Source organism: Galleria mellonella, unplaced genomic scaffold, assembly GCF_026898425.1.
Source record: "Galleria mellonella isolate WM207_F2 unplaced genomic scaffold, CSIRO_AGI_GalMel_v1 utg718, whole genome shotgun sequence".
Lineage (NCBI taxonomy): Eukaryota > Metazoa > Arthropoda > Insecta > Lepidoptera > Pyralidae > Galleria > Galleria mellonella.
The window spans coordinates 1,393,821-1,535,813 of record NW_026442143.1 but is presented as its reverse complement, the minus strand read 5'-3'; the positions used below and the strand labels follow the sequence as shown (position 1 = coordinate 1,535,813).

Here is a 141,993-nt window from a genome sequence, read left to right as displayed (position 1 = left end):
TACTTAAAATTTTTTTTTTTTTGTAACAGGTTGCAAACGACCATGCAGTTCACTTGATGGTAAGTGACTACCACTGTTTATGAGCACTTGCAACACTGAAGAAATTGCAGGTATGCTGCCAGTCTTTTAAAAAAGGAATATTCTTTATGAATACCAACGAAGTCATATCGGTTCAAAAGTACTAGTGCTTGTTGTTGATTTCAAAACGTGAATGTGTGTGAAAGAAAGTGTCTTGAAAAACGCACGATGGAAGACCGCTACTCGTCCAGATAGTAGGTATGGAACTTTACCAGAGGGAGACTTTGTACAAAAGTCGTTTGCTTGGGTACCTTTGTCTCATTAGTGTTTCAAACGTAAAGCAGTTGTGTTTGCATGGCTGTGTTTCGGTTTGAAGGGTGGGATATGGCGTGAATTTACTGGATACAGAGGAATAACATCTGAGTCCTCAGGAATGGCAACGCATGGGGTATCATGTTGTTAGGATATAATATATTTAAAAATATCACTTGCTTGACGTTTTTAGACTTTACGTTCAGTACATAATACTGATTCAAACTAAATTAATTCGAGGGACGGTTGTTGGCTCGCCTCCTACTACGTTGGCTTTAAATATAGAACCTTGAAAGATACATTCATCATTGCAGCAACAATCAATTAATGCCAATAGGGATATTCAGAGGCATATTTAGTTTCCTTTATTTGGAAATAGAATGTCACTGAATCGTTATCATGAGATATCGAGCAACAGTCGAGATTCGGAAAGAAAATCAACGACTACAAAGAAGTTTGGGGTCAAATTGTTGTCCACTAGCGCTTTATAAAAGAACTAACGCCAAAAAGGCGCAACTAACTACGCTTAATTTCTAAAAAGGTAAGTTTTTATTTTTGGTACCTGATTGTGATTTTTGAACTGAGTACCGGAGTTTAGCAATATTTGTTTTCTTTATGCAACTTAGAAAGGTAAAGTATCTGATAAAAAGTAATAAGTAATAATTACAGACTTGAACAGTACCATTGATGTCAAATAATACTGTGATGGTACTTCTCATGCATTATGGAATCGTGCCCCAGGATCCGGTAATTTTATTAACATATTAAATCGAATATAGCTATGCAAGTACAACTACTTTACGGCAGAAAGATGAGCGGCCTTTATATTTCAACCGACTTTAAAAAGAAGAAGATTCTCAATTGTATTGTATTTTTTTAAGTTACCTTTAACTCTGTCAGTGTATTGTATTGAAATTATTTGCTGTATCTTATTTTGGTAATCTTATAAATAAAAAAATAAATAGAAATTTTATCAAATTCGGTTTAGTAGTTTAGTTTTTAAAACAAATTAACTGATTTTGTCACAATTAAAATGAAGGTTTTTTTGTGGAACGCCTTTTTAAATTATATACATTGTATATAATTTTTCCTCTGGTAAGCTCGTTTAAATATTTGAATATTAAATTCATTTGTAGCTGAACAGATGTTAAATAGGAGTCTATAGGTGTCGGTTACCACTTTCCATCAGGTGGGCCGTCAGCTTGTTTGCCATTTTTAGTTGCATAAAAAAAACTCGTAATTTTGTGCACATACAGACTATATATTAAAGACTAGCTGTAACCCGCGACTTCGTCCGCGTTTCCGTCGTTTTTCGTAAAATAAGTAGCCTATGTCCTTCCTCGCGGTTCAGTGGTTTTGATGTAACAGATAAATTTTCCTTCACTGTTCTGCTCCTATTGATCGTAGCGTGATGAAATGTATACTTTAACCTGCCCAGAAGTATGAAGAATAATTGTATCAAGTTTCGTTAAAATCTGTTGAGTAGTTTTTGTTTCTATAACGAACATACAGATAGATAGACAAAAATTTTACTGATTGCATTTTTGGCATCAGTATCGATCACTAATCAACCGCTGATAGTTATTTTGGAAATATATTTCATGTACAGAATTGACCTCTCTACAGATTTATTATAAGTATAGAAGATAGTAATAATTTCTATTCAGGCAAGAAAAACCACGAGTTTGTATATCTATTTAGATTTATACAAATATCTATCATATATGAAATGAGGTTATGAAAAATTATTTATTAATGTCACGCGAAATAAAAGGATATAGCGACTATAAATATAGGTAACTAGCGATCTAAGTAGATAAGATAGTCTATTGCCATCTATTTTATAGGGCCGTAAATTTTAGTATTTGAAGTGAACAATTACTTATATTTATTGTTTCCCGTTTATACATATCTTATTCTGTGGTTTTTTTTTGCGTGAATTATGATAATAAAATATTTATACGGCTTTTTTTAAATATAATATATTCATTGAGTAACAAATCAAATATCTAAATGTTCACAAAATTTTAGACACTGTTCTATTCATAATTTTGGTAGAAAAAAACAGTGATGCAGCAAAAAATATCATCATATCAGCTCTTAACTGTCCACACTGCACACTTCTCCATAAGAGGAGTTTTGTCAGTAGTTGCCACGCTTGGCAGGCGTGTTGGCAACCGCAGTAACCCTTTTAGTAATGTATTTTAAACAGCTTAAAGTTAAGATTATGCTTACATGGCTGTGTTTTGGTTTGACAAGTGGAATTGTAATATTGTAACAGACAGAATAATAATAATAATAATGGTAGCCTACGATGAGTACCATAATATTCATGGTGTAGTTCATAGGTTATGATTACCACTTACCATCAGATTGACGGTTTACTGTTCTGGGATGCATTAGAATTAACAATCGTAAATTAAAGAGCCTAGAATACGACAGAAAATGGTAATCATAGAATTGCAATATGTCCTTTGTAATATCCCCCGTAAATTGTCGATTTCTGAAAATTTCGTGACTCTTGTTCTAAATCGGGTATTGTCATATTAACCCTTAATCGGTCACTGCAGAACATAGGTTTTCCCCGTTAGAAGGGGTTTGCCAGTATTTGCCACGCTTGGTAGGCGGTAGTTACCGCAGGTAGGGTTTCTTTAATCTTCTTTAATCTTTCTTTAATCCGGCGGGACAGCAGTGAGAGATGATAAGTGAGGATGAAAAAACAGGTCAATTAGCACATCGTGATGAATACACCTAGAATTCAACACGATATTTCCAGAACGGACCATGTGGAGGCCGACCTGGTTGGGTATATTGCTAGCAATTTGCCCCTTAGTCTACATTAATAACAATCCCCTCCCACAACTGCAGTTAGGTTATGATGGTGTTTTAAGAGAGACGCTGCTGTCCATCCCTTGACCATTAAATTACCTTAATCGCCTCTTACGACACCCACGGGAAAGGAGGGGGTGACCTATTTTATACTGGGTATGGTTTAAATATAATTACGTGTGCTAAATAACATAAACTATTATTTTCTGTCATTAAATTTCGAAATTATAGCCCTCCGATATTATAGGGCAAATTATGTAGTATGCATGGATGTTTTATTCACTGCAATGTGTTATTACACTATTTCATACAAGAATACTCATTTTGCAAATAACAACATTTTAATTAATGACGTTGAAATGAAGTTTAATTTTAATCAACAGTTTGTTTTGGATAACAATGTAATTTGAGGTTTAATTATTTGTTAGTAGTGCCGGTGACTAAATATAGAGAAAAAAGGAAATTGGGTCGCGAGATGGCGTCTATAGGTCTCTCAGGATATCCATTGTTCGTTTGGAGAATGGATGATGTTATATTTGAATGAGTCACCGATTGGATAGGAAATAAACATAATGAAATCAGGTAATTGTTGTAGCGAAATCTGAAATGGCATTCTTGAAAAGATATTACGTGACGACTATTCTTATATTTAACTACTATAAAAACGGAAAAATGTGTGAGATTGTATGAATAGATATTTGTTAAAATGTCATCTAAAAATTACTGAACGATTTGAATAAAATTTAGTACACGGACAGGTTGTCTCAACGTTAGTACATGTGATTAAATGTGAGTGTGTATTTAGGGATAGAGCAGAAAAAGCGCGTGCTTCGATGTATTGTATATTGTGGAGTGACATTATCTTCTTCATACCTCGTAAATATTGTATCCTCTATCCTTTTCTGATATCGGCGGCTACTAAAGCACAGACTAGAGATACTCAATAAAGTATGGTAGCTAATGTGTGTTTGAGAAGGGGTGAGGTCAGATCACAGGGGGATTATTTTTTTAAAACTTCGTATTGAATCATTGAAAAGTTTAATAAGGAAATAAAATTACTTTTGTTGCGTCTTAGCCTACATCTCTCCTCACTTTCAAGGCACTGTCCTTCATAATGAGGCAAGTCTAGGGATCCTTAGTGTTGATATATCCAGTGACGCCCAGTTTTGTAGTCATCTGGAGGAAAAGGCTATGATGGCATTCAAAAAGTGAGGAGTGCTTAATAGAGTGAGTGAGATGAGGCGTAGCAACACACGTGTGCCAAATCCCGTGATGATTATTTGAGTTCAATGGGACTCACTTTCATATACATATTAGTAGTAAGAGTTAAGATTAATCCCAATTTTGTTTGGTACTTAATCATTTCAAGTCCTTTATAGATTAACAAGTAGAGAAAAGCCGCATAGTACAGCTACTGACTAATATTCTTTGTTCATACTAAAAGCCTTTACAAATTACGCTACGAAGGGATCAAGTCGGATGTAGGCACCATCTACGGATTTAGAAATTTTTGCTAGTAATTTTATAAATGGATAGGGATTGGATATTAACTCAATAACAATAGAATATTTTTGTAAAAATATTTCGTTAGTCATGCTGTATCTAAGGTTTATGAATGTGGGCCTAATCCATTAATTTACTTTGTCCTAAAGTCAACATTCGCTTATTCATTACAAACACGTTTATTGATAGATAAGAGCATTAAATATGATCGAATCAATATATTCCATAATCGTTAGTTAAATTACGTATAGAATTTATTACATTATTAAAAAATATTTGCTTTTTACTACACATTCTAGTAGTATCAAATTAGCTATGTAATTATCATTATCCACTAGCAACCTGTCTTAACTTTGTACTATGTGAAAATTGTACATATAATGTTTCCCTAAAAACTATCTAAATTATATATATTTAGAGGAACAGTACGATAAAAAACAGACACGGATAGCGGATTTGTTTTGTTCGTTTTAGAGAAGGTGTACTTTAAACTTCTGGAAATGGATGGTTTTTTGTCCGGACACATTATTTCATAGTCCTGTGTCTATATATAAATTATGTTCTTGCATAACACGTTGTTTATCATAGCATAGAATTTCAGGGAGTTCATTATGACCGGACTACAATGTATTTTTTTATTTAGAGGCTTTATTTATTTATTTAACTCTTTATTGCACCATAAATAAAAATACACAATGACATTTATCCTATATGGATATGTTAGTCCCATCGTAGAATGTAATTGTAATGAATGAAATTGAAGCATTTGGCGTTCCATTGTTTCTGCCTACCCTAATGGGAGACAGGCGTGACAGATATGTATGTATGTATGAAATTGACACAAATTCAAAACATTCTGTAGATTATTCGAGTTTTTATTTGTATTATAATAATAAGACATCAATAAACTGTTTTTGGTTCGGGTTTATTATTCGTTTGTTTATATTTTTATTAAGTTTTGTTGCGAAAGGCTCCAGTTTCATCATCATATCAGGCTTTAATTGTCATGTTTTGCCAGTTGCCATGCTTGGCACGCGGATTGACAAACGCAGTTATGATGTCCAATAGTAGAAAAAATACAAAAGAGGTAAAATACCTAGCACCATCCTCACCATCAAATAAGTAGAGAGATAAAAGTAACAATATATTATATATGATTAAAAAATATTTTGCTTTGTGCACTTTTAGTACTAAGTCGCCTTTATTCTACAAACAATCCCAACTCTCTTTGACCTTTTCCAGATAGTATAATATATTAAGAGTTTCTTTTTTTATTAACTTTATCTATCAATAACAAAATTGAGGGATCAAACAATTTCGAATTTCTTCATAGTTTCAAATCTCTTTGAACTAACTAAATAGTTATCTATTTTAGAGACTTTTAAAATTATTATTATTTTATTTTCAACTTATATATTGAATTATTATTTATTTACTCAACTATTTATATTTGGTATTGCCCGAATTAAGTACGAAAAAAAACCAGTCTCTAAAATTCGTGAACATTTTGATTCAAGTTATTTAGACTAACTTTTGTACAATTTCTGTTTTGTATAAGTTTTAGGTATTTTTTAAGTAACATGTTACCTTTTTTCATAAAAATGATAAAATTCACAACACAAGTCCTACTTATAATATTTATAGGTAACTTCTACAGTTTTAATTCATTCATTAGAATTCTATGAAATACTCAATGAATGAATTAATTATTATTTAAAAATCTTTACATTTTGAATCAATTTTTTTTAAGCGAACATGCGATTATGTCGTAATGTCTGAATGTTGTTTGTGAGAAACAATTTTCTAAATTTCATAATCATTATTTTAAAAATGTCCAGATAGATCAGTATTTGTCTTTCTCCATTACAATGTCATGTGTATGCTAGATTTCATAACGAATAGTATAATTGTTAAGGTTCTAAGAAATGAAAAACAAACTCTCTTTTATATTATACATTTATAAGTATCAGTAAAGATAATTCATAATATGATTTACACGTAATTGGGACCATACATAATGTATAGAAAAGGCATAGTATTGGGCATATCTGATATGCTTCAGTCGAATATTTCAACAGTGCGTTATGCAAGAACTAATAGATTAATGCGGTCAAGTATGATTTGTCGTTGATAAGATTAAATTATACTATGTTTAGTTATTTTGCATTGTAATAATTATGAAGTCAAATTAATGGATTTTACCTATGAAGTATGTACCTTTTACTTAATTTTTACACGCGTCTTCGTCCACGTGACCTGGATATATTAATTAATTAAACGGTATCCTTCTCCAAGCCAAATATATCTTTTTATTTTATGTCAGTTGATTAAATATATAATAAAATAATACAATATTTTCAAACATAGATAAAGTAAGATATAATAAATTAGAATATACGACATCTTCCATGATATCGTGGTAATATTAATAATTCTACGAAATCCATTTACCATTTCGTGAAACCAATTTTGACATTATACATCCACTTACTATAATAATAATGCCAAAGAAACCTCAGATATAAATAAGTCAATTTCAACGAATTTACTGGTAACTGTTAAATATACTTAACAAATATTAAAGTGAAATTTACGAGTGTTTTGTGTTTGGAGAAATATTGAAAACTGTGAAACTAACCCCGGGGGTCAATTAAATTTTGGATGGATACAGGACCATAAAATCATTGCGTTGATAATTTAATCTAACTTTCCCAAGGAGAATTGACGTCAGGCAGGCGGTTGGTTGGGAAACCAAAAGGCATAAACGTAATATAAATAAAATTGTTTTATGCCTACAACAAATGATTAAGATAAAGGAACGATGATGTTGATAATTTAATTTTATTACTAGTATAATATCCTAACTAATATAATAATCACTAGAACACGTCTGTATATTGAAGAAAATTAAGAAAAATTAACGAGAGTTCTTAATAAGGGCAAAAGAAGTCGTAACAATAATTTTTTGAAATATTTGTCTGTTTGTCTGTCAGTGTGTATATAAAACTACTGCACAAAATTGAATGTAGTTTTCATAGTAGTGATTCTGAAGGTCTAATATAAAATCTGGGGTATTTTATCGTGATACGTTATCTAGAAAAGTGGCCTATTTCATTGATTTTATTACGTCCGAAACCGATATATACGATGATACAGATAATAAACTACTACAAATATTAATAGAAAGGATATCACGGTTCTGATTCTTAGTTTTAAATTGACACTTAGGACGATTTTCATTTCAGTCACACTCAGTATAACTATGCTGTCACAGATATTATTTTTTTACAGGTCTATTCTTTTTAAGGCGCCACCTACCTATTTATGCTTTAATTCCTTCTATCCAAAGGTTGCCTGGAAGAGATTACTTAGCAATAAGACCGCTTTTTGTACTACACTATACGTATTGAAAATTGTTCAACAAATCCTGTTATGTTGGTGCAATTAAGTGTTAAATAAATAAATAAATAAAATAAAAAATAAGTCGTTTCCCGTCTGTCTTTCACTATGTATGTTTAGATCTTTAAAATTATGCGACAGATTTAGATGCGGTTTTTATAACAGATAGAGTGTTTCAAGTGGAAGGTTTATATGTATAATAGATGTATAATATAGTAGAGAAACACTGATAATTTTACAGGTTTCCAATGTGATGTGATGTAATGTGCACCCGTGAGAAGCTGGGGCGGGTCGCTGGTACTACATATGGTACATTGAAAATGTGTACATTCAGTTTTAACAAATGACAAGTCAGCCAACGCGTTGAGTGTCCGCTTTTTGGGACTTCACGCGTGATCGAAATGTACATAATAAGGTCAAATAACTTATAATAAATTAACAAAAAAAAAAAGGTTTTCCTTCTCATTTTATAATATACTGAATTCAGAATTTGTTGACCTGTTTTATCTTCACGTCACTCTATTTTCAAGAAATGTTGATAATGTAGAATACCTACGTAATATTTGGTAATAAATATGTAAATATTTTGTAATTTTATAATAAAAAAAATATGATCATAGTTGTAATCCCTAGTGGGGTAGTCAGAGGTAATTGTCGACTGTTCTCGTTGCAGTGAACATAATATTCGCCTTGTCTACATTTTGGTGAGTATATTAAAATCCGATCTGCAGGCAAGCCTGTCGCAGTCACTTAGATTAATTTGGTTTATTACTAGTATTCAATAGCATAGAGTCAGCCATAAATAAATTGATGTCCAGTTTTTGGTATTCCATAAACAAATTGTTGCTCAGTTTTTGATCTTTGCCAGATTTGAAATATTCACTAACCTTCTTCAACCCTTTGTTGCTTGAGAGTCGCATTAGAGTTTTAATAAAGCCAGCGTGTTACTTAATTAGTAATAATCACGTTATACTTTAGGTAAATTTACAAAGTATTTCTAAGTAATATAAAAGAGCATATTTTTCATGCAGCCGTAGTTCTTTTTAGTTTGAGCATTATTAGTACACTAGCAATTACTTGCGACTTCGCCCGCGTGGCTGTGATATATTCATTGACTGGGATGGAAAGAAGCCTAATGTCTTTTCCATCCCATATAGTATGTGTATACCAAATTTTATATCGAGTTATGAATGGTTAAGCAGTTATGTAAGTTAAGTACATACAAACAAATTCACTTTCACTTTTACAATGTTAGTAAGGATTAGCTACTATTATTTACCCTCGACTTCGTCCACTTGACTGTGTCATGTTTAAGGCGCTATAGATACATACATACATATCTGTCACGCCTGTCTCTCATTAGGGTAGGCAGAAACAATGGAACGCCAAATGCTTCGATTCAAACAAATCTCTTTCGCTTCTTCCACATTTATCAATCTTTTCATACACGCTCGCCGGTTACGGATTATAAACGGGTTATATAATAGGCGCTATAAAGTGACAGAAAAATACACACATTTTCACATTTACAATATTAGTAAGGTTTAGTTTCGCACCTAAAGGAAACAAGTTAAATATGACGCCGTATATCGACAATCGATAAATGTTACATATTGTGATTAGAACGAATGTTTATATATTATATGACGTTAATATTATTGTATTTTGTCACGCTATGTTGTATGCTGGAAGATATTAAATCAGACCGGTAGAATATATTCTATAAGTTGGATGAAAGGAATAAAGGAGTCATCGTTACAATGGAAGTTAGGGTGGTATCATTCGATACCTACCTATGTAACATAATAATATTATTGTATTTGATTTAATACTCCGTGTGGCCCCGGCATAGAATGGGCCACCCTTTCGTTTTCCATGGGTGAAGTAAGGGACAACTAAGAGAACTTAATATTCGAGGGATGGGCAGCAGCTTCCCTCTTAAAATTTCACTAAAATCTGGCTGTGGTTGTCAATCCACTGTTACGTTCTGCATTAAAGTGTTAATTCGCTTGTTTTTATTATAAATATTATATTTCGCTTTCATTAGCAATAACTAGTGCAACATTAAGTTATTGCGAGTGAAAATATTTTTTTTGTGATTTGTCACTGTGATATCGTTATGAATGAAAATAATAATTTCACTAAATGACAATGAATTTTTTTATAACAAAGAGAGCAAACGAGCATGCGGATAATAAGTAACTAGCGTCGCCTACGAGCACCCGTGACACATTTCATGTGTCCCATTTCTGAAAACTAGGATGTTTTATGCCTCTGTAAGATACAGTAGTAGGTAATTTTACTGCCATATCCGACCCCTGAAACCAAAATTCAATGGTTAACAATATTATTAAACCTCGAGTGAAAAAATTAATTACTGTAATAAGTTTATACAAAGAGATCAGACTATATTAAAAACACCTTTATGTAGAAGCAATCTGCACAAATGAAATTGCTTGGGGATCTTCATCAAAATATAAATAAATATATAAAAAATATATAAAATACTAAAGTAATTACCTACCTTACCTTTTAAAACATTTTTAAAGCCTAACTGCGGTTGCTAATTCGCCTACTTAGCGTGGCAAGTACTGGCAAAAGTCTCCATATGGGGAAAGCTTATATTCAGCAATGGATAGTAAAAGGCTAAAATAATAATAATAAAAAAAAATACATGAGTGGCTAATCGATAAATGTTGTGTTTGAAGAACAATTGTTATTAGTAAAGTAGTATTAAAACCATACGGAAAAATGGTGTCAAAATTGAAATTAAAAACAATATATAAAAAAAAAGAGAATACAAAATACATATATCAAAAGTTGCCGGTAACAAATAGTGTTATTCTTAAGAAATGTTTCTACTGGGATACTCGAAACTATAACACCTAGAAAATTATCTTTTTTCTTTTTATTAAATAGTAATAATTCAATTTGTTAGTTAATTTGTGTACTCTTATTTTCGTATAATACATAATAACATGTATTTAGTTATTAAAATATATATGCTTTCAGATCATAAGGCGAACATTATTATACTTCACTAGCTATACATTGTGGCTTCCTCCGCATGAATTAATGCATAAAGTATCCTACATTCTAAGTTAGGGCATAACCTCCTTGTGTATCAAATTTCATTTAAATTTGTTTAATAGTTTTTGTGTGAAAGAGTAACAAAAATCCATCTGTCAATTAATTCTTACAAACTTTCGCATTTGTAATATTATTAGCTTGTTGATAGAATTTTCGAAAATAGTATATATATGTGAAATAATCGTTTAATCAGTTGGATAATTTTTAAACTTACAAATTACAAACAAACCGTCAAATCTTTTCTCTTTATAATATTAGTGTAGATTAATTTGATATGTATAATTATAAATATATTTTTTTCTCGTTTATTATACTAATACGATAATAAAATATGTAAAACTAAAACGTTATATAAAATATATAAATTTATCTTTCTAAATACAGCAACGCAAAGCTATTTAGTAGTAGAAATGCGATAGGAACAGAGCTATCCAATCAGGCGACTTGTACAAATTCTCCTTCTGAAGAGATGAATAGGTGAGTAATGCCTTATTTTTATATTTTTATAACGTAGCTAGAAAAAAAATAATGCATTCAGAATTTCCCCCTTTCTCAAGTCGCTGGAAAATGTGAACAATAATACTGAAAGTGAGTGAATGTCATAATATATTTTGTACGTGCTTAAATGTGTTGTTTTCGTTTGCTTTTGGTATTCATACCATACATAATCTTACTTTAACGAATTTGTCCCAAAAACTTGGTGGGTATAAATAAGAATAAGCTAAAATTAGGTACTGTAGGCTATACGTGACTTTTGTACATTCTTATTAATATTATAAAAGTGAAAGCGAGTTTGTTCGTTCATTTGTTTGTTGTATTTTGACGCCTAACGAATGGCGAAGGATATGGGCTATTTTTTATCCAGGTCAGTGAATATTCTGATCAGGCAGACGAAGTTGCGGGTAAAAGCCAGTAAATAAATAAAATTACTGCTACTTTTTCTAGACTGAAATACTAAATAAGAGAGTTCCGTTCAGGGCAGGTCAAATCGTTTCCGATCAGAAAATGGCTTAATGCCTAAAAATAGTAGGTACAAATAAGTTTCTTTTTTTATTATGGAAGTATATTTATTGAATTATTACTGGCCGTGTGATCCTGGCATAGAATAGTACATACGTACTTTCTCGTGGGTATCATAAGAGGCGACTAAGGGAAGGCGAGAGATGGGCAGCAGGGTCCTTCTTAAAACATCTCTTAAGTTTAACTGCAGTTGTCAATCAGCCTGCCAAGCATGACAACTGGTGGCAAAGTCCCCCAAGGGGAGACTTATGTACAGTAGTGGACAGTTAAAGGCTGATATGATGATTATGATTTTTCAAATGGTTTATCTAACGTTATAAGTTATAAGAATCTTTGGCTAAGTTTTTCTAGATTGAATTCTTTATGATGAATCTAAATGGAGTCCTTTAATTCTCATTAATTATATAAATTATTTTCAAGGCACTTTCTTCCACGCACAACTATTCTTTAGAATCAATTTCCAGCAGCAGTATTTCCGAACCGATACGACAACATAACCTTCAAGAAAAGAGTATATTCCTTTTTAAAATGCCGGCAGCACACCTGCAATACCGCTGGTGTTGTGGGTGATCATGGGCGGTGGTAGTCACTTACCATCAGGTGAGCTGCATGCTCGTTTGCCCCCTGTGTTGTAAATAAAAAAAAATGTGTAAGTGTGTTTGTTTGTTGCCTCTTCGCGCGTTAACAGGTAGATACATTTTTATGTATTTAGCATACACATAGTATTTGCAATGAAGGAGGACGTAGGTAATGACTTAGATTATGTTTTCTCTAGATTAATTTATTTACATTTCAAATTATTATTGATAAACAGCGCTTTACTATCTGATTCGACCCACTGTAACTGCGTAGAGACGTTGCATCTCTATGCATCTTATATTCATTATATCATTGGAAGTGTTCTAAGAAATTGGTCAGATTGGTACCTGCTGCTGACTTTCATCACCGTACAACGCACCATAAACTAAAGTTCCAACTATCTGGATGAGCGGCGGTTTTCCACCGTGCGTTTTTCAAGGCATTTTCTTCCACGCGCAACTATGCTTTGGAATCAATGTCCCGAATTATATTCGAGTATTTTCGAATCGATACAACATCGCAACTTTCAAGAAAAGTTATTATATATATTCCGTTTTAAAAAGCCGGCAGCACACCTGTTATACCTCTGATGTTGCGGGTACTCATGGGCGGCGGTAGTCACTTACCATCAGGCGAGCCTCAAACTCATTTGACTCCTGTGTTATAAAAAAAAAATCGATATATCGCAGTGACGCGTATTCGCGGGTACAAAACCTAGTGAAATATAAAAGTAGTTTGTCTAGTAACTTGCTTATAAAATTATTGAATGATAAAATTGGTGGTGCTGTTCATGACATCTAGCGACTCGTATGTACCATCATAAATATTTCCATACATATCACTAGAGAAAGGGAGACAGCTGTCTTTTGCAGAGATAGTTACTTAGCTCTGTATAAGTGATATTTATGTTATCAAGCAAAAACATTTTTTTTTATCAACCGACTTTAAAAAGCAGGAGGTTTTCAATTCGGCTGTATTTGTTTTATGTTTATTACCTTATAACTCCGTGGGTTATATACCGATTGGGATTTTTTATCCGAAAGGATATATTTACAGATTGATCCATGGAAAATTTATCAAAATCGGTTCAGTAGGATAGTTTTTAAATCAAAATAACTGGTTTTGCTACAATTAAAGTTTTTGTGTCAATCTTAAATCATCATAGATGAAAAAAGAAAGAAAGCCCTGCCCGCCCTATTATTACACAGATGAGGCTGAAATGAACTAAATAAGTTCGCTTTAAATTCATCAGGGATATATTCATGCTTGTTCCTAGGAAGAATCATGCCGCCACATAATCACACTACTGGCCTGGTCCTCAAGCTAGGATACCCTATATTATGAGGAACAAAGAAACATGCATAAAGTGGATGCAGGTGGTTCAGGACCATTCTTAATTGCAGCCTATGGGGGAGGCCTATGTTCAGCAGTGGACGGATAATGGCTGAGATGATGTTGATGTTAAAGAAACAAATATCTGAAAGAAAAGTTGAGACGATCCAGACTTGAGTCAATTTAGAAAAGTTCGTTTCCTAAAGTGGATACACTGGGAATTGAACCCTGGACCTCTTTTATACAATCCAACGTGTCTTTTACTGGGATCGTCATTATACTGCATATTGCTAACAATGAGTCACTATTTCGCGTTATTAATAGTATTGCAGCTTTTTTTTATACAACTTATAATGGTAAATAAGCTGACGGCCCACCCGATGGAAAGTGGTAACCGTCGCCTATAGACATGAGCAGTACCATGGACATAACAGAGTATACTGTTTCGCCCATGATACTCCCCATGCGTTGCCATTCCTGAGGACTCGGGTTTTATTCCTCTGTACCCAGTAAATTCACATCATATCCCACCGTTCAAACCGAAACACAGCTATGCAAACACAACTGCTTCACGGTTGAAACACGAATGGGACAGAGGTACCCAAGCAATCGACTTTTGTACAAAGTCTCCCTCTGGTAGACTGGTGGCAGCTATGCTGCAGCAGGTTATGGAATGAGCTCCCTGCCGAGGTTTTCCCAAGAGACTACAGCATGGAGTTCTTCAAAAGGGGTTAAAAAAGTTTCTTCAGGGTCGGCAACGCGCGTGTAATGCCTCTGGTATTGCAGGCGTTCATAGGCTACGGTAACCGCTTACCATCAGGTGGGCCGTATGCTTGTTTGCCACCTCAGTGGTATAAAAAAATGCTTATTATAGTGTATTTAATTTTGAATAGGGAGATATGGCAATTATGGTTTTCAGAGAGGACTGCGCGAAGATCAAACTGATAGATTACTAGCAATACAGTCTCTAGTCCTCGTTAATAACAAACTCGCAATTATGTTTGCGTGGGTGGATTTTAATTTGGAGCTTAGATTATAAAGTATAAGATTGGCATTATAAAAGAATGAAAACATATATGTTAGAGCAAGATAAACAAGCAGGACACTCACTTACATAATATAAGCTCGAAGCTAATTTTGGCGAGAATGTAAACATGTTCTAAATTTAAACATTTTGAAGTGAAACTAGTTTTAAGTGAATGTAGTTTGAATTAAGTGTCTAGATATATTATAAAGATTAAAAATTTAGAAATTAGAGATAAAAAATTTTACATTTTTACGTAATTACGCTTTCAACATTTCGAGAAATTGTCATTTTATAGAATAATCAGAAATATTTTGTATAAGAATTGGTGTATAACATATCAAATTTAACTGAAATAAAATATTGAACGTCCACGAATTTAATTTTAAATTATAATTAATTCACGTATAATTTATTTAATATGTGAATTTTTGCTATTTTTGTAACCTTAATTCTATATAAAAGAACTGTCACGTGCACATATTCGCAAAACACGCACACTAGTATAATTTCTTGTTTCGTTTTTGACATTGCATTGCCAGTCAATCAGTATGTAGTACGTTGTATTACATCTATGGTTTGGAGGGTATATGTCATTGAAATTACTGGATATGTAGTCGGAGGCCTTCAGCAATGACAAATTATGCATTTACACACACTGGGTAGTATATAATGTACTATGGTACTCACGGTTCTGTTCATATTTATACGGTTCCCATTTTTCTTCAAGCACAATGTTAGCTTATTTGTGTTTTCAAGTTACAATAAAAAACAATTGACACGGAGATAAAACGCGTGTGTAGGAAGCGACGAGATGTGTCGCGAGAAATATTTCTCTTGCATTAACTATGTACTCGTATAATAAGGGATGTGCAATAAAAAATGTTTCTATGTCAGTTACATTTTTTACTGCCGATATCCATGAAAAATATTGCAATATGCAAATAAAATATGTATATTTTGTAAATTGTAATGGTAAAACATTTGAGTTTGAGTATTTTGTAGTGGACGGATCAAATAAATCTTCTCTTCGGGCATAAGGATACCGTGTAATATAGAGGGTTACCAGTATTACTTCAAATGTATCATATAATATATAGGATTTCGAGCATCATTTTAAATTATTATTCTATCACTGCAAGTGCTAGTAAACATTTTCCCACAGAAACATGGGTCGAAATAGAAAAAAAAAAAATGTTAAGGCTCCTATATTACTTTAACACTTAGATGCTTTTAATTTTTTTTTTTTGTTTTTACGTATAATTTTGGAAACTCTTTTAAAGGAATACCAATATATTTTAAATTTAGCCTGTAATAAAAAATATATAATTAAATTGAGAATATGTTTGTTGTAAAGTTATTGCACATACTATTTTTACCCGCGATTTCTTCCGCGTCACCAGTATATTTATTGGACGAGATTAAAAGTAGCCCTCATCCTTCTCCACATAATACGTGAATAATAAATGTCATAGTGATTCGTGAAGACATTATAAACAAATTCACTTTCACATTTAAAATATTACTAAGGATAATATAGATCCGTGGTCACGTAGGGATGAACTGTTGACAAACAATGCAGTCGCTTGGCCGATGGCGAACGTGTTTAAAGTACTTTGTGTACAAACTTTGTTAAGGTCGGAGAAATAAAACGTGCTCTTCTCCTGTAATTGAATTTGGCTAGCTGTATTTTGAATTTAAAGGTTTTCTGTAATATTATTACTGATCGCTTTAGGATAGCGCCCTCTAGTGTAAATATTTGTATATCGTTATAAGTGGTATGGACATCGCATATCGAATGACGCTTTATTTCTTATAATAAAATTTAAGCCACTTTTTTTGCATCTATCATATTTTATTATTATTATTTCAGCCGTTGAGTGTCCTTTGCTGAACAGAAGCCTTACCCATAAGAGTCAGTAGTTGCCATGCTTGGCAGGTGGGTTGGTAACCACAGTTAAGCTTTTAGAGATATTTTAAGAGGGACGCTGCTGCCCATTCCTCACCCTCCTTTAGTAGCCTCTTACGACACCCACGGGAAAGGAAGGGGTGGCCTATTCTATGCCGATATTCTATTATATATATGGAGTATATATATGATATGCGCAAACAAAAAATAATACGATCTGTACCTGTTTATATATTTACTTATCTATAAATTTTCGCTAAAAAAATTTGCGTGGAAAAATTACAGTGCGTATTAGCCCTAAATTAGGTAATACTGTAAATTAGTTCTAGATTATTTTTAGGTGAAAAGGACGAGCTAAGCTAATGTACCTGTTATTTTGACTGTACAATGAAAGACATTAGATAAAATTAAGCTACGAAAAGAATACATTTTTACTTCAACGTTACATTATAAGGACGTAAAAATTTAAACCTTGGACATGACGTTAAATTAGCATTGAAGTATGGGTTATATATATATATTATACAACTTAGAATGGCAAACAAGCTGACGGCCCACCTGATGGAAAGTGATAACCGTCGCCTATAGACATGAGCAGTACCATGGACATAACAGAGTACCTAGTACCCACCCTTCAAACCGAAACACAGCCATGCAAACACAACTGCTTCACGGTTGAAACACGAATGGGACAGAGGTACCCAAGCAAACGACTTTTGTACAAAGTCTCCCTCTGAGTTCCTTTGGATATTGATGGTGAAGAAAAGGTCACCCATTTCAAAACCACTTATATCGATCGAACATTTATTTTCGGCTTTTATAAGTCTATTATCTAATATTATATTTCGAATAACAGACTTTTAACATATTCGTTATTCGATTAGTATGTTGATATTGTAACTGAAATATATAGATATCTCATCTCATCCCTATTAGCGTCTCTATAATATTTGCATACACTTCCGCACGAACAACCACTAACTGTCTTATATTTTATGCATATTGTTTTAATAACTTCCTCTAATTAAATTATTTACATTTAATTATTTATCTTTGTTGTAAATGCCTAATTATGTTGTATTCGAGGTTTTCAGTTATTTTATTAAATTATTGGTTAGACATAGAATATCACACATAATTGCAGAACTTCTAATTTTATGTGACAACCCTAATTCTATTCATCTAATGCATATAAATTTATATCGTTCCAATGTGGAATTTATAAATAATGTTGCATTTACAAGTACATTAGCTGCGATAATTATTTTAAGTTCTTTAAAAATTATTGATTGGACATATATAACATCACACATGATTACACGACATGTGACAACCTTAATTCTAAATAAAACATGTGTATAAATAAAATATGTGCTGATTTATATCAATCCCAGTTGCGTTTACGTTAGCGATAAACTTATAAGCATAACTAATTTAAAACTTATTGATTAGACGTACAGGACTTATAGAACTTTCTCGTGTTTTCCGGTCGTGTGACAACCCTAATTCTAGCTAAATCGTATGTATGTGATGATTTATATCATCCTCAGTTGTATTTACGTCAGGCGCGACAAATATATGGATATGACAGGCGTGGCAGCTTTTAAACCGCCTGAAGCGAACGTACCGCACTGTATGCGGTTATGTGTACAATGACTTTACAGTTTACCACCAGACTGAAGCCAAAGAATAATGATATCTAGAATATTAAATATAATACACTAGTATTTTCCCACTACTTTGTACGAGTGCATTTTAGAAGTAAGAAAACCATTTAAATGGATCGTTCCTAAGATAAAACGTAAACCAGATTTTCAGTTGGACCTTCCGGAACAGAACTGTGAAGACTGCATTCAATTTGATGTAGTAGTTTATGCGTGATACTGACGAATAGACAGATGAGCAGACAGATATATAGACAAAATTTTAAAAAATTATGTTTTTGGTTTCTTATGCTCTTATTTAGACAATGCATATCATTTTTTCTTAATTTTCCTGTAAAGACAAGAAATACATCGTTTACAATTTTATTATATTCGTAAAAATATACTAGCTATTATCGACGACTTCGTTCACGCGACTGGAACATGTTCTCTGAGATAAAAAGTAGTGTATGCTTTTCTTTATCTTATATAGCACGTGTATTTCAAATTTTATTGTAATTAGTTAAGTCACTAAAATACTAACTGGACTTCACATTTAGTATGAATTTATTTATATGATAGATAATAATTTATTTGTTCTATTTACAGTACACAAATAACAACATACACAGATGAAGATGCATAAAATGAGAAGAAAATACAAAAAAAGGAAAATATACAAAAATAACTTACTCTTTTCTGTGCGTTTGATTTCAAAAGGAAAAACACTAATTTTTTATTGTAGCCAAATCGTAAATGTTTTATTATTTACTAGCGGCCCGTCCCGGCTTCGCACGGGTGGACATTTTTACAATTTAAAAAGTGGTCATTAAGGCTGCACACGCGACGGAAGCTTAAAAATGGAGTAACTTCTCCCGTTTTCCCAACATTTCCCTTTACTGATCTGCTCCTATTGATCGTAGCGTGATGAAAAGTATACTATAACCTGCCCAGGAGTATAAAGAATAATTGTACCAAGTTTTGTTAAAATTCGTCGAGTAGTTTTTGTTTCTATAACGAAAATACAGACAGAGAGACAAAAATTTTACTGATTGCATTTTTGGCATCAGTATCGATCACTAATCACCCCCTGGTAGTTTTTTTGGAAATATATTTCATGTACAGAATTGACCTCTCTACAGATTTTTTATAAGTATAGATAATAGTAAATATTTAAATATGGACTAAATAATATAATATAAGGGCTAATGGTGAAGCATTGGAATATTAATATTTAGAATTATATATGTGTTAAATGTTGGGTAAAATTATAAGGAAATACGATAGGACCTTATATATTTAGCCGTAAGAGGAATTACCAATTTAATCTGTGAGTAATGAAAATGACTATATTTGGAGTTTCGTTAGACGTTAGAATTATAGTTAAATAACTGAAAGGAATGACATAGTCTTTAGATCATCGACAAACTGGAATGATAATGGACCATCAATATGGTTAGAAAATTCAACATCTGATGGAAATTTCTCAAGTGTTGTTCTGAAGTTTAATAAACAAAAGTGGTATTTGGCGCATATTGCTCATCATCTCTCCCCTCATAAAATGTCCTCCAACGTTTCACGGATCAAAGAACTCAAATATGCGTTGCAGTGAGACAGTGGACGTAGGTGGCTCTAAATCATTTCCTGTATTTTTATAGCAGAGCCATTTGTTATAAAGAGAAAAGATTCGTTCTTTTGTATGTTTATTTGTTTGTAATAGATAAATTCAAAAACTATTCAATCGATTTTAAAAATTCTTTCATCTATAGAAAGCTACATGGTTAGCGAGTAACATACAATAGGTTATATATTATTAAAAAAATATATATATATCCTACAAAAAAAAAAAAACATTAATGTAACCACAATATCAAAAATTTACATATTAATGTTAATACAAGTATAAAATTATAACATATCTGTCTATTTATCTGTCTATGCGAAGCCAGAGCGGACGGTTAGTTGTGTAATAAATATTTAAACATCTTTATTTTTTGTATATTTACTGTATATAAACATATATATCATACAACTTAAACAATATTAGTAAAAAAAGTAGACATTGTTTTGCAAAAACCGACAATTTCACTGTGACAAAGTTGATATGGGTCTGACATGGATTGCACAAAATTTAACAAAATAGGCTCAATATTGCTCAAGATATCACACATTATACACACAAACAAATGCTTCTGAGATTGAGATTTAACTTTTAAAAGCCGCTTACAAATAAGGTTAATATTAGCATATTATAATTAATAGTACTAAAATACAGTATGGACATTCCTTGCCGCTCTCTGCAATCTGACTCACCCTCTCTCAAATACGCGTCAGTGCTCATATACCATATTAGTGGATGACACTAGTTTATATTTTAGTTACCCGCTAATGTCAGAAAAGGACAAAGGATAATGCTGTGTATTAATAATGATCTATGTGTTATTATCACAATAAATAATCTATGCTGTCACAGATATTATTTTTTACAGATCTATTTTTTTCAACGCGCCACCTATCTATTTATGCTTAAATTCCTTCTACTCAAAGGTTGTCTGGAAGAGATTGCTTAGCAATAAGACCGCCTTTTGTACTACACTATACGTATTGAAAATTGTTCAACAAATCCTGTTATGTTGGTGCAATTAAGTGTTAAATAAATAAATAAATATTTATGAGGTAATTTTAATCATTATCATTATCACAACAGCCTTTAACTGTCCACTGCAAACTTTGGACGTAGAGGGCTATGCAAGTAGTTGTCACGCTTGGTAGGCGGATTGGCAACTACAGTCAGGCTCTAAAGATGTTTTAAGAGGGTCGTTGCTGCTCATCCCTCGCCCACCCTTAGTCGCCTCTTACGACACCCACGGAAATGGAGGGGGTGGTCTATTCTATGCCGGGACCACACGGTAATTGTAATATTTACTATATTATATACGTAAATACTATATACTTATATAAATATAATATTAGTTAGTTTCAACTACTTTTAAATTTACATTCCCTTTCTTTTCCCGTGAGTATTGTAAAAAAGAAATTTAATGGCCGAGAAATGTGCAGCAGCGTCTCTCTTAAAACATCAGGAAACTCTAACAGCAGTTGCCAACTAATCTATCAAGCGTGTCTACTGGCAAAACTTCCCTTATGAGGGACGCCTATGTTTAGCAGTGGACTGTTAATAATTGATGTGACATGATAATTCTTAATTTTTAACGGAATTAATTATTTAATGTTTATTTAAAATTTAAAATGCGCATTCTATTATCGTTGTGTCGCTACTAACCTTGCATTTTTGGAAGCGACCACTTGGACAATTAACAAAATAATAATATATAATAGCCCGCCTAATTAAAAATGATAACTACGTTTTATGGATATGGAAACTATTTCATTGTTGCAATAGGTTATCGAAAATTTTTATACTTAGATGTGTTAACTAAATTGTGACTAAATATGTGAAAAATATATTTATTTATATATATAGTGTGTCAATTGAAGTACACATTTGTTTTTATTCCAAAAGATTCGTAAATTATTTTACAACGAACGCTGTGCAGCTTTTTCAAAGTCACAGCTTCAATTCACATTCTACAGTATATCGAAGCGCCAGTTTTTTTTCTGCGTTAAACCTGACTATAAGCACACATTATCAATAATACAGACGTTAATTGTTTTTATAGTTGTGACAATCATGATATAAGAGAGTTTGCCAATAGGTACATAAATCTATCTAATATATATTATATTAACTGTAATTTGACCTCGAGAAGCTTCAACTTAACATATTGTGGATTTATCCGATGTTGTATACTTACGAATCCCTCCCTAAATTGAATTTAATAACAGAATGTTGTTTCTTGGCGTAAGACTAGCAATATTGGAATCTCAAACTCCCATCAAATACAAATATATGATTTATTATTCGCAATAGGATTTATTATAGATATGTGGATGAAATATATGGGATATGAAATGGTATGTCATTGTAATATATACATATATATATTCTTTGTTGCACTTAAAGAAAAGATATAGCGATTAGTTTAACAACTTGTTAGCAGGGGTGGGCTTATCTCGAAAAGAGATCTCTTCCAGCCAACCCAAATATATATTCGTAATATACCAAAATTGCTCTTCCAATGTGTGTGTTACTATGTGCAAATGTTTATACAATATCATTGCCAAATTACTTTTTTGTTATTATACAATACCGTTTGCCCGCAGCTTCATACACGTGGATTTTGGAAGTGGGAATACTATTAAAATAGATCTATTTTAGATGGTGTATTAAGTAAAAACGTTTATAACATACATCTTGTATATACTATATTTTAGCTTCGATATTTAGGAGTAAAACTGTAAAAACCGTATCCAATGTGGTGCAGTAGTTTTTGACGCCAGAACAAATATATAGACAGTCAAAAATTCTAAAAAAATATAATTTTGGCTTCTATTGTTCTTATTAAGAATTCTTTTGTTCTTTTAGTTGCAATTTTATATATATAAGCACAGTAATGTAGTCTTATTACCGAAAGTTAATCTCAAATAACAGATCAAAATATTAGACAACTAACAATCAACTAAGATGCCCTATATGAAGAACCCCTAAGTTTTTAACCAGCAAAATAGAAAATGGGCACAAGTAAACATCTAATCAGTCACAGTATTTTTCGCCTCCAGCATCCTGGCACAAAGGAAAAGGTGCATTCACATCGAAAGCTTTTCTTCGTTCAACTATGCTTTCTACCCCATATTATCTTCGTTCCGAACCATGCGCATTACTCCCATTTAGTCCCGAGAAGTTACGTGTGACTCCAGTCCATTCTGTGAGACTCGATCGCGTAGCCGCATGGAGGGCGCGGTATGAACGCAACTTCGGACGTAGACGTTTAGAATACTTCGAAATTTGAATTTAGAACAATCCAACTGTAAATACTGTTTACGAGTATAAACAGGATATTCCATATTTGAAATTTGAAAATGTTTATAAGTGGTGTTTGTGCAAAAAATGTGAAAAAGTTTTTTCCAGTAAAACTTTTTGTTGACAAAGTTTCAGTAGACTTTTATACATATAAGATGTAATTAATATTACGGTACTTTTGCGTTATTTTACCAGAAAGTTAATTAGCTTTCGATGATTTATGATGTGGACGCGACAGCACGGAAAATTTTAATCTCTCGTTATTGACAAGGCTTTTGGTGAGTAAACATGAAAATGAAAATACTAAATATCATTTGTATTTACGAATAGTTATATTATTGTCGATATATATTGATTTTAATAAATAATTATATTAATATAATTTTAAATTCAATCTTGATGCATTAGAAAAAATATTATTATATATTTACGTGATAAATTTTAAATGTTAGGATATTTTTTTATATATTTATATATTTTAATTTTAATTAATTTAAATATATAATATTTTCTGTTATAATTACTACAATAAATATTATGACAATAACTGATAAAATTACTATAAAAATTATGCAAGAATTTTTTTATATAAATTTCTTGTGCACAGTAAATTTAGGTTTTAAACAAGAAATTATGTAAAAAATGTTATTAATCACGATAAATACATGAAGATTTAAGGTATTAAATAACATTTTTGAATTTTTAAAGTATTTAGAAATATTATGCATGCACATAGATAAAATACATTTTTTTATGGTATGGTCAATGTAGTTCAGGTGTTAGTAATGCACCTATTATGTTATATGCTTGTATGCAATCTTCGTGGTATATCGAGTTGAGTTCTGTATTTTTTCTTTCATGAGTGAAAATAAAATGGTAACTGCGTTGATGCTATCAGTATACACTGCCGGGGCACTAGTGAATAATGACAGGCGAGGATGAAAGTAGATCAGTTAGCCCATCCTGACGAATTCGAGAATTAACTATGATAGTTTTCAGGAAGAAATGCGTGGAGTTCGACCTGATTTACACCCTGTAAACCAGGTCAACCTCCACGCATTTGCAATGTATTGCTAGCAATGGGCTGTTAGACCCCATTATGTATAATTCCGTTCACTCTAGAGTTTTCTAGTATAAATCATAAAATGAAGTAAGTATCTAAAAGAACACATACAAAAGAGTAATCTAAACACCATTAATGATTATTACATAAGATTTCATGTAATTTTGTTATACAGAATTAAAGATTCGCAAGAGCGAATCTGCGGAGAATGACTAGTACCTCAATAAAACACTCAAGCTTCTTTCATTACAGTCCTAAATTGAGGCACTGTGATCTTTTATTATCGAAGGGAAGCGTATGTCAGTTTTGTACTTTTCATAGCCGAAACCGTCAGTCGGAAATATTTTGTTTGATCGTTCTCTGACAGATATGTATTTATTATCAGGGAAAAGCTTTTAAGAATAAATTCACACATTTCAGGTACAGTTTTGTTGTTAAAAGACTCAAATAATGAACGTATTGGATTTACAGAGATGGCAATTTTTTTTAACAACGTACTAACATTATAAATAGGTAAATTGATAAGTTTGGATGTTCGGGGTAATCTTTTTTTTATACAACTTAGAATGGCAAACAAGCTGACGGCCCACCTGATGGAAAGTGGTAACCGTCGCCTATAGACATGAGCAGTACCATGAACATAACAGAGTATACTGTTTCGCCCATGATACCCCCCATGCGTTGCTATTCCTGAGGACACAGATGTTATTCCTCTGTACTCTGTATATTCACGCCATTTCCCACCTTTCAAACCGAAACACAGCCATGCAAACACAACTGCTTCACGGTAGAAACACAAATGGAACAGAGGTACCCAAGCAATCGACCTTTGTATAAAGTCTCCCTCTGGTAAAATCTCGAGTACTATTTTTTTAGATTTCGAAAATTTTTTCACTGACAAAAAGGTATATTATCTCTGAATGCTATAAATCACTACTATGTTAACATGTCCACATCAAATTTATGAATGAATCATTTATTTAAAAATTTAAAAGAATACTTTCATACGCGTCTAAATATTAGCCTTATTAAAATGTGTTGGACGGTTTAAAAGTTTTTTTTTTTATACAACTTAGAATGGCAAACAACCTGACAAGTTATATTGCAACACAAATATTGCAACCGTGTGAAATCGGGGCGGATCGCTAGTTTATAATAATCCTTACTAAAATTATAAAGCGTTTGAATAGTTTAATCAGTTATTATGAAGTTCCGTATACCCGTACTATATATATATATATATAAACATACAGATACTTAATAGCAAGCAGGAGAGAATATAAGTGGAAGATGAAGAGAGAACATGGAAAAATAATACTTAGAGGGAGAGATAGTAGGACTATAATAATATAATAATTTTAATAATATTTCTTCGCATATTTGAAAAACTTCAGGGCTTTTATTCGTTTTTAAAACTGTAGACAACGTTTATATTCCTTCACACCAACTTTCCGTTTTAAAATTCATAATCCGTTTTCAGGCGTTTGCGGATACGAATACTGATTGCATTATTCGACCACAATAAAAATCTGATTCTACTATAGATAGGTTAAGAGTATATATCTATACTCTAATGGTATAGATATAGGAATACAGATAACTAGTCTTTGCCCGTGACTTTATTTGTGTGACCGAGATATATTTACTGCCCGAGATAAAAAGTAGCATATGTCTTTCTCCATCCCATATAGCATGTGTATCCAAATTTCATGGCGGTGGGTTAAGGCGTAATAAGGTAATATATGAACAAACAAACTCACTTTCACATTTATAATATTAGTAAGGGTTATAAGTAATGCAATAATTCACCAGAGGGAGACTTTGTACAAAAGTCGATTGCATGGATACCTCTGTCCCATTCATGTTTCAACCATGAAGCAGTTGTGTTTGCATAGCTGTGTTTCATACACAGGTGGATTATATTAAATAAATTCGAAAAACTTGGATTTTTACTAGCTATATCCTGCGGCTTCGCTCGTGCGGATCAGTAAGTGCAAAAAGTGTTACGCTAAATTAAAATATAATCCACCTGTGTATGGCTCATTCGAATCCATTCAGTAGTTTTTATATGAAAGAGTAATTAATATCCATCTATCCATACATTCCAGCAAACTTTCGTAATAATAATATCAACAATAAGATCAGTACCTACCTATTGATTTATTATCGAACATTCTGAATGTTTCCAAAAGAAAAGGAAACAGTACCATTCTATGCTGGGACTACGCGGCAAGGGATCATGGCATCCTTATAAATGCAGCTTAATAATTGTTATATTGTGTCATTATTGTTATAGGACATGTACCGATCAATAATGCTCTTTTAACATCCCCTTAAATGTTTCTATCATTTGGTTGTAACAGAATTAATAATTATTAATTATCAATTCAATAACATAATATACATTTCGGACATGAACTGTTCGCGTATCAAATTCCCGTCGTATCTGTTTAATCATTATGTAACAAATATTCAATACCTTCACAGACTATCAGGTTCACAATATTAGATAATGTAGGTAATATAATAATGTTCTCATATATTAAATTAATAATTATTATAAAGCATGAATTCAATGTGTTACAATTCCATTTCGTTCCTAAGATGCCCTTAACTGGGACTAAATGAACAAAATATAGCAGTGCAAGAAAAAATTGTCGAAATAATACCTTATATCTTATCTTAGAAAGACTCATAACTTTTGCTTACTTTAATGTGGCAATGTTAGCTGTGTAGGTCCTAGCATAGAATAGGTCACCACTTCCTTTTCCGATTGGGTGTCGTAAGAGGCGGCTATAGGATCTTATGGAGGAGGGATGGGCAACAGCGTTCCTCATAAAACATCACCAAAAACTAAACTGTGGTTGCCAATCCGCTTGCCAAGCGTGGCAATTATTGGCAAAACCCCCCTTATGGGGGATGCTATGTTCAGCAGTGGACAGTTAACGGATGATACAACAACGTGACAACGCCGCAATAATTTATCAATTTCCAAAAACATTTGGTGAATTTTCAATGTCTCTGATTGAATATTTAAAAAGTGCTCTGCTTACGAACTAAAGCGTTAATCATAAAATACGTTGCATATAAATTTGTTATTTTTTTAAGCAACTTAGAATAGCAAACATGCTGACAACCCAACTCATGGAAAGTGGTAGCCGTCGCCTATAGATATAAGCGGTACCATGGACATAACATAGTATACTATTTCGCCCATGATACCTCTCATGCGTGGTCATTCCTGAGAATTCAGGTGTTATTCCTCTGTACCCTGTAAATTCACTGCCATATCCCACCCTTCAAATCGAAACACAGTCATGCTAACACAACTACTTCACGTTGGAAACTCGAATAGGACAGAGGTGCCCAAGCAAACGTTTTTTGTACAAAGTCTCCATCTGGTACATTAAACACTTTGCACCGACCTCACACTTAGGTTTGAAATTTTCCAAATACATTTTTGCCATCAAAATTAAAATTTTCATCGACATATTATTGCATGATTATTGTTTTAATTCATAGGCAGAGCACGTTTTGAATAATTAATCAAAAACATTGAGAATTTTTAAATTGTTTTTGAATATTGACAGATAATAGCGTCGATGCTACACTTAGTTATTTATCGCTCTTAATGTTTCATATAAAATATTCTGTTTTTTCCTAAAGTTGACTGGAGAGAATGCACGCGACTTGGCCACTCATTGTATATAATACAAAACTAAAACGCGGACAGTTTTAGTTTTGTATTATGTACAATGAGTGGCCATTAAAGTTTTAAACAAATACATAGATGATTTTTCTGTTTATGAATATGAATATATCTGGTTGTTTCTAAAAACTTAGTTATATTCCACTACCTATTCTTATAATAATTTAGTTCATATATATTAGACTACTAGTAATAATATTCTACCTAATAAGCCCCATTTACATACCACCAGAGGGAGACTTTGTACAAAAGTCGATTGCTTGGGTACCTCTGTCCCATTCGTGTTTCAACCGTGAAGCAGTTGTATTTGCATGGATGTGTTTCGGTTTGAAGGGTGGGATATGGCGTGAATTTACTGGGTACAGAGGAATAACACCTGAGTCCTCAGGGCGAAACAGCATACTCTGTTATGTCCATGGTACTGCTCATGTCTATAGGCGACGGTTACCACTTTCCATCAGGTGGGCCATCAGCTTGTTTGCCATTCTGAGTTGTATAAAAAAACATATTTAATATATAGTTATATATAGTATCGTTTTAAAGATTTTAAACATTTTCATAATCTTCTATTATCTGAATGAAAATTTGCCAGTGACTTGGCAAATCTAGAGTATAGGTAATAGTCAAATACAAATTCAAAATCACCTTTATTAAAATAGACTTGTTCACAAGCTCATAAATCGTCATCTTTCATGTTTTAACTGTTGGGCTCAGAATGCTCAGGCAAACCTACAAGAAACTCAATACTTTTTACGTTACTCTTTTAAATATTAGTTAATAATGTTTGTGCTTATTTTAATATACTACTTCTAAAATAACACGTTTATTTAGCTAGTGCATAATCGACTAACACCATGCATGTTTGTCATTCAAGTAATCATTTTTGTTATGCAAATCGTACATCGATAAATACCGCTATCTACTCTATCCAGGTAACGATAATTCATTCTATTGACGTTGATTTTCAGTCATTGACCCTAAAATGATTTAAAACCGATGTCTTATTTGAGCCGCAGACGTCATCTTGCTACCTGGTTGTCTACCTAGAGCCGTATTATAGAAGAAGGTGGCTCAGGACCGTTTTTTAGGGTAGTCTATGTGAAAGACCTATGATTTTTTGATGGATGAAAATGGTATGGAACCCCGCCTGCGCTAACGGGATACGCTGGCGGAGCACCAGTGAAGGGTGATAGATAAGAATGAAAACAGGCCAGTTAACCCATCATGATGAATTCTTAAGAAATAACCATGATAGTTTCTAGAAAGAACCGCGAAGAGGTCGACCTGGTTGGGTATATTGCTAGCAATGGGATTTTCAGTCTCCATTACTAACAATCCCTTTCCCCTCGGAAAGCCTATGTTCAGTAGTAGACAAATAATGGTTGATATAATGATGATGATTGCAGAGGTAGACTTTATTTTATACAAATATAGTCTCCAGGGGAATTGTCATTCCACCTGTGTATCTGCTACGACGTAACTGTGCTTCGAAGTGCTGTGTTTTGGTACTATTAATGTCCATAGACAATTGTCACTAATTTCTATCAGGTAGTTAGTTTGCTATTTTTTTCTCAACAATCACACCTGGTCTGATCCTCAAGCTAGAATTTCCTGTGTTATTAGAAACAAGATAATGAATACTTGAGGGCACTAATATTCTGAATCTAGGGGTACAACCTAGAATTACTAGATCCGAGTCAATTTAAGAAAGTTTGTTTCCTAAACTGATCCGACTGAGAACTGAACCCTATTAATGCAAAGTGATGCGTCTACCACTGCGCTACGAAGGTTATCTAATTCTATTGTAAGCATAAAAAAAATAATTCACTGTTGTTTAACTGACCTTAACTTGGGTTACACTCTTTTGTTACAGTCATAATAGATCAAAATTAAAACAATAGGAAAGACAGGGTTCAAACATTTCAAAGCACAGAGTGCATTTATTTTATATTTTGTAAGGCAAATATAGGAAAAAAATACGAAAAAGTCAAATATTTGTATTGTAATTTTGTATGGAAGCGCTCGTTCGCTGCAAGGCTATTTGTATCATGAATCTTTTGAATTGAACCATTGCCAAATAATCGCAGTGACATATTTTTCCTCAATAAGTCATGAAAGTCAGGAATAAATGAGTAATATGGAATTAAGTACTATGAGATATATGTAAGTACACCATTAGTAAAAGTGAGTACTTTTTTGTTTTTTTTAGAAGTCCATATCCTATAATTCGCCGTATGTGCCCCGGTATAGAATGGGCGACCCCTTCTTTTCCCGTGGGTATCGTAAGAGGCGACTAAAGGAAAGCGAGGGATAGGTAGCAGCGTCCCTCTCAAAATATCTTTAAAAGTTTAATTGCGGTTGCCAACCCGCCTGCCATGTGTGGCGACTACTGGCAAACTCCCCTTATGGGGAAAGCTTATATCCAGCAATGAACTGTTAACGGCTGAAATAATAATTATTTTTTTTTAAATATAGTGTTATGCACAAACAACAGAATGTCCCTTTATAAGATTAAGGACCAATAAATGCGGATTCAGTAAATGTACATATTATTATTTAGCAAAATTTATCCATCTGGCAATACCTTAAATATAGATTAAAGCAACCCGCAGATGATCATTTGCAATTGTCAATCTATTTACTTCAATTAACGTTATTAATAATATCAATTGAAGGAAATTGACGCAGTTCAATCAATGCGCCAATGCACGTTCATATACATATGTCAATGTATATGTCAAATTGCGTCAATGTGTGTGAACTCGGACGCTTCAGTTTCTTTTTTATTAATTTATACTTTATTGTACACATTAATAATACATAACAGTACACCTAAATAATATGTCAGTGGAAACAAATATAAAGCAAGCGAGCTTATTCTATAAGAGTTCTCTTCCAGCAAGTTTAAAGTGGGAAGGAGCATAAATGTCTTTTTTAGTTAACATATATAAAAAATTAATATTATAATAGTTATCTGATTATTTCAATCCAATACAGTATATCGTTTCTTAGATAAAATTTTAAATAATGTTCTATTTTTTATTTTTAAACATTAATTGTCATAAATGTTCGCTCAATTACGATGGGGAATATGGAAACCGATCCGATGACTCTATATCCGGTTCCTTTTGGACACTAATGGCGAAAAAAAGATTATCACCGATATTGCCCAAATCGGTCGGTTATCTATTTTCGAACATGTTAATAGTCTATTATTCAATATAATTGTTTGGATAACAGACTTTTAAAATATTCGTTATTGGATGTGTACATAGATATTGTAACTAAAATATATATAATATATAAGATATTGCGATCCATTATTCACCCCTAGTTAGTAGTGTACGCCATTATTCGTAAAAAAAGTTGAGTTCGTAGTGAGAAGAATTCGAGAGAGTAACAACTCTATTTTGAAAATGATAGCTGAAGTTGTACAAGCGCCTGTGTTGAGGTATTTCAATAAAATGATGACCGAAACAAGAAATAATCATTTCTTTGTCATACTCATCCTGATGGGATGCCTCTCAAGATCTATTAGGAACCTTCGGGTATTTGATTTTAGAAAAAGGAAAATCAATTAAGTAAATCACTCCTAGATGTATTATAAAGCACACAACGGTTTTTAAATTAGACCTTTAGGAACATAAAAGTTAAAACCGCATTCAATGTGGTATAGTAATTTTTGTGTAATGCTGCAACAAACGTATACAGTATAGACAGTCGGACAAAATTACAAAAAAAATATTGTTTTGGCTCTTATTAAAACGTTTTATATCAATTGATATTTTTTTAATATTTTCCATGTATAGACATCAATTATATCTCCTAAAACATCTCCAAAGCCTAACTGCGGTTGCCAACTCATCTACCAAACGTGGGAACTACTTGCAAATGCCCCAAGGGGGAGCCTTATGTTCAATAGTGGACAGTTAAAGGCTGACATGATGATAGATATCATGCAATTACAATTTTATTATATTAGTAATATTATTAACACCATTGTTCTGCTATTGATTTTAACTAATTTAATATTAAATCTGTTACTGAGAAAATGGATATTCATCATCTGGAATAAAATATATACGAATTTGATTGTCAATAAAATAGCAAAATGAGAGTTTATCAAAGAGCTTTAAATAGAATTCTTATCAATTTCGATTGTAATTGTGTTTGAAAATATTTTCAACTGAAAACTGTAAACTAAAAAATAATAATGATGTAGAATAAATTGTACGATAATGTAGAATAAGAATGATGCTACAGTGGTAATTTATATAAATTCTATAAATTTATATAAATTACCACTATATGTATTTTATATAAATTTATAGAATCTAACATTCACGTAAAGGCATGCCTACTTTTATAATTTGTCTCATTCATGCAACCGGCAGTATATATTATACTATTTCTAATACTGATGATGTTACTGTTTACTGCTTCATTAGATATTCCTGAAGAAGCAATAAACAGTATCATGAAATGTATTTTATGTTAGTATTATTAGCGTATATTAATAAGTTTGGCTGTTCATCCATATTAATATTATAAAGAGAAAACATTAGATTTTTTTTTGCAATGAATTTGCAATGGATAAACTCAAAAACTACCCAACTGTTTTTGAAAAATCTTTTATCTAAAGAAAGCTAAATTATCAACGAGTAACATACGTGTTATTTACATTATTTAAAATTATATCTACACGTACAAAGCCAGACCGGATCACTAGGGATAAATACCAGAGGGAGACTTTGTACAAAAGTCGTTTGCTTGGGTACCTCTGTCCCATTCGTGTTTCTACCGTGAAGCAGTTGTGTTTGCATGGCTGTGTTTCGGTTTGAAGAGTGGGATATGGCGTGAATTTACTGGGTACAGAGGAATAACACCTGAGTCTTTAGGAATGGCAACGCATGGGGGGTATCATGGACGAAACAGTATACTCTGTTATGTCCATGGTACTGCTCATGTCTATAGGCGACGGTTACCACTTTCCATCAGGTGGGCCGTCAGCTTGTTTGCCATTCTAAGTCGTATAAAAAAAATAAGTCGATGGTCCAACTAAAGCAATTAATGGTAATATTAATAAGGACTCATATATATCAGAATCGTGTTGGATGAAAGGAAATTTTTCTCGGGATCCTTAGGTACGAGGAGTTGGGGAAGAAGAGAGAAATTTTCTTTTGACCACAACAGTTTGTGCTTTGTTCGTTTAATTGTAAAGCAATCAATTGAGTTGTGATCATTTTGTGTTGCTGTAGCACGCTAACGAAAAATTATATTATTATAATTAAATTAATTTTTATGTACTTTCGTTTTGTTTTTTTGTTGTTGTATATGTATTGTTTTATTTCTATTTTTAAGTATATTTAAATATCTGATGTTATTTGTGTGCTGTAAGTGATGCAAAGAAATTATATATCTATCTATTATCTCCTAATATTCTTAAAATTCTTTCGTTTTAGTTTCTTATATCCATCTTGTCTAACAATGTGTATAATTTAGAATGTGTATAATGTGTCTGTGTGTTCTTTCTTTGAAATGCATTCATATTCCCATAATTATATCTAAGTATTACAGAGAAAATCATAATAACAACTTACAAGACGTCAATAATTGTAATTCTTCAAATTACATCAATATTTAGGTAACCTATTCAATCGAATACTTCACATAAATCAAATATAATGTTTATGTAAAAAACTGAACCACTTTGATGCGTTAGTAAATGTATATATTCAATATAAATTAGTATAAATAGTCTTGTATCAAGATTGAAAACATATTTTTAAATCGGCCGTGAGTTGGTTTGTGATCAGAGGAAAACAGCTTGTCACAATTATAATTTTATACCAATTTAAAGTTGGGATATGTTTGTGGTATATTTTTCAAAATATCCTTATAATTTGTACATGTAATTTACTGTAGTTTTATAGTTGTTATATATTTTTTTAATACGAATAAATAAAAATAAATAAATACTGAATATTTACATATTAACGATCAAGCTCAGCTTCGCATGGGTAGATAGAAATTTTTAACATATACATAACGCCTAGCTTATTACTCGTTTTTAATGTGGCTTTCTACAAGTGAAAGAATTTTTAAAATCGGTTTAGTACTTTTTCAATTTATCTATTATAGAAAACAATCTATAAGTACCGACAAAAGGCGAAGCCTGTGTTCTTCTCAAAAATCTCTAAATTGCTTATACGTGGATTATTGCTTATAAGTGGTATACTTTTTCGATCATAGATCATTATATTCGACGCCGTTGAAAGTGGGTAAATAAACAAAGTAATTCTATCTAAAGCCTCTTAATCTAGCAATCAGATGAATGTAATTTAAATAAATTATTTAAATGTTCAAGCTTTAATGGGGAACATAAAGTATAGGTACATAATGTTCGTAAAGTCTGTTTAGATACTATTACATGTATTATAAATTTGTCACTCTTAAAACATTACCAAAAGCCTAACTGCGGTTTCCAATCCGCCTACCAAGCGTGGCAACTACTAGAACTCAACTACTAGAACATGGTAAATACCATTACTGTGAAGACCTATGTTCAACAGTGAATGGTTGATGGCTAACTTAATGACGATGATATATTATTATAGTTTAAATTTTTTACTTATATACAAGAGGGAGACTTTGTACAAAAGTTGATTGCTTGGGTACCTCTGTCCCATACGTGTTTTAACCGTGAAGCAGCTGTGTTTGCATGGCTGTGTTTCGGTTTGATGGGTGGGATATGGCGTGAATTTACTGGGTACAGAGAAATAACACCTGAGTCCTCAGGAACGGCAACGCATGGGGGGTATCATGGGCGAAACAGTACACTCTGTTATGTCCATGGTACTGCTCGTGTCTATAGGCGACGATTACCACTTTCCATCAGGTGGGCCGTCAGTTTGTTTGCCATTCTAAGTTGTATAAAAAAAAGACGTTTTAGTTGAAAATTGATGTGAAATAATAATTATATAATTCTCATAGAAAGACATAAAATATATTAAAAGACTTTGAATTACTTTTATAAATTTGTTTTCAATAAATATATTATACTTTTTATAAACTTTATTTATAATAAATGTGACAATGAGTTTGATTGTTAGTACTTGGTAACTTAACTCACCCAAACATTTATAAATTTGGTATACGTATGGCAATTAAATTAGAAAAGGATTTTTTATATAAGTCAATCGATATGTTCCTGTTTAAGAAGGTCACATCCCTATAAATTTTATAATACCCTCCAAACGCATTGTATTCTACCGGTACCCCTGATTGTAGACAAACAGACAAATGGTCGGCCCCAGTCCAACGTCTACTGCGTAACACTGCAACGGGTTGCTTTTTTTGTGCCTATCTTAATCAAGAACCTAATTGCTGTCTGGAGAACTCGTGAACCCTCTGGACATTCCCTATTGATCGTTCCAAAGTATCGCGAGTGATTGTTTACCTAATATATATAGTGTGGTTTTACAAGTAGACTAAAATAGATCGGCGCCATTGTGACACTCACGTAGCGTGACTTCTTGAAACCTGGTGCATCCTGAGTCACTTACGCTAAATCCGCAGTCAAAGTGAGTCCGTACTATTTTGACATACAAACTTCTTTTATGGGACCTAGAACCCGGGCCCAGCCTAGGTCTCATATTACTGCTTTCGCTCCCACTTGTGCTAACAAGTTAGTATTTAAATCAGCCACTTTCTTTAACAGTTCCAATCACGAGATCAAAGTCACAGGTATAGACTAGTGTGTAAAGGAACAAAAAAGATCAACAGCATTAAGTGCTTGAAGTAAAGTTTAAAGCCTATGTCTGTAATTGTGTTTGATGTACGACCATTAGTAGATGTAGAACTTTTAAAACAGATGCTTTGTGGTATGGCAACCACAAATGAGTTTGAGTTGGCGACAGAAAAGCAAACGAAAGTTAACACACAAAAAGCTTTGCTCGCACCAAATACACATGTTCCGTTTATATTTTCAAACCTCAGATTATATGGACAGTGTCTCCATACTAATGTATCGCTTAAAACGGATCAACTTTTTTCCACGTATTCATGTACACATAAGGTTACAAAAATGCTAAGTCACCATCATAATTCTATCAGTCGTTAACTATCCATTGCTGAATATAGGCTTCTCTTCCCCATAAAAGGGGGTTATCAGTAGTTGCCATGCTTGGCAAGTGGGTTAGTATCCACAGTTAGGCTTTGGTGATGTTTTAAGAAAGACGCTGCTGCCCATCCCTCGATCATTAAATTTACTATTTATATATATATATTGTATTAGAAATATAGTTCGTACGTTTAGTTGTTAGTTTGTTTGCTATCTGTTAATGGGTTAAACAATCGCTATGAAATTTGTGATACACGTACTTTATGACATAGGATACTTATTATTCAGGTCAGTGAATATATTCCGGTCACGCGAACAAAGTTGTGGGTAAGAGCTAGTATGTATATAAATTAATAATAATTTATATAATAAAAAAATAAAATTTTTCATACAAATAAATAAATAATACTCTGTTTTTGTGTATGATAATGGACAAAAATACAACTTTATTGTCACAAATATTTATTATATTAGTTACTAAAAGGAAATTTGATAATAAAATAAAGTATTTAATATCGACTTTGTAATAATAGACGGTTCGTATCATATGATATTGCCTTTCTTTGAAATGAATGGTTTGAAGAAATAATTTGATTTATTTCAGGTATTACGCATTAATAAATAGCATTGTTTGAATAAGTTTTCGTTTTTGGTTCTTCAATAACAAACCAAGACTTATATAGATATCTAAATGTAGACTTTTCAGAAACCCATTACTCTATTTAGATCGAGTAATAGATTTCAGAAAAATCATAAAATAATAAATAAATTGGCAATTTTTGTGATAAAATTATAATAATAATATTATTTTACGTCTAACGAAAGGCGTGTCACTTTAAAAAAAGTTCGTTTGTTTTATAAGGAAACATCTCTATCTAGATGCTTCATATCAAAAAGTTCAGTTCAGATGTACTGGATTGAGTTATTTATTTATTTATAAATGTATATTTTATAGCTTTAAGTTTGAGAAAGTTCAGTTATAAAGATGAAACAACAAACGGCACCTATTACTGAATCTTTAAAAAGTTTTTAAAGATTGTTTAAAAAATAAAAAAAAAAAATATTAATTTATTTTGAGTACATTTAATAATTATTTACAAGTGTAAAATTTATGTTCTATTTACAAACGTACACAATCTTTATAAGAAGTATTAAGTATTGAAAAATCCTTACATGTATATTGCTTGTCTGTGTTATAGAAACTTATAAATATACGAGTACTATACAGAAAATATTAGATATATAAAAAAGGGTCGACGTCCATCGAGCAATTAATAACGTAATAGCTTACCGAAAAATTTTGCGTATCATTTTGACATTAGGCTATTAAATAACGGTTAGCGAACGGTTATTTAGGTTTCGGTTTTAGCAAAATATGGCCGTTTCGATGCTATGGATAGCATTGTTTCATTATTATATCCACGGTTGTTCAAGACGCTTGACAGTCACGTAATTTATTGATATCGGTCGTTCAAACGTGCTGTGAATGGATGAACGCAGATTATTTTTTCATTGCTACAATAATGGGTCGTAAATTTTTCAATTTAAATTAAATTACAAGTAAGTAGATTTTATTATTAAAAGTTTTGTACGCACACATTATATTTTAATGTAATAACTACCGGTTTTCGATCTAATTACATATAATGTTACCAAAAGGAGAGTTTGTATAAAAGTCGTTTCTTGGGCATCTCTGTCCCATTCGTGTTTTTACCGTGAAGCAGTTATGTCTGGATGGCTGTGTTTCGGTTTGAAGAGTGAGATATGGCGGTGAATTTACAGAGTACACAGGAATAAGACTTGAGTCCTTAGTATACGTTGTTATGTCCATGATACTGCTCATGTCTATAGGTGATGGTTACCAATTGCCATCAGGTGGGTTGTCAGTATATTTGTCATTCTAAGTTGTATAAAAAAATACATGTAAGTTAAACCGGTAGTTATTACATTAAAATACAAATAGATTTTGATTATTGGGATTTTAATTAAAATAAACCCTGCGAAATGACTTCTTGATGAAGTTCAAATAATCACAAGAAACAAAAATTAAGTTATTAAATAAAAATAAATATTAAACAATTATATTTACATTTTAAATTAAAAGATGTTTTTCTTATTTGTTGTAAATTGTAGTAGAATTATTTTTAAATATTAAAATTATATTATTGTAAAATTTTTGTGTGAATAAAAACTCTGGGAGTTTATATTTTTTATTGTAATATTTTAATATAATAATAGATACTCTTTATTGCATCTGTAAATTATGTAGATAAGATAGTTTCTATATTTTAATATATTTAATATATTTTTGTAAATACTTTTATTAGAATTACAATTAATGCTTTTTATAATATTGTCATATACATATTAGTAGATTTAGTTTAAGACGCTAATAGGCATGCCGTTTTAAGCTCCGGTTACTTAAACGTATATTTAAAACGATTAAAGGTAAAATGTGTATGAAAAACAGCCTTACTTTGGTGAATATGTGTCAGAATAAATAAAAAAATTACATTTAATTTAGAGTTTCTGCCAAGCAAATAGAGTAGGGACTTGATTGTTGTTACAGCCGGCCGTTTTGAAATACCTGAAGTTCAGTAAAAGATGCTACGTACTTGTTAGTGACTGTTTTTTAAACTATTTCTATAGAGAGTAGCAAGTTAAGTGGTATGTTACTTCGACTTATAGAGTACAGAGGTCGTGAGTTGGAGTCTGACCAATATTAAAAATGTATCAGATTTCTCACTTGCTCTCCTGTAATGGAAAATGACAAAGAACTAAATAAACTTAGCACTTAGCCAACTTTGTCTGCTCTCTGCTACATTACTTTCTAATATACTCGTTGAAATATTACCCACATGCTAGTGTCAAGAATGCTCCAGACTGTAATCCTTAATGGTATTGACAGAGACATTCGTCATCCATTACATTATCATCATCATTTCAGCCATTATCTGTCCACTATTGGACATAGGCCATTACATAGGTAAAGAAAATTCAACGTGATCAAACCTGCTATAAACATTACACCCTTCAGTAATTTCCGAGGTTACTTCATACAAACAGATATACAGTTAAAAAAGACAAGGTCGTTTTCATATTACGTAAGAATATAAATATTTGTTATGATATTTGAATATTCGGATATATGTTATACAATCTCGTGTGAATTCGGCTGAAAGGATTTTTATATGCTATGGTAAACAGGCGAATCATGCCCTGGCATAATACTTAAGGATAATTTTATAGTTTTTTATTTTACTTCATCCGATCAAACCAGAGGGAGACTGTTTATAAGTCTGCTTGGTTATCTCTGTCTCACTCGTGTTTCGTAAAGCAGCTATGATTGTATCGCCCTGTTTCGGTTTTAAGGGTCAGGTATGGCAGTGAAATTATAGGACACAGAGTAAGAATAACACATTAGTATTGTATTGTAAAATTTTTTATTGCACATAATTTACATTGGACACATTAAAAAGATTTAATAAACAATGGTGGGCTTACTTACAGTCAAACTTTGAGAAGCTGAAAGAAAACTATAGAATGTAGGTACAAGTGTAAAAACCGTATAGCTAAAAATAAAATTAAATAATATCTAGTTAAAATTAAAGATACAATACAATAAAAAGTTCATAATCCTCAAAAATGACAACGTATAATAGAAGCATGGGTAACACACTATATTCTGTGATGCCCATGGCTATACTACTTTCCATTAGGCGGGTCATTAACATCTTTGCTATTCTAAGTTGTAAGTATAAAAAAAGCAAAACCGCGGAACATACAAAATAAAATTAGGTAAATAATATTTTGGAAGGAAAATTTTTCGCGCTGTCACGCATCGTAACAAGAAATTGTTGACAAATTTAACGAGAATGGATGTGATAAATAGAGACTGCGTATGCACGTGTTATCAAATTTCCTGTATATACATATAATGGTACTTTATCTTATTAATATATTAATAACCGTATCTTGTGGTTCTGCCACATATATCCTTACTAATATTATAAACAAATATTGCCAACCCGTCTGCCAAGCGTGGCAATTACTGGTAAAACTCCCCTTGTTCAACGGTTATGATCAGCAGTGGACAGTTAACGGCTGAAATAATCATAATATTTTTTTTAATGGGTGATAATAGAATGGTAACCCCGCCTGCGCTATCGGGATACGCTGGCGGGGCACCAGTGAAGGATGATAGGTGAAGATGAAGCAGGTCAGTTGGCCCATCGTGACGAATTCAACAAGAATTGTTTACAATGGTTTCCAGGGGGAACCACGTGGAGGTCGACCTAATAGGGCATATTGCTAGCAATGGGGCTGTTAAACTCCATTGCTAACAATCCCTTTCCCCCCAATAATAAATATTATAAACTAGCTTGTACCCGTGACTTTGTATGCGTGATCTGATATCCTTCTCCATTCCATACAGCACATGTATGTTAAATGCTAAATGGGCTATTTCATTGGGTTTTCTACTACTGACACCATGCATACAAAGTAGCGGGCAAACATTATTACAGTATTCTTACAATAATATAAATAATTTTGCTTAAAAATTTACAATAACAATATATTGACTGGCACCGATGAACGACGCTGTATTTTGTAGACACATTAGATTTAAAATATTTTAATTCACAATATGAAGTCGTGTGTTTATAACTAGAATTGTTTCCCGCAAATAAAAATGGCTGTGTTAATCATCAATAAAATTATTTTAATAGGACCAACATTATTCCCACCAGAATACGGGAGTAAATTCTATTGACTGCAAATGGCGATATAATCCCGTTATAATATGTCTAAAAATAGTAGGGATGAATTGGGAATCTTCTCCTTTCGATAGTAATAACATTTGCCATCAAACTTACACATTAAGGGTCACTAACACACAAAACTAATAAATACTACTAAATGTAATTATTTCCCTTCCTTTTTACTTAAAAAACTTCGATAGACCTTTTGTGTAATTAGTAGAAAACGGATATCCGGTAACTATCCGGTATTCAGTCAATCCTGCCTAAGTTTATTAGTTTTCAAGTAATACTTTTTAAATCCCTAAAGTGAAGAACAAGAGCATGAAACCTTTAATGGTTAGCAGTTACCATAGTATAAAGACACTTGTAACATCAAGAACATTGCGTGCATGTTGCCAACCCTGGAAAATTCACTTTACTCGAGGGGAAAGGGACCTATTCCCATTGCTATTGATATTGTCGCGGTGTTTGTTACCAAGCTCCTCTGAAACGGCTTTACCGATTTTTGTAAAATTTTATGTGCATACCGAGTAGGTCTGAGAACCGGCCAACATCTATTTTTCATACCCTTCAATGATAAGGGTGATCCACTCCTAAATATTTTTTTAACTTTTTTATGTATGTAAGTGGATAAGCAGAATTATGTATATATCTGTTGTAAATCGTCAAATATATAAAGTGATTATTAGAAAGGAAAAATTGTTTTAGAGAGAAATGTGTTTTTTTATCAGAATAATGAAGGACGAGAAGACAAATGGTAACATCGAACAGTTTATTTTAAAATTATGCCAAAGACTATATATATACATTTCCAGCCATTATCAACAGTACCATGTTTAACTTTTCTGACAATGTATCGAGACGTAAGCACCATACTTATCCTAGGTATGGTGCTTACGTCGCACGATCCATTGCTTTTTGCTTAATCTTGAGCAGATTTCTGGTTTAAGTCGAAATAGTTGTCGGAAATAGCAAATATAATAAGTCCATTAAATTCTCTTTATTCAAATATACATAAATATCAATTACAGTTTAAATTAAGAATCATTTCTGAGATTAACGTTTTAGTTCGAAAACTAGCGCTTTTCAAATTGTGATTTATTTTAAACTATCATTTATTTTTGTAGATAGTATTACAGTACAAAGATATACATAGACTGCTGTGTGGTCCCGGCATAGAATAGGCCATCCTTTTCTTTCCTGTGGGTGTTTTAAGAGGCGACTAAAGGAGGACAAGGGATGGGCAGGGGCGTCACTTTCAAAGCATCTCGAAAACCTAACTGCGATTTTGTCTGCCAAACGTGGCAACTACTGGAAAATTTCTTCAAGGGGGAGATTTATGTTCGGCAGTGGACAGTTAAAGTCTGATATGATGATGATAATGATATAGATTGATGGCACCACTATAGCATTAAATGTCTTCTCTCTTTTCTTCCATTATGACCCCGAGTTAACTCTGTGGTCGTCGATCTACATATAATTAGATACTTGGACTTTGTTCCAATAAAGTAGGTCACAGTAGGTAGAGGGATACTTTGTACGAGTCATCTGCATGGGCATGGGTTATATAGCTATATTGTTACGGCGCTTGGGTATCTCTATCCTACGCGTTTATCTGTCGTGAAGTATTGTGCTTGCATTACTGCGTTTTGGTTTAGAGGGTGCATATGGCAGAGAAATTACAATTTACGAAAGTGACTTAACACATTAGTCCTCAAGAATGTCAATGTATGAATACACTGTGATTCCCATGGTATCCACCGTAGGAGTCATAGTGTATTCTGTGACGCCAATGATGCTGTTGATATCTGTAGCTAATAGGTAGTTTATGAAAGAGTACAATACAAGTGTTTTTCAATTGTTTTCCAAAAGAGGTTTTCAATTCGGTTGCTTTTTTTAACCTTTGTTACTTTATAACTATATCAAACATAAACCGATTTCAGATTTTTTTATTTGGAGGGATATATTTACACATTATCTTCTATTATTATAAGATATACCAATCATAAAATTATTGAAATACGGAACTCATAAATTAATATTAAATATGATACATATTTCAATATTTCTTGGTATTTTAATAATATTCGAAATGAATGGTCTCATTTGTTGATACTTGGAATTTTGAGTTTAAATATTTGAATAATTCCATTATTAATCATTCAAAATTAATAAATTGCTGTATCAAAAAAACAAAAGTACCTGATGTAATGTATATACATTTTTTTTTTCATTATTTATATAAATGGAAATCTACTGCCGAATATATATATGCGTATCATTTCAGAACAGATGCACCTATTTGGCTAATTGTTTTTTGTTGTCTTTGTAATTATTAACTAGCACTAATTAGCACAAGATTTGTACGAAAGAAAATGTTTGAAAAATCTTACGGAAAAGTGAATAATTTCGGTTAAAGTCTCCATATAAAAAAGTGAATGACATTTCGTCTAATTTTCTTTAATAGCACACCCGTGTGGGCAGCTTATTCAATATAAATAATATATGTTCATATCATTATTTTTATGAAAATTTAAATAAAATAAATAAATTTTATAGTTTCATATCATTTTGTGTGACTTGTTTACAAGCTCTTTTAAATCGTCATTTTTTTAATCTACTGCAGAGTTCGGAAGGTTGTTATCTGTTAAGAAGAGCCCGCTAGAAACTCAACAGTTACTCTTTTAAATATCTGATAATATTATGTGTATTTATTTAAATGTACCATGTTTAACACTTCATGGTCCTTAAAAACCCGAATAGTAACTAGTAATAACTTATACTAATCTTATTACTAGTTTTTACCTACTACTTTGTCCGCATATGTACCAAATTTCATAGTGATTGATTAAATGTTAACGCGTTACAAGGTAATAAACAAACTCACTTTCATATTTCTAATATTAGTAAAGATACTAGTGAAGCATCCCGGATTCGTATAGATGCAAATTTTACAAATAAGCCTTCCTAAAAAATATGTATATTATAGTAATTCGTTGCGTGGTTTCGAGGTAAGCATAGTAAGGGGGCATTCATTAATTACGTAAGCTCTTTTTCGATCAGTTTAGACTCCTCCCCCCTCTTAGGTGAGATTTAGTGAGATTTGCCTTGACCCCCCCCCCCCTTACGTTAAATTGACGCAAAAAATATTTTAACCTTAATTTATATTTATTATTCGGGAAAATAATAAATCGTTCAGGTATACTATAATTAATTTATTTAAATTAAATAAAATTCAAAGTAAAAACATAAAAACAACACTTTTAAATTTTTACTCAATCCATGATGAGACTCGTGTATTTTTTCAATCGAAATAATTGGACACATATCATCTGGGATTTCTAGTAGTGTAGGAAGACAATCACTGGAAACGTCTATGTTTATCTTTAATATTTTAGTAATATCTTTAATATTTTATATTTTTTGAAGTTGACGTGGGATTTTTGATTATCCCCCCTCCCCTCGGTTTAAATGAGATTTGGTGAGAATTCATTAGACCCCTCCCCCCCTATTCTGAGCTCACGTAATTAATGGATGCCCCCTAATAAACTAACGTGGACAGAGACTTTCATTCGAATATTTCATTATAAATACGATAAGACATCGTAAAACACGGCGCGTTCAACTGTTGAGTCATTATGGAAGATCTTGTTATTTTGTAATCTTTGATTTACGAAATTTCTTAGATTTACTTACCGCTAACGATTTCAATTTTATCTTTTATTTATACTGAACTGATTTTTATATCTTCTTCTTTTAATATGGTTTTCATCGTAGAGAATTATCTCTACGACCTGATATTAGTACAAAATCGCCATTAGATGATTTTGTACCAATGTCAGGATTAGAAAAGAACGGAGTCTTTTCATATATATTTCATAATTTATATGATGACGTTTTTCGGTAATGTTTTGTTTGTTCAGTTGAATGGTGAGTTCTGTGTAAAAGCGGACGACACAAGACTTGTTATGTACACCATACCAGCCGTTTATCGACCATTGCTAAACATAAGCCTTCCCCATAAGTGGAGTTTTGCCAGTAGTTGCCACGTTTGGCAGGTGGGTTGGCAATTAGGCTTTTAGTAATGTTATAAGAGAGGCGCTGTTGTCTATTCCTCTACCTTTAAGTTTCTTTAGTCACTTCTTACGATACTCACGGGAAAGGATAGTCCATTTTGTATATATAAATGTAATACAATGAATATAATATGTGAAAATAAAGGAGAACGAGTGGTAACAAGAGGTGTAAAGAGAAATAAATACCTTAATTTTAAATTCTTATATTATTAGTACATAAAAATTTGGCCAGTACTTTAACCAGGGGAAAGTAAACTAAAGTAAGTTTTAAGTGTCTAAATGCACAATCATAATTTTCTAATGTCTCTCTGACGTTGTACAAACATTTACAATAGTGATGTTCGATTACGTCGACACCAAGCGATAAAGCTGTTTTTATTGGCACTTTCCGATTTCAGCTTTAAAAGAGAGAATAACTACACTGATGACGCAAACGTGAAGAAAATCGAACATGGCCCGAATATACGAAAATACACGCAATAATAATTTTAGAGAAAGCTATTAGCGTACTCCGCGGGTTTACCTGCGGGATTTAAGTTTAACGTTTTATTCGCGCTCCAATTTTATAAAAAAGGTCAATTCATAAACTTTATTCCCTTTTTTCCCCTTTAAACTTAACCATGCTGGTTACTCTGTTTTTTTTTTATTATTTATCTGTTTGAGTTATAAATTGCTTTATTTACTCTACTAATACAGTTAATTGTTGGATATAGTAATATTTTATGTATGTTTGTATGTATTTATTTAACATATTCTGTCTCTGTCTGTATTATTCTAATTGTATGTTTATATTATAAAAATATATTAATATTACTTTATATTCCGTCTATTTAATAATACACCGCCTACTTATTTCCTGGTTTGCCCAATGATTGATTGGTAGAGAAGATCGTCCAAATGTATTATACATAGAATTTTACTAAGCATTAAAGTTTAATTAAATAAATTTAAAAGCATTCGTACTTTAGAATAAAAAATCACTTCACCTCACCAAAGTATGGCAACGGCAAAATTATCTGTCAATTTTAAAAAAACAATTGTTCATAATTCAATATTTGCCAATGATTGTTTAAAAAGTGCTAGCGGATTAAAATGTAATAATATAAAATATAGCGTATAATTCCATCACTAATAACTTTGTATCAACTTCATATTATAAAATTGATATTTTCAGGGACAGCATAATAAGATATCATGGTTAACATTAGCAGACAACTTAAACATTTTCTTCTTATTTATTCAAATATTATTCCAGTCATTTTGCATTATTTGGAATTGGTAGAGAATAATATCGTATTTTAAATACTAAACGGTTAGTTCTCAATTATTTATCTGTATGTTGGTATGTTACGTGATTTGATCACTATTTTTGAACAGATTTTGATATTGTTTTTATGATTCATATTAATTATGCGGAACTAAAAAAAACTGCTTATTGTAAAGCATCTTGTCTACTCTTAGACACATAAATCTATATTTTAAATATTTATAATTTACGAACGTCGTCTATCATTCACACTATCACACTATTATCAACCGTTCTCAATCTCAATTTTGCTGCCTCTCATTTTTGCTGCTTCAGGCAATTGGCCCCATGTTCTCCCTAGATTGAGCCCTGCACATAAATATGAATATATTCATCCGTATAACTGTACGCTCAAATATTGAACATGATAGCAGCACCTTGTAAATATTTACACATGGTCTCTTATCTACCCTTCATAGGCAAATATCTTTGTACTGAAACTTTCTGAATTGTCCCAGAATGTACATTACAGCCTTGCTACAATATTGACAGTATCTGAAATTGATATCTTTCGTAATGTATATGTTTAATGGAAATATGGAATTATCTATCTATTATGTATTGATAATGTTAACAGATTTGGTAATATACTCGTAATAATATGCATTAATGTTTGGTGAAAGTAGAAGCCTGCTTCACCGCAAAAGACTGCGTGAAGATAAATTGACCATAATAATAAATAAACTATCAAATAGGAGTTTTCCAATAAATTTGAAACAGTCTACAAGCAGGGAGCTTGTTTATTTTACTGTTTTATTTACTGGCAACAGTTCAAGTCTACTATTATTGGTGGCTTGTGTGTTATGGGCTGCGGTGATCACTTTCCACCAGACGAGTTTTAAGTTAATTTGGCTCCATTTTTTTTATAAAAAAAAACAGATAATAAAGAAATACATAACCATATTCCCCAATCGAACCTTCAGAGATATTTTTCGTCTGGATTCTCGACGATCTTAAAAACAGCGATCTCAATAATCTTAACACTAAGTACAAATGCAAATTTGCTGTTCTGAAGTATCACTTAGAAAAAGTTAATAGGTCTTCTATGGGAGTTAGCATTAGATGTTATAATAAGACACTGAAGTATATTTTGGATTTATCTTTTAATAAACTTATTAAAGTTGTTATTAAAAAAACATTTATTGAATAAAGCCTATCTATTAAACACTAAACGATTACTTGAGTGTTAGTCGATCATGCACGGGTTTAAGGATAACCATGTTAGACATAGAACATTTAAATAAATATATATGTACTTATAATATATATACATGTTAACAGAGATTTGAAAAAGTAACTGTTGAGTTTTTTGTGGACTCTTCTCAGCAGATAGGTGACAACTATTCAAACCCTGCAGTAGACTAAAAAAATACAATTTAAAAGTGTTTATTTAGTGTTTTGTAAAAGTCTTATTGAATAAAGGTAATATGATGAATTATGAACAAATCGAATGTAAAGGGAACATATATTTAAAAAAAAAATGAAATCCTTTATTCTTACGGAATAACACCGTAATATTCAAGAAGCCGCACCAGTGCTTTCAGTTTACAGTTTGATTGAATTGAAACCTTGAATGTATATAGAATGGCAGTTCTATTTTTAAATCTAATAAATATTCAGGAAACTTGATTGGCCAGAGTTGAACTAATGACCGCTGTTACAAGAAGGGGCATGCCCAGTTTTTAGTCTATATGTAAAAATGTAGAAAAATATATAATATTAGTATTAAATTTAACATTGATTACTATACTAGACTGAGTCTGTTCTGATTATATATTTGTTTTACTTCCATCTGTTTGGAAATTGAACATTAGTTAATAAAAAAAAAAGTGCGTTAGTTCTTTTCGGCTCTTGCGCTAGTAATACCTGAAATGAAAAATAATGGAAATTAATGGACAATTTTTCAAGTATTTGCTTTTTATTTTATAAATTTTTCTACTGAAGTAATTTCGTAACAGCTTCATTTTATTGAAAAGGACTCGACTGGTGCCTCGTATTTCCAATATTACTCGGCCGTAAATTTCTTTATATCCGACCTCAATTGTAATGTACTAATTACTGTACAGTTATAGTATCGTAGATCTACTACAGAATGCGTCCATTTGATATGAATATACAAAAAAATGTTCAATTGAATTGTTTGATTTTGATATTTTTTCTTATTATACTGTTACTATATTATACTGTGAACGTTTTAACTATTGCAATTTATATCTACTTATTTTAAAATCACATTTAGTTTATTAATAAACTATCATTCCGCCCAGGCTTCGTATAATTTTTTTGATGTAAAATACAGCCCTTTAAACTACTTGATAATGTAGCTGGCGAAAAAAAATTCTATATACATAATTTCTTTTTTAAATTTATCCATTATGAACAAAATTTCCCATTATAATAATGCCAATCCTAAATATTGACTTATAGAGAATGCATTTAGTAATTATCTTAATGCTTTGTTTTATCCTCTAAATTGGTCCATAAAATTATATTAATATATATAAATATAAGCAAGCGTTTTATGTTATATTAGTTTAGTTAATAATATAAATAAATCTCTATAAAATTCTAAGTTATAGAGTTTTGCAATAGGATTCCTCATAAATACTAGGGTCATCCGCCCCATCTATTCCCTTAATACGTTCTACACTACGATAGAAATAGTTAGTTTCCAGATAGACTTGAGAGAGTATAACATTTTATAACTTTGGGAAAAGGCTTTATGACTTTTATGAAATATTAAAAGAAAAATATTTATCAAAACACCAAAATAAAAATGGAATATGACGACGCGAGGTAGTTATACCGAATTTATTATGGACTGTGTTGCGACATCATATGGCTTTTATGTGTCTAAAAGCAGAACATTGTTGATTTTTATACTAAAAAAACTTTAATTGATAAGAAAAATATTTACTTTTAAAAGTAGAACGTACACATATATGTATATATGATATCATTGCTGAATTTTAAAAAATATTTTAAAAATTATTTTTTGGAATCAATCTGAGTATCTACCTATATTATATCGAATTAAAACATGCTGTATTTTTCGTAGGGCAAAGTAATAGTTGTTGCGGATCAAAATTTATTTGTTGACGCAAAATTAAGGAATTATTATTAAAATGTTGAAAAAATAAAATATGTTTATGAAACGCTCCGACGTTCATCAATGAATCAATCAATTAATCAATCGAATTAATATTTGTCTAAGCATAATTAAAAGCGGTATTTATTTTTGTGGAATTTTATGATTATCATCATCATACCAGCCTTTAACTGTCCACTGCAGAAAATAGATTTCCCTCATAAGGAGGGCGCTGCTAATAGTTGCCATGCTTGGCAGGCGGATTGGCAACCGTAGTTAGGCTTTGACGATTTTAATTACGGACGCTATTGCCTATCTTTCGACTATGAAGTTTCCTTAGTCACCTCTTATTACATCCACGGGAAAGGAATTGGTCCTATACCGGGACCACACGGTAGAATTTTATAAAAATTAGTAAATGTTTTCACTATTTAACGTATAGAATCTTAAACGACTCTTGCACAAAGTAGTCCATCTTCATAAAATAGCTTTCAATAACTCAATTTCCTTTGGGCCGTATCAACATGAAATGTGTCCTATATATAGCGACGACAAGCAGCAAAATATCCATCATGGTGGAAACGTTTTAGGTTACCGACATATATATGTATCATAGACCATTATATCTTTAGATAGAGTAACTCTATATAAATGCTTTATTAAAATTAGCTCGACGTTTTTATTCTTGTGTACGTAAATATGGATACTATAGTGTATATTTACTATTTACTGCTCAATAAGTACGAGTAATGTGTATATAGTAAATTTGAAAAATTACAGCATATATGTACATTCATTCTTACTTTTATTAATATCTGAAAATAGTCTTGACATATTAAAAGTGACTGCCTGTTTTAATAATATTGCGTTGACTTTGTAGGAAGTCCGCCTTTTACACTGTCATTTTACGTGTATTAAAATAATACAAAAAAATATATAATTACAATTTGAAATTGATTGAAATATGAGAAAAAAAAATTCAATCTCTAAACTGAATTATAACACTATAAAATGGAAACTTTGTTTTGTTTAAAAAAATATACATCAGTTAATAATCACAGTCGGTTGACTGTTTTTGGTTCGATTTTTTAAACTCGACGCTCCATCTTTAGATACATGATCTATGGTATGTATAAATAAATAAGAATGTTTTCGAGACCGAGTTGATATCAAATGCAGATTGATGTCCTGTCGCCGAGTAGTTGGATGTTGTTGTTGAGTATGTATTGATCAGAACTCTTTGTGGTTCCATAGCAAATAGTAATAACGTATTTCGTTATGTCCATGTTTGGCAGCCCTTCAGCCAGTAATATCAATATATTATGCTACATTATTTCATATATGTAGATTTTTTTCATCGGTATGGGCAAAATCTTCATATATACATAGTAGGCATATAATAGGAAAAATAATATTAGTCCTCTGGTAAACATTTTGATGAAAAATTGAAAGGGTTGTAAAAAATGTTAATCAAATGGCGTGTCATTTATTACGTCCTGATAATGTTGATTTATTTGTTATGTTGTATTTGTATAAGTGACCTCTATTTTTCAGTAATTTAAATTGAGACCACAGATAAATATGAAACTTTATTTTATAATGTAGATGTTAAAAAATGGAGAAAAATACAGGGTGTACCAGAGGGAGACTTTGTACATAAGTCAATTGCTTGGGTACCTCTGTCCCATTCGTGTTTCTACCGTGAAGCAGTTGTGTTTACATGGTTGTGTTTCGGTTTGAAGGGTGGGATATGGCGTGAACTTACTGGGTACAGAGGAATAACACCTGAGTCCGCAACGCATGGGGGGTGTCATGGGCGATGTTATGGCTCTGTTATGTCCATGGTACTGCTCATGTCTATAGGCGACGGTTACCACTTTCCATCAGGTGGGCCGTCAGCTTGTTTGCCATTCTAAATTGTATAAAAAAAAATAGTAATGAACCTCCACATATTCCTTGGTTTTTTGGAATTAAAATCATAGGATACAATATTAAATTAGCTGTTCGTCTTTGATCTGGTCATTATCCATCAAAAAAATTTGCTGATGAAATTGCTCACATATGATGGGAAAGTCCTAGTCACCCCATGGTTAAACTTGTGATACCATCGATGATATGCAACATATTTTATTAGAGTGTCGTATTAACACCAAGGAAAGAGAAGAATTCATGCGCCACTTTAACTTAAATAAATTTAATGTTGGTCTTATTCAATCTATATTAGCTGAACCTAAACCAGAAATTTTTTAACATCTCTGTAAATTATTGATGCCCATTAATTCTTCTCTTTCCGTGTCTAGGGAAAATAGATAAAGCTTTATTTAAGAAATCAGTTCAGGGTACGACAGGGCTGATATACCACCGCCGTCAATTCTAAACCAATTTAGAAAGTTTTTTTTTTATCTTAACGAATATACTTACCTATTAATTCTACAGAAACTTTATCAAAATCGTTTCAGTACTTTAATTTTTAGATTAAAACTGGTTTTATCACAATTAAAGTCAGTTTTTGTTGTGGGATCCAATCTTTATTTTTACAATTTATAACAAATACATCATATTGCAATGTCGCGGTAATCCACAGGGTACACTGCAATAGGATTATATCAGCAGTTTCCGCGCAAGTGCCGGGTGGTTGTGACGGCTGGCGCTTAACCAAGATTTATTGGATAGCAACGTGCAAGATTTTGTACCACAGATATTAGTCGATTGCACATACGTCTTTAAGGGCAGAGCAATAACATTGCTATTTGCTTTTATAACTGGCCTATTCATTATATCGTGTTGTTTATTAATTCCAACTTAAAAAAATTATATTACTTTAAAAGATTATATTATTTCTTATTATTTTTAGCTTTAAATGAGAGGTTTTCTATTTCATTTTTTTTGGGCCTTTTATACAATTACGTCCTTATTTTTTTATAATTTGATAATATGTGAAGTTACGGCTTTTCAACCGACTTCAAAAAGGTAGGAGGTGGTTCCTTTTTTATATTTATTACCTTATAGCTCTATCAGTTATACACCGAATTAATAAATTATTGTATATCTATGCGGATATTTTTTTAGATTAGTCTCACAGAAGTTTTAGCAAAACCGGTTCAGCAGTTTAGTTTTTAAATCAATTTTTTTTATTGACATACCTGATTTTCCCATAACTGAATTAGGTTTGTGGAATACACTCGTAAAGTAACATGACTTTGGTTCGTATTCTATCGGATGGAGGTGCCGGCAGGTATTTTTTTTTATTCTAATACACATTATTATTTCAAATTATTTTCTCATTGTCTTTTTTCGCAATGTCCTCTACCCAAAGGTAATCCGGATGAGATTGCTTAGCGATAAGGCCGCTTTTTGTGTCATTTCTGATTAGCATTTACTGTATTTATTACTTTTATAAATGGTGTAATAAAGGGTAAATAAATAAATAAATAAATTTTCTGTTACAATTTTATTGATTACAATTTGTAGATTATTTATTTTTATATTTAATTAACACTTTATTGCACCAACATAACAGGGTTTGTTGAACAATTTTCAATACGTATAGTTTGTACTACACAAAAGGCGGTCTTATTGCTAAGCAATCTCTTCAAGACAACCTTTGGGTAGAAGGAATTAAAATATAAATAGGTAGGTGGCGCGTTAAAAAGAATAGATCTGTAAAAAAATAATATCTGTGACAGCATAGTCATATACACATACATAAACAAACACATTTATTGCTAATATTTAGAATAGGTAGATACTAATGTTGTGCATTAGCATGCTTTCTCCATAGACATCTACAGACGCGTTGGATTGCGTAAATGGCGCCCAGGTTTAACTCTCGACTTTCTTAAATTGTTTAAGGATTGTATAACGAGATGTTCATTGGCTTACAACATGATATGCAAGCTTGAAAACTAGTCATTTGTGATTGCGTTACATTTATTAACAATAGACATTTAGGCTTCTACATCATTATCATCATCATATATATCAGCCTTTAACTGTCCACTGCTGAACATAAGTCTCCCCCTTGGGACGTTTTGCCAATATTTGCCACGCTTGGCAGGCAGATTGGCAGCCTTAGTTAGGCTTTAGAAATGTTTTAAGAAGGACGGAGCTGCCCGTCCTTCGCCCTCCCTAAGTCGCCTTTTACGATGCTCACGAGGAAGGAAAGGGTGGCCTATTTTACGTCGGGACCACACGGTCATGTGTGATGTGTTTCTACAATGTATGTAATTTATTTATTTTAATTACAATAATGTAATAAAAATACTTGCGTAATTATTTGTCAGTATGATAAAACTGACAGAGAATCTATCTTCAGACTCGAGAATTTAAATACTTCAGGAATTTCCTCCCGTGATTATTCTGGCTGTGAATAAGCTTCTTATTGATGCTTCCCCTTAAGACTAAAACATGGGATACTTCGAAAAGGACATAATAAGGTATTTTAAAGTTTGGTAGTGAGCTTATGATACTTCTGGCATTGCAGGCATTTATTAACAGACTGGTCGTATCCTTGTTTGCCAATAATACAAAATTACAGTAATTGTTAATAGTAAGGCATGTAAATATATTTTGGTGACACGGAAGGAACATAATTGCTTAAGTTGATAACAAAACCGCAACTTTGTTCATAGTTTAACAATATTCCCACCTGAAAGTTTCTGTATTCCATAAAGCGCTGTTTAAATTGCTAAATTATAGTTTGAAATTAAGAGGTTCTTCGTACTAATTAGAACGTTGTAATTTCATAACATTTTGAACTGGATTGTTGACTTTTTGGATGCACTTATACAAAATAATTAAGGCCTATGTCCCACAAAAAAAAAATAATAATATTCTATGGGCTCAATCTATAATTATATCCTTTTGAATAAAAAAATATTTTTTCTTCTTGGTTCAGAACTAACAGAGTTACAAGATTACAAACATAAAAAAAAAATTCATCCGAATTGAGAATTCCTTTCGTTTTGAAGTCGAATGAAAAAATATTCGAAATTACTAGCTTGTAATTATGTTATTATTCAAAATTATTACAAAAATTGCATAGGATATTATTATGTATATATATATATATATATATATATATATATATATATATATATATATATATATATATATATATATATATATATATATATATATAATATATATATATATATATATATATATATATATATATATATATATATATATATATATATATATATATATATATATATATATATATATATATATATATATATATATATATATATATATATATATATATATATATATATATATATATATATATATATATATATATATATATATATATATATATATATATATATATATATATATATATATATATATATATATATATATATATATATATATATATATATATATATATATATATATATATATATATATATATATATATATATATATATATATATATATATATATATATATATATATATATATATATATATAGTGTATATTAATATGCGGTTGCCAAACCGCCTGCCAGGCGTGGCAACTACTAGCAAAACTCTCCTTATGGGGAAGGCTTATGTTCAGCAGTGGACAGTTAACGGCAGAAGTAATAAATATTATTATATTATTAATTTTTATTAAATAAATTTTTGAAAGTGCTTTGAATGATAAAACAGGACAGGTATTTATTACAAGAATTTGTAGAAGAATGTACCTAAATGTTTTTCTAATAATAATAGTTCTATGTAGTTTAAATTTAACTATACTTCAAGCAAACGTCTTCTATTTGCTAAATGCAATAAATGGACTAAATGCAATGCAAGTGCTAAAAACAGCAAAAAACGATAAATGCAATAAATGGATATTTATTTAAACCTTAAGTTTATGATTGCTCACTGTTAACAGTAATCGCCGGGTAATTTTATTGCTCACTTACAAGGAAATGACGAGGGAGTTTATTATTTATATTTTTGCTACACTTAGACATGATGAGGTGAAGATAGAATGTTATTATGACCCTGCTATTTTATTCAACATGAAAGATCACAAACTCTTTGAGCGTAACTATTTGTTATAAATATTTATCTAATCATCATACATAGTGCTTTGAGATTGGATTAACTATAATTAGATATAATTTTATCAGTGATAGTGCGTAATAAAATATAATAAGATACATAATTGTATTTTACCCAACTGCTTAAGAATATAGAGGGTAATGTTTTTTAGGTCTATGCGAGTTCAGGTCTTGGGTGTAATGGTGATAAAATAGAGAAACTGAAATTTGTTCTATATAGTTGGTTTAAATAACCGACTTACAAAAAATCGATATTACATTTTTTTATACAACTTAGAATGGCAAACAAGCTGACGGCCCACCTGATGGAAAGTGGTAATCGTCGCCTATAGACATGAGCAGTACCATGAACATAACAGAGTATACTGTACTAACTGAAACTACTTTAATGAATGAAAGAAGTCTTAAAATGGATGGATGAGATTAAAAACAATAGAGAATAGAGACAATAGAGAATAGAAGGGGCAAAATACTGGTCAACTTTAATTAAAAACTAATTAAACGAAACTAATTTTCAAATTCAAAAAGCGTGAAATGCGTAACATGATGTCATTAAAACTTTCGCAAAAGTGACGTCATGTTTAGTAAAATTAGTTATATAACAATACGTTTATTAAAAATGCACAGATTATAAAATTAGAATGTGATATGAAACTGCAAATGAAATTAAGACTGTGATACCAGTTTGAACTAGTTCTAGATTTACTAATATAAATTACTACTTATATTGATAGATTTTTTTTATTAGGGAGGCAAATAAGCAGAGGATACCTGATGGAAAGCCCATTCTTACTTCTGCTACTTTAATCAGTATCAAAATACTGATAATTTACATAACAGATTCAATTATACTAAACATATCATTGAAAAATATCGAAAATAAATAAAAACAGATAATTTTTGAGACATTATTGTAACTGGACTCTTCAATTTATTTTTTCTTCTTGGTGGCATTCACCCCGATATTAGGGTATTTTGCCAAAAACAAAATGGGAAAACGACAGTAATAATAAAATACCTATCTCCAGTGAATTTGGAAAAATAAGGATTAGGTCTTTTTCATGCAACTTAGAATGGCAAACAAGCTGAAGGCCCATCTAATGGAAAGTGGTAACCGTCACCAGGTAAGGTAAGGTCTAGGATATTTATAGGATATGTAGGGGGGAACATGTACATATAAGAATATACTTATAAATATTTAAGGGAAACATTTCATTTAGATACATACATATAGATACCTATTACACACGATCATTATTACCGTATAATATTCTCATATAAAATCGTAACTTGCTCCCGAATCTCGTTATTACTTTTAAATTATATGTAGGCATTAAGTACCAACATTGCAATAATCATAAAAACTTGCTACAAAATCCACAAACGCACAAAACTCGAAATACTAAGACACGTGCGACCTTCATTAAACAAGCCGTAAATAAAGCACGTTTTTATGCTAGAATTTACTCTCATTCTTGGCTTTAAAGCTTTTGTATGGTTTTAGAACAACTTTAATGTGCTTACCTACTGTTGTTTTCCTTTCTTACATTACTTTCAAAGGGAGAAATCAAAAGGCATCATAAGTATTTCCGTATCACTTGAATTTTTGCCGTGAAGCAACTGCACACGCATGGCTGCATTTCAGTTTGAATGTTTGAATCATTATCGTCATCATCATCATCACTCACAGTGTTTGAAGGGTGGGATATGGTGTGAATTTACAGGGTACAGAGGAATAACACCAGAGTTCTCAGGAATGGCAACGCATGGGGGTGTAATGGGCGAAACAGTATACTTTGTTATGTCTATGGTACTGCTCATGTCTATAGGTGACGGTTACCACTTTCGATCAGGTGGACCGTCAGCTTGTTTGCCATTCTAATTGTATAAAAAAAAAAGTCTAACGAGCAGACGTTTCAGCTGATATGTAGTGGCTACCGTAACCCATCAACACATAATACAAGAGGAGCTACTAGTGCGTTGCCGGTCTTTTAGATGATTGTAGCCACATTTTTTAAAAGCTTTGTATTATAGTCATCAACATCATCATACCAGCTGTTAACTGTCCATTGCTGAATATAACCCTCTCCCTTTAAGAGATTTTGCCGGTACTTGTCATGTTTGGCAGGTGGCTTGGCAATAGCAGTTAGGCTTTGGTGATGTTTTGAGAGGGACGCTGCTGCACGCAGGGATGAGCGCTCAAGAGATGTCATCTCTTTCAACGTCCATGGAATAGGAAGGGATTGCCCATTCTATGCCGGGACCACACGACTGTAGTGTGAGAGTTCGTATAGTAGTGTGAGAGAAAAAGAGAGAGATAAACCTATTTCACGATTTAGAAGTGCTATACAGAGACATTTGGCGTGTAGGGATAGTGTAATAAAAGGTCGGTATTTAAACATAAAGTATAATCTCGCTCCACTTTCATCCATCGAATCTTCGTAATGCATTTGAGTCTCTCTCTCTCTCTCTCTCTCCTCTCTCTCTCTCTCTCTCTCTCTCTCTCTCTCTCTCTCTCTCTCTCTCTCTCTCTCTCTCTCTCTCTCTCTCATACGCGGTTGCCATTCGCGAACATTTTAGAGGATAACAAAGCATAACAGTACAGTCGTTAGTCAATGCACGAGTATAGGCATTTTTTTTTTTTTTTTTGATGGATGAAAATGGTATGGTAACCCCGCCTGCGCTAACGGGATACCCTGGCGGAGCACCAGTGAAGGGTGATAGATGAGAATGAAAACAGGCCAGTTAGCCCATCATGATAAATTCATCAGGAATTAACCATGATAGTTTCCAGGGGGAACCGCGAGGAGGTCGACCTGTTTGGGTATATTGCTAGCAATGGGATTCTCAGTCTCCATTACTAACAATCCCTTTCCCCCCGAGTATAGGCATTATAACGTATTTGAGTGAACTTCACGGCGCTGTTCATGTCTATAGGTGGCAGTTATTAATTTCCATCTGGTGGATCAAAGACAGTATACATTTTATTATAGTCAATCAATCCCGGTGAAGCGGGTGAAGTTGCGGTTAAAAACACAATTATAAAATATAAACGTTTCATGTAAGTTTAAATTCTTACACAAGAATGACTGACGAAATATAAACAACCTTGGCATTGCTTGAAAATCAAAATCTAGCACATGTAATAACATACAATGAAAATATTATATTTGGTTAAATGTTATTGAAATGTCAAGGATATCAGTTAGATTTAACACTTATTATTATAATCACTAATATTATAATTGTGAAAGTGTGGTTGTTTATTTTTATTGGCACGTTAACAGTTCAATCAATTGTCATAAAGTATATACACGTATTATATGTATGTAAACATTGAAGCGAAGGACGTACGTTACGTTACAAAGAGTTTTCAATTTTTTTGTATTTTTTAACACATTTTACACTATATATCATGAAAATTGCGAACCGATTTTAATCACTCTTTTGTTTCTAAGTAAAGAAAATTAATATAACGATAGAGCAAAAACAATAGTAAAATTTATAATACGTTATTAAAATTACCACTTTTTGGTATAAGTACAATTTACTCCAAAAAAAGTTTTCAAATAAATAATATTCAAAACATTTTAACTTAGAAAGCAGAATTCTGCTTTCCTTGCTAACAATGTTTTTTTTTTCTAACAAATACATTTTACTTTGCAACAAGCAGGTTTTTTCTCCATTAAGAAAATGCCGTATGGTTTCGGTATGGGCTATCCCTTCTTTATGCGTGGGTGTTGTAAGAAGCGACTAAAGGGACTTAATGGCCGAGAGATAGGAAACAGTCTGCCAAGCGTGGCAACTATTGGCAAGACCCGTCTAATGGTAAACACCAAAAACAAACGATCCCCAGTCCCCAGCGGCTCCGTAATTCTTGACCAAGGTAGCGGTCATTGTAACGATGAAACACAGTATGCTAAGAATCTCCGGCAGAGATTTGGCTACCAACAAAAACCGATGGAACCTGGTCAGTCCAGATCATTATATATTATATTTACAATGCACAAACTTCGAGAACCGATTAGAAGATAAGGGAACTGGATGAAGAAGTGAACAAGTTCACTGGTATATGAATCCGGTAACTAGTTCTACCACCGGGAGGACGAGCATCCGTCCCATGGTGATGTCGGGTTCATCGTCCGTTAATCGCGTAACATAAAAAATTCAGACGAATTGAAACAATAGTTTAATAAAATTGATACCTTTTACACTTTTTTTTTATACACAATGAATTTAATTTGGCAGCTTTCCATTTCTGATATTTTTATGTATTCAAGAAAGGACAAGATGTCCGCAGCAGCACTTTAAACGACAATGGAATTGAGGGGAATTTTTTATTGTGAATCAGAGAATTGTAAGTGAATTATGACTGTTGATTTATCGGAATCAATTGTGAAAGATTGGATTATAAACAATATTTTTATCTTTAGATACCTACCATAAACCACGGTTTGAAAGAAGTGATTCTCAATTAAACGATATTTTTTTATGTACCTAGAAACTGTAGAGGTTCTTCAAAAAGTACGCAATAAGGTTTCTTAAGAGTCCTGATATTACAGGCGTCCATAGACTACAGTAATCCTGTTTATCATCAGATAGGACAATATATATATATATATATATAAAATTTTATAGCGATTTAAGCTAATCAGGTCTCTATAAGGTAACAAATAAGCTCATAAAATATTAAAGTGTGCTCTTAAATTTACTAATATATGTTTTAAGTAATACGAGCACGTAAAAGTGGAAAATGTTCAATCATGAGCATGAAATACAAGCATTAAAATTATATTATTCACGCTTGATTTACGACGACTGAATGATGGGCCATGATAAAGTTGTAGCAGAATGTTATAAAGAGATATTATATTACAGGTAACAGTATAATTTGCCAAAAAAAATCTATTTTATTTACTACAAATTCAGAATGGGATCGAATTTTCTTTTTCAACAGATTTCTTTTTTTTCTCTGAAAAAAATTTAATTTTTTTAAGTAAAAAAGTTTTTAAATCAAAACAGAAAAGAATTTGTCTTAATAGAAATCTTTTTTTTTGTGAATTACAATAATAAATTGTACATTATTTTTTTAACTACATACATATCATATACATACACATAAAAGCTCGCAAAAACAGATAAGAATTAAGTGCTTCCTCATTTTGGAAGTTTCATTAGAATTAAATGAGTTTACTTGTTTCGAATTTGGCATGGAACACTAAAAATTATTTAGTACCTCAGTTACTTGAAAGCCCGTGTTTACACAACTCTTATGGCAACTTGGCGCACTCTCAAAAATATAGCGTTATATTACTAAGTGGCACAGTTTTTAATTAATTAGAGACTTTTGGAAAAGTTGAATATAAAAGTATATTTTTCATATTTATGTACTTACTCATAGATAAAACAACGTATGTATATTTTAGCGTATTTTTTATACGTGACTATAAAGAATCGGTGTTAGAATTTTAATACTGACATTTGTAAAAATATATATTTATACCTACATTTCTCAAACCTGAATAAGTAACCTCAAGAGAGAATTATTACTTTGAAGCTTTTGAGTTTTAATGTGTACTATTAATATTTATTGACTTTTAATATGACTAAATATTTATTGCGTAATTTTATATTTTGTAACGAAAAAAAGTTATTAGAGTTTCTTCATAGAAGCGAACAAAAATTTACCTTTATACATTTCTCGGTATCGAACAATAGAGGTAAACAATCTCTAGTGAGAATAGTAACTATTTTTACCTGTCGTGTTTAGTTTGAATTCAGAATTTCCTATTCAGTTTTGTTAGTAGATAGAAAACTATGAATAGATTTCTGAATAGAGCAATTTATTTGTTTGTTTACACTTAGTTACATAATACAATTAGCCACTATTACGGTAGCCACAATATTCAGAACTTGGGATAGCCATTAATGTAGAGTCATTTAAAAAACTACATGACACGGTATAAAAGATACATGTAGTATTAATTAAACTGTCAGCATCTTTATAATTTTTTGCATGCAAATAAATGCATTTATAATTTTTTTTCATTTGTTTTTTTTTATTTATTTCTTAATCAGATGATATTGTACGATATTATCGATATGATTTTTTTTATACAATCTAGAATTGCAAAGAAGCTGACGGCCCACCTAATGGTAAGTGACAACCATCACTTATATAAGGAGGAAAGGGATTGTTAGCAATGGAGTTTGGCAGCTCCAATGCTAGCAATATACCTTATCAGGTCGACGTGTGGTTCCACATAGTTCCCCCTGGAAACCATTGTGAACAATTCTTGTTGAATTTGTTACGATGGGTTAACTGATCTGCTTCATCCTCATCTATCATCCTTCACTGGTGCCCCCCCCCCCTCGATGTATACCGATAGCGCAGGTGGGGTAACTATTTTACCCATAAATAAAAACCGTCGCTTATAGACATGAACAGTGCTATGGACATAACAGAGTATACTGTGTCACATATTATACTCTTCATGCGTTGCCATTCCTGAGGATTATTTATTTATTTATTGATTTATAAAAGACACCAACAATATGCTCACAACAATTAAGCAGACAATGTACAATGATATAAGTAAGTAAAAAGTGAAAAACTACTATTAAAAATGCTTAAATCTAAGTTTACTTGAACAAAAACATCTCACTCCTCACTACCAAGCTTAAGGACATATAAACACATCAATTAAAGGTGTATACAGCTCTCACAGATGCCTCTGTACCCTGTAATTTCATTGCTATATTGCACCTTTCAAACGAGATAATAGCAAAACAAAATGTATTTAAGAAGATGAAGATACTTTTCATTTTACGACGGAATCGTTGTTTTAAGATTAATTTAATATGCTTATACTTCGAAGTAAACGGGATTTAGTGATTTCGCAAAAAACAGAAAAAAAAACAATTTCAATCTCCGTCGCACAAGTGAACTGAGAACATTGACTTTTCTTTGAAGTAACTCTCTAAACTAAGCCAAAGGTTAGGTACAATTTTCGGTTAGGTAATAAGATTTGGGCATTAGTTTTAGATTTGGAGGGTTTTATTTATATGTCTATTTGTATGACTCGTTTAAATCAATCCTATAAATACATGTATAGATGATGTTTCTTTTATCGTTAAAGACGCAAACGAGCAGACGGTTCACCTGATGGAAAGCGGCTACCGCCGCCCATGAACACCTGCAACACGAGAGAAGTTACTTGTATATTGCTGGCCTTTTAAATGTCTGTAGGCGCGCTTTTTGAAATTTCCCATATTATATCGTAAAGGGAAAACTGAGGATGGGAGCTCAGTCCACAACCTAGATGTACGAAATAGAAATTATCGGGATGCAGTGACAGTAGTAGTAATGCTACGTACCCAAGAAATGAGAGTGAACTCCAAATCTATGGTGAGAGTACAATGGTAAAAGGGTAAATATAGTATCAGGTCTTATATTTCCCTGGAACAATTCTCTTCGTACTGCCGAAAGAGAATGGATAAAGAGGCAATATCCCTTCTCAAACTTAGGGAATCCTTTCGAGCGGTTCGAGTTGTGAGTTGTTGTTGTATAGAGTCAAGTACAAGGAACTGAGTTATTGGGGTACTCATGCCCAAAGATGTGAGCAGTACTTACAGATTTTTTTCAGAAATGTCGAGCTATTTATAATTTGAACGATTATTATATAATTATAAGTACTTACAGTATTGACAAAAAAGATTTTTTTTGATGGGTGATAATGGTATGGTAACCCCGCCTGCACTAACGGGATACGCTGGCGGAGCAACAGTGAAGGGTGATAGATGAGAATGAAAACAGATCAGTTAGCCTATCATGATGAATTCATCAGGAATTAACTATGATAGTTTCCAGGGAGAACTGCGAGGAGGTCGACCTGGTTGGGTATATTGCTAGCAATGGGATTCTCAGTCTCCATTACTAACAATTCCTTTCCCTTCTGACAAAATAGATTTATTATATATTATTATTATAAATTCGTCGATTATCGATCTATTTATTTCTCTTTGCCAGATCCCTTATGGATATCCAAAGGAAATACTATATTAATATTCAGAATAACAATAACTTGAGTAGTTTTTTTTTATAGGAAAGTTAAAAAAAAATCTTACTAGTAAAAGTAAACTCTTTTCTTAATTTCAAAATTAATTATAATAGATATTCATTATAGAATAGATACTCTTTATTGTTTCCTTCAAAATAATACAATAGTAAACTTATTATAGATACAAATAATTACAAGAAATAATCACAGTGAGAAAACAATGTATAGTGCATAATTAGAATAGCTGAGAATAAATAAATTAATATTATAATATATTACTTTATTTATTTTTATTTTATTCTGCGATTCATAATGTATGTTTGGTGGAAACGTGGTGTTACGATATTACCATTTTAGTTTTGTTAAACCGCTAAATTCGCTGCAATCTATATCTGTAACTCACAAACAAACAAACTCTTATAAATATTTATTGAAACTTACGCCACATTAGTTGAAGCATCTGCGATCGTCATTTACCACCTACTAAATTTAGAAATTGCAACTGTTAATCTTCTCTACTAATATTATAAATATAATTGTTTGTTTTTTTTATTAGTTATCCTCTTTGCGTCTTGACGGCTAAAGCAATCGTTATGTACTTTGGTATCCACATAGAATGTGGAATAGAAAAGGACATGGGCTGCTTTTTTATTTCGTTCAATGAACATTAAAAGCTAGTTACTAGACAGATTAAGAGTGTTGGAAAAAAATACAGCGACTTAATTCCTCATAAAAATTATATATCAGCACGTTAAGAATTTATTAAAAAAAATACTAAAGTAAAATATGAACACAATAAATATAAACAAAATGAAAACCTCTTCCTTTTGAAGATCGCTCGAATGAAAAATTTGCTAATATAAGATCTTTAGTACACTTAAAATGTCTCGTATCTTTTTACATGTTTATAAATCTTACTTCTTATTTTATTAATAGATTTAAACGATGATATAATTGTAATGTATGACTATTTCCCATAACAGAAAGCTGTTATGAAAAAAATAGTCGATTTACTATTTACTAGAATACTTAGGAGATAATTAACAAAAATAAAAAAATTGCATACACCTTTAGTTCTAGTGATAATATTATATGCAATACTCAATATTGTAGTATTTTCAAAATGGCCGCCGTCTTATTTGGCAGGTTACGTATTTTCTTCTCAACCGTTAATATGGAAATCTAATGAAAGAGCTTAAAGAGTAGAAAATATTAAAACTAGTTACATCACACTAAATCCGGCATTTAACGGCGGCGTTATTGCATTTTAAATAATTACTTTATAAAAGCTTATTTTTTAAAAAATGTTTTTAAACAAACTTGTTTTATACTTACTTTCTACTTAGAGAATTAGCTGATGGTTCACTTTATGCAAAAGTATAATCGATACATGTACAAATAAACTAACTGTTCATGTATATAGGCTATGTTGTTTTTGAAATGGAGGAAAATGGAATCATCTATCATCTCTCTCTGATGCCCCGTAATCGTATACCGATAGCGCAGGCGGGGCATCAGTGAGAAATGATAGGTAAGGATGATAAAGCAGGTCAGTAAGCCCATTGTGATGATCCTACAAGAATTAACTAAGAGGTAAGAACTAACTAATTTTCTAAGAGGAACCACGTGGAAGTCGACCTGATGGGTATATTGCTAGCAATGGGACTATTACATTCTATTACTAACAATCCCTTTTCCTTAAATAGGTCTTTAGTTTATTTGCAATTTTGAACAATGTGTTCACAATATTAATAACCTACGGGGTAGTCGGAGGCATTTCGCGTTGTGCCGAGAATGTAACACTCGATAAACTAATATACTTGGCAAAATTCACATTTTGCCGAGTATATTAATATCTAATATAGCATATATATAGGCAGCGAGCCCACTTTGTGGTTCTGACACAGAATGGGGCAACACTTTCTTTCGTGGGTACCGTAACAGGCGATTAAGGAAATTCAAAAGGCGAGGGACGGCGTTCTTTTTAGAATATTACCAAAGTCTAACTGCGATTGCCAACCTGACTACCAAGCATGGCAACTACTGTTAGTACTCCAATAGGGAGAGTCTCATGTTCAATAGTGAACAGTTGATGACTGATATGATGATAGCAGATAGCAAGCCTATAACATCAGTCACTCGAATTTATTTGGTTTCTTAATGTTGTAATCATTACAGAGATAATTTAACAATATAAATTGGCATTATATAGTTTTTGGTATCGAACAAATTCGAACAGATGGTCTTTGAGGTACTAACCACTAGGCTAAGGCCCTATTCTACATCTGTAATAGCATTCTTAGTTGCACAAAAAAAGAAAATGATTCTATTTATATGATAATATTAATAACTCGTGTAAACTTTGGGTTATACATACATACATACATATCTGTCACGCCTGTCTCCCATTAGGGTAGGCAGAAACAATGAAACGCCAAATGCTTCGATTCAAACAAACCTCTTTCGCTTCTTCCACATTCATCAATCTTTTCATACACGCTCGCCGGTTACGGGTACTTTGAGTTATGTGATTACAAAAATGCGTAGTATGACAATTTTCATACATTTTGTGATATCACTTTATAAACAGGTCCAAAGTAATAACGATAATGCCAATTTTGTGATATAAATCCTTAAATGTAATTCTCTAAGTTAAAAGCTGAGCTTTGTACTTATGCCCTAATACAAGTATTAGAAACTTAACTACTGAAATAAATTACTGCGACTTGACTCTGCGAACTCAACATTAATTATAATATTGGCAAATAGATTAGACGATTAATTGTTAGTTAATTTTGTTTTTGTTTATATTTTTTATTCTTACATTCTTATTTTTTTTTTGCATTCTTTTTGTTATATGTTTTTTGTTTATTGTTGTCCAGTGACAATACTATTTATTAGAAATTTATATTAATTAACCTATAAAGGGACAAAGACTTACTGTACCACTATCAATACTCTCTGGACTACTCATAGTTGATAGATAGAAAACGCCTTATGGTGTTATGTCTGCCATATGTACAACTTGTCATTTGTGTATACGATGATAAATAAATGTTAGTTTATATCTATTATTTCATATTCATACTAATAAACACCATATAACACCTTAGTCGTCAGGAATGGCAATGCATCATGGATATTGTGGGCAACACAGTATACTCTGTTATATCCATGGTACTGTTTATGTCTATAGGCGATAGTTTCCGCTTTCCGTTAGGTGTTCTGTCAACTTGTTTGTCATTATAAGGTATATATATATATATATATATATATGAAAGTGAATTTGTTTTGCTGTCACGTCAACGAAGTTGCAAGTAAAAGGTTATAGGTATGCTATAATGTTAAAGTTAGTTATGTTATTGTTTGAATATGCTATAATTATTATATATGATTATAATTAATAAATCCTCCTCTAAGATCATATATATATAAAAATATTTTGTCTTTGGATATTTTGGAGACTCGAAACCAAACCAAAAGTAATCACCAAAATTAGAAATCGAATTCTGTTGAAAATTACTCAAATATATATGTAGATTTAGTATCTAGACATATATTCGAGTAATTATCAACCTTACCTTACCAGAAGGAATCCTAGCTTTAAACATTTTATGCGAGTATTTTTAAACAAATCTCTTATAAACAGACAAAATGAAATTCAACCGAACAGAAGTCTAAAAGGGTTATTTGTAAACATCGTTCCGATTTACGAATAAAAGATTTAGAAACATTTTGTGTTCAAAAGAAATGTAGAATGATGTTACGATTTATTCAATAATATTATTTGTTGGTGCCCAGAAATGGAAATAGATTACACGAAATCCTATACGGGACTTTTATGTATTGTTTTAACAGATTTTTGTGTAGAATTTATTATACACTAATTGTAATTCGCTATGTTGCTCGTGTGAAATAAGGTAAAAATTACCTTATATCTTAATTCAGGTAAGGTATAAGTCACCACATGTTAATTTAAGTTATGGTCCACGGGTATCGTAAAAGGCGAATAAAGAAACTTAATAAACGAAAGATGGCTAGCAATATCCTTCTAAAACATTACCAAAGATTTTGCGATTTTTTTTAATGGGTGAAAATGGCATGGTAACCCCGCCTGCACTATTAGTATATACTGGCGGGGTGCTAATGAGAGGTGATAGGAGAGGATGAGGAGGCAGGTCAGTTAGTCCATCGTGACAAATTCAACGATAAATTAATCATGATAGTTTCCAGGGGGAACCGCGTGGAGTTCGACCTGTTAGTAGTGTTAGTAATGGGGACTAACCTCTCCATTACAAACAATCCCCCCCCACTTAACTGCGGTTGTCAACCCGCTGCCAAGCGTGGCAAGCACTGGCAAAATTCCTCAAGGAGAGGCTTATGTTCAGCAGTGGACAGTAAAGGTTGATTCTTTATTGGCTACATTTACAATAATATGAGTTAAGTATTAGGATTCAAATCTCTTTTGTCGTTCAAACATGATGGACTATCAAACTTTTAAATTTTTATTAATATTTGGACTTTACGATCCTTACTAATTTTATAATAGAGTGACAAAAAGAATTTAACACCCAAATAATCTTTTGAAACTTAAATTAAGTTTTATTAATATTATAGTTGAAAGTGTTTGTTTTAAGTTAGAAGTTTAGTTTTTATCATTAAAGTTTTTGTGTTAAGTTGGAAATAAGTTTAATTATTACCTCTTAGCGTCTTAGTGGCTTATCTAATCACTTTGAAATTTGGTGTACACGTATGGGATGAAGAAGGGTATAGGCTATTTTTTTTTATATATTACTGATAAAGCAAATAGTAAATAAGTTCCAAAATTGAATTACCATAACCATTTATCTGTATGGCATAACAGTAAAAGACCCTAAAATCCGCTAATTGGCGGCGTATAAATGTCAATATCGTCTTAGAGGCGTATGTTACAGAAAATATATACCATGTATAGTTCTTAAGACTAAGGCTACTGCGAAAATTTGAAGAAGATTATAATCATTGGAAAAGTAAATGAAAAAAACAAAACATAAAGTTCAGACACATACCAATGTTACGTGAAGTGACGAAACGGTTAATAATGAAGATGTCTAACGTCTTTCTTTGCATTGAAGATCACTAATAATGGTAAAATTGCTAAGAACTTGAACGATAGCTTAATAATACTCAGCAATGAAAATACTATTTAAAGAGGAAGCACATAATTATGTTATAACAACCTAACATCTCATTGCGGGGGGGTGGGGGGAGGAAGGATTGTTAGTAATGGAGACTGAGAATCCCATTGCTAGCAATATACCCAACCAGGTCGACCTCCTCGCGAGAAGCGACCTTCTTTCTGGAAACTATCATGGTTATTTTCTGATAAATTCATCATGATGGGCTAACTGGCCTGTCTTTATTCTCATCTATCACCCTTCACTGGTGCTGCACCAACGTATCTCGTTAGTGCAGGCGGGGTTACCATACTATTTTTGCCCATCAACGACATCTCATTGCGGAACACTACTACCTTTACAGAAGGATCTCATTAGAAGAGGTCATTTTTTTATTAGTCGAAACTACGATGACTTCTAGTATGAACTGCATAGACGTCGATCTAACAGTATAAAATACTAACAATGTGGCTGATATATCGTATTACTAACAATCCCCTCCTCACGAACATTTATTCGATATTACTTCATACATTTGGTAACGTAATATGGGTCTTAGAAATGTAAATCAAAATGTTGTTATTAGCTTTTTAAATACCGTTATGTAGTTTGACGATTCAGTTTAATGGTGACTAATAAAAATATACGCAAATGTAATATACAACATAACCTTCAAAAAAAGAGCATAATCCTTTTTAAAAGGCCGGCAGCACACCTGCAATGCCGTAGGTGTTGTGGGTAATCATGGGCGGCGGTAGTCACTTACCATCAGGTGAGCCGCATGCTAGTTTGCCCCCTATGTTGTAAAAAAATACATTATATATTACTTAAAATTTTTATTTTTTTTTTTTATTTCAGGCAATAAGTTTCTATATAAATATAGGGCAATAGATACTACTCGTACATAGACATAATAATAAAAAAAAAATTTACATTTATCACTATATTCAATTTTGGAAACTCAGATTTCATTACAAGATAATAAATATAATAATAAATAAATTTATTTCTTTATACAAAGGTAGTTAGTTACATTACAGGGTTTGGTATCTCCTGTTAAGCAAAAATTGCTTGTGTTAGGAGAAACCGCTCCTTCACAACAATAATTAAATTTCATAATCATTACAATTTACTTTTCTTTTTTTCTTAATCAGCATTAAAAATTTTACTTTGTTTTACTTTTATACAATAATATTAAAAAATTTACATATCATAAAAAAAGAACAAATGTCTATTTATGATAATAAATGCGGTCGTGTATGTGCTTGTTCTTGTGTGTATGTGTATGTGCGAGCGTGTGTGTGCGTGCGTGTGTGTGCGTGCGTGTGTGTGCGTGCGTGCGTGTGTGCGTGCGTGCGTGCGTCGTGTGTGTGTGCGTGCTTCTGTGTGTGTGTGTGTATGTGTGAATTTGTGTGTATGGTATAGATATATATAATAATATAGTTTGTGTTCTTTATTATTTTTTTTTTTTTTTTACTTTTGTACTTTTTATTTATTATTTATATGGTTATTTTTTAATTCCAGACTATATTTTCTATTTCATCGTAACTTTTGGCTTTAAGCCAAGTAACTAGAGTCTTTTTACATTTATGATAATTGAGTGAATATATATCGAGTTCTTTATTTAAATTGTTATATATTTTTGATGATTGACTGGTGTATTGTCTTTTTGCATATGTAGTTTTAACTGTGATTGTATCAGCTACTTTGTGTTTTCTTCTATTTTTATTCTTTTCAGGATTATATGTTAGCGTTTTATGTTTTTTTAATGTAAGTTGAAGTACATATAATTTTCTTACTGTCAGAAGATCGGTTATTAAGTAAAGGCTTTCAGTAGGGAACCGAAATGGTTTAAAGTACATCACCTTTAACAGCGATCTCTGTGCCCTTTCTAGTTCTAGAAATTTTATTTTTGTTGCCCCTCCCCAAATTGCTAAGCAGTAAACAAGGATAGATTGAGCCAAGGAGACATAAATTCGCTGCAATAAGGTTTTTGTAGTAATATGACGTAGCATTTTAAATATCCAAATAAGCTTTCGAATTCTATTCATAATTATTTCAGAGTGTTGGTGCCAAGATAAACGCTGATCGATAATTACTCCCAGGTATTTGGTGTTATGTACCTTATTAATTGTAGCGCAAGAACAATTTAAATTTTGATAGTTTCGGCATTTGTGGATCTTTATATTAAATCTATTTTGTGGTTGTGTACGATTATAGTTAGTAAAACAGATGTAGTTAGATTTAATGGCATTTAAAGTCAGTAGATTATATTGCAGCCAATCCGCTATTTTAGCCAGTCCGCTCTCAGTATGTAACTTTACTTGTTCCCAAGTCTCTCCTGTGAAAATAACAGCTGTGTCATCAGCAAATGAAATAACTAATCCCTCTTCTAATGCCATGTTACATAAAGTATTAATATATATAAGAAACAGTGTAGGGCCGAGGACGCTTCCTTGCGGGATCCCGTACGTAACTGTTTCTTCTGTACTGATAAATTCGCCTATCTTAACCCTTTGTTTCCGTTCACATAGGTAGTCTTTAAAAAGTTTAAGAGGTATTTCTCTTACACCTATACCCTCAAGTCTGTACAGAAGTTTGTAAACGGAAACAGTGTCAAAGGCTTTTTTGATATCAAGGAAAACAGTTAAACACTTATTTCCCTTATCAACCTCCTCTGTAATTTTAGCAACAAGCGTCGAAACTGCGTCCTCAGTAGAAAGCCCCTGTCTAAAACCGAATTGCTGCGATGATAATATATTGTATTTAGTTATATAATTTGTTAACCGGTTGTTAATTAATTTTTCTAAAGTTTTTGAAATAGGTGTTAGGACTGAAATTGGCCTGTAATTTTCGGGTTTGTTACCATCTCCTCCTTTGTACACAATGGAGAGTACAAAAATGGAGAGGTGAATTTCTAAAGGCAAAGGTATTATTACAACTTAATCCGTAGGAATGGTACAGCAAGAAGGGTGCCTTATACGTTCACAGTATATTCAGTGATGCCCTCCCTATATTGCTATTTATGTCTATAGGCGATCTTTCATTCAGGTGGGCCGTTGGCAGAAATGAGTTTCAGGAGGGAATTATTCAATTGTTAAGAATAAAATTTTACGTTTTACCCTGAAGGACCATGAATTGAAAAATAACAGAATTATAATTAAACCAATTTAAGAGTTTGATGACGTATTTGTATGGAAGATCATAAAATTTTTTACTTTAATGTGTCTTGGATAAAGTGCACTCATATTGGGTAGACTGTGTTGTATATCATACTAGCGACATGCCCCGGCTTCGCACGGTTGAACATTACATCACATCACATTAGAAACCTCTAAAATTATCAGTGTTTCTCTACTATATTATGCATGTATTATACATATAAACCTTCCTCTTGAATCACTTTATCTATTAAAAAAACTGCATCAAAATCTATTGCGTAGTTTTAAAGATCTAAGGCTACATAGGGACGGACAGACGGGAAGCGACTTTGTTTTATACTATGTAGTGATTATCTACTTAGCAATCTGCAATTACCAGAGTACACATCCTATTAATGTTACAAATACAGCAGTTTGTATGCATTTGAAAGGATTTTGGTATACAGGTAGTTTATAACTAACTTAGATTATTATTTTATGCAGTAGTTTAAAGTCGAAGCTATATTCCGACATAGCTAGTTATAAATTAATCATTCATTCAGATTCACTGGTAAATTTAATTTCAAGCTGTATATTCATTGGTTTTTTTATGTGATTGTATCCGTATAGTTCTATGATTTGTTTTTAATAGATGATAATGGAATGGTAGCCTCACCCGCGCTATCGGCATACACCGGTGGGGCACCAGTGAAGGATGATAGGTGAGGATGAAGTAGATCAGTTAGTCCATCGTGACGAGATCAACAAGAATTGTTCACGATGGTTTCCAGGGGGAACCACGTGGAGGTCGACCTAATAAGGCATATTGCTAGCAATGGGGCTGTCAAACTCCACTGCTTACAATCCCTTTCCCCCAGTTCTATGATTTAGGTCTACTGGCAGAATAGAATGCACTGAAAAAGATAGTTCTCTTTATAAGAAAGAATGGAGAGACATATAGCAAACAAGCCGTCAGCACATGTATAGATAAATAGTAATTGTTGCCTGTAGTCATGAATATCATAAAATAAGTATTGCATCGCTCGTGGTACCTTCTATACGTTGCCATAATTAAATACTAAGCTATTATTCCACCATTTAATGGCAAAATAATGTCTTGATGTGGATAGATGGATGAATGTTTGTTACTCTTTCACGCAATAACTACTAAACGGATTTGAGTGAAATTTGGCATACGAGCAGGTTATATTCTAACATAGTACATAGGATACTTTAAATATTTATTAATTGCAGGATATAACTAGTTCTTACTAATTATCATCTTCCTGCCCTTATTTTGAAATAATATAATATTATTTGTTTTCTTTGCTAATATTTTAAATGCAAAAGTGAGTTTTTTTTTATACAACTTAGAATGATAAACAAGCTGACGGCCCACCTGATGGAAAGTGGTAACCGTCGCCTATAGGTATGAAAAGTACCATGGACATAACAGTGTATACTGTTTCGCCCATGATACCCCCCATGCGTTGCCATTCCTAAGGACTCAGATGTTATTCCTCTGTACCCAGTAAATTCACGCCAGAGTTTTATTATTTGTTATCTCTTAGCGTCTTAATGGCTTAATCGAGCGCTATGAAAATTTGACTCACATTATTATAAGGGATGGAGAAGTATAAGGGAGTAAACATCTGTGATAAGTAACAGCTAGTAATAGCTGTAATTTATCATAGAAAAACTTTATTTATATTATTATTTTTAAAGCTATATTGTTTTGCTGAATTAATCTTTTAAACTTAAAATTATAATAAGAAGTTGATTTAATATCTGTCACTAAATGTCAGTCTCTAAGCCAAATCTGAGGAATTCCAGAGTGTAGTAAACTATAACAATGAGTTTATCTTTCTTACAATACAGTAATACAGTAAGCACTGAGTCTACATATAATAGTGTGGATTAAAGCGTTAAACATTCTCAAACTTTAGACGAAACCTTTGTCTTCAAACTTAAAGTAATAGATGTTTTAAAGTGACTATAAATTAGTTAATTTTAAACTTTTGCGTTGTTGACACATATTTTAAACAAACTGCAGGGACTTAACGCGACATCATTGCGGGTAAATAGTATCTATAACAACATCATCATCATGTCAGCCTTTAACTGTCCACTGCTGAACATAAGCCTTGCCCTTGAGAGGTCTTGCCAGAAGTTGCCATGCTTAGCTGACGGGTTGGCAACTACTTAAAGATGTTTTAAGAAGGACATTGATGCCCACCTCTCGCCCTCAGGTAGTCGCCTCTGACGATACCCACGGGAATGGAAGGGGTGGCCTATTCTATGCTGGGACTACATGGCCACCTACCTACCTATATACATGATTTTTATTACCAATATTTCGATTGCACTGCATTTTTTTTTTTGATGGGTGAAAATGGTATGGTAACCCGGCCTGCGCTAACGGCATACGCTAGCGGAGCACCAGTGAAGGGTGGTAGATGAGAATGAAAACAGGCCAGTTAGCCCATCATGATGAATTCATCAGGAATTAGCCAGGTTTGTTTCCAAGGAGAACCGCGAGGAGGTCGACCTGGTTGGGTATATTAATGGGATTCTCAGTCTCCATTACTAACAATCCTTTTCCCCCCATTGCACTGCATTATTTACTTATTTGATTAAGTGATTGAGATTTACAGTTTCCCTACACGCTCATTCAGGAAAACACCAGCACAATAATATATACTTTATAACTATAATTAAACGAAATAATAATAATAAGATTAAAATGCTATATAATTATATAGCAATAATGGAAATGGAAATAACATATATATTTTAAATATTTGAACATAAACACTGTGGTTATGCGACGAAATTCTAGTAAGTTGGAGGTACTCGTACGTATAATTGTGGATACTGACTAAAAACATCATTCAGTAGTTTCAATGCAAGAGAGAGAGAGAGAGAGAGAGAAAGAGAGAGGAACTTACTTGGCCAACTCTGTTCTTAATCAAATAAGTATTCTTACTAATATTATAAATGCAAAATGTTTTATTATGTTATAGTGTACGACTTAACTAATCATTATGAAATTTGGTACATATGTATATACAATTTGGGATAATAAAGAATATAAGGTTACTTTTTATTCCAGTTACTAAACGGTCACGTGAAAGAAGTTGCGTGTAAAGCTTGTGTGTCTATAAAACATCTCATTCATCGATGTATTTATGTTTTCGATTGAAATCCTTTGCAAAAGTTTTATTAGGCTTCATTATTAAACCTATTATAAAAATTTCGAGACAATCTATTACAAAAATAATCAAGTTTTTCATCTTTATTAGATTAGAAAATAATGCTTAGAAGTTTTTTTTCCATTTAGATAATTAATAACATAATAATAATTAATTATTAATTAGAAGAATTATGTGTCAAATTATATGAAAGTGGATAAATTCAGAAGTGAGGGTAGTTGTAAAAGTAGAGGTAATCCGGAGATAATTTACACTGTTTACCCCATAAAGAATTTGCTATAAGAATATAAAAATTTCCCAACTAGCATTTAAATGGAATTAGTATCTAAATTAAATTCATTCGAGTATTCTGACACTTCCCTATGGTTGACTGGGAGAGAATGCTCTTAGCATTAAGTCCGCCATGTACACATATTTGTAATTTTTCTTTGCGTTCAATTTTTTATTTACTGGCAGTCAGTTACTTATAATAAGTATTCTAATATGAGTTACAAATGGCTAATTTGATAAAAAAAATTATGACACGAAAATAGGTAAGTATATTTTACGAAGTGCTTATTACAAAAACTCTTTGTCACAGAGGCTTTTTGTCTCAAATTATACGGATAAAACGTTATAATCTTCGAATGAAAAGAACCAGAAAGTAATTCCGGCCGGACTTAGTACAATTTCCTTTATAGAATGAATCATTTTTTTATCCTTTGAACCCTTACATTGTCGAATTAAATATTTACTACCATTTTATAAAAGTTCTTAAAAATAATTTAGTATGAATTTTGTAGTTTTATCATAAGAATATTATTAAAGAATAAAGGTTATTTATAACCTTTATTATTATTAATATACTTTATTATTATTATTATTAATTATTTATTTGATCAACTGGGTGAGCTTTACAGTCTCAGTATGTTCCACCCAGAAAAGTAACAGTACAATAATATACATATACTATATAAGTATAATTAAAAGAAATAATATTAATAAGATCAAAATACCATATAATTGCTATGCGGTATAATAGAAATAATATTTATATTTTATAAATACCCTGTAGTTTTATAGTCATCATCATCATTTCAGTCAATATTTGTCCATTGCTGGACATAGACCTCCCCCACAGACGGCCATAAGGAACGGATCCATCCACGGAAAGAGAATACATCCTTACGTGCTTGAACCTAAATGGTCACGTATCTACATTGTGGTTACAAATGATTTTTTCCCCGCGAATACTCAGACTGTGGAATAAGCTCCCTGCCAACGTTGTCTCTAGAGACTACAGTATGGGGTTTTCCAAAAAGAATGTATTAAGGTTTCTTCAGTGTACCGACGCGCACCCTTCACACCACAGTAACCCTTTACTATCAGACGGGCTGTATGTTTGTGTGCCACCTTCGTGGTATAAAAAAGAGGGCTTTGTCACCGTTAATAAGACATTTGTACCAGCACTTGGCATTTTTTTAATTGGTGGAAATGGAATGGAACGCCTGCGCTATCAGTATACGCTGGCGGGGCTCCAGTGACAGATGATAGGTGAAGATGAAGGCAGGTCTGTTAGCCCATCATGAAGAAATCATAAAGGATTAACCACAATGGTTTCCAGAAACTGCATGGAAGTCGACCTGATAGGGTGTATTGTTAGCAACAGACTTTTAAAAACTATTACTTCTACCCTTTTCCTCCCAGCACTTAGCATTTTAGATGACCGTAGTAATATAGATAAACATGGGTGCAGGATTCCCTTTTAAACTATTTAATAATATTATCTCAGAGCGTATAATAGTATATAGTTTATCTTACTAATAAGTTAGTGGGGACAAGTAACTAGTTCGGAGCGGATTTCAGCATAGCATATAAATTGCGAAATTTGGCGTTTGCAAGTTATCGAGTGAAATCAATGTATATGTATAAGCTAGTGAGATATATAAGCTTTATCAAGTATTATATATATATATATTTATTTTATACTAGATAACGCTTGCACATCTCAATTTTGTCAAGTATAATATCACGATTTATAAATAGATAGATACTCTTTATTGTTTCCTCCAAAAGATAATAGTAGTAAACTTATTGTTCATACAAACAATTTTAAGAAATGTTCACACTGAGTAAACCTTATCGCTAAAAATGATCTCTTCCAGGCAACCTTTGGACGGAGAGAAGTAGTTATAAATAGTTTGATCTGAGGCACGACTTATATAACTATATATAATAGGCAGAGGGGGACTTCGTACAAAAGTCGTTTGCTTGGGCACCTCTGTCCCATTTGTGATACTACTTAATGCCTACATAGAATTTAACGAGTTTCGGGAACAAATTACGATGTTATATGAGAATGTTATACGATAATAATTATCATGTGCAATAGGTTTCTAAATGAAGTGTGAAATGAAATATCTAGAAGTCTATTCTCATATGTATGTATTTTTTACAAGAAGGAGACATCGTACAAAAGTCGTTTCCTTGGGCACCTCTGCACTATTCGTGTTTCTACCGCTTGCATGGCTGTGTTTCGGTTTGAAGGGTGGGATATGACAGCGAATTTACAGGGCACAAAAGGAATAACACCTGAGTCCTCAGTAATGGCAAAGCATGGGGGGTATCATGGACGAAACAGTATATATACTCTGTTATGTCCATAGTACTGCTCATCTCATGGGCCGTCAGCTTGTTTGTTGTAAGTTCCATTCTAAGTTGTATATATACATATATATAGACACCACTGGCATACCTATTTTATGTAAAATGTTTAAATATATATAAGTAAACATTATGATTAATAATAGTGTTCATAATTTGCAATATAGACAGAAGTTATCAGGCCAATAAACTATCAGAAGGAAAATACGTTAATATTATCCTTGTTATATTATTTATAAATTATATTTTCAACATTAATGTAAGACTTCAGTGGGTTCAGTCGTACATGTCAGTTTTTGGTTACAATGTATAAAAGATATAATTGTATTTATTACGAAAATGAAGTGCAACGACTAAAAGAAGAAAGTAAGTGAGCTCTCTATTACTAGTTAGTAATTAAAATTAAACCAAGTCCCTCAATAATTAATTAATGAATTATTAAATAACAATCTTGTGAATATAATAAAATAGTTACTTATTAGACGATGTTTGTGCATGAGAAATATTTAAGAAAGATTGATACAAAGAGTGTTAATAAAAGTAATATAAATTAAAACATATACATATGGTCAATCAGGTAAAGAAACATTTAGGGGCACATCTTAAAATACCCAGACCAAAACAGATTCAGAAAAGTTAATTTTCGACTGAGGATTGAACCAGGGACCTCATTATACAAAGTGCATATCGCTGCATCTAAGATCTATGTTCACATTTCTTAAAATATTCTGTCTTTTTCGGTCATTCATTACTATAATTTATGTTACTTATGATGTTATTATGATTAGAATTAAATTTAGTTTCTTTTTCCTTAAATTATTCTAGATTAGTTATTGAATGGTATTTTACTACATTGCTACATTGTTTCAGGACAACATGGAGTGTTACTTCCAACTTATTCTGTTTATTTATTGGCATTCACCATTGTAATATTATTTGTGTTAGTAATTGTAATTTCATATTTATTGTACAAGAAAAGTAATGTCAGATACAATATAATGAAAGAACCTGAAAGTTCTAAGGATACAAGAAATTATACTACACAGACATCGAATGACTCAACAAACTACAATCACCTATTGCAAACACAAAATAACAATAATCAAAGCATACATCTTAAAGAACTGACAAATAGTTCCGAGAATCAGGAGACGGAATTACCAAAAAATTTTAGAGAGACATACTCAAAGATTTCCAAACAATTAAAAATCCACCCAATGGCACCGCCTAAACAGAACATGATTTTGAAAGAACAACTTTTAAAAATTTGCGAGAATGAACTGACGAAGTCACAAAATAATGGGAATACAACAAGTTTAAAAGATTTACATATGCTACTAAACGAGAATAATACTACGAGAGGCAATGATGAAGAGAAATCTGCATCTACACCACAGTTGGATGAGTACTACGATGTATTACCAAATATACGGCCTGTTACTGCCATGCGTTCAAGCACTGCTCTAGATATACCGGTCTACGACTGCCTACCAAATCATTCTCAAAATTTAATAATAACTGATGAAGATACTAATTATACATACCTAATGGAGAAACAAAACACAGAAATAAGGGAAAGCTCGCCGGAACCTGATTATATAAATGCCAGTTTTAAATTTCAAAAATGTAATAAATAGTCTTAATACAAATTTTAGGGCATAATTATTATGTTCGAAATTATAATTAATGAGAAATTTGCAAATTATCTATACCTAACATTTAGATAATAAAATATTCAAGCAATTCTGATTATACTAATCATGTATCCGGTAAAAGATTTATAATGTCACTTGGAATAAAAATAATCCTATTAAAAACATAAATACGAAATGAGAGCCAAGTTTAATATTAGGAATACACATTGTTTCTATTCCGCCGAAAAAAGAATTGCCAAGTTCTGTGTACAAAGTTGGTACTACTACCACATTTGCTACTTAATAGGTATTATAAATTCTTAAATATTAAGAGACAATTATTTATACAATGCATGTTACAATTGTGCTGTATATAACTGAAGCTCAAGCTTATTATTAGAAAAGCAACTTAGGTATTATGTTATGACTATAATATAAACAAGACGTATACTAACTTAGGAATAATTTTATGGAAATAAGTTGATTAAACAAAAAAAACAAAACCTGTACATAAAAAATAGCCAAGCCAAATATTGGGCTTGAATTACATCCCAAGTGAAATAAATGCATTGGGTAAATACTTGGCTGTATACGCTACCGCGACTAGATTTACTACATATATTCAATTTTAATGTAAGTTGACAATACTTAATATAGAAGGAAATGTATATTGAAATTAAGTATTATTTATTCTATTGCATTATATTAGAAACTGAATTTATCATTTTAAATAATGAAAGCTTCTCTTAGTCATTAATAGTTGTACGTCATCCTTAGTAGTTTTATCTCCAACCGCTAAAAGATAGAATTAAGGAGTAAAATTATTGAGTTCTAACTTATTAGACGCAGAATTTATAATATTAATTACATTAACATTAAATTAATATTATAATAATAATGTAGAATCTGTAGTAATGTAGAATGTAAGCTGATGGACACTTTTTTTAATACAAAATTACAATACAAGTATCTCGTATTTCTTTAATTGTAAATTATTGAGATCAAAACCATTCGTGTTTTTCATAATGTATTGCCATTGGGATTCTTCTTGCCGTTTATGATATCTTACTAATATAATATAATTGTGACTGAACGTTGTTTGTATATAAATTATATTAAAAAACAATATGTAAGGGATTTTAATAGGAGCAATGGAAGCAAACAATTTTTTTTTTTAAATTTTGTATATTTGTTCCGAGATTACATAAAAATTACTACTTCAAATTAAACGCAACTTTCATTGTTTTGTTCCTGAAGATCTAACTTAAAGACTGGTGTATATTTTATTTTTAAACGCCATCTAAAAGTGATTTATTTCATTGCTTTTTCTTCTTCTGATATCCGCGTGTACGAAGAGCCAGCAGAAAGCTACTCCGTAACATTTCTGTCATTATCTAGTTTTGTTCTTGGCAATTTTAGAGTACAATGGACTAACAGACATTTTTCGTATAGTTAATCTAACTCAAAACTGTTTCTTTCATATTGAATATTGGACAGTATTCATATTCATATAAGTCATTTACTGTTTACTACTGAACATAGGCTTCCTCCATTTTTCCAGTAGTTGCCACGCTTGGCAGGCAGGTTGGCAACCGAAATTAGCCTTTTGGTGATATTTTAAGAGGAACGCTGCTGCTCATTTTTCAACCATTAACCCACGGGAAAGGAAATGGTGGCCCATTCTATGCTGGGATGATACGACAACAGTTAGTTGGATAATGCTGATGTATTCATATTTTAGGATTCCCATATACAGGGTTACGCATTAAAAATATTTTTAAATATATTATAGAAATATTGTATTAAAATAACTGTTTGTTTATTCCACATATACAATAGATCGATAATAGTAAATTGTAAGTCTGTAAGATATACATATAATGCATTATATATTAAAGCAATAATGTAACCATTTATATGTATTTACTATATTATTATAATAAATTCTGTAATGTAGGTATTGTTTCGTGGAGTCATAAAAGGAAACCAATGGACAACAACCTATTGTTTAGCGTTTATCTTTTTAGGTATTAAGTGCTTTAATAACAATGACAGTAAAATTGTAGAAGCATTTCAATGAGTGTAATAATAATCATAATAAGTGCTACATAATCATATCTATCGCTTAGTTTTAAAGCCAGAACACCCCGGTTATCACTCAGTCCAGCAATAAACACAATCCAGTACACTCAAACCCGATATGATTCAAAAAAAGTTTTTACCTGAATTACATTACTTTGTTTTAGTATTTATTGAGTATTTGTACATAAATAGCATATACAAAAGGCGGCCTTATTGCTAATAACAATCTCTTAAAGACAACCTGGATAATATTAAACAGATAATTGTCCACCGCTGAACATAGGCCTTCCTGTATTGGGGGATTTTGCCAGTGTTTGTCACTCTTGGCAGGCAAGTTGGCAGTCGCAGTTAGGCTTTAGTGATGTGTTAAGAGGGACGCTGTTGCTTATTCCTCGAATATTAAGTTCCTTTAGTCGACTCTTGCGACACTCATGGAAAAGGGTGGCCTATTCTATGCCGAGACCACTTGGGAATAATTATAATGGAATAGGTACTAATGACATACTAATTGTAACCGATATAATAATTTATTCATTTTTATTATACTTTAAAAGGGAAACATACAATACCTGAGACATATAAAATAGTATACACAACCATAACATAAAGTCAGTAAAGTTTCCACAATAAACCAAATCAAATAATCGAGAGCAGATAATTAACATAAAAATATATATAATAGTATATACATACACATACACACACACACACACACACACACACACACACACACACACACACACACACACATACACACATATATATATATATATGTGTATATATATATATATATATATATATATATATATATATATACACTAGTGGAAAAAGTTAAGGGATCAGAAAAAAATGTCAAATTTTATGCCAAAATAATCACAAACTCATGGGTTGCCATTATTAAGGAGAATGATATGTCAAGTTTCTATATCATGTATCATAATATCACTGCTATATGCCATACTTGAAACTGAAACTGCTATTAAACCAGAGATAATTATTGCAGGGAGAAAAGAGATTATTAATAATAGGGTCTGATAGTCCCCTTGTAGTACATTTTATCAGGTCGATTTTCACACGGTTCTTCCTGGAAATCATCGTCTCTAATTCTTGTTGAATTCGTTATGATGGGCTAACTGATCTGCTTTCATCGTCACCTTGTCACCTGCCATCTCCCACTGCTGCCTCCGTCAGCATATATCCATGACGTAGATGGGTTGTCATTCTATTTTTAACCATTTCATTAACTGAGTTTCCGGTTTAAAATATCAAAGGCATTACAAATGTATGCAAATCTAATTAGTTGTAGTCTGAAGTTGTTTTTAGTTATAATAAATAAATGTTATACGTACAATCTCATGTTAATATGCATGTTAAAATAATAAAAATTGCATCAATTTTCTTAGAGTAACTCTCTAGATTAGATATTTGCGCGCTCTGTATACAAACTGTTCGTACAAACGTTTCTATTTACAATTTGCATTGTCAATATTTAAACAGTTTATTGGACCGTAAATAAATCAGGATCTGCTCGCATTCCTATTGGACAGGGTGGGCCTTAACTTACCTAGTACACTCGTGCAAATTTTTAACGATACGATAAAAGTCGATCTTCTTGTATTTCATTAGTAATCCGATTACTCGCTAGATGGCACTTAGTTGCCTCCCCAATAGTCTCTTGTTACCTGATACCGACACCACAGTAGGATAATCAGGCTTTGACTGGTGCTAATTGCTTTTACCAATTCCATTCAATAATGTCTAAATCAAGAATATAAATGCAAATACAGCCCAACTAATATATTTTTAAGTATTATTATACTTGTATTATTAGTGACTTTTATCACAAACAGTACTGACACTTTATTTGTTTATATTTATTAATTATTAATATTATTAGTTTTATTTCGCTACTTTATTCATATATTCAGGATAATATGTTAATTCATGATCGGAATAAAAATTTATTCATGTACTTTTAAGTTTATACACGTAAGCAGTAAATTTATTGGTCTAAAAATTTCACGAGACAAACTCAACTTGCATAGTACCTTTACAAAAACTGCTGTTCGAAAAATCGTTTCACATGAAATACAGCGAAGTAAAATTAAATACGAATTTATTATTGTATCATTGCATCCGACTTTATTCTGTATTTAATTTAAAATTGGAATAATATTTTATTCCATTACATGGTCATGCCATGTAATGAAATAAAATATAAGAATTTAACGTTAACCTGTAAATACTATAATAATTTTTTAACATTTCCCTACTATCTTTTGTCTCATGCTTAGTGCATTCAATTTTTTGTGTGAAAATTTACTAATCTATTTTTTTTAACTATCCATATGGTTTTTTGTACATTTTCTTTCATATAAACCTTGTTCTGATAATTACAAACACGACAAAAAAAGTAGCTAAATAGATGCACCTGATCTGAAATGATGCGTTTACATACATTCGATAATTGCTTCATAATATAGATTAGTCGTTTGAAAATATCTTTGGAAATGTGTATGTCAACGACAGAAATAACAAATAATATGATAATACTAGATGTCTATATACATATACAACGGGAATTTTATGAACTTACATTCATCCAGAATTCTTCAGGGGGCGTACGGCGCTTTGCATTACAACGTCTCGTCTATTGCCTATTTATTCTGTCCCGGTCTCGCAAAATTACGAGTAAAATCTAGTCCTTTATAAAGCAATACCCAATTTCTAACCCGTAATTATACCTACGTCAGGAGGCAAATGTAATGGACACACACAATGTATTTTAATTATATTTCTTTTTTTTATTAATATTTTTATTAAGGAATTTCGCGACTGGCTCTTGACCACAACAGAATATCAGTGTTTTGCTCTTGTGAAGGCAAAACAATAAACTGAGTTGTGACTATTTTGTGTTTCTATGCACACGCATAAAAAAAAGAAATTGTTGTTTTATATATTTTGCTTTTTTTTTGTTGTTTTATTTTGTTTTTCATTCGTTCATCTCTTTTACTGTGTATGTCTGTCTTGTGTGTATGTTTGTATAGTTATATGTAAAATTGAAAAATTTAAACAGAAGTATTGTTTTATTGCAACAAAATGAAAAAAAAATACTCCCGTAAAATAACCCATCCGTTACTTTGTAGAAATATCTGTATGCCCATTCAAATAATGTTTGATCGTGGGTACTCGTGATTTTGATGGCTTGGGAAATGAAACTGAAAATTTTAAAAACGAATTTAAACTTCGGGTTTATTTCTTGTAAATACACTGACTGAACAATATCAAAGTACATTATATCTTTATAATTTACTGAAACCCTTGAAATATAATCGCGGGGATCGAGCACCGAACGGAAGAGAGATCGAATCAACGACTATCTTAGTTACATTTTTACTAGAGCTTTATTGAGATCTTTATAGAGAGACAATAAGAAACTGAGATCCTGCCCATTAGGAATAAATTATGATAATTTGAACTGAATATAAAAACGAGATTTAGACATGTTGTATCATATAATATTGTGTAAATACATGTAATTGATTTTAATTTTGCGACCTGCTAAAAAAAAAGGATTTAACTTGATTAATATATTGTAACTGGAATATTATATAAATCGATGTTTACTCTTAGAACCTAAATGGCTTAACCAATCGCTATGATTTTTTTTTTAAATTAAAATGAATTGGTAATCCCCTGTGGAACTGGTGCACACGGGCATCAGTGTAGGGATGATTTCTTTTTAAGATAAGAGTCTATCTTTTAATATATAATTAATATAAGATAATAGGGACGATAAGTGGATCAAACTGAAAGCAGACTAGTTTATCTATTATGGTAAATTCATCGACCTGACAAGGTGCATTGCTAATCATGGGACCATTAGACTCCACTCAGACCCCATTATTAATAATACCTTCGTCATACATTATGAAATTAGGTTAACATGTGTTTTTACCAGAGAGAGACTTTGTACAAAAGTCGATTGCTTGGGTACCTTTGTCCCGTTATTCCCTTTGTTTCAACCGTGAAGCAGTTGTGTTTGCATGGCTGTGTTTCGGTTTGAAGGGTGGGATACGGCGTGAATTTCCTGGGTACAGAGGAATAACACCTGAGTCCTCAGAAATGGCAACGCATGGGGGGTATCATGGGCGAAACAGTATACTCTGTTATGTTCATGGTACTGCTCATGTCTATAGGCGACGGTTACCACTTTCCATCAGGTGGGCCGTCAGTTTGTTTGCCATTCTAAGTAGTATATAAAAAAAAATATGGGATGGAGAAAGACAAATACTGCTTTTTATCCCGGTCTGTCATCATATCCTGATCAAGCAGACGAAGTCGTAGGTAAAAGCTTGTATATAATAATTATTAGTAAAGTCCACCATTTACACTTTCTAGGTGTATTAAAGTTCAATAAATAAATTGGCTGTGTGGTCCCGGCGTAGAATAAGCCACCCATTCCTTCCCGTAGATGTCGTAAGATGCGATTAAGTAGAGCAAGGGATGAGCAGTAACGTCCCTCTTAAAACATCTCTGAAGCTCGCTGTTGTCAATTCGCCGGCTAAGCGTGGCAACTACTAGCAACATCCTCTAAGGAAGAGGCTTATGTTCAGCAGTGGACAGTTAAAGGCGAAATAAATAATAAATTAGTAAGGATCGGTAAGCACGTACGGATTTATTTATTTTGTAAGTTAAGAAAATTGTAAAATAAAGAAGAAACCTTTGTCTTAAAACATTTCGGGAATTTGTTCTATCGAATAATACTGTTTCATTATAACGTTTGAATCTTATTCAACATTATCTTTAAATTTAATAATTTTCATTGTAACTTTTGAAAGGGCCGGTTGCAATTTTGGGCAACTTCGCCTATCTCTTTGAGTTTACAAGTTTAAAACTTTTAAAAGTTTACGAGCTATGAACAGTAAGGAAAATATATCAAAGAGATTATTTATAGGTATTAAAATCATTGACGGTAGTGAAACACTCTAGAATATTATGAATTAATTTGATGTGTGTTTTTTTTTATACAACTTAGAATGGCAAACAAGCTGACGGCCCACCTGATGGAAAGTGGTAACCGTCGCCTATAGACATGAGCAGTAACATGGACATAACAGAGTATACTGTTTCGCCCATGATACCCCCCATGCGTTGCCAATTTTGAGGACTCATGTGTTATTCTTCTGTACTCAGTAAATTCACGTCATATCCCACCCTTCAAACCGGAGCACAGCCATGCAAACACAACTGCTTCACGGTTGAAACACGAATGGGACAAAGGTACCCAAGCAATCGACTTTTGTACAAAGTCTCCCTCTGGTAAATACGAACTTATATAAACTTTGTATGTGGGAGGTGAGACTCTGTTATGCAAAGTGAAGAAGACTTTTGGATGCAGTCGAAACAACTGTATAATATATTTTTTTTTTAATAATTAATTTAATATGTCCAAGCCAGCCGAGTCCAGAGTCCGAGTCCAGCCGATACTGCCTGAATTTCAAAGAACAACGATGTAAGTTAGTAACGTTATGTAACATCATAATTTTGTCTTATATGGAAAATGTTTTTAAAAAATTAATTGAAGAGAAACATTAAAAAAATATGTTATGGTTCTTTAGAATTTTATTGAAAAATTTGCTATATTTCACGACTTCGCCTGTGATCGTATATTGAATAGTCATTAATGAAGAAATGAGATATCAAATGCAAAAGTAAATTTTCAAATCCTACTGGTAGCTTCAGAGATTAGCGCGTTCAAACGAACAAACAAACTCTTCCGCTTTATTATATCAATATCAGTAATAAAACATTATTTATACAATATTTATTGGTAAGTATTGACGTATTTATTTAATTTTGTTGTTGGACAACATTTGTTTCAGACGTGTCCATTCGTTCGGCACGACATTGGCGGCTGTTTTAGGTACTTGTCATATTGTCTGTGTCGGTATATCTGGCGTCGACAGGATTGTGCGTAATAAAGTTTTTATAGATTTATAGAGTTGTACCTATAAAACGCGAATATGAACAAAGCATTAGAAGAGAGATGACATAAATACGTTGTCATTAGCATAGTTATGATGAGATTGACTTGTTTGTTTGTCAACTATTAAAGATTCGAAGGAATTATTAAGCCATATATTTTATAAAAAAAATGCATAAAAGAATTAGATTTAAAATACCATAGCAAATCCATTGTTTGCGTCTTATTATGTCGTCGCTTACTCATTTTAAACCACACGAAGAATTTTCATACGAGTTTACTGTTACTAGATTTTTATACTTGTACATGTAATAATTTTTTTTTTTTCTAATTGAGTTGCCAAAAAATCTATACTGGCTTAACCTTAAAAGATCGTAGAAACCTTAAATTTGGATCGGTGTTTACGGGTATAAATAAACTGTAGGTATATTTTTTTTAAAGTCAGATAAATAACCCCTTACGTGGAAATATTAATAATGTTATGATCTAAAAATGGATAAATCTCGGAAAAAAAAAATAGAAATAAATATGTAAAGGAAAAAAATGATAGAAAACAACATTGAATTAAGGAAAATATGTGACATACAATCATAACAGTATGACGTTTAGGGAGCATTTCGCATTACTTTAGCGTCGTTGAGTATCAGTGCCATTTTGCGTCAGCGCTTAGATTTGAGGGATATTTGTTGTCGTTGTTTAGGTAATTTGCTTGTTCAAATAGAAAAGCAATCGTATGAATTGGTATCAAGGATTGAAGACAACAATTTACGGAATGCAGAGACGTATCCTTAATGTTTGTCGTAAGTATTCTAAAATAGCTTGAATAAAGTGACTGCACTTATATTCGTGTATAGGGTCAGCTAAACTGTCGTGCGTCCACCCATTGCGATCTTTCGTGTATCTTTTGGTAAATGTATTGTAAAAGAAGAGACAAAGAATGATTTCAAGAGTTTACTTTCATTCTTTTAATCTACAGTTAAATCTATTTGAAATAAAGAGTCATTTTACCTATAAGTAAAAAAGGGACTTATTTGTGGCTACATACAATATTTTATACTTTCTTCATAGATCCATTGTGCTTTAAAATTTTCTATGCAACGAGCAACCTCTTTGTATTCACAACTTGCTAAATATTTTATGAGATAAAACTGTCAACGGTCAAGTTCAGAATAAAACACGGAAATTCTATTCTGAATAAATAAATAATGCAATGTAATCAGAAAATGTCTTAAAAACAATAATGGTTGATAGATATTGTTTATTTGAAACACTTTATTGCAGAATAAAATTTTGAAATAAATAATTCAGAGTTTTTAAGAAAAGAACGTACAATTTTATTTTTATTATCTGTAGCAAAGATTATAATATTACTATCGTAATTAAGTTTTATTGTAATAAACTGCTCTTAATTGATTGTTTTATATTTTTTTTTTGCACATTGTAAATACGTAGAATACAATATGATAGTGAAATCATTTCACGTTAAATCAATCTCGTTATATATTAAACAGTGTTCAATTATTTGATGATATCACGTAATGAAAGTAGAACATGTTGCACGTAAACTATCTAAGCAGCTTACGTTACATATCGGATTCATTAGCGTTGCCCCAATCATGTTTGCACGACAGTAACACGCATATAATTAATTATAATATACAATTATAATCGAGATGGTTACTTTCACTATATTTATTAAATACAAACACTCTTACTACATTGTTAAAGTAGCTGTGTGGTCATATTTACCCTTAGAAAAATACCCTTTCTTTTCCCAGGAAAGGGACCCCCTTTCCTTCTTAAGAGGCAATTAAGGGAATTTAATAATTGAGGCATGGGTATCACTAAAGCTTAACTGCAGTTGCCAACCCACTTGCCAAGCGTGGCAAATACTGGCAAACCTTACAAGGTTAAGGATAATGTTCAGCAGTGAAGAGTTAACTTCATCTGCGCTATTGATATATTGGTGGGGCACCAGTAAAAATGATAGGTGAAAATGAAAACAGGTCAATTGGCCCATCGTGATAAATAAAAATTAATTACTATAATTTACAGGGAAAACTGTACGAAGGTCGACTTGACAGGGTATATTACAAGCGATAATTTATACTGAATTTACGTTTAAACGATATGTACCTGTCATTATATGCGACTTAAAGAGACAAACACAAGCTGGCGGATGACGGCTGATAGAAAATGATAATCATCGGCTATAGATATGAAGAGCACCATCCTCACAGAAATATTACAATATACTGTGACGTCCATTAGCCAGTATTATTAAGTTTCATAGATATGATTTAATTACAGATGGGTCAGTCAAAAGTGTTACGATTTTTTTTTATGCAACTGACGGCCCACCTGATAAAATGTGGTAACCGTCGTCTATAGATATGACTAGTACCATGGACATAACAGAGTATACCGTTTTGCCCATAATACCCCACTTAAGTTGCTATTCCTGAGGACTAAGGTGCCTCTGAACCCTGTAAATTCAATGCCATATTGCCATAGCTGTTTCGGTTTGAAAGGCCCACCTTTGCCCAGCTATACAAACATAATTTTTTTACTTTTGAAACTTGAATGGGTAAAGGTACCCAAGTAAACGACTCTTGTACAAAGTTCTCTAGTAATATGCCTTGAATATATAATACATAATAAACAGATATTTGAGAGAGGCAATTTATAATAGCTTTTGCAGTATGTATCTTTCTTATAATTACATATATCAAATCGTCACATTATATTTTGCCTCTTAATGAAATATCAATTGATGGGAAAAAATGATATCCAGAAGTATTTCAATTATTAGTGTTCCGTTAGTTTGTTTACCAATTTTAATTTTATAATGAAGTCGGCTAAAATAGGATTATGCTTTTCTTTAATCATTTAATGGCACTTTTGCTGGAGAAAATAATATAGTTTCAAATTCGATTACAGCGTTGTAGTCAAAACGATGATGATGATGGTAGTGGTGATGGGTGATGATCGCGATGCCGTATATACGTATAACATATTTTAACACTGAGTTTTAGTATGCAATTTTAGGCATATTATCACATGACTCAACTAAAATTTACGCTGAGGTTTGTCTCTCATCGTATTGTCAAAGGACTGGAAGAACGAAGCCAATATAAAGGGAAATTTTTTCCACGAACAAAATGCCTCTTGTCTGCGTAGGCAATAAGTTTCCTAATAAAAAACAGACATTTTTTCTTCTTTGTAGAAACGTAGAAACTTAAACACGTATAGTTAAAAAAATACTGATACTTAGATATTAATATCATACTAGCCCTGGTATGTTATAAAATTATAGTTAAATTATATAAGTTTAAATATTAACAATCTAATGTAAACTAAAATTACAAAGAGAAAAGATTTGATTGTTTTATTTTATTGGATAAAGTCAAAAAAGATCCTTAACCAATTATTAAAATTAATTTACCTATTTAAAGCATATATATATATATATATCAGCAGGTAAGATGAATTATGTTATTTTAAAAATCTCTAAGATCCTTTACCTACTTACCTACCCATGCGAAGTCGAGGTGAGTCGCTAGTTTTTTATACTGCAGATCATTGCTCCAACGATACTTACAATTTTGTTTTACAAATAAATAAACAATGAACTGTTATGATTGAGGAATGAAAATTAATCACATCGATACAGAAATGTTAATGGATCAATTAATCTTAATATTCATTACTTAGTTTGCCTTTAAAATAACTTCCGATATTTTAGCCAATAAGAGTAGTTACTGAAATCCGTAACTTCCCCATGATAATTTATGGTAGCTTGTAAAAATAAACAGTCAGTTGCTTTTGGGCTTCTAGTTATTTTTATGGATAAAAATGGAATAGTAACCCCCCTATTTTAATGTTTTGCGCTGACCAATGAGGAATGATAGGATGTAGTCAAGTTAGTTTACTTACGGTTCTGAATTTAAAAGGTACTAGCTTTTACCCGTACCTTCGTCCACATGACCAGGATACATCGATTGATAAAGGTAAATATATGAATAGGATAAATATATCCTATATCCTTTTCCGTCCTATTTATTACGTGTGAACCAAATTTCATAGTGCCAGTCACTATGAAATTTGTGTTAAGCTGTTAAGACGTTAGGTGGTAACAAACTAATTTACACTTATAATTAGTAAGGATTCTCAAAGAGGGTTGAGGTCAGGCAGGCGGCCGGTCGTAAAACTATAAGCCAAATCTTTCTGCGATATGGTTAAAAAACATATTACGCCGACTCCAAATAATAATTGGGATAAGGGTAGGAAGATGATGAATTAGTAAGGATTCTTTACAATATTTTGCAGGAGGGACATTTTTTTTAAATTAGTTGGTGGCTTACTATATTGATGAATTATTAATGAGTTCATGAGAGTTCAAGCTTTAAATGGGTTATTTATAAAATAGTTTGTTTTCAACAAATATGTAGATTTTAAATTCACCCACATTTTTCAATCGACTTCGAAAAAGGATGTTGTTTTTTTTATGTTTATTACCTCAGAACTTATTCATTTGTAAAGTGATTTGGAGAATTCTGTTTACATATGATAGGATATACTTTCAGATTACACTCAAATACATTTTATCAAAATCGGTTTAGTAGTTTAGGCTTTAAACTTAAATATTTTAGCCACGAATCAAGTCGATGTTTTTTTCTGGAAAAAGATGGGAGTAAATTGTGACTATACTATCCTATCTAGAGATCATATACTATATATATAGATACCTTTTATATAAAATCTAGAACATTCATACCATTCTAAATAAAACTGCATAAAGTTGGTTGTTATATTAAAAGAGGTATATTTTCTAGAGCAATTGCTTTATACAACTGTAAAGTACGCAATAAAATATACACAACTATTGCAGAGAAGACTTAGTTCAGTTACATTTCTAAAGCTGTACTATAAAACAAAATTTATTATACCTTTCAATATAAAGCCAACACGAAAGTTCTGCAAATACTTTCATACTTCATATTCAGTATATTTATAGTTTTTAATGTTATTAAATTTAGTATAAGTGTAACAGAAAATTGTGCTCATTTATGTAATCCATTACGGGGAAGTTAGAGGCCACTGTAGCCGTTATGGTGAACGCACGCTTTCATGCCTTTCAGTTTTAAGTTATTACGGTAGTAAAATTATAAGATACTTTCAAGAATAGCAAAGCGTGAGTGAAATTATTGATATGTTGCAGTCAAAACTCTTAACCAGTCAATATATTAATAAAGTTTTAATACGGTCAATAATTGTCAAATAAAATAATTATTTTGTAAAAAATTTGGCTCTCTGTCAATCTCATTTTCAATATTTCTGATTGATTATTTAAAAAAAAGTGCTCTGCCTGTGCTTTGAATTTACTACATATTTTGTTTCGGAATCTTTCAAATAAATTATTGCCATCATGTGGTTAAAGTTTTGTTCATTCTTTCTAATTATATAAATTCCGTCAATTTTTAAATTATTTGATAAAATAAGGAATCGAATAAAGGAAATTAATAAACGACTATGCATGCTATTTCTGTGTTTGGATCAAATTGTTTTTGGTTGTTTCGGAGGGTAAGATAATAAATCTTTTAAAAATCATTGTCAAAAACGCGACATGTAACTCAGTTATAAATCTCATACATAGCAAATTACTAATTTATTTATGTTAAAAACAATTGTACAGCATTCGTAGAAATCATTTGGTAGTAATTGAAAGGGTTCAGACCTTTGTCATTTAGCTCTGGACGCTTCACGAATTAAATCTTTACTTAATTACATGGGACTGAAATATCGCTCACAATCTATAACTAAAATACTGACATCTACTATCATATATCACCATTTAACTATTATAAGTTACTTTTTAATTGAACCTTTACAAGGAGGTGATGCTGAATTCATAATTATTTATTATATGGCTTTATTACACAATTTCATTGCAAATTTTTAATATTTTTTTTTGCAATCAACAAGGATTACTCCCGTATTGGTCCAATATTACATTTAAAGCTGCCGTTTTTCTTTGCAGAGCAAATAACTCCTTATTGCACATCAAAATCTATTCACGTGTATACACATATGAATTCTAAATTCAAAGTATCTAATATGTTTAATTGTCTATGGAATATTTGGGCGTATGTTGATGTGATGCGTCAAGATTAAAGATTTTTTGTAGGAAAAAAAGTATTTAAATTAAATAATTTTTAATTTTCTTATTTCAAATGTTTACCTTTATTGTTTTCTCTTAAAAGTTAATCCACTCTAATGCTTTGAACTGTATCAACAATATTTTTTTTTTTTATTTATTCATTAAAATAACATGGACTGGAGTAACATCAATATTGTTGTTTGACAATACTAACAATAGATACAATCTCGATTTATAAGCCAATAAATCACAACAAGTAGACGTCTTAAGGAGCTTATAGTATTTTCCTGTCATTCGTAAACCTTAATTATTGTTATGTTATAGACAGACTGTTAATGATCAGCTTAATGTGATTTGTAATACTTATGTTTTATCTCCGTGTAGTGATGGAGTAAGGATATATAATGCCACCATTTCTTTTCACAGCCTCCTAGACAATGTAGGAAATAATCTATCCATAAATTACTTTGATTTATTATTTCTTTTGATTTAGCGCTCACATGAAAAAGAATAAGACAGCGTACGTCGCCATCTCATTCTATCTCATTGCTCGTTAGCGATAACGATTATATCAATAGATTCGTTTTGTACCTTTCAATAACGTGAAACTCTATTTTAAATGCTATTAGGATCTGTTTTTGTCTCCAAGCCAGTGTATATGAACGGACAGTAACGGAACAAAGCACCATACATACTGATGTACAATGCTTTGTTCAATTATATACTTCTTTATTTATATCCACTGATTTCTATACAATTCATAACGTCTTGATTAAATTATCAGTGTGCTTGTAACATATTTATCTTGTTTGTTTTATTATAAATGTAATATATTTTATACCGTATATTCATAAATTTATATATCTATTACCTAATAGGTGTATATCTGATAATAAATATATTATTGTGCAAAAGTTTATCCGAAACGAACGAAACGTTTCTGTGAAATTCATGAATGAATATTTATAATATAATTCTTGATAACTACCGATTGCTATTTTGTCGATATAATAAAATTCCTTGATCTGATAATTTCACCGATCTATACAAATAATTTGCTACAAAGAATATTGGTTGCAAAAATAAATATAAAGGTTTTTACTGTTATATGAGAGCCTTAAGTACGCTTTACTTCCTATTCCTTTAGGAATTTATAAAATAACTTTCTTTAAAGGTCGAAAACTTAAATCTTTATATACTAGCTATTCGAACAGCGTAGTTAGTTAATATTTTTCTTAAAAGATTTGCAGTAAGATGATAATGGGGTGTAGTTAATGGATATAAATAATGGACGCCTACTTCATGCGAAGTGATTGCGTAATTTTAAGACTGTGTAGATGCTGATGCTTTTAACTCAGTGAAAATTATCTGTATAAATATATAAATATATCATATATATTTACTGTAATTGTAATATTACAATATATCGATGAAGGACAAGATATTTTGTAGATATATGTGAGTATGTAAACTCAAAGCCGTTACTTGCTTCGCAAAGAAAAACGCCTGAACAATGACAAAATTGTATATGTGACGACTAACAAAAATAAAATAGACGAATTAAGAGGCTCCTTATAAAAGTTAATTATTAAAGGGAACTTAATGCTAACATTGTTTTAGCGTTAAAAGTAGTTAAGCTGTAATAGTAAAGTAAGTAAGTAGGAGTGGTAAAGTAAGTAGTAGTAGTAAAGTAAGTAAGTAGTAATAAAGTAATTAAGTTAAGCAATAAGCGAATGCCGTACATATTTATATAATTTTATTATCATCATTTCAGCCGTTAACGGTCTATTGCTGAACATAAGTCTTCCCCATACGGGGAGTTTCGCCAGTAGTTGACACGCTCGGTTTTAAAATTGGCGAATTGGTTGGCAACCGTAGAGATGTTTTAAGAAAGACACTTTTGCCCATACTTTGAGCATTCCTATTTTTTTTTAATGTATGATAATGGAGTGGTAACCCTTCCAGCGCTAACGGTATACGCTGGCGGGGCATCAGTCAATGATGATAGGTGAGAATGAATGAACTAACTTGCCTTTGCGCATTGTGATTAATTCACCTGGAATTCAGCACGATGGTTTCCAGGGGGAACCACGTGGAGGTAGACCTGGTTGGGCATATCGCTAGCAATATGACTAGTAGTCCGCATTACTAGGAATCCCTCCACCCCCCTCGAGCATTTCTTTAGTCGATTATACGAGGTCTGTCCGGAAAGTTCGTATAAAAGTGTTCTGGAATGCGAGAAAGAGGAGTGGGGAGGCCAGGTAAGCGCAGGACCCCTTCCTTATGTCCCTAACAATGCTTCAGTTCTGGTCTGACCGCCGTGCGGTGCGAACTGGCTTGTCACGCCATCTGTGAAGTTACCTCTTAACGAAACCCCGTCGGCATGGAGCCCGCTTCCGTTGAAGAGCAGCGCGTCGTAATCAAGTTTCTCTCGAAACTCGGCAAGAATGGCCGTGAAATTTTTGCCGATCTCAGAACAGTTTATGGGGATGATGCTGTGAAGGAACCAACCGTCCACAAGTGGCTAAAACGATTCAGAGAGGGCCGAGAAAGCGTTCAAGATGACCCACGTTCAGGACGTCCTTCCACTTCACATTCCGACGAAAACGTGGAAAGAATTCGAACTTGTGTTAATGGGGACCGTCGTTTAACGGTCAGACAGGTGGCTGAAGAGCTTAATTTGGGCAAAACCGTGGTCCACGAAATTCTAAGAAACGAACTTCAAATGAAAAAAATTTGCGCCAAGATCGTTCCGTGAGTTTTTGAGTAAAAATTCCATTACGGTGACCGAACACCCCCCTATTCGCCGGATTTGGCCCCGTGTGACTTCTTCTTGTTCCCAAAAACCAAATTGGTACTTCGGGGGCGGCATTTGGGGGACATAAATGAGATAAAAAAAGCTACGACGGGGCAGCTGAGAAACCTACAACCAGAGGACTTTCAAGGAGCCTTCTCACAGTGGAAACGGCGTTGGCACAAGTGCATTATGTCACAGGGGGAGTACTTTGAAGGGGATAAAATTGATTTACCTGAATAATTGTAAAATAAAATTTTTAAAAAACTTTTATACGTACTTTCCGGACAAACCTCGTATACAAACCTATTTGATCCATATATAAAATATTTTTATATAATTTTTTAACGGCCATACTAGCCATTCGTCATCATAAATTTATATTGACGAATGTCCCACCACATGTTGCAAATGGGTTATACACTTTTTTATTACTTAAACGCATTACAGAGTATCGGTATCATAAAATACGACACAGGGGTTTATTTCTTCAGCGATAAATTTCTTCCATACTTACAGTTACATTGACAAATGGTAAAACTTGTATGACTAATGGAAGGGCTATTATTGGTTGATGCTCGATAGAGTTTTTCTACGATAATACAATGATATTATAATAAAAAAGGTAGATAGGTACGTTAGGAGCGGTCGAAAATGATACCTGACCTTAGCGTTTCTATTACACTAGCTTACACTTCTTTATAACTTTCTTTGTTGTTCGGAACATTTTTTCATTTGTTTTCAGAGCGTATTTTCAATATGAGATCGTATTTTTAGATTATTGCTATATATATAATGTATGTATCATGTATCAGTAGTCGTGAATTTAATATATATATCGTTAACTGTCCACTGCTGAACATTGTCGGTAGTTGCCAACGCTTGGCAGGCAGGTTGGCAACCGCAATTAGGATTTTATTGATGTTTTAAGCAGGATGCTGCTGTCTTGGGCCATTAACTTATATTAACATATATATATATATATATATATATATATATACACACATACACACTTATACTTAAAACCTAACTGCGGTTTCTTACTCTTATTTATACAATAAAGAATTGGCAAATAAGATGGCGGCTTCCCTAATGGAAATTAGATACCATTGCCTACAGACACAGATACCATAGACTACACTGGGACACCCCTGATATCGCTCATGAATTTCACGTCTGTACTATAATTAAATAGTTCGAAGCTTGCCGTTTAGCAGTCTCTACTTTAAAATACTAATATTGTATGAAAATTTAATATGTTCGACTTAAGTAACTTTCTGGTTTTAAGTACTTTTAGATGAAATCACTTTGTAGCGCCGCAGAATATGTAATTACAATTCACAATTCACGCTACAAGGAAAATGTTTCACTTAGAAATACGGATACTTGTTATAATTATTTTTAAGTACAAAGATAAACGTGTTGCTCGGATTTATGTTAAAGTATTATTTAATAAAGAATATAATAAATATTTGGAATTTAGAAATATTTAAAATATTCGCATACTGTTAATGCTGATTTAATTTTAATTTAATTTTCGTTTGACCATATGTCTACTGTCTAATTTCGATATTATTTAATATAATGAAATATCCAATAATACTCGTAATTTAATTACAATATTTAGCCGGCGACCCTCAGGTACGATGTTTAGTATTCCATATTAAAATGGTAGAAAGAAAAACTTTTAGCACAGTGTCTTAGTCTTCATACAGTGGTTTATCTCCCATAGAAACTTCCATAAACACTAAAATAACTTACTTAGTTTTATATGACATTTCATATTTTTTATTGAAAGGAAGAAAGCGTTGCGAAGCTTGGCATTTTTTACATTTTATGATTTTGATGGGATCTCATTTCTTTATGTAGGTCAACCTCCTTTTTTGTTCTCTGGAAAATACATATATAGATGTCGTTCATCGACTATAAGCGTAATGCGTTATTTGAATTAATGAACGTATTTTTAATAATCATTATTTTTCATTTAATGATAATTAATAATGAAATTTCATGTATTTTTCATTAATTCTTTTCTTTTTAGGATAAATGCTAACTATAAAGGTCATAATTTGGAGTTTATTATATTTCTAGGAGTACCTTCAAATTTTAATAATCGACGAGTGTATAAGTGACATAATTAAGAAATTTTTAATAGCGACAATTCATAAACTATAAGGTATAAATATTAAGCATATTGTCATATAGACAATTATAATATATCTGTTTGATAATTAAAAATTAAAACTTCTTGCTTTATCCACAATAAAGTTATAGGAGGGTTAAGTGCTGTGTGACAGTTCGAGAAAAGGATTGTACAGTTGTGCTCGCTTTGCAGAGGCATTGCCGTACCACCTGATATGGCGTTTGGAGACTGAGCCCATGGGTCACTGAGACCATGGAGCTTTTCAAAGAGACCGGCTGGTAGAAAACTCTGGCGATCAGAAGGCTGGTCAACTCGTGTATTTTGGCCAATTTGTCTTTATCGTTATTAAGCGTAGTAATGCGACTAATGTCCTCTGTATCCTACTAGACAGTAGTGACCTCAAAGAATTTTTTTACTTCACAATTAAATATATTTTAATGTTAAATGTATATTAATCTCTCTTAATTTCTGTAAAGTAGCACAGATTTATGTCTACCGTGAATTAGTAGTGTTTGCATGGCTGTGTTTCGGTTTGAAGGGTCGGATATGGCAGTGAATTTACAGTGTTCAAAGGAATAACACCTAATTCCTCAGGAATGGCAACGTATGAGGGGTATGATGGGCGAAACAGTATACTCTGTTATGTTCATGATACTGCTCACGTCGCATTATCGCTTTCCATCAGGTGGGCCGTCAGCTTGTTTGCCATTCTAAGATGTATAAAAAAAGAATAAGTATTTATAAATAGATAAATAAGTTACTTAATGTTTATACTAATTAAAGTAATTTGTTTTGTTTCAGGAAGTAGCAATGTACCCTCAAGAGAACGGTAGTCTTCATATATCAGAAAACTCAACAGACAGCGAATACACTCCGTATGAAGATAGATTAGAGACATACTTGGTGCCAGTGCTCTTTGCAATCATCTTTATAGTGGGAGTCCTCGGTAATGGCACTCTGGTTATTGTCTATGTGCGACACAGGGGCATGAGAAATGCACCTAACACGTAAGTGGTCTCTATTTATCTATCTATTTAAGAGCTGCGCTCTTGTAAGTGGTCTCGGCTATTATAATTTGTTTCAATAGAATTTAATAAAATTATAACTAAATTATGTTGAAATTATCACAGAAAAACTATTTATTTAATTCTTTAATGACGCATTATTATTCTCATCCTGTCCATATCGATATGACCAGGCGATGGTTACAGCTTTCCATCAAGTAGGCCCTTAGCTTGTTCGTCATTCTAAGTATTATAAAAAAGAGGAGATGCGGTTGTTATTAATAGAACCTCTCTGCTCCATTATTAGCAATATTCCATTCCTTTTTACCTTCACGTATTTCTCCTTGAAAACCATCGTGGTTATTTATTATTGAATTTGTTACCATGAGCCAACTGATTTATGCTCATATATCATCTCTCTACCTCGCTAGTGTAAAGCGGTAGTACGAGCAGGGTTACTGTTTCATATACATAAAAAGGTATCATAAAAAAATCTCCAGGCTGTAAGAGTTTTAAGAAATAAAACTCAACATCAATCCTTTCTTTTAATAGGCAGCCCTTGTCAATATGTTAGTAGTAAAGAAATGTTTTTTGAAATTTTATTTATATATGATGTTTTGGTTCTGCTATATATTAAATGTTATATCATTTTTCGAAACGATATAAATGGAAATGTAATGCTAAAGGTCTCCAGACCTTCAGCACTTAGTTATCTCTGCCTACGCCTGCCGCAAGGGACACGGTTTGAAAATAGATATGTAAATAGGTGTGTTGACGTAGTGACTTTGGTTAGGTTAGGGTTGAACTCGTCTATTGCGCACCCTTCTACAAGTGTGTCTCTTTATATTTGTACAATGTGTAATTCCGATAGAAAAGCAAAGGAAATTTTAAAAATAAAATTTCGAGTATCATCCCCGTGCTGCTAAAAAATGTTTATAACTCAGTACTAGATAGAGTGACAACCTAAAATATATTGCAGCTAGTCATTAAATGCAGGTGGCTCAGGACCATTTATGGCAGTTTACTAGAAAGACTTATGTATAACAATGGACAATTAACAGCTGAAATGATTACTATAATAATTACATTATATCCATTATAAGGTTGGAAGAAAGTTGAAAGGCAACCCATGTACTGATCGGACGAGATAACAAAAACAGCAGGCATGAACTGAGGGGCTAAAACCCCTGTTGTATACAAATTATAATAGGATTTATTTTGTACGCCAATGTAAATGTACTATTCCGTTAATATTACGTCTATAACGACCTAAACGCTAGAGATATGTTAAGCAAATCGTATTATAGTTCTTGTAAAGTGGGCTTTTTTAATGGAATGGTAACTACATTATCAGTAGATACTGGTGGAGCACTAAAGAGAAACAATAGATCAGGATGAAGTAGATTAATTGGATCACCGCGACAATTTCAGCAATAAAACAATCAGTATGTTTTCAAGAAAAAACCGCATGGAGGATGACCTGATAGGGGTCCCGTTAGGGAAAAGGAATATTGCTAGCAATGGGGTTGCTAATTTCTATAACTAACAATCCCTTCTTGATCTCAGTGGCTTTTTTATCCCATGTACATATACACGGCGAAGAATCGATCAAATTACTAAGCCTTGATTCTTCAGGGTTCAGTCGAGTTCGGGAATAGATCTCTGGCTATTCTCGATGAATAAAGTCGGAATAAGATAGAACCAATAATAACCTGTGTTCTTTCAAATACAGTACCTGATTTATTTTACTATTTTTATGATGCAAGACGTACAAATGTTCTTTAATAAACCGTTTGTTACAGATACATATTCTCATTAGCGTTAGCGGACCTGCTAGTCATTCTGATCTGCGTTCCGTTTGTCTCCATCATCTACACTCTAGAGTCGTGGCCATGGGGCGAACTGATCTGTAGAATTTCCGAAGCAGCAAAGGATGTTAGCATCGGAGTTTCCGTGTTCACGTTAACCGCATTATCGGCTGAGAGATATTGCGCTATTGTGAACCCGTTTAGAAAACTACAAGTAAGTTATTGTTCATTTTACTTTATAATAACTATGCTTGTGACTTCGTTCATTTAACTGGGTTTCTATGTTCTTTTCTCTTATCAAATTTTACATGTATATTATCTTTAATCAAGAGTGGGCGTGCTTATAATCGTGCGTAATAAATCAACTGATTTTCACATTCACAATATTGGTAAGGACTAAAAAGGCCCATACATCTATTTTATTTATAATTGGCCTTTTTTTCTGCTACATCCTACGTGTGGATTTTGGAAATAAGAAAACCAATGAAGTATAACCATTTTTAGATGACGTATCAAGATAAAACGTACAGATTTTAAGTTAGACCTTTAGGAATACAACTATGAAAGTTATATTCAATTTAGTGCAGTAATTTTCTGGTATTCTGAGACAAACATACAGACAGACAAAATATCTAAGAATTATTGTTTTGGGTTCTATCGCTCTTATTAACTCCTCATATCAAATTTAATTAAATATCCTCAATGTACAGACATCGTGTAGATACGATTTTATTATATTAGTAAACTTCTAAGATTCGGGAATTTGTGACTGTAATTTAAAATACGATATATCTAATATACAATAATTAAAGAGTGAAGCCTAAATAATGTCCTAAAAGTAGACCTAGCGTCTACTTTTACACGGTACACTCCTGCAATTAATGCGAACACCATATCTGTTTGTAAGAGTTTTATTAAAAAAAGCAAACCTCCAACACGCTTGTAACGACATGTAATTCTTTAAATATACACATAATTTATAACAAGCCATGTGGTCCTGGCATAGAATAGGCCACCCCTTTCTTTTCTGTGGGTGTCGTAAGTGACGACGGCAACAGAGTCCCTCTTAAAAGATCACTAAAGCCTAACTGCGGTTTCCAATGCAATTGCCGACCAACTTCTGGCAAAAGGTGGAGGTTTGTGCTCAGCAGCAGTGGACAGTTAAATGCTGATATAATATGATAATAATGATCACACATAATTAATTTTATTCAATGCATAACTCGACAATAATATGCCGATACATTCTAGTATAAATAACTAGTTTTTACTTATAACTTTGTCCACTTGACCAGAATACATCGATTGACTGAAAAAAAGTAGCCTATGCCTTTCTACATTTAATATGTTAGGTGTATACCAAATTTTATAGTGACTGGTTAAGTTTTTAAGGCTCTAAATGAAAACAAACAAACAATTTCTCATTTATAATATCACTAAGCATTTTTACAGGCGTAATGCCTGTAAAAATGAGTATTTTATAATAATAGCGATATAGTATTGAGTAAAAGATAAATTTGAGATGAATAAGAACTTGTTAGTTATTTCCTGGCCGAACGGATGGAATATGTGGATACTGCTTTGAATACAACAAAAATTTGCATGGACTACGAATTCGTGAAGCTAGAGCATTATACTGTCAGGAAATGATCAATCAGTCCCCTCAGTCATGAATATCGGAACGGCGGAACATCCTTTCCTTTTCTTATCTCCACTCAAGCGCTATCTACTAACTTTTTCAAATCTTCTCTCTTTTCTTGGATGTTTTCTGGAATTTTCAATGCTTTCAATTTTTATATAGTTTATTTGTCAATATTGGTTAAATAAGGTATTCTACTAATATGATAGACGTGACAATTTGTTAAGTATTTAATCTTGTTTAAACGGCTGACAGAATTTGAAAAAAAATTGGTACATAGATAGGTTATATTGTAACTTATATATTATATATAAGATATTATATAAACTGACTTTCATAAGGTAGAGTTTCTCAATTTATTTAAATATTTTTATACTAAAATATCAAAATTTGGCAATAAATATTATTAATGTGAAAAGAGTTTGTTTGTTTATTACTTCTTAGCGCCTTCATGACTTATCTAACAGTAATTGTCATGCTTAGCAGATGGATTAGCAACCGTAGTTGGGCTTTGGTGACGTTTTAAGAGGTACGCTGCTGTCTATTGTTCGACCATTTAATTCCCTTAGTCGCCCTTACGACGCCCATGGGAAGGAAAATGGTAGCCTATCTACGCCGGGACCACCCATGATATAATAATAAGTATTTTAATAATAAAATATTTAAACTAAACTAATATTATCGAAAGCTAAGAAAATATTTCTTGTTCGTAATGGTTAAACTGAAACATATTTAACAGATTTAAAAAAACATTTCATCTCTAAAAGTTATGTTTTTAATGGGTCATAATTAAATGGTAAACTCGCAAACGCTGGCGAGGCGGGGCATAAGTGAGGGATCATAGGTAAGGATGAAAGAAGTTCAGTTGGCCCATAGTAACGAATTCTACTAGGATTAACAACGATGACTTAAAGGGGGAACCACGTAGTCGACCTAATAGGGTGTTTTGCTAGCAATGAGGTAGTTAGACCCCATTATTAACAATCTCTTCTCTCTAGAAAGCTACATTATCAACAAGTAACATGGACTGTATGTTATTATCATGAATATTAGAAATCTTCTTCTTTTATATTCGAGCGAAGCCAGGGCATGTCTTTAGTATTATCATAATTTTGCATATGTTATATAAACTGTGAAAGTAAGCAGTGATGTATCTAAAAGTTTTTAGCAATTATCTACCTTATTATTAAAATTGCAAGATAGGTAATTGCTAAAAGGTTTTACCCTATATTGTACTTTGTACTTATAAAACTTTTCTTCTTTCTTATTATTTCTGCAAGAGGATTTCTTAACAAGCTATTAAGTATAATATTATATTTTGAGCAGCCGTATGATTATGTTCAAACTTTAGAGTTTTCTTCATTATTAATAACAGAATATTCGCTTTTGACAATGAAAAGATTTAACTTTGGAATATATAATTAATGTTTATTAAAAGTAAATCTTCTGAAAAGTATTACGAATTATAAATTAAAATGTATATATTATGTATTGCTGAGTTTTTAACTAAATTCTCAATTTATATTTTCTTGTATGTTACGTGACAACTTCGCCAATTAAATACCAATTAAACTTTATTTGATCAAGTTTCGATTTGGGGCAAACATAATCTTGTTCAATTCAACCCTAAGAAGACATAAATCTGCTCTTTCATTGCAAAAAAGACGCTGTTTGTCGTCTGTCCTCATTTTCAGAGCACTCTTCTTGATAATAAGTTCTAGAGTCAACTTCTTTCGTTCCTTGGCGTTGATATATCCAGCGATGCCCAGTTTTGCGGCCATCTGGAGGAAAATGCTGAGATGTCGTCCAAAAAGTTAGGAAAGCTCAATACAGTGAGATGGTATTTCACACTGGAACACTGCTTGCAATTGTATAAAGTTCAAGTCCGGCCACATATGAAATTCTGTTCTCACCTATGGGCAGGAGCACCACAGTACCAATTTCTTTCGTTGGATTGCTTTTAAAGTTTAAGAGTTTAGAATTCGACTTTATGTATTTTTTTTACCTATACACATGAACAGTACCGTGGATATAACAGAGTATACTGTGTAGCCCATGATACCCTTAATGCGTTGTCATTCCTGAGGATTAAGATGTTATGCCTCTGTACCTTGTAATTTCATTGCCATATTCCACCCTTCAAAGTGAAAGTCCGTCGCCATGTGGTCTCGACATAGAATAGGCTACCCCTTCCTTTCCCATGGCTGTCGTAAGAGGCGACTAAGGGAGGGCGAGGGATGTGCAGCAGAGTCCCTCTTAAAACATCTCCAAAGCCCAACTGCGTCGTGACTGACGTATTGGCAACCATACGTCTGTCAAGCGTGGCAATTACTGGCAACTCTTTTTGTTTGTCAATTTCTGTTTCTTTAAAAATATTTAATCCACACCTGGTATATGTAATAAGTAGCCTTTATCCTTCCTCAATATTATGTGCGTGTCAAAGTTTATGAATGTTGATTGACTGATTAGGCTTTCAAGATTATAATGTTTTAAATATTTTTTTTGTTTATCTATTACCTCTTAGAATGTTGACTTCTTTTTCTTTTTCCGCTCTTTATTCTTCTCCTACCTCTGCATCTTTTTTACCTTATTCCAATTTTGTCTTGCTTTTTCTCGTTATTCACTAATCATAATCATGTAGCGCCATTTATTCCTGTTACATTGACTGCTCACCCAATATTAGTAAGATTATTGCCATACGGCTTCTTATTGTAATCCGATGTTCTATTATTCTTCTATAAGACTTTCGTTTCTTAGTATAACACAATACAATGTCTCGAGAAAATTATATCACGATGCAACTGTGTCCTATTAAATTTGTATTCAAATGAGACAAAGTCTGCATTGCCAACAAAGTTGGATATACTTTTTACCTACTGTAGTTATATTTTAGATAGGCAACGCCCGACTGTTTGGATTTTCTGCAATTTCCATTTTAATATGTATTATTGAAAGACTTGCATTTTATTTTTTGGACAGTATAAAAACTCTACCTATAAAATCTAAAAGTTCAATTTTATTCATTATACAAACTCTGTTAGTACACATCTTGACCAACTTAGTCAAGATGTTTATTACACAATTGCGCCTAAACGGCTGATTAGATTTGAATGAAATTTTGGTGTATTTATGCGATAACTCTCTCAAAAATTTAATTATGTTAGCCTACAAGAAATAATTTTTAAGGAGTAGAATAATACGTTGATATTATTCTTCTTAGGTAGTTGTCACCGTAATTCAACATGGAATCACCAGATAGTACAATAAAACATGTGAATGAATGAATGAATGAATGAAATTTCGTTTTAATGTATTTCTCATTAACATTAATCATTGTTAAATCATGATGTTCGTGTTCTCATTATAGACGACGAATATCGTAATCCATCAAGTAGAGGTATAATACAACACACAAGGTACAATAAAACAAGTGAATGAACGAATGAAATTTTGTTTTAATATTTTTTCAAAAAAAAAATTAATTGTAATCAACAGATTACATAATTTATTCATTCATTAACATTCATTCCACTTTACAAATTCAATGCTAAGCCTCATTAATTAACATAATATTAATTAATCTGAATGTTACAGATTAGTATCTAAGGGGAAATGTTGCTCTACGTATTTTGGCAATGTATACACAAAAGGAATTCTGTATGAGCCAATTTCCTGTCTCTAATTACAGTTTTTTCTAATTTAATTCTGTATAAATGATTCTGTTTTATCTGAATTAAATACTTTTCATAGTGACATAGCTAAGTAATTTAAATATACACGGGGCATGTAGTACCAAGTAGATACATATACGTTCTGCTCTGAGACGTCTGAGACCACGAGATGTTTTGTAAATACCCTTATTTTGAAAACTCAAATATATATTTTACAATTTGGCCTTTACGGGCACTTTTACAAGACAATGAAATGTCATATTTAAACACATACATGGCAATAAATAAATAAATACTAGTACTTATGTAATTGATATTGCGTTTGATTATGAATAAATAAATACATACCTAAGTAATATAACTGAGATTGTGTTCTACAAAAAAAACCGACTTCAATTGTAGCTAAATCGTTATTAAAAAAAAAAAAAAACTAAACTACTGTATCAATTTTAATAAATTATTATGGCACTACTCTATATCTCCTTTCAGAAGAAAAAAAATCCATATCGATTAACAACTGATGGAGTTATGAGGAACAAATATAAAAAATCATTCAACCAAATTAAGAACCTTCTTCTTTTTAAAATTTGTTGAAAATTGAAAATATTTATTTGAATTTTGAATGTGAATTCGCGTGTTTATAAAGTGAAGTTCGTAAGGTTAAATCTCTTCCTAGTAAAAGTTGCTTAAAAAATAAGTATTACACAATCATTATAATTGCTTAGTTTTAAAACTAGGATATTTTGTGTTTCGAGAAACCAGACAATGAATATCAGATAAAACCCATAATATTCGGATTCAAGTCAATTAAAAAAAGTTCGTTGACTAAACTGATCTAACCAAATGAAACCTGGGACAACATTTATACAAAATTACGTACCGTAAAACGGGGTTACTTTGACAGATTTTGGGACATTTTTGACAAGAAATATAAAACCTTCGCCAATAATCCACAAGAAAGTATATAATTGTAACAAACATTAATAAGACTGTAAATACTGAAAATTTTAATGAAAAATATTGAGAAGTAATTTAGAAAAAAAAATTGTTTAGAGGCTGCTGAAGTAGGCAATCGTTTGGGGTAGCTTTGGCAGGATATGTTACAAATAAAAAAAACTAACTTAAACATTTACAATAGTTAATTTTAAATTTTCGCGTTGTTGATACATGTTTTAAATATACTATCCGAATTTAATGCGATGAAAAATTGCAGGTAAACAGTCGGCAATAAAAATCAGGTGTGCAGGTTCTACTTACCTACAATTTTTCATCGCGTTATATCCCGATAATGTAGGTAGATAGATATATACTCTTTATTGTTTCCTCTAAATGATTACAGTAGTAAACTTATTTTAGACAATTACAAAAATTATTGTTAAAGGTTTCGAAGGCACACACTACATTAATGTAGTAACTACCGCTTTAACTTCCATGTAATTATATCGAGAAAGCTCGACTAGTTTTGAGACCAAATCGGGATCCTTAAACATGGGCGGCTGTAATGCACTTTCTTGATCTAATTACATGTAAGTTATTACATTAAAATTACAAAATTTAAATAATTATTATATTTAAAATATTTACAATACTAGATGTTTCCTGTGGTTTACCATACAATGTATCCTATGCTTTAAGTTCGGTTAAAACCGCTTTTACACCAAGTTTTCTTCAAATCTACTGATTATTACATAGTATAAAACAAAGTCGCTGTCTATGTGTGTTCGTCCCTATGTATGCTTAAATATATAAAACTACACAATGGATTTTGCAGCGGTTTTTTAATAGATAGAGTGATTCAAGAGGAAGATTTATATGTATAATACATTCATAATATTGTAGAGAAACACTGATAAATTTAGAGGTTTCTAATGTGACGTCGTACATAAACACATTTTTTGCGCTTACATTGCAAACGCTAGCTGAATCCTATGAGATAGGTTAAAATAATGTCGGTGGCTAATAATGCGGCCCTATTTAGTATCAGTATAGCATCCGTATGAAGCCGGGGCAGGTTGTTAGTCTATTATATAGTATATGTGAAAAAGACTCTATTTTCCGCGCTTAGCCTCTCATTTGGGCCGTTGTGCGTGTGAATATTATATAGTATATTTATATATAGTATATATACAATAATTAATATATAGTAGTTTTTTACGTGAAAGAATAACAAACATTCATCTATACATGTTCAGAAACCTTCACGTTTATAGTACCAGTAAGAATAGTAAGGTTATTTTGCCAGAGAAGTAAGTATGATTAATTTTGTAAAATATCGAAGTTTTTTTTCAATTAACGAATTGTTAGCTTAAAAATACAGACACCACTTTGTTCAAGTGATTGTTGAGTGAAGTTTTTTTAATCGTTTTCTGATCTCGTATTACTCAATAATGAGAAAATTTCATTATCGAGCAATACTCTAATTTCAATCGCATTCTAGAATTTTCCACAAGCGTAATTTGAAATTTGTAATCTGAACCATTGTTCTAGTTAATTAAAACGTGGATTGAATTGTTTTTAGTTTTTTCTAATTCCATTATTATATTCCTCCAACTATTCGATTTCAAAGTAAAACCAATTATTTTTGTATCGAAACACAGTAATGTAAACAAATATACTTGAAGTATATGTAATAGAACTTTTTATATATATATATTTTTATACAACTTAGAATGGCAAACAAGCTGACGGTCCACCTGATGGAAAGTGTTAACCGTCACCTATAGACATTAGCAGTACCATGGACATAACAGAGTATACTGTTTCGCTCATGATACCCCCATGCGTTGCCATTCCTGAGGACTCAGGTGTTATTCCTCTGTACCCAGTAAATTCACGCCATATCCCACCCTTCAAACCGAAACATAGCCATGCAAACACAACTGCTTCACGGTTGAAACACGAATGGTACAGAGGTACCCAAGCAATCGACTTTTGTACAGGTACTAGCTTTTATCCGCAACTTGGATCGCGATTTTGCAAGTAAGAAATTTAATAAAATAGATACTTCTAGATAACATATAAAAATAAAACATATTTTAACAATTATATATAATATTATTAAAAAAAAATTTTACTTTGATCCAGTGTTTCATTTTCCAAAAACTAGTGTTACTATTATTAAGTTCGCCAATCACGCAAAAATATACTCCGTTAAATTGGATATAGTTTTCACAGTATTTCTGATGGTCCAACATAAAATCTGGTAAATATTTTATCTTGATTACAATTTGAAAGTGACCTAATAATTCATTGGTTCATAATCCACGCGTACGAGGTGCCTTCAAAGCTCAAACAAAAAGATATTATTTTAAGTATTAATTTAGCACCTTATATGTTATGCTTTTTATGCTAACCCTATAAATACTTTCTCCTTTCGGGTTCTCGAGGTTGACTGGAAGAAATCCCTTTAAGATAAAGTAACCTGTATACATTTTGGTACTACCTAATATTTATATTATAAGTGAATGTACAAAAACATATAAATAAATAAGTTGCGAGAACAAGGTAGTATACTTACCAATTACATAAATAAATAAGTTAAATAAATATTCTATAACAATTATCTCCATTTCGTTACACTTTGCCTATGTTGGCAGCGTGATTTACATTATCTTGTCAAACTTGTTTACTTAAAACATCATTTATTTACATTTTCAACCCGAATTACGATCAATCTGTAGAAAAATAAATTGAATCAGTAATTTTATTTGCGACAAATTGGGTTAAAGAAATTTCAGGCTTTATACAAGAGATATAGATAAGTTATAAAAAAAATAAATCTTTAAATTAGATGACCTTCGTAGCGCAGTAGTAGACAAGTTGTTTTACGTGAATGAAGTAATGAATTCAATTCTCGGTCAGGTCAATTTGGGACATTAATTTTACTAAATGATTTCAAGTATGAATATTCTGAGTGATGTTGCTCGATTTCGTTGCCTGATACCTCATGATAACTATTTTGAGGACTAGACGTTTGGTGTGATGTTAATGACGTTTGAAGTGGCATTTAGAATTTTTATGGGGGTCGTCGTAAAGGGTTTACCACGTCGATTCGAAACCCAGTGATAGTATTTATTAAACGAATTAAATAAATGACTGGTATGATGGGAAAGGGTGGGGGGAGAGATGCCAATCCCTTCCATAGTAATAAGGACTAACGACACCATTACTAGCAAATACCCTGTCAGGTTGACCTCCACGTGGAAATCATTGTGGTTTATTTTTGCTGAATTCATCACGATCATGACCTGCTTTCATCCTTACTTATATCATTAATACAAGTGACGTTATCAAACCATTTTCATTCATTAAAAAAATCTACAAGTTTCATAGATTATTCTGTGTGGTCCATGATACAGTGCCATGTCGACAGGCGACAGTTATCATTTTTTATCAGTTGCATAAAATGAAAAAAAAAATATATATTTAATAAAAAAAAAACAAGAAGCTTCCGAAATCAACGAGTATAATGACGTCACGTCTGCCACGCGCCATGATGCGTACGTGTCGGACGCGATAATGAAAAAAGTAATGTCAAAACTAATTTTATTCGAATTAATTTTGTTTTAGGTAACTCATTATGCAAAAGGGGATCTTATGACTAATTTATCCTGAAGGGGGCGCCACTGTGTTATAATAACGTAAACAAACATCATCTCTGATTAAGTCTACAGTGACAGGCGGGAAAATAAAATATTGTTACATTGTTTTTTCGCGGTTGTGGAATTTTTTTAGAGACAATGTCAATCAAATCTTATATATGATAGCGCCATCTTGTTACGTAAACTGATCTAAAATTTTAAGTGTAATTTATTTTTAGTTCTTAATATACTTTAGTGATCTACGAATATCTGTTCGGTTTTTTTATTTGTAATTTTGGAAATGTAAAGTAATAAATAATTATCTCTCTATCAATTTTCAATCAAATCGGTTCTACTGTTTAACAACGATTGAGTAAGTAATGTCCTATAATATTTAAACATCAAAAATACTTTACAAAATCATTAGATTAGCGCGAAGTAAGACACAAGTAGGTGGCATAACTAGTTACAAATAGGGGAAAGGGATTGTTAGTAATGGGGTTTAAAATTCCCATTGCTAGAAATATACCCTATCAGATCGAAGTCCACTCAGTTCTTTCCGGAAACCATTGTGGGTATTGTTGAATTTGTCACGATAGTCCAACTGCCCTGTTTTCATCCTCACCTATCAGCCCTCATTAGTACCAGCCGATACCACAGACGAGTTTATAATTTTATTTTTACTTATTAAAAGAAAAAACTATTTTAAATACACTAATGCTATGAAAAAAAAAAACTTTATAAACAACGCGAAAATTTTAAAAATTATCTAAAAATAATTAGTTCCAAATATCTATGCATTCTTATTAATATTGTAAATGTGAAAATGAGTTTGTTTGTTATCTTATAACGCTTTAACGACTTTACAAATCACAGTAGAATTTGATATACACATATGGGATGGAAAATGATATAGGCTAGGCTTTTTTACATACCAGTTAGTAAGCATATCACCGTCACGCGGTTAAAAGCTAGTATAAAATAAATGTTATTTTAATGTATGCATAATTATTTTCCTTCTCACTTGGCCTCTATTCATTATAACTATTTTGGTTACAGCTACGCAAACTGCCCTTAGTTTGTGCAACATTCATCTGGGGTGCCGCCCTTATCTTCGCAACACCAGCCGCCGTGTTCTCCAACACAGTTACGGCGCAGCTACACGACAACATCACCATTGTGTACTGCACACCATACCCGCCAGGATGGGAGCATTATCCGAAGTACGACTTTCAACTTTATTATTATAACTTGTAAGTCGATAGTTGTGAGTAGATCGAATTAAATTAAAGTGACCACATCAAATCAAACGCCTGATGGGACTATCACAGTTAATTTACGCAGCTCTGCTTATTGGATTAACATAGGGTTGGCAATAAAATGTTGTGTGTAGTTTTTGTTTGTTTTATTACGTTATATGTCTATGGGCCTTCGTTGACAAATAGAGACCCTGTTTATCCGACTTCAAAAAAGGAGAAGATTTTCAATCTTTAATTTTTTTATGTATGTTCTCCGATTATTGGAAGATGTCTGGACTGATTCGAATTTTTTTTTTATTTTGTTTTATGTATTTGAATTGTACTGTACACTTTCAGATTGAGCTCATACAAGTATTATTAAAATCGGTCGAGTAGTTTAGTTCTTAAATCAAATTAACAGGTTTAATATTAACAATTATGATTGTTTTATTACGTTTATGTATCTGTAAGCAATCATTGACAATAGCGACCCCTGTTGTTGAACAAGATTTATATCTTGCTTAGCTTTTTAGCCACGCCGGCATACACAGACCATCAGTGTATGCCGGCTGAAGAACCCAGCGACCCGGAGGTCGTCGCCTCCGGAGTTGAAGCCGGGGTAGTGGGGCCCTACCTCGCCCGCCCACGCATCATCTGGTGGGCATGAGATGTCCCTGTTGATTGATTGATGTGCTTTTTATGGATAGTTTCGGCTGTTTGTTGTTGATATATGGGTCAGCCAGTCTGTCACTCAACATCCTTTCTTATATATAATTATCTGTGGTATCAAACTATATTTTTAAAATTTTAATTTTAATCACCAAGCGGTGTAAGTCGCGGTCTTAGCTAAATAAACCGATATCTATTACGATTATCATTAGTAAACAATTTGTATATTAATGCTTTTACAAATAAAAAAGCTAATCTAAGATTATCTTAATGATCAAAGTTGTGACATTGATATAATGGAAGAAGTTTAATCGATAGATTAGATTTTTTTCAGGGATTAACTAAACTCAAGTTTAAACGGTACCCAATATTTCGGGCCTAACTTCATAATTATCCCTAATACCATATTTTCTATTACATAAACCTATAATTATTGTAATTTGGTCTTGCTATTGTACAAAGAACTTACTAGAAATAAATATTTTATCAAATTTATATTAATGTAAAAGATTCAGGGAAGATAAATTAATATATACTAGCGACCCGCCCCAGCTTCGCATGGGTGCAATGGTGATATTAAATATACCTACCTACTACAGAATGTCCTTATAAACAACGTTTACAGTTTTTTGTCATAAAACAATACGAACATGATAAAGTGCTATAGGGCGAAGCGCGGCCTTCGACGCGCCACCGCACTGCATTTTTCTGCATTTTAAATCTGTAATATTTTCGGAAATATTCAATTAAATTACATACTGTAATAGCCATATTGATCTATATTAAATGGACAATGTATTTAAGGTACTTAATTGGTTAAAAGTTAATGCTGTATTGCTTAAAATCACTTCGTAAATAACCCATTTTTTCCAGTAAAAAGTAAAAGATAAAAAATTATTATTGCGGATTATCCTTAAGAGATAACATATACCATCGTAGACTTTTTTGTTGACCTTTTTAAGGTGTACAATACTGTAGTACATTATTTTGATTTATCTTGTGGGGTTTCTGCCAGCGTTTGCAATGTAAGCGTAAAAAAATATGTTTATTTACGACATGATATCAGAAACCTTTAATTTTATCAGTATTTCTCTACAATGTTATGCATGTATTTTACATATAAAACTTCCATTTGAATCACTCTATCTATTAAAAAAAAAAACAGCTTAAAAATTCGTTGCGTAGTTTTAAAGATTTAAGGGATGGACAGATAGCGACAGCGATTTTGTTTTATACTATGTAGTGATATATTTTCCGCAGTTTTAATGACATGAATAATTATATAAATTATCGTATATAATAGGGTACCAAATTACATCCAAATCCGTTCAACTGTTTCTGTGAGATTGAATAACAAACAAAGATTTTTACAAATTTTCACATTTTTATATGCAACTGAAAAGTCGTCAAATAAACTGATAGTCCACCTGAAAAGTGGTAATCACCACCTATAGGCATGAACAGTACCATGGACATAAAAGTATAATGTGCTGCCCATGATACCGATGATACCCTCTATGCGATCCCATTCTTGAAAACTAAGTTGTTTTGTCTCTGTACTCTGTTATTTCATTGCCGTATCCTATCCTAACATTGATAATGTTATTAGGATTAATATAAATGAAATAAATACAAGACTATCAGCCAATACTAAATGGTTACCGTAGTCTCTGGACGCTTGCAGTACTATGGGACTCGGAGCTCTGAGGAACTTTATTACGTCTTTTTTTAATATGGAATAAAAACATTATGTTGGACCTGTTTTTTGTAAGGCCACTTGAAAGGGTTTATTAAATCTCAAATCCTACAGAAATTTATTAGTACTATATATTTTATACTAATGATTCGACCCGGTTTCGCACGGCGGGCAGAATTTTCGAATATAAGTATTATTATAGCCCATGTTACTTCGCGCTGATAATGTAGCTTTTTATAGGTGAACTATTTTTTAAAATCGTTTACATATAAATTGGTTTGAGCAGTTTTGAGTTTATCAATTACATATAAACAAGCAAACGATCAAATCTTTCCTCTTATCAGTATTCCTTAGCTTTTACATTTTTTTTAATTGACGACCTCATTTGGGCAGTAAGAGATTTGTTTTGAGTATTGTACGATACTCGCCCTTATTAATATTATAAATGTAAAAGTGAGTTTATTTGTTGTGTTATAGCCTTTTAATGGCTTAACCAATCATTATGAAATTTGGTATACATGTACTATATGTGATGGAAAGGATATAGGCTATTTTTAATTCTGATCAATAAACATACCTAAGTCACACAGACGAAGTCGCGGATACAAACTAGTTTTTTCTATAATTATTTAAAAAACTCATACATTTAATTTATTAAATTGATAATTTAGTATCAAATTAAAACAACGATACAAATAGATTTATTGAAAAATAATTTATAAAATTTGCGCAAGAACAGTGAAATAAATAGTTGGTTCAATTAATGTCAATTATTTCGAAGTTTATTAGTTTTGTAAAATCAATTGTACAATCAGCACAGAATTAATATTTAATTTGAAGCAATTATACATTATTGTTTTTATACAACTTAGAATGGCAACAAGCTGACGGCCCATTTGATAGAAAGACATAACTGAGTATACTGTTTCGTCCATGATACCCCCCTTGCACCTGTGTTTTGGTTTGAAGAGTGGGATATGGCGTGAATTTACAGGGTACAGATGAATAACACCCGAGTTCTCAAGCGGGGTATCATGGGCGAAACAGTATACTCTGTTATGTCCATGGTATTGCTCATGTTTATAGGCGACGGTTACCACTTTCCATCAGGTGGGCTGTCAGCTTGTTTGCCATTCTAAGTTGTATATAAAAAAATGCATTGCAATTCCTGAGGACTAAGGTCATATCCCACCCTTCAAACTGAAAATCAGCCATGCGAACACAACTGCTTTACGGTAGAAACTCAAATGGGACAAAGGTGCCCAAGCAAACGACTTTTGAACAAATTCTCCTTCTGGTAAACTTAAAATTTATTATAATAAAATATGTGGCAAATTATAAATCTGTTGTCCGCATACGTGGATGCGGTAAATATAATATTTTAATCTTCAAATTCGAACTGAAATATTTTCTTATCGGCATTTTTTATTTATGATATTTATAAAATATTTATTATTATTTATAAGACTATTGGCTGACTGATTAAGAATAAAAATTATTATTATATATAATACCGTTGTTTTTTCTTCTCTGTAATATTTTTTTAATTATTAAAAAGATATTACAGAGAAGAAAAAAATATTGGTTGTGACAAAAATAATCCAAAAACAAAAAATAAATAAATAAACGATTGTCATACTATTATTATGTAAATGCTATCGTATTAAATTTATTATCTGGGTTGCACCCAAAAAATATATTAAATTATTAGGTTAGTGCACCCAATACACAAATTTTAATTTGTACAAAAGTATAAATAAATAAAAAATATATTTGTACTTCGTTAATTCTACTAATACTGTAAGTTCGTAAAGATGTTTGTGTGTTTGTTGTTCAGGCACCCGGCTTAAACGGCTGAGCGGATTTGTACACGAGTAAGTCCTAACATATAGGATACGTTATTACTGATTTTGGCAGGTAAAGCCACGTGAAATAGCCAGTTACTTTTAATGATTGGTTTATATTTGAATATTCTTATACGTTTTGTAGACACGTGTACTCGACTCGGATCCAAGATGTTTTATGCATGAACTTAGTAAGCGATTGTTTGAAATATAAAGGCCAATATTTGATCATGGGTACAAGAGGCATTATGGTAATTTTACCTACTGTTTATGATAACGCCTCTGGGACTATTATATCCACATTCTGTTCTGAATGAGTGAAGATGAAAAAAGTGATGTTTAGACAACCTCGTATTCGCGGCTCGCTTGGAGATTGGAATTTCATTTTGTTTCTGTTACGTATTTATATACTCGTAGAAGACATTGTAAACAGCGCAAAGTGCAATTTACAAATATCCTTTTAATGGAATGGTTCTTTGAGCTCTAAATAAACTTTTCCGTTTTTATGCGCTTCCAAGTATCATGTTAACATAGAAAGCACTAAATGTTCTGTTTTTGAAAAAATATTCAATTTAGTATAAGTATATATATACGACGGTTACTACTTTCTATCAGGTGGGTCGTCGTCTTGTTTGCCATTCTAAGTTGCATAAAAAATCCTAATAATACATCTCTATTTAAGGGCTATACTCTTCCCGGTGGAGCTCTTGCCTATACCAGTACTTGCAGTACCAATTTTTTTCTTAAGCTGCTTATGTAACTATTTATTTATTTTATTTATTTATTTATTTATTTAACACTTTATTGCACCAACATAACATGATTTGTTAAAACAATTTTCAATACGTATAGTGTAGTACAAAAGGCGGTCTTATTGCTAAGCAATCTCTTCCAGACAACCTTTGGGTAGAAAGGATTAAAACATAAGTAGGTAGGTGGCGCGTTAAAAAAGATAGATTTGTAAAAAATAATATTTGTGACAGCATAGTCATATACATATACATACATAAATAAACACATACAACCAAACATATACATATATATACATACACATACACATATAAATATATATACATACATATACATATATACGCATAAATACATACAAATATACCATATTAATACACATATATATAACACACATAAAACTGGAAATACGTAGGACTAAGTGATTATAAGGATAGGTAGTGGGCTTTAACTAAGTTTTTAAAAATGGGCAACGATTGAGCGCACCGTATAGAGGTAGGGAGTGAGTTCCACAAACGAACTGCTTGCACGGAAAAGGATTTGAAAAGAACTATACCTTGGTCTCCCGCTTCATCTCCTTACTTCTATCTTACTTACTATTATAATGTTTATAAGTTCGTTATATTGTATCATAGGTCCCAAATTTATTCACTTCTGGCTATATACTTCATGTTTTTAAAATAAATTTAAGATGATTAATATTATTCCTTAACTATTATTAATTGAAGTAAAAATCGCTCATTTTAGTTACAATTTATTAAAACGTGTGGTCAACGATACATTTTACAAATAAAAAATCGTAAATAATAAGAAAATGTATCTGTAATACTTTATCAATAAAAATACCAATATCTGGTTGCTAAACAATTAGATAATTGGGCAGAGAAATTACTCGATAAGTGGGAGTAAACTAAGCAGAGCAGCAGCAGTTAGATTATCTATAACTTTTATAATTTTCTTTAAATATATAAATAATGTATTTAATAGTACAACTATAATTATAAATCAGCCATCGGTAATAAGATAATTTCTTATCGGGAAGGATCGTAGACGCTTTGTTATAATTTGCACCACGCACATTTATACTGACAAACTGAGAGTTTTGTTTCGATAAATGTTTTTTTTTTGTTTCAGATGGATGGCGTTAGCCAAAGCCATAATTTATTATGGCCTACCGCTACTAGTGATTGCTTTTTTCTATACACTAATGGCTCAGAGATTGCTGGCCAGTACCCGAGAAATGCCTGGTGCCTTCCATGGAGGACAAGGGGAGGCACAGGCAAAAGCTAGAAAGTCCGTCGCCTGTATGGTTCTTATTTTCGTTATTGGTTAGTGTTTGTTGATATTATTTAAATTAATATATGCAAAAATTAATTGACTATTAATTTTGTATATAAAACATGAAAATTCGTTTGACTAAAGACTGATATTGACTTATACTTTTTATACTTGATATGTCCTCACTTTACTTTTATTTGAGTTTCTATTCGACTAAGGAAAGTTAATGGTCAAGAGATGAGCAACAGCGTTTTTCTTAAAACATTACTAAAGCCTATACTAATGGTCGACGCTGAAAGGGAACCAGTGAGGAATGACAGGAGAGAATGAAAAGGCAAGTCAGTTAGTTCGTGCTGAATTCCAGGTGTATTCATCACGATGGTTTTTAGGGGAGACCATGTAGAGGTTAACCTGACAGGGTATATTGCTAGCAATGGGACTGGTAATCCGCATTACTAACAATCCTTTCCTCCCCACATCACTACAGTTGCCCACCTGCCTACTAAGCGGGGCAACTACTAGCAAACTACTACCCCCCAAGAGGAAGGCCTATGTTCAACAGTGAACAATTAAGGGTTGATATGAATAAATGTGTGTTGCTTGCGATACAGCTGTGAATTGCGTTAATGAAATAAGAGTTCCTATTAAGTTCGAAACTAGTCGAACAACCCCTAATTTACGCGAGTAAAAGCTAACATAAATTATTACAATATACTATTTTTATTAGAATCAAAAATTTATATTGAAAAGGGACGTTGAGTTATTTCGCACTTTGGTATGAATAGCCCTAAAAAGTGAAATGTATGTAATGAAAAATAAACAACTGGATAATTCACACCATAGTCAATTGTGGCACTCCTAAAATCTGTATTCTAATTTGTTCTCAGTATTCTTCATATGTTTCTTGCCGTATCACGCCTTCGAGATGTGGTATCATCTATCGCCGACCGCCCAAACAGACTACAACGACTGGACTCATGCTTTGAGAATAATGGGATTCTGTCTTAGGTTTGTATGGTACAATAATCTCAATTATAATTCTTCTACAGGCACCTCTTTGGTAATTAGATAGATTATATTTGCACCTCCTTGGAGAGTAGATTTTTACGATTACTCTTGTTCTGTTGATGCGAGATGGTATTTACAGCTTACCAAACGCATGCAGGGGATAAATGCATGCAGTTCATCGTCAACACCTTTGATCTCTATCATTGCTTTATTAGTATTATAATATATTATCGTGTATGTACGGACAAACGCAGTGTCGGACGACCCCACACTAGATGGATGCAGGTGGCTCAGGACCTTTCCTTATGGCGGTCTATGGTCCCCCATATGTGCAACAATAGACAGTTAATGGCTGAAATGATGATGATGACGATGATGATCGTGTATCTATGTACATACACGATCAAACATACAAACATATAAATATGTGTATGTTTTTAAATTATATATTTTATATGTAAGTAATATTTATTTAATGTCTTCATGTAAGCATATTTATATGATCATAATGTGCAGTAATTCTCCATTCTATGTGGAATTCAATATGTAGGTATATTTCTGTAACTGTTAATCTACAATAATTTAATTCAATACAAATTCAATATTTCAATACATAATTACATTTCTGTTTTACCAAAGGTTGACTGGGAGAGAATACTATAAAGCATAAAGTCCCCTTTTTATATCAGTTTTTGTAATGTGATCAATAAAGAATTAATAAAAAAATAAAAAATAAAATGCAGCGGGCATTCCAAACCCTTGGAGAAGTACTTACTAGACGACTGAACATTGACTCGAAGTGCCAAGATGAATTACTCGGAAGTTGACTGCCAGTTTAGTGAATTCATCTTTTTTTATTTGCCAATTGCCGTTTGGCTCTGGTGATTCCAGTCCATTATTGTCTGTTCCTCTGTTATAACTTTTTACGTCCTCTGACGCATCTTTTACCTTTTACTTTGCTTATTATTACCTACAAGTTGATAAATTTCAAAACATTTATACAAAACGTGTATATGTGAATTAAATATTTGACTACGGCTAATAGTTTGTCTGTGTATCAAATAAAAACTATCAAATCATTTAAGCTATAAATTTCGCATATTTAATCACAATTTCGATATTTGTTAATTTTAAGAACTTTATGGAAAGCTGAGAATAATATTCAAGGAAGATGACGAAACTGTATTTCGATCTACCGAGCTCTAATACATTATACAAACGTGTAGATATAATGTTACCTATATACACTAAATTAAGAATAAACATACCTTTCCCTTTATATACATCTAAACAGCTACGACCTTTTAAAGCTTTCTTTAAAGAAATTCAATGCCTGCGACATTTTAACATCTCAAGAAAAATACTTCGATAACCGTCTTACTTTTGTTATGTTTCAACAAAAGATTCTCCCAAGTTTATGGGAAAGCTTTTTTTTAAACATCCAACCGATTACGAAGTTGGGTATGTCTATAAATATTTATAAGATTCCTCTTTGTTTTGAAATCGCTCCATAAAAGGATATAAGAAACTTAGTTGAATCAATTTGGTAACACCTCATTAATCATAAAATAACTGTCAGTTACTCTATACGGAAAGGTTAAGGTGATAGATTGTTTAAATTGGTAAATTGCTAAAGGATAATGGATACCTTTCTCAATGGCAAATAACCACTTTTCGATCAAAGAGAAAAGGAAATTTTAATAATAAAACATTCTATTAGTGAACGTAATAAATGGCTATATATATATATATATATATATATATATATATATATATATATATATATATATATATATATATATATATATATATATATATATATATATATATATATATATATATTCAGGGGATTTGCATGAAGGTTCGTGAAGGTTGACCTAATAGATTATATTGCTAACAGGGTCTAGAAGCCCCATTGCCTTCTAGATCCTGTTACTAATAATCCGTTCCCCCACAATTTGTATATCAAAGGGTTAGAGGCATCTACATATATATTAAATAATACAATATAGCTAAACATCATATAAGGGAACAAAAAGTGAAACAATTACGCAGAGAAATATTTAATTAAATGTAATGAATGCAATTGATACTTATCTCCATAGTTTAATATTATAAAAAAACTATGTAACAACTAGTATAACATAAGAACTATTTATAGTAGCAAACAAGCTGTGAATCTATTCAATAGAATATATTAATTTATATATGATTGTTATTTTACACCTAATTGTAGTTAATTAAAGCAATTGTCCAATAATATGTATATTTCCCTACAGTACGAGTACAGTACAGTAAAATACAAGTAATACCTACATAGTTGAATATTATAAGGAAAATGTTATAAGTATGATAGAATAATGACAAACAGCCAGTGAGTTTTTAGGCATTTAATATAAAAGCTCCGTCTAAAAAGTGAAGGTATATCTGATGTTAAGTTTAATGAAGCAACTCACCTGTAATATTTTTCACAACAGTTTCCTGAATTCCTGCGTCAACCCCGTAGCACTTTACTGCGTAAGTGGAGTCTTCCGGCAGCACTTTAACCGTTACTTGTGCTGTCGTAGAAGCACTCTCCACCCCACGTGCAGTTCTCGACTTTCCAGAACTGCGATCTGTGAGACCTCATTTAGGAGCACCCATCGACATCGATGCAACAGGTCTGTGTTCAAAATCTAATATTTGATCCTTATAGTCTGCTATGTATGTTGAATATTATCTAAATATTTTTTTTTTATTTTACACTTTATTGCACCAAGTAAAAAAATAATAAATACAGTGTAAATATTAATAAGAAAGAAGTATTAATAATTAAGTATTAACTGGTAACAAATGGAAACTTTCAATCGATTAATTGTTTCTTTTTGTATTAAATTTTTTTTTACTCCTTTTGAACATTCACAGACTGTCTTATATTTCAGTCAAATATTAATTTGTTAATATTTTCATAACGAATTATAATATGTATATTTATAAATATTTGGCCAAACGCAGTGTAGGACGGTCCTTCACTAAGTGGAGTGACGACCTGATATGCGTTGCAGGGAGTCAATGAATGCAGGTATTGCAGTTTATGAGGGCGCCTATGTTCAGCAGTGAATAGATAAAGGCTGGTATGATGATGATGATGATAAATAGATTCATTTCCAATCCAATCCAAGAAACTTCAAACAATTGGAAATAACTGAAAGCTTCAAATAAATGTTATTAACATATAGTTAATTCAACCAGAATTTAACCACTGCTTCTATGGTAAATTGTATCAACATTTACAGGAACCCAACAGAAAGTGTGGTGATATCCAACTACGACTATGGAAGTACTAAAAAGAAAGGCAACATAATATCCAGGAATAGTACAGACGGAGTCACTATAATGACTATCAGGGACACCAATGACTTTCTAACGGGGGATGTTGATGAAAAATGTATCACTAGATAGGCTTAAATTAAAAAAAAAAAGATTGGACAAAAGACATACTTAAATTTTATTTTTTATAATTGGTATCGCTTCTTGCTATGAAATCGATATACCATTTAATGTATAAATAGTAAATGCATATACGTTACATGAGAGTTATAGATAATATAAACAAACACAATAAAAAAAAAATCAATATAAATATAATATGTTCAGAATCGAAGACATTCAAATTAAAAATATATAATATACAAATATTATTGTAAATAAAGAGTTATAACTTTCAAAATTATACTACAGGGATCTCAAATAATTTAGATTTATATGAAATTTAATTTAAATTTAAGATAAGTGTAAGTGTATATATAGTATAAATAACTGATAAGTTTCTCTAATATTAAGAGAATATGGCATATTAAATTGAAAAAGATTATTTAAAATTTACACATTGTTGATATTAAATTTAATTAAATAATATTACGTATACATAATGAAACTAAATCATTAGCATCTTTCCTGTAGAAATATCAGTTGATAAAGAATAAAAATTTAGTTTATTAACTATATATAGTAATTATACCTTCGCATACTAACAAGGCTCGTCCAGCTATCAAGTTAATATGGGGCTCTAAATTTTGTATATGTGTGTGCGTGTGTGTGCATTTGTTTGCGTACACGTGCGCATGTGTGTGAAACAAAAATAAACTTAAGTTCTTTTGTATAAAATGTTCAGTTTCGATAGACTTCCTTAAAAATTATTATCATTTATTTTTTAAACTTTAAAAAGAGATATAAATAAAATAAAAAAAAACTTTTTATGAATTCACCTCTCCATTCGGAGTACAATTTCAGTTGAGAAGGACGGGCAAGAAACTCAACTGTAGCTTGCACTGCACTCTCTAAATAGGATGCTAATGATTTGGAGATTTTAACCTGTATATTATGTATATAATATAATATTTCACGCCTACATTCCCTTGGTGTAAACAAAACATCAAAATCACAGTGATTAATGTGTTAGCTAATATATATGTCATATGAAAAAGTCTTATAATTTATTATGAATTCATAAGTGACAAAATGTTAATTAACTATCTCATAAGCATTCAAGACACTACATCTTCGTATAAATACTTACCACAAATGGTGACTACCATTAAAGATGATAGATGAGGAGAGAGTGAGGTCAGTTGACGCATCGTCACGAATTTAGTAGGAATTATCCACGACGATTTTTAGGAGATGCCGAATATAAGGCGAAAGTTAAAATTTGGATTCTTTTATATGAAGACACTACCAATGCAACTAAAGACACGTCGTGTTGAACTACTAAGTTTTTTTTTTCATAAAACAAGGGACAAATGAGCATGCGGCTCATCTGAATGTAAGTAACTACTGCTGCCTATGAGTGCTCGAAATACTGGAGTAATTCCAGGTGTGCTGCCGGCCTTTAAAAAGGAAAATGCTGTTGTCACTTTTTACTCCATGTACTATTGAGTAAAATCGTCAGTTTCGCTGGTAGAATTATCTTTAAAAGGATGCTAGATTTAACACTGTATTACTGATAATGAGTCTCCCATATTTTATAAGAGACGGGAATTAATGCGATCATTTGGGTGAACTATAATAATTTACCAAAATTATCTCGACGTTTCACGAGTACGAGTACACTGATGTAGTGCTGTCATGTCTCCGCTTAATTACTAATAATTAATTATTTAATTCCCATCTTTTATACAACATAAACGTCTAGAAAGTCTAAAAGACAATAATTGGTCTCCTAGTTCTCTTCCAACTTATCATTCTCTCCCTCTTGTGTTTGTGGTATGTTCGTATGTTAAAGATATTAATATTTCTTTATTTACTTGTAACAGTAGTAGATGATTAATTTAACCTATCATATTTTCAGTGATGATAAAACTAAGTTCCGTAAGTTTGCAACATATTTTAACTGTAACAAAATCCGGTTTGATATAGAATACTTTTGTCGAGAATTGTCGACTAGTATTCTCATGATTTTCTTACAGTTAAAATAATAAGACTATTATTTATAACTTTGGCAATTAAATGAGATTAATTAACTAATAAATTATATATTTTTTATGTTTCCTTTTATTGTAATGAAATTAATTAAAATTACAGTATAATATTGTGATTCAATTCTTCTTTCTTTCTTTCTTTGTTACACTATCTATAAAATGTATTTCCGGATATTTTGAAACACCCTATTGTGCTCTTAAGATTAATGTTGTCATAATGTTCAAGTGTAATAAAAATCATTTCTCATAATAAATAGTCGTCTATAATTTCAGTTTTATTTCAAACTATGACGTAGTTCTAATTTTTTTTTCTTTTTCCTTTAAATACCTTGGAACTGATGTTATAATTAAAAAAGTAATTTAATCAACCTAGATTGGTTCTAGGTGATTCTGGAACCTAATCTCAATATCAATTTAAATCCAATCTCTTGCCAATCGCGATTTTGTTTTGTTTTTTGAGAAATAACAATTATGAATTAGATTAAAATTGGGACCGGGTTTACATTGGCAAGTTACACTAATATACATATACAAAATAGTTGCAAAAGTACCGAATAATTCAGATTTACAACATATAAGTGGAATGTCCGGCCTTTGCTTTACAAAGACTTGTTCTGGTAGATGTTTTAACAAGTCTATATAAAAATAAACCCCAGCTCTCGCCATCTATCCTTCAGAACACTGATACTTATGCAATTATCTACTAATTTATCCGCAACAAGTGTTTTAATAAACACAGTAATTACATGAAGATATGAATTTACAAAAAGAGTAATTGATATTAAAGATGGGCTAAAAGGAAACATCCAAAGCTGGCAAAAAGTTGCCCTATTTATTTATTTTCAATTTTATTGATTGCAAGTCAATCCTTAAGATGTGCAGAGATACTTGACGGCGGTTTAAATAATAAAATAATTTATATTTTTATACTCGTATATAATAATTCCGTTCACTTTAATCATCCAAACTGCTCAATATTTAATGAACTAATTGTTTTTTTTTTGTATTCTTTGTTCCATCTTAAGATTTTTTTTATCCCGATAACTGATCTTACTAATAAAAATGTAACTAAACAATGCGTGTACAAGAAAGGTATTTAAGGAAAATGATATGAGATGTTTTTATAAGAACAATAGAAGCAGAAACAATAATTTCTAGACATTTTGTCTGTCTGTTTGTTTGTTCCGGCATCACGCAAAACTACTGCACAAAATTGCATGCAGTTTCACAGTTGTATTCTTGAAGGTCCAACTTAAAAGACTGGTGTATATGTTACCTTGATACGAAGAGTACAGAAGGTCTATTTCATTTGTTTTTCTACTCCTGAAATTCACGCATACGAAGTAGCGGGCAAACAGCTAGTCTTCAATATAATGGAACCAGTAAGTGAGCAAAAGAACGTTTGCGGGGTCACCCAGTATGAATAATAATAAATATGGGATACGGTTGAAAAGGCCGCGAGGCTTTTGTGAACGTATGCAGTGGGAAGATTCATTCACAGTTATGTGAATTTCAATACACAATATCAGTACCGCTGTGGGAAATAATTTTGATATTAAACTACAAACATTTGACGTTTGATGTAAATTATCTATATTTCTATACTAATATTATAAAGAGGAAATGAAATTAAATTTATTTGCTAGAAACATTGTAGAAAAGGTGTTGCATTTGTGAGTTTATAAGATGTCCATTATGTTTCGCCACATCAAATGGCATGCATGGTAATATTTTAATTAGTGGATTTATCCATTGGCTATTTTATACAGGTACATTATATATTTAATTTTCAATTACATATACAATAAATCACTATTAGTACGAAATGTCACTTTGGTCATGCATTACAAACAGTCAATAAAGCTACTATAAATAATAAAATGATAAAAATGTCAAATAAAATTAAAATTACAATTAAAATTTCAAACTTAGTCAATGTCACAGCATTTATAGCTTACAAAAACTCATTAATATTGTAAAAATTATTTTCTATTAACCATGTTTTCAATTTTAATTTAAAATAATTTAATGGCAATTCTCTTATTTTTTTTTTGGTATCCTATTATAAATTCGAGGAAAAATTTGTTTGTATGTTTCTAATGGATAGACTAAAAACTACTTAACCGATTCTACAAATTATTTCTTTTTTTTTATACAACTTAGAATGGCAAACAAGCTGACGGCCCACCTGATGGAAAGTGGTAACCGTCGCCTATAGACATGAGCAGTAGCGTGGACATAACAGAGTATACTGTTTCGCCCATGATACCCCCCATGCGTTGCCATTCCTGAGGACTCAGGTGTTATTCCTCTGTACCCAGTAAATTCACGCCAAATCCAACACTTGAAACACGAATGAGACAGAGGTACCCAAACAATCGACTTTTGTACAAAGTCTCCCTCTGGTTCCCAAAGTTTCGCCTATAAAAAGTTAATGTAATCAGCGAGTAACATAGATTGTATATTATTTTAGAAAATTGTATTTTCCATGCAAAGCCGGGCTAGTTTGCTAGTTAAACTATAAAATGTCAGAAAATTAAATAGTTTAAATATTTATTGCTATCCTATACAAAAATGCAATATTCTTTAAATTAGTAATCGACTCGACAGACATTGTATTGTATAGTCTAAGATAGATGACTTCAATGAAAGGATAGATTTTTTTTATATTGTTTTTTCCGAAGAAAGATACAATTACTTTAGTACATGAGTCTTCCTGATTATACCGAGTATATTATGTTGTAAGGGTTCAGGGATGAAGAAAGATAATGCCCGTTGCTTTGAAGTCAGGAATTCGTAGAAACTGACCCATTGGTCAGATATATGATTATGTAGGCAAAATTGATAAAAGTAAATCGTTTTGGAATATAAATGGTACCAATACATTGTTTTTAGTACATATTTAATAATACAAGTTAAAAATAACTATTTCTCTGGAAGAAATTCCATTGCTTTTTAGAGAATACGTCAATTTTGTGGCGAGTCTGGGGCTTCAAACAGAAACCGCATGCAATATCCGTTTAATATTGCAGCGAGCATTGCAATGGAACTGCTCAAACGTAAACAACATGAGTTTACGAAAATCTAAAATAGTATATTTCATATTTTCACAATTTAATGCTCGAGCTGTGATATGAGCTCGACCGAGGTTTTCCCTATAGACTGTAGTATGAAGTTCTTCAAAAAGTGTATATTAATATACCGGGAAATGAATCTATGCAATTAGAAAGAGGTATCAACATAGCAAAATAAATTAACATTCCTTGCGTTGTATAACTATTAATAATTTATCTCTGGCCAAAATATCGATATCGATAGGTATCATAAAATACCTGGCTACGTTATAGTGCAAAAATTTCATATTCAATGAAATGGTTGTACATGTTTTATAACTGTTTTTGTGCTCAAAGAGAATACTTGAATATTTATTGCGTTATAGTTGACACGTACTTCTATATTTATATATAGGTTACATAAATTCATTTTACAGTTATATCAATATAAGATCAGTGCCGACTCTTAAATAATGCAATAATTTACTTACTCTGTGATCAGGACAACATGTTTTATTTTACACTTTACATCACTTATATAAAACTTGACTTCGTAGCTAACATTAAGTCAAAGAAAATTTTATTTTTTATTTCTCAGAGTGGTATAAACAGTATGGTATAAACTTTACTTTTCTCATATGTATTTTTCACGCTGTTACCATTTATTTTAATTTGTTGTCTGTGTCTGGTTACCTATATTACGAAATTCAATTAATATCGCAAATGCTCGTGCTTAGCGGGCCGAGGTGTGCAGTCAAGCTTACACTCACGTAATAGCCACTTCCGCTAATTAAAGGTCCCGAATAGTCTCGAAACTAGTCGAGCTTTCTTGAGTTACCTTATATGGTAATGCCTTAACGGATTAACTAATTGCTATGAATTTTGATACACACGTACTATATGAGATGGAAAAAGAAATGGCTTTTTGGATGGATGGAAAAGGCATTTTTATCCCAGTAAGAATAAGGCCACGCGAACGGAATCACGAGGTTTTACTCGTAATAATTGTCAGGCTTGGTAGGCGGGTTAGCATCCGTAACTTTTGATGATATTTTAAGAGAGGCGCTGCAGTTTTTCACTCGACCATCAAATTCCCTTAGTCGCCTCTTATGACACCCATGAGGAAGAAAGGGGTGGTCTAATCTATGTCATACGTCGTGTTTAATTATAATTCATTAGTACAATCTATTTTAATAAGTGTAAATTTAGTTTTTATTTAGATAGATACATCGACATTTTATAAGTAACTGTTTTTAAGTCTTTTTAAGTTAATGTAAACACAAACTTTGTAGCAAGAATTTCCTTTCTTTTGATAACTTGAAAAGAAGAATCGTTACAAGTTTGAAGCTTTGAAGCCTTTGTCTTTACATCTGTCTGTCAAATAATTGAAGAAGTGGATTTAATTATTAAGGTTATAAGGTCTCTTTGAGGTTGATAATGCGCACGTGACCTACTTGGTGCTGCAGGCGTCCGCTTCAATCACCGTTTAAACGGGCTGTGTGCTTGTTTATTCGTGGTGTTAACGGTTTTACAGGACAAAAAAAAATTCTAGTTGGTAAATAGTTTCGAATATATTTTCTAGGAAATCCTTACAAATTTATATTTGTACTAATATTATAACGAAAAAGTTTGATTGTTCGTTTGTAATAAACTCAAAAAGTTCTGAACTAAGTCTTTAAAATCCTTTCACCTATGTGAATGTGAATGTGAATAGGACTCCATTTTCCGCGCTTAGCCTCTAATTTGGGCCGTTGTGCGTATGAGTCGTGGCTAGTACAGCCAACCTAGCTCCGCCCAGAAGCATAGAAGCTTCCTAGGATATTCACAGGCCTCACGGAGCGACCTCACCGTTCCGAGGATTTCTAAACGTTGATGGGTCACAGCTTCACATTCCAGGATTATGTGAGCAGCCGTTTTTTCGGCGTCGAAACAGCCACGACATAGAGGACTGTCTTTGGCTCCTATTGTGTATAAATGTTTGTTTAATGGACAATGGCTCGTTATTGTCCCTATCATTATTTTGAGGTTTTTCCTATCTAGATGTATAATAATAATCCTTTCACCTATAGAAAGCTACATTATCAACGAATAACAAACACTATTATATTATTTTCTTAAATTCTATATACCTGTGCGAAGCTGGGCCGGATTGCTAGTATTATAAATATGTATATATGTCTGTTACTTTTTAGTTCAATCAATGGTTCTTTTTTTTAATGGATGATAATGGAATTGTATCCCTCTTGCACCAGTGAGAAATGACACGCGTAAATGAAAAGGCAAGTCAGTTAGCTCATCGTAATGAATACACCTGGACTTGTAACATAATGAAATATAGCACGATGATTTTTAGAGGAGACCATATGGAGGTCGACCTGACAGGGCATATTGCTAGTAACTGGTAGTCCGCATTACTAACAATTCTTTCCCTCCTAATCAATGTTTATATAAACATTAGTACCCGTATAGTTCGTATTATTAGGAATTGAGGACATAGGCGTATCGCGGTCAGTTAACGTATCCTTGTCACTCAAAGATGTGGGTAAATTGTTATTTTATAGTTCTTTGATCGTACTAATATCATTAATACGTAGTTTATTGGATACTAAACATTTATCGTTGAATATTCTTTAAAATAACTGTAATATGTATTGTTTGTATCTTATTTTATTTTTTATCTTATTAATTTGATTATATATATATATATATATTCTTTATTGCACTTGTAAATTACATAGATAATACATTAATAAATATTATGAGCAAAGATGGGCTTATCTTTGAAAGAGATCTCTTCCAGTCAACTCAATACAGTTGGAAAGCATATCGTTAACTACATTCAGATTGAAGTATGTTTGTAATATTATAAATTATTTTTATTCGTTTACTCGTGCCCTCTGCTATCAAAAGTCGACGATCATTTGAGCTATCCTAATTTTAATAGCTAGTTAAGAAATTAGATGCGAGATGAGCATCTATCTCTAAGATTTAAGTCCTTATTATATTAGTTTTTACCTGTAATATTGTCCGCGTAACCGAGATATCTTCATTGAATAGGATAAAAGTAGCCTATATTCTTCTCTATCTCATATAGTCCTCAATTCATAGTGATTAGTTAAGGTTTTAAGGTACTAAGAGGTAACGAACAAAAATAAATAAATAAATAAATGAACGAACTCTCTTTCATATTTATAAAATTATTAAGGATAAAAATTCGATTAGATTGAGAATGGAAGTATAAAGATATATGGATAATTTTATATGAATAACAAAATAATATTGTGTAAGATTTGGAGGGAAATTATTTTTACATTAATCTAAAGCAAAGTCATAAATTAATTCTATGTCTAGTGACCTAGTGTGTGACGTGTACGCGGTTTTGTCACAGAATAAAACGACGTTAAACTAAGAATCGAATAATACCTTTCTTGGTTAAATAATGACTTGATCTATTGTGTGACAAACACGTGCCTAAGAAACTCAATATAGCAATCGGATTATTCCTTATAAACCTTTTAATGGTAACTAGGTAACTGAATCTGGATAGCAATAAAGATTTACATCATGTGCGAGTCGGCACGCCAAGTAACGTACCAGAATTAGTTTTGAATTAAACGGTTGATGTGGCTGGGAAACGCTTGAGTAAATACTGTGATGATGTCAGCTTACGTCATAAGTGGGAACGCAGCGGGTTCAGAGCTTTAAAATGTGTGCTTTGTAGAGATGTGTAATATACTCGTACAATATCTATATATTGAGTTCTTTTGTATATTGATGACAAACCATTACGATATCGCCCATACCAGTCGGATATCTATATTCATTAAGAGCAAGTTCTTCTTTTTGATATTATATAACCGATATCTAATATATCTGTTATTGGGCCAATATTTGTACAGATATTGGTAGGTATTTGGGACAATGGAACTTTGGTGAAATGGGACAGAGCACTAAGGGTGGGTAATACCTTTAGTGCTCTATTCCATTTTACCACGTTTATGTATAAAAAAATATATAATACCGGAGTTATATCCTAGACGTCATTTCGGTAAATAAATGTTCATGTGAAGTTAGTGTTGGTTGCATAGATTTCATTTTGTAATGTTATATATTCTTTATTAAGTTTCAGTACTCTGACTGGTTTAAGCAAAGACGCCTAAGTCTGGAAGGACGAGGTAATGATTGGAACCGGGAACGAAGGACAGCCAGGATATGTGTCTCATGATGCTGTCGCATTGGGAGCCATTTTAAACGAGCGCGGTATACCGAGATATGATTATCATGATTTTTGTAAATTGAAAGTAAACGTAATTGTTAAATTTTGTAACCGCGTTTATTTAACAGCTCCTCTGTCATATGTTATTTGCGTTCTAAAACATAATTATAAAATAACAAACAGAGAACGAGTCGTTTAAACGCATTGTTAAAAAAATATATTTGAACAGTAAAAAAAACATGCTTCATCATTGCAATGTTCTATTTTCAAATTTATTTTGTTTTTTTTTTTTATTTTTAGGTTATTCGGCATGACAGTCGAAATAATATCAGTATTTAGTTCTTTATTTAAATTTTAAAAATTATATACGGTTGTTTTTCCATGGGACACCCATTTTTAATTATTGTTAAATATTTATGTTGACTGCTGTGTGATATCCGCATAGAATAGGCCATCTCTTCCTTTCCCGTAGGTGTCGTAAGAGCCGACTACGGGATTTTACCGTCGAGTGATGGGTAGCAGTGTCTATCTTAGAATATCACCAAAGCTTAATTGCGGTTGCTAACCCGGCAGCCATGTATGGCAACTACTGGTAAACAGTAGACGGCTCAGTGTTAAACTTAAAAATTGTATTGTTTGACATTTTATTATGTATTGCATATGACTTGTTGTCAGTTTGTTTGCCATTAAAAGTTACATCAAAAACAAAATACAACTACTTCGTCTGGTATAGTAGGTAGTCCTACTATAGTAGGGTGAAAATTAAGATTTTGAATTTTCTTGTAATTATTTTATTACTAATTACTATTATTCACCATTAACTTAATTAACGACCGGATACGCTCCTTAACTTAAATACATTGAAATCAATAATTGAGTCTTGTGGTTAAGTTCTACAAATGTAACGAAATTGGAACAGCGCCCTTAACGGAAATTAACTTAGCCTGGTTTATCTAATATATTTTGTAAAGCTTAATTGAAACACAAGAGTCCTTTTAATTATTTATTTTTCATTATTTAGAAATACAACTATACATATACTCAAATAGATGGCTTTGTACAATTTCCTTATAGTAAAATATTTCAGATAATATGAAATACGAGTATATTAGGCGGCACAGTATATTTCATGGAGTAGGAAAGGGATTGTCAGCAACGGAGTTTGACAGCCCTATTGCTAGCAATATACCTTATTAGGTCGACCTTCACGTGGTTTCCCCTGGAAACCATCGTGTACAATTCTTGTTGAATTCGTCACGATGGGCTAACTGACCTACTTCATCCTCACCTATCATCCTTCACTGGTTTCCCGCCGGTATACGAGTATACCGATAGCCCTGATGGGGGTGATGGGCACCAGTAAGGGATGACAGATGAAGATGAAAGTAGGTCAGTTAGCCCATCCTGACGAATTTAACAGGAATTGTTTACGATAGTTTCCAGGGGGAACCAGGTGGAGGTCGACCTAATATATATTGCTAGCAATAGGGCTGTCAAACTCCATTGCTAACAATCCCTTTCCCCCCTAGTAGCAATATTGAACTCACAGTATTTGGTTAATTGCATGCATAGGCCCAATCAGAATACTTAGTTTGTAGTAACTGAACTATGGTTTTGTCGTTGACCAGTAAAATAAAACCACACAGGAGGTGCAATTCCTTTTTATTATAAATAATAATATTTATTTATTTGTAAAAAGTAAAATTAAGACTTATTTATATAAAAAAATAACTACAAAATAACAACAATGAAATCACTTATAGGTTTTCACGAATAGAAGCGAAATACACAATTTGATAGTGCTTGCCTCCTGTGATTCATATTTTTTTTTACAACACAGGGGGCAAACGAGCATGCGGCTCACCTGATGGTAAGTGACTACCACCGCCCATGGTCACCCACAACACCAGCGGCATTGCAGGTGTCCTATATTCAACTGTTGCCATATCCTGAGCATGAAGGGAGTGCGGAGCGCTTTTTATGTTATTTTCCTTATATTCCATTACCACACAGACAAATAGTTTACTTATAAGTATTTCTTTTAAAAATATCTAATATTACAGATATAAACAAACCGAGTCCATTGCGTACAATTCTGCTTATAAGCAATATAATATAAATATGTAAGTAGATATTCATTGTTTTTTGTTACATGATAATATTTTATAATGCAATAATATCGTTGGATAAAAACTACCAGGTGTAATAATTTGTTATGTATAACTGTGTACAAGTTTTATTACGTACGAGTATAATATCATTTGATTGTCCTAATAGTCACGCGTGTATAATTGTTGATTATTAATTTAGTTTTTATTTCTTATTATTAGCAAATAAATATTGCTACTAATAATATAAATGTAAGTTTGTTTGTGGCACTATAACGACTTATCTCGATTTAACTAAAAAAATAGTTGGTATGGAATTTGGTGTACGTATAATATTTGGAATGGAGAAGGGCAGAGGATACTTCTTATCTCAGTTAATTACCATAAATATTGCGGTCAAGCGGACAAAGTCGTAGGAAAAGATAATTACTTGTAAGTAAATAATTTAAGACTTTTTTTATACAACTTAGAATGGCAAACAAGCTGACGGCCCACCTGATGGAAAGTGGTAACCGTCGCCTATAGACATGAGCAGTACCATGGACATAACAGAGTATACTGTTTCGTCCATGATACCACCCATGCGTTGCCATTCCTGAGGACTCAAGTGTTATTCCTCTGTACCCAGTAAATTTACGTCATATCCCACCCTTCAAACCGAAACACAGCCATGCAAACACAACTGCTTCACAGTAGAAACACGAATGGGACAGAGGTTCCCAAGCAATCGACTTTTGTACAAAGTCGCCAGAGGGTAAAAGTAAAATAAAATACGCAAAAATATAATAGTGATCAATAAACCACACGGTCCCAAAATATGTTTATTAACTCACTAACTACTCACAAATAACTCTGTCCACTGCTGAACGTGGACCTTCCCCATAGACTGTGGTATGAAACTATCCTGAGTCTCTTGCATTCACTAACACTTTGCGACCACTACCATTAATTTGTGGTCGTTACTTCATCTAGTCGGGGGTCGGCCTTGCCCGTATGTGGTTGTTACTTAAGAACCTTTCTTCCCTATCGGTTGTCGGTTCTTTTCGGTATATGACAAGCCCAACGCCGCTTTAGCTTGCTTATCCTTCGGGCTATGTCGGTCGCTTTAGTTCTTCTGCGAATATCCTCATTTCGGATTTTTTTTTAATGGATGATAATGGAATAGTAACCTCGCCTGCGCTAACGGTATACACTGGCGGGGCACCAGTGAAGGATGATTGCTGAGGATGAAAAGGCAGGTCAATTAGCCCATCGTCACGAATTCAACGTTAAAGTAGTCACGATGGTTTCCAGAGGGAACCGCGTGGAGGTCGACCTGATAGGTTATATTGATATCAATGGGGACTTACCTCCCCATTGCTATCAATCCCTTCCGCCCCTCATTTTGGATTCTGTCACGCAAAAAAAAAAAACTCGGAGCATAGCCCTCTTCATACCTCGCTGAATAAAAGTAACCCACAATTATAAAAAAAGTACGAACTGAAGGTTTTTAAAATAAAATTCATACTAATCTGTACTAAATATTAACATCCGATGAGCTATGATTCATTGCTTATCAGCTTTTTTACATTATTTCATTGATAATCAGTGAAAAACCCAATAAAATGACACGCCTCCGTGTGTATAAATACGAAAACCTAATACGTAACGATGAGTCAAATGACGCTACGGAACTGAGAATGCAATAATTAGACACAACCACAGACGGAGAGCTCCACCTTCCCGCTCGGTCCAAATAAAAATCTTTACTAAAAAGGAAATGATTAACAACCACAGAGATCAACTTTAGTTGGTTAGTACGACGCCATTTGCAAGTCGTTAAACGAGTATTTCTGTGTAACGTGGCTTGAATGGGTTTTTACGTATACCTTAGAATGTATAGAAGCGAATTCGTTTATTTTTTTAGGATACCTACTAGAATAAAAGTTATTTCTTACTTGACTTTTAGAGTAAATGCCAATGAAAAAATGGAAGAAAAATATGTTTTTAAGTTTTTGTTGAAAGGTTTAACTTATTAAAAATTTTGTTTCAAATAATAATTTAAAAGGACAATTTTAATAAATCTATCATTTATTTACTTTTTATTTTTCCAGAATTTCCAGTTCAACAGAGTTCAGTTTTTTTTAACAAGTACTAAATATAAATAGTATACCTAAAACTGAGAATAAGTTTTAAATTTAAAAAAATAAAAGAAAATATTTTTAATAATAAATAATAATTTATTTTACTTTTTATGGAGTATTTTATCAATGATTCACAGTGAAACATGCATCGAAAAACGACAAATTTTTTAGTGCTTCTCAGAATTACTGTACCTTTATGTTAAACACTATTAGTATAGATGATTCTTATATTAGATGTTTTTCAAACATACAATATACTTTACTTATATGTATTCCTGATTATACTTACTAATATTATAAATGTGAAAGTGTGTTTAGTGATAAACCAAATACATTTGATATACATGTAATATTTGGCTGGTATATCTGTATTAATACATAATGTATTTCTTAAAACATGTTCTTAAAATATACATCTAGGTCTTAATCCACTTTAAGAAAAATAATTGTCATTCCCGTTCTTATAACTGTTAACTCTCTGGCCGCGATAACGCAGCGGTTAGTTGATATTTATAGACGTGTCTGCCATCATAAACACGCAGTTCGAGCGAGTGCAGCGCGACTTACGGTACATTACGTGGGAGTGCAGACTTATTTATCAATAACTTGCCGTGTTCCACTACAATAAGGTAGGTTCATATTATTTAAAAAAAGAACGTTAATTTATTCTAGAATAATTTATTGTTTATGTTCCTCTGTAATCGCGAACAACGTAAATAACTTTTTTTCTTTTTTTAAACTCCATATTATATACTGTGTAACAGAAATATCGGAATTCCTTATACATATCAGTTACAATAATATATGCTTATTATGCAAATATAATTTCGATAAAATAATAGAGTAAAAACTGTTAATTCTATATTTAGTATGTACCTACTGTAAATTATAAATGTGCATGTAAATTTTAAAAAATAATATAGCTTTGTAATAACGTTTAATTTTTTACTATTGTACTTATTTAGTTTATTAATAAAACTAAGGCACCTTTATTAAAAACAGTTTAGATTGATTTAATACATTTATTAAATATATATATATATATATATATATATATATATATATATATATATATATATATATATATATACAAATTTCTTACAATATTTAAAAATGTTACACCTATGTATATGCAATACAATTTTATAAAAAACTAATTTATAAATTAATATTTTAAATAGTTAATTATTGTTACTGAATGCGATATATTTGCATTTACTTATATATTTAATCTTAGTTATTAGTTTCATTAATCTGAAACATTATTACAGTAATCTCTATTTTTACTTAACAATAATGCTATTTTCATTGTTTACAGATAAAATGGCAGTGTATAGAATTGCTTTGACCCTGACGGTCATAATCGCTATGATAAATGCCCAACGACCTTTTTACGCGGGATCCGGAGCTATTGGATATCCACAGTTAGATAATAATGTCGTACAGCTTTCAAATAGATTTGGAGAAGATGAACCCTTACCAGTTGAAGCCAAAGGGGACAGAAATCTGATAAACAGACTCGAAAGTGTGCCGATTGATAACAGACCGTTTTGGTATTTGAATTGGCAACAATACGAAGCTATGAGGAAACGACCGCAAACGTGGCAGCAAAATCCAAATTCATTCATTGACAAATAAAGGAAAATAAAAATAAATGCTGAGTTCGAAATTTAAAATGCCAAACGTCTCGATAAGTCCAGACGTGGCATGCTGGATCGTACAAAATAACAATAGATTTCGATAGATAGATTCAAATTTCGATTTTTGAATGATATAAAAGCAATTTGTTATTTTTTTCTATTTAGCAATCTGGCTAGATCATTCAATTTACACTTTAAACATATTTTAGATACTTGAAAAATACATTATGTACTCTTTCGGTAAATAATGATTTCCAGTCTTAACTGTATTTTTTGTTTACGACAACTTTGTTATTATTTTTGTTATTTATTTGATATTTTTTAAGTAATGTTTTCCTTAATAACTTGATGTACGATCAATACCTGAAATTAATTTGTAATTGTAATGAATCCTGTGATATATTATTATATTTTGTTTATAATTGACTTTGTTTTTATATATATATATATATAATCATATTTTCCTCTATAATCATATGTTTTAATTAAGTACCAATAACTAGTAGAACCTATTTTTGGGTTGTTTGTTATTTCGTCCCAGTTAAGTTGTGGTACCTCAAATGTATTTTTTATACAACTTAGAATGGCAAACAAGCTGACGACCCACCTGATGGAAAGTGGTAACCGTCGCAGAGTATATTGTTTCACCCATGATACCCCCCCCCCCATGCGCATTCTTGAGGATTCAGGTGTTATTCCTCTGTACCCTGTAAATTCACTGCCATATCCCACCTTTCAAATCGAAAGACAGCCATGCAAAGACAACTGCTTCACGGTTGAAACACGAATGGGACAGAGGTGCCCAAGCAATCAACCTTTGTACAAAGTCTCCCTCTGGTATATGTTTTTAGCTTGAGTATAAAAAGAAATATGCTGTATATGCCAGTACTCCTCTTAAAATAAACAAGATAACTTTGTGAAATAATTAATTTTCTGATTGGAAATTTCATTAATTTTAAATTTTAATCACAAAATTAATAAAGGAATAATAATGAACCTATTTTAACAGTATTTTATTATTTTAATTTATTTAACTAAACAAGTTTCGGAAACAGAATAAAGCTATTTGTTATTGTATTCTGAAATTATATTCATGTATTAAGATATATAAAAAAATCATGGTTATGGCTTATATGGCTTATAAAGCCACAAAAACTTAAATTTGATCATAACATTTAACCATGTAACAAAAAGTAATGAAGTATTTTATAAGTATTATTACTTGAAGCTCGATTTGTTAAGGTAATTGACCTAAGAATTGGTTCAACAGACAAAAAATATACAGTGATTGCAAACAGGAAAGTATCAATCAGTTTGTTAAATTAACTGGTTGACATTGATATAATATACATATATATGTATATGTATAATAATTAATATTAGGACCCACATCGAGTGCTGTTATGCACCGATGGAAAATTTTGCATTATAATAGGCCAGTATTTATGGTGTTAATTGTGGAATTTGAATGGAAATTCGAATTTATAATTATACTAGAAAAAATATGCACCATTACATAATTTTCATTTTTAGTGAAACTAATATTATATATATAATATTATATATAATAAAAACAAAAATCACCAATGGCGGCCGTTTCGCGCGTTCAGAATAAAATAATCATAATTAAGGTGCTTCACTGAAGCATTCATCCATGTTTGTGGCTAAAAGTGAACTTAGGACGATCGACAACCACCAACCACTTGTAGGTAGCTCCAAGCAGACTATTCTTACTAACAAGAATATTCCGTAAGTTCTTACCTTTCTACATCTTGTCTGTACTTGTTCACTTGTGCCGGTATTTTACAGCAGTAATAAAGCCCTATTATAAGTTTCTATAGTCCACTTAAATCAATTTTCATACTACATATATTATTTAAGAAATTTCTATCTATTCGTACGATACCGGGAAGAGTTTTTTTTTTATACAACTTAGAATGGCAAACAAGCTGATGGCCCACCTGATAAAAGTATAGAAAGTGGTAACTGTCGCCTATAGACATGAGCAGTACCATGGACATAACAGAGTATACTGTTTCGCCCATGATACCCCCCATGCGTTGCCATTTCTGAGGACTCGGATGTTATTCCTCTGTAGTGTAGTTGTTAGTACTTTATATTTTTATAGATGACATAGCTTATTATATTTATTTCAAAACTATACAAAATACCTAATAAAGTATAATAGCTATAACAGTATCGTATTTACACACAAATAATGTTATGTATAAATCTGTATATGGGTGTAGTAAGAGGTGACAAATGGAACTAAATGGTCGAGGTATGAACAGCAGCGGTCCTCTTAAAACATTACCAAAGCTTAACTGCGGTAGTAACCGCCAAGTGTGGCAGCTACTGGCAAATACCCTCACCCTCCCTTATGGGAGAGGTATATATTCAACAATAAACAGCTAACGGCTAATATAATAATATAATAATGTTATAGAACTTTGAGGGAGCCATAAAGCGAAACCGGTCCATACTAATATTTAATATTTAGTCCGAAAATAAATTTGCATCTATTTATTTATAATATTAGTAGAATTATACATTTATTTTCATATTGTTAAACTTCGATGTAGGCACTTTTCTACTTCACTGTATTAATTAGTACTACCGGAATATTATTTCCCTACATTTTGCCTGCCACGTCGTAGACATGGGTTTTGTATATAAGTATTCCGTTCTAGATGGCTTATGAAGATAAAACATATACTAGAATTTATGTTAGACCTTTTAAAACACAACTGTAATGTTGAAACAAAGATACATATAGACGGACAGACAAACATTCTAAAAATGTATCTCATACTTTAAAAACACTATCGGGCGATACAAAATTGCAGGTAAATAGTATCTACATACCTGTTTTTTTTATTGTCGACGTTTCGTCGTGAATTGCCCCATATCGTGGTCACGACAAAACATTGTATTATCGTGTGTTACTCGTAACAAATCGTAAGTATAAAATTAACTAATATAATTTTTTTGCAACACCTCCTAGATAGACGAACATTATTTAGTTACAATTTTATTATTAGATTAATAGTGTCAAAGTAAAAATCAAATAGTATGTTAATAGTTATGTTTGTCGGTACGTGATGGAACTTTGTATCCAAATTGGTGGCGGCGTAGAGGGCCGGATAGTTGGGCTCCTTATAACTATAACACAACGATGGCTGGCTCATCCGTTATACTTGTGAATGGATTCTTCTAGTAGGGACTGGTCGTCCAAGAATACTGTGATTGATTATAGCTTTGTAATTTTTATTTTATTTCTTTTTATCAATACGAAGTTTGTGAAAGTCATTTTATCCATTCATATATTTCTCGTTTTAAACTTAAGAGTTAAGTTTGAAAAATATTGCTTTTTATCATACCCGTTCGTCTTGAGCTGAAATTGCTGGACTGGACGGTAGATTCATAAAAAAAATACTATTC

General features: G+C 31.9%; 2 protein-coding genes and 1 long non-coding RNA gene across 4 annotated transcripts; all 3 read left to right on the top strand.

Moving 5' to 3' along the window:
• Positions 1-23,490: 23,490 nt before the first annotated feature.
• On the top strand, positions 23,491-125,666 carry LOC113516224 (neuropeptide CCHamide-2 receptor-like). Of its 2 annotated transcripts, none has more exons than XM_052900857.1 (8): positions 23,491-23,857; positions 99,573-99,778; positions 101,578-101,797; positions 112,533-112,696; positions 118,802-118,995; positions 119,833-119,953; positions 122,431-122,613; positions 123,229-125,666. In XM_052900857.1, the coding sequence occupies exons 2-8, from the start codon at positions 99,582-99,584 to the stop codon at positions 123,392-123,394; spliced, it is 1,245 nt and encodes a 414-aa protein (XP_052756817.1). In that variant the 5' UTR covers positions 23,491-23,857; positions 99,573-99,581; the 3' UTR covers positions 123,395-125,666. The 2 variants fall into 2 exon arrangements, with proteins under 2 accessions (XP_052756817.1, XP_052756816.1); XM_052900856.1 differs by having other exon boundaries at positions 112,533-112,726.
• LOC113516127 (uncharacterized) lies at positions 78,186-80,835 on the top strand. The gene is made up of 2 exons (XM_026900498.3): positions 78,186-78,338; positions 78,843-80,835. Exons 1-2 carry the CDS (start codon positions 78,278-78,280, stop codon positions 79,607-79,609), a joined length of 828 nt encoding a protein of 275 aa, XP_026756299.1. The 5' UTR covers positions 78,186-78,277; the 3' UTR covers positions 79,610-80,835.
• Positions 125,667-136,425: 10,759 nt separating the features above from the next.
• Positions 136,426-138,978, top strand: LOC113516047 (uncharacterized). Its single transcript, XR_008253569.1, has 3 exons — positions 136,426-136,581; positions 136,883-137,541; positions 138,231-138,978. It is a non-coding gene; the product is annotated as an uncharacterized LOC113516047 (long non-coding RNA).
• Positions 138,979-141,993: the final 3,015 nt, after the last annotated feature.

Bases quoted from the DNA above. Each gene is read 5' to 3' on its own strand.
- LOC113516127 (XM_026900498.3), top strand. From the start codon at position 78,278: ATGTATAAAAGATATAATTGTATTTATTACGAAAATGAAGTGCAACGA. The intron at 78,339-78,842 runs GTAAGTGAGCTC...ACATTGTTTCAG, and splicing joins GCAACGACTAAAAGAAGAAA to GACAACATGGAGTGTTACTT.
- LOC113516224 (XM_052900856.1), top strand. From the start codon at position 99,582: ATGTACCCTCAAGAGAACGGTAGTCTTCATATATCAGAAAACTCAACA. The intron at 99,779-101,577 runs GTAAGTGGTCTC...CGTTTGTTACAG, and splicing joins ATGAGAAATGCACCTAACAC to ATACATATTCTCATTAGCGT. The intron at 122,614-123,228 runs GTCTGTGTTCAA...CAACATTTACAG, and splicing joins CATCGACATCGATGCAACAG to GAACCCAACAGAAAGTGTGG.